The following is a 125,368-nucleotide window of genomic DNA, read 5'->3' on the forward strand; positions in this document are numbered from 1 at the left end:
CCATTGTTCTTGCAGGATAGTGGCCAGGTCACTACGTGATACTGGTGGAGGAAAACGTTTCCTGACTCGCTCCTCCAAAACACCCCAAAGTGGCTCAATAATATTTAGATCTGGTGACTGTGCAGGCCATGGGAGATGTTCAACTTCACTTTCATGTTCATCAAACCAATCTTTCACCAGTCTTGCTGTGTGTATTGGTGCATTGTCATCCTGATACACGGCACCGCCTTCAGGATACAATGTTTGAACCATTGGATGCACATGGTCCTCAAGAATGGTTCGGTAGTCCTTGGCAGTGACGCGCCCATCTAGCACAAGTATTGGGCCAAGGGAATGCCATGATATGGCAGCCCAAACCATCACTGATCCACCCCCATGCTTCACTCTGGACATGCAACAGTCTGGGTGGTACGCTTCTTTGGGACTTCTCCACACCGTAACTCTCCCGGATGTGGGGAAAACAGTAAAGGTGGACTCATCAGAGAACAATACATGTTTCATATTGTCCACAGCCCAAGATTTGTGCTCCTTGCACCATTGAAACCGACGTTTGGCATTGGCATGAGTGACCAAAGGTTTGGCTATAGCAGCCCGGCCGTGTATATTAACCCTGTGGAGCTCCTGACGGACAGTTCTGGTGGAAACAGGAGAGTTGAGGTGCACATTTAATTCTGCCGTGATTTGGGAAGCCGTGGTTTTATGTTTTTTGGATACAATCCGGGTTAGCACCCGAACATCCCTTTCAGACAGCTTCCTCTTGCGTCCACAGTTAATCCTGTTGGATGTGGTTCGTCCTTCTTGGTGGTATGCTGACATTACCCTGGATACCGTGGCTCTGGATACATCACAAAGACTTGCTGTCTTGGTCACAGATGCGCCAGCAAGACGTGCACCAACAATTTGTCCTCTTTTGAACTCTGGTATGTCACCCATAATGTTGTGTGCATTTCAATATTTTGAGCAAAACTGTGCTCTTACCCTGCTAATTGAACCTTCACACTCTGCTCTTACTGGTGCAATGTGCAATCAATGAAGACTGGCTACCAGGCTGGTCCAATTTAGCCATGAAACCTCCCACACTAATATGACAGGTGTTTCAGTTTCATTGTCCAACCCCTGTAGGTATGAGATGGATTATTCACTGGACTACATGGAACAAAATAGCACTGCATGAAGCCAAAGTAGCGAGGGGTGTATTGACCCAGAGCAACTGCATTGTTGAAACCTCAATAGAGGTATCTTTTGGCCTTGGGGGAAAAAAAACAATGAAAATTACATATGATTTTCTCTTGAAAAGCAGCACTCAGGCCAGAGCTTCTCGAGTGGAGGCAGAACAGGGGAAGATGAGCCTGCATGGTGCCAGTGGGGGTTGCGAACGCTCACGTGACCGACGTCGATCCAGCGATCGCTCTAGGGACTCCTCACATGAGAGGGAAGGGCAACTAACCCCCTGCATTCGGAACCTTACCTCACCCACCCGCCAACACAACACTGGTGAGTAGGCATAGAGAGTGAGTAGAGGGTCGTACTGTTGAAACTGCTGACTGAAACGCACAGCTCAGTACTGGTTTATAAAGGTTGCTTTGTGTTCAATCGTAAAACAATTATTTTTTTATAAAAGCCAAATAATATTGCCATTTATTATTATATAATGTGTTTTCACCTAGATGCTTACAGTATAACTTATCATACAAAGGAACATTTAATTATGACACTGTTCTTTTGTGTGTGTAGATCGAGAGCGAGATTGCCCGTCGTCAAGGCCCAGTAGCCCTAGGCCTCAGAGAGTCTCACCCAGTGGTTCCAGCAGCAGCGGAGTTGTGAGCAGTCGCAATAGTAGTTTGTCCAGTTCTGACGGCACCTTCAAATGCTTGGGAATCGGAGAAATGGTTTTCGTCTATGACAATCCTAAGGAGGGCGGGGCAAACGTCCCTGTAGGAAACAGAAGCATGAGAACATCAGAGAGAGTCACTCTGATTGTCGACAACACACGCTTTGTTATAGATCCTTCCATCTTCACAGCACAACCCAACACCATGTTGGGCAGGTACAGCACACTTTATTGCTCATAGTTGTCTTTTACTGAAATACGTTTGCTAATATAAAAATAAGTGGTTATGTTTAGGCTTTTGACTGGCCCTGTGTAGTTTTTTTTTTTTTTTTACTTAAATAAACAATAAAATCTGATGTTTTACCTGCTTGAGTAAGAATGTAAACCTAAGTATCTTTGTTGCAGGATGTTTGGATCTGGAAGGGACCATAACTTTACAAGGCCCAATGAGAAGGGAGAGTTTGAGGTGGCTGAGGGCATCAGCTCAACAGTTTTTCGAGCAATTTTGGTCAGTTGTCATTCAACGTTTTCCCTGTTAATTTTGATCTACAATCTTTTAACTTATATGAGCAGACCAAAATGCAGCTCATGTATGCAAATCCCCTTACAATTAACATACATTTTCATTAGAAAGGGATTAATAAAGGGGCTGTTTGATTATAACAGCATTACAAACAACCAGTAAAATCACTACAATTTATAAGTGACTATAATAATTTTATTTTTCTAAAAGTGAGCAGGTGACAGTTCAAGGGGAAGCAGGATTGTATGTTTAAAATTTTATCAGACCTTACCAACGAGAATGAGACATAAGATAGTATCATTAGAAATGCTGTTAAAGCTAAGCACCCAGTTATTTTCACTCCATCCCACCTTTCTTGTTCCTCATCCTGGGTGGAGAACAGAGGTGATGCAGTTTGTGGAGATAAAGACGAAAAGGCTGGATAATTCTGCTCTGAGCTCCAGCTGTGACATCAAATTGGGTTACATAATTTTGTCGCATATTTCATTACTGATTAACTCTAAGAGTTTTAACTTCTGATGTGTAAAATACACAACCAAATGCAGATACTGTTTCCAAGTTCACTTTTATGTTGCCTTGGTTAAAACTGTTTATTTACATGCATATGTATATTTTATGAGTTAATGGGTCCACAGTGTTTGAAATGACTGCCTTCTTTGTAATTTCTATCTAATTGACAGGATTACTACAAATCTGGGATAATCCGTTGTCCAGATGGAATCTCCATCCCCGAGCTGCGGGAGGCGTGTGACTATCTATGCATCTCCTTTGACTATAGCACCATCAAATGCAGAGACCTTAGTGAGTCCTCCCCATGTTGAGGGTTTTAACAGTTGCGCATTAAGGAATGCAGCTTCAGAATAGCTGTTTCACTTAAAGTCTTTGTCACATCCTGATACAACATAGTAAACAGAAAAGAAATCTCTCATCTGTCAGAGCGTGCTGTCACCTGTTAGTTCAGTTGGTTGGTTTTATTTAGAGCCAGAGAGATTCGGGAAGAAAAATGTTTTCAGAAAATCTATCATGACTTTTGTTTTTGGGGCAATGGCCATAAGAATGGTACCTCAAGCTCTGCTGCCTTCAGTGTGGCTGAAAGCTCCTTTTGTTCAGGACTACTAAACACTGTAGATTAGTGCTTTTGACATCTGCTGCAGAAATGTTACTAACACAGAGGCAAGGCTACTAATCGTGTTGTCATGCTTTGGGTAAGGTTAGGTCTATTATAGTCGGTTTAAACACAATTCATCAGTATTTATTTGGCTCTTATGAAGCCACTGGTGTTGAATCATAGATTCTGTACTTTTCTTTTAATTTTTTGGGTCATTTGTTTAAAAAAACAAAATATGCACATCTGAAAGAAATGATCAAAGAAAATTTAAAGAGTGCATTTACTTCCAGACAGTAGATCACATTGAATTTCAAACTCATCCTTCTTTTCCAGGTGCTCTGATGCATGAGCTGTCCAATGATGGTGCTCGACGTCAGTTTGAGTTTTACCTCGAGGAAATGGTACTGCCTTTAATGGTGGCCAGTGCTCAGAGTGGAGAGAGGGAATGTCACATTGTGGTTCTTACAGATGACGATGTGGTGGACTGGGATGAAGAGTATCCACCGCAAATGGGCGAGGAGTATTCACAGAGTAAGTGCCTGCCTGCTTTTGTGGACAGCTGACACTGATGAGGCTTGGTATTCTGTATGCAAAACAGAAATGTGTAATAAACAGTTTTTCATAACATTGTATTTGTTCTTATTGCAGTCATCTACAGCACAAAACTGTACAGATTTTTCAAGTACATCGAGAACCGAGATGTTGCCAAATCAGTTTTAAAGGAGAGAGGGCTGAAGAAGATAAGGCTGGGTATTGAAGGTACGCTGAGCTTTGCAGTGAAAAATGTTTTAATTATGCAAGTAAAGTGAGGCTTTTGTTAAATGTTATGCAGACTGTTGTAGAAAAAAATGGCAAAGTAAGCTAAATTATTGACTTGCAGGATTTATTTGTTGCACAAGGAAAAAACAGTCAGAATTTGGTTGTTTATTGGTTTTGTTTTGATGATCTGATGTCTGTTACCATGTGTTATATGTGACTCAGTGTGTTTACATTGCTGTCAGGCTAATTCACTTCTTTTCAAGAGCGGTAAAAAGTGATCTCAGGGTGTAAAGAAAATTTTAACCAGTTTTCCTTGGGTTTCTGTCTTTCTTTCCTCCATCCTTGCTTCCTTCTTTGCTTTCCTTACTTTTGTCCTTCCTTCCCCTCTGTCATTTCCTTTCTCCTAATATTCTTGTATCCTTTATTCCTTTCTTTCCTTCCTTGTGTCCTTCCTTTCTTTCTGTGTAGTTCCTTCCAGTTTCTGTTTTTTTTACACCCAATATTTAAAGCCTTCCTACTGTAATAATGTTTTATATTTTACAAAGAAGATAAACACCTGGAAATTTGTGTCTGGAAAAGGAATTTGAAATTTGGATTTTTTACATTAAAATGCACAGGAATTCCTATGAAAATATTACAAGCACAATACAAAAGGACTATTTGAAGAGTTGTAATCAAGATCAGTAAACCTAAAATAACAAATAGATGTCTTCTGTGTCAACAGGTTACCCCACTTATAAAGAGAAAGTGAAGAAACGTCCAGGAGGTCGCCCCGAGGTGATCTACAACTACGTCCAGAGGCCCTTTATCCGCATGTCTTGGGAAAAGGAGGAGGGTAAAAGTCGCCACGTGGACTTCCAGTGTGTTAAGTCTAAATCCATCACCAACCTGGCGGCCGCAGCTGCAGATATCCCCCAAGACCAGCTGGTGGTGATGCACCCTGGCCCGCAGGTGGATGAACTGGACATCCTACCCAATCACCCACCCAGTGGAAATCACTACAGCAACAACTACAGCAACGAGCCTGATCCTGATGCACCTTCACCTGCTGTCTGAGGACTCTGCTCCTCTCTCAAAGCCTCTGCCCCTCTCTTACTCCTCTAGTTCTTTTCCCAGCATGCTGCAGCATGGGGCTCCTGGGGCACCATAACCATATTGCCTTGACACCTCCTTTGCAGCCTTAGAGCCTCAAAGAACCTGGAAGACTGTGGAAAATGAAACACGAGGAAACTATTAATAGTTCACGGAAGAGTTTACTGTTGTTTTCTTTTTTTTTACTTGACCAAAGGAATTTATTTTTGTTTGGAAACAAATCCATAAAAACACTTAGTATTAATATTATTATTTACGTTGTTCTTGTACTTTCATTTGATGGGTTTGGCTGAGCCCTGTTGTGGTGTCATTCTTTCTACCCTGTTTTGTTTCACATAATTTTTGGTTTGCTGCTTTTGAGTGGCCTCTCCAATGTGCTTTGAAGGGAAGTCTTGTGAAAGGAGGAAAATCAATCCAACTCGTCATGGAAAAAAATCAGACATAACCATTTAGTGTCACGATCTCCAGCTGAACTCCTCACAGATGTCTTCAAAAACCTTGCTGTGGGAAATGTAGTCATTGGCTGGATTTGATATGTGATGATACGCTCCTCATTCAGCAGAGCACAGGCTGTTGTGGTCAGAGTTTGTGTATGCTGAGCTTGAATTTGTTGTTTAAAACTGACACATGAAATAAAGGTGAAATATAAACATTCTATATATGTTTGAACCGTTACTACAAAATATCTTACATACTTCTAAAGAATACATATCATCAGGCCTTCAAAATGTGTAGATTGTCAAGAAATGTTGACTTTTTGAAGTTTTTGCATTTTTTTATTTTTTTTATTTCTAAGCTTCCCCTTAGCATAAAACTATACCAAAGATCTTTTCTGCATTTAAAAAGGGGGGTAAATCTCACATTTCTTTTAGTAGCCTTTTTTTCCATCCATGTAAATGCAGTGGACACACAGCTTATTGTATTCTTATGAAACTTGTGATGAACACATTTTTGAGAAGTGCTTCACATTTGTGGTATATGAAGTCAACCAGTTACTGGTGCATGCGAACAGGAACATCAGCCCAGTAGGATTGCACACTTCTGCGTTTCCTAATTTTGCCTCAGAAAAGGCGTGTTTGATGTCACCCCATCCATCCCCTAATTTTAAACTTCCTGGCCTGCAACCCAGATGCAGCTCACTGTGGGGCCACTGTCTTGTTGAAACACCCTTTCCAGGAGCATTTTTTCTTCAGCATAAAGCGACGTGACCTCTAAATATTTTTGATCTGTTCAAACTGGTTCATGACCCCTGGTATGAGACATACAAGCCCAGCACTATAGTATGACAAACATCCATTTAACATTCCACCATTCTTCATATGATATGACCTAAATTCAGTGTTTGCATCTGAGAAACTTTTTAGACCTGAAAGAAAAAACAAGCAAGCTTTCATCATTCCACCAAATGTCATTTTTCTATAGGATAGTTAATGTGTTGTGTGGTTAATTTTAACCTCCTCAGTTTTTGTTTTGTTTTTGTTTTGTTTTTCATAAAATGAAACTTTGCAGGAGGGGCTTCTTGTCGATACCCTGCCCTGATAATTGTCTGCTTTCTCTGTAGAGCATTGTATTTTTTTGTATTTTCCCTTCGTTCTGAACATTCTCTGTAAACCAGAGATGGTGCTTCAAATATCCGAGAGGATCAGCAGTTTCTGAAATACTCACATCAGGCTTTCTGGCAACCGCTTTTTCCCCTATTCTGATGCTTGGTTTGAGCTTCAGCAAGTCAGCTTCATGACATCTAGGCGGTTAATTGCATTTAGTTGCTGCGATCGGACTGGCTGATTTGCTATTTGTGTGGCCTGTGAATGAACATTTGTTTTTGTTGTGACTGGAACATATTGTATTTCTAAAGTTTTATTAAAACAAGTCGATTTGAAAAGAGTTATCAATACAGTCAAAATTATAGTCAGACTTGTTTGACAAGCATAGTTGTTTATTACATTAGTGTCAATAATACCTTCTGGACAATGATTATTTAAAAAAGAAAAAACCATAAAGGCGCTCTTCAAGTAATCCCTCTACTAAAAATCAAGGTTATTTTAAAAATCTTGTCAGCATTTTCACAAGATGATGTTTTTGGTAATGTAAGTTTTGATGACTATGAAAAGAAGGGAAGCTCCCTTCAAAACATAATAAGCATCAAATAAAAAGCAAATGTTGACATAAAAATAAAAGTTCTCACAAAACGTGATCCCTCACGCAGTCATAGCTTCTTCTCACCACATGTCGGCGGTAGAGAACAAGTCCACTTAAAAAATTCATTTTATTATAGGTTTATATGTTTGCCGCTTTAATGATGCTGTGAGTTGTGCTCCAGCTCCTGCTTGTTAAAAAGTGTCTGGAGCTTTTGTCTTTGAGAAAAGATAGCATGTAAACTTTATTAAATACCTTTAATTTCGTTTTTGTTTATTTTTTGGTTTTTTGCCTAGTGGAAAATTAAAGAACCACAATTTTTTCTGTTTTAGGTTTTGAAACTAACAAAAACATGAAAGTCATTCAAAAAGAGAATTCATCCATTTTCCTTAATGTAATATTCTATACTTGTGGAAAATGAGTGAAACTATTTAAATATTTTATAATTTAAAAAAAGTAACATGTCTCTGTTCATTTTTGGCTAAAGTTATTAAGAGCCTCTGTGAGGGGCTTTAAGAGCCAGAGGTTGTATACTTCTGGTTTAACCTCTTGAATTGAAGAGAATCTGTCCAGACTTCATCCCACAAGCAGCTTAGCAGCAATCAGAGCTGGAAATAACAGACCTCTGTGGGAATTTACATCCAACACATTTTTACAAGCTCTGTTTCAGATTCTAAATTTTGTGTTATTTCTTTAAATTACAATAATTTTCACACATTACCATAATATCGTTTTCGATTTTTATGTTATATAGAGTTAATGACGCTGTTACAGATGTAGAGTCAGAAGAACAGTAGCTCACATGGGCCAGCAAGTTCAGACCCATTTCCTCTCTTGGCTGAACTTGTGTTACCAAAGAGAGTTTGTGTGGTCTAAGTAATCAGATGTGATAATCTCACAGTGTTAAACCACACTACATTAAGTTAGTTTTGCAGATACTGTAACCACTTGTTAATTTAGAAGATGGATGTTTAGGTTTCCATCTATTAGTGCTGTGGATGATTTTAGTTAGGAATCACAGCTTAAGCTTTGAAACTGATACAAAGACATTTCCAAACCTCAGATACAACCTCTCACCCTGTTAACAGCTGGCTGAGGCCAGACTCTGGTATCTTCTAATTTAATATAATTCGGCCTAAGAAATGTGAACAAGGAACATTAGACTTTGTTTGGCTCCATCCATCTGCTTCTTTGCAGGATTAAATGTCAGTGCGGCACATCATAACGTGCAGAATTAAATTTTAGACACTGTGGGTGGTTTTAAAGGGGTGTGAAACCAACAGTGAAAGGCTCATCTGTCATTAAATCCATTATGGTGTCCATATTTTTTGCAGTATCTCAATCTATCATTTTCATCTCTGTTCAGAGAATTTGAAAGTTTACGAACTATGAAGGTTCAACATGATCATCTATAATCCCGGAAGGTCCCTATCTCCAGCGGTCATTGGGCCGAACAGAATATGAAGCTATGCAGAAGTTTTTCTTTATCCCAAAACATTGCCATCTGCTATTGTATCCTTTCACACTTTTTAGCTGTAAACCTATTTCCATACAAGGTTTTCCCAGATATTCTAAGGTTTAAATAAATCTTGTGGATGGAAAAGTGTAAGCTCCATTAGGTTATTATTTGGTCTTTAATGATAAGCATTAACAGAAATATTATGTTTCTCATTTACTTCTCCTGACTCTTGCCTTCGTTACACACAATTTGTATTCATGAGAAGAAGCGGAAAGAGCTAAAAACAATGAAGCAGTACAATATGAAACCATAGAGGGAAACAACACAAAGGGTCAAGAGTCACACAAAAGAAACTTAATAAGTTTTGTACTAATAGCAGCTTTGCTAACTGTAACACAGCAGTCATAAAAAATCCAACTCATAAGGCTACAGCTGATGTTAACTCAGGGTTCATGATATAATAAACAAAATGAAGCAGTATTTTATCTGATGGTTTTTGTTTGATTCATGAGGAATTAACAAACAAAATGACTTCTTTAAAATTCTTGCCCATGGTTGAGTTTGGATGTTTTGGTTTTGTAGTTCCTTCCAATGATGACCAAACTCATACACAATGGAAATTGTGAGGCTGCTGAATCAAGGAGAAGAAAATAATATTTATCTGATCAGAAATTAGTCATAACAAACTCGATGACTGAATGTTTTTGTCTACTCGGGCTCATAGCCTTTTTATGTTTTTTTTTCCTATTTGGATTTTAACACATTTTCTTCTTTCTTCCTGCAAAATACGTCCTCTGCTCTGTTGTATTTCTATAAAAAAAGTTGAACATGAAGTTAAATTAACTGCGGTGTTGTGCTATGCTGGTGTTTCAACGCATGATTTCTTCAGAAAGCTTCTCACTGGAAGGAACCTTGGAGAAGACCCTGATTTTTTTTGAGGGAGTAAAACTCCCTTCATTAACTTGCAGCAATGAAAAGTTGTACAACAACAAGCATCTGAGATGGTGGTCATATAGGTATCTCATATAATTAGAATACAATATTTTCACTAATTTCAGAAAGTAAAAGACATTTTTATATACTGGGTGGGCCATTTATATGGATACACCTTAATAAAATGGGAATGGTTGGTCATATTAACTTCTTGTTTGTGGCACATTAGTATATGTGAGGGGGAACACTTTTCAAGATGGGAGGTGGCCATGGTGGCCATTTTGAAGTCGGCCATTTTGAATCCAACTTTTGTTTTTTCAATAGGAAGAGGGTCATGTGACACATCAAACCTATTGGGAATTTCACAAGAAAAACAATGGTGTGCTTGGTTTTAACATAACTTTATTCTTTCATGAGTTATTTACAAGTTTCTGACCACTTATAAAATGTGTTCAATGTGCTGCCCATTGTGTTGGATTGTCAATGCAACCCTCTTCTCCCACTCTTCACACACTGATAGCAACACCGCAGGAGAAATGCTAGCACAGGCTTCCAGTATCTCAGGTGCTGCACATCTCGAATCTTCACAGCATAGACAATTGCCTTCAGATGACCCCAAAGATAAAGGTCTAAGGGGGTCAGATCGGGAGACCTTGGGGGCAATTCAACTGGCCCACAATGACCAATCCACTTTCTTGGAAACTGTTCATCTAGGAATGCTCGGACCTGACACCCATAATGTGATGGTGCACCATCTTGCTGGAAAAACTCAGGGAACGTGCCAGATTCAGTGCATAAAGAGGGAAACACATCATCATGTAGCAATTTCGCATATCCAGTGGCCTTGAGGTTTCCATTGATGAAGAATGGCCCCACTATATTTGTTAACCTCGGCGACATGTCAATGGCTGTAAACAAAGAGAAACTTGTAAATAACCCATGAAAGAATAAAGTTATGTTAAAACCAAGCACACCATTGTTTTTCTTGTGAAATTCCCAATAGATTTGATGTGTCACATGACCCTCTTCCTATTGAAAAAACAATATTTCAAGCCTTTATTTCTTGTAGTTTTGATGATTTTGGCTTACAGATAATGAAAACCATTCATTGTCTTCTGTGAAAATTTGACTATTACAAAACAAAATAAAGAACTTTTGTTTTTTGTATAAATGTTATGTAATGGCCATATTATGGCCAGTCACTGAGAAGACTGCTGACCTGATGGATGTCCAAAAGACAGTGACACCCTCCACAAGAGGGTAAGCCACATAAGGTCATTGCTTAAAAGCTGGGTGTTCACAGAGTGCTGTATCCAAACATATTCATAGAAAGGTAAGTGGAAGGAAAAGGTTTGGTAGGAAAAGGTGCACCAGTGATGTTCTGCTGATTATTGTTGTGTTATTCTTAATGAAGAGGACATCCTTACCAGTACCAGTTTGACTGTGGTAATTTGTACAGCACCTGAGGAGCATTTTGGACTTAACTAAAAACACTAACTAGCACTGCACTTTAAGGAGGTATTTCCACATCAATAACCATTTGCACACAAGAAGTTTAATGTATTTGTTAAATATTTATTGACATATTTTAATAATTAGCATGTGGCCTTTTGTACCGGGCCTTGCACAGCTGCTCCTTATCAAGGAGTGTGGTGGTTGCCAATGAGGAGAAAATATACTGTTACTTGGAACAACAAAGTCTACTTTGGTAAATGTGTATGTGTCAAAAGTAAAAGTGTAAGTAGATGTTGCTTGTTAAAGATCTCCAGGGTGTTCAGACAAATGCTTCCCCAGGGGTCCAGACACCACTTAAAGGTTCCAGGAGAGGCTGTGGAAGAAGTGAATGTGGGGAATTCTTGTGTACACGGGTTTTTGGTGTTTTACAATGGGGCTGTGGTAGGTTTAAAGGACATTATTTGAGTATTTAAATTGGAGTTTGGTAGACCCCCCCCCCCCACCCCCAACACCCCGTGAGCCAATGATGGATCTTTTTTGTAGTCTAAATGATTCTTCCGTCTTTAATTATGCAATTCAATAGTTACTATTTACTTCATTTTTTAATTAGCTACCTAAATTTCACTTAATTCCTCATACCAACACATCTTTGACCAAATTTCTTGATTCCTATCTGCATCTTCTTAACGTTTTGGACATATTTTAATTGGCCCATGTAAAGGTCCCGCTTGTCTTACTCTGTAGTCTGGTTTAGTTGGACCAAAGCTCCTATTCAGAATATGTACATTTCTTTTTTTAAATGGTTCTGCAAAACACTGAAATGCTTTATTTAAATCTTCTTTTGCATTAACAGCTTTTTATATCTCTTTAGATGACCTAAATTAATTTTCTGAAAAAAATAGAACAAAGCACACACTGAAAGAAAATATAAAAAGCGTATAATTCTCTCCTTGTTAAAGTTTAGTCTTTCAAGCACCAGATTCCTTGCAGGGATCCAGTATCCTTGCAGTTTCTGGTTTCCCACACTGCCTTGTCCCAGATGACTGGTTTCCACAACAACACTCCATAACCAGGCCCTTCTATAGGAGAAACTTCCACTTAGGAGTGATGAGTGCCCTCCTGTGCTCCACCATGATTATTTCTTATTTTCTCCTTCTTATAGGGAGCAGTATCTTTAACCTTTCTTTACTCTCTGTTTCTCAAGCACTACACATTAAAAAGCCCAATTCCAAATGCAAACCTGACAAGTTTACTAAATTTCAGATTTTCTCAGTATTTATTTGTTTTTTATGCTTTGCTAGAAATGTCTGTTCAGATAATACCTTTGACATATTACAAGGGAATATTTTATGAAAGGAAAATTTGAAATTCTTGCTTTACTCATGCTTTACCTTTTCAAAATCTAGAAGTAATCTTATCTTAATTAGAGACATGCTTGGACTCTTATCCAATTGATTATTTTAGTGCAGCTCTCTGAAGATCTCTCAGCTTTAAATTATGTCCAGTATTATAAAAAAAAGTCCATTCTTTTTCCCTTCATAGCTACATGAATTTTGAAAAGCTTCTGATGTTTCTTTGTTTTCTTCAAACCTCAATTTGTTACAAAGTAGGATTGTGTGGAGCATATGTAAGCAGCCATTATCTTAATAGCTGTAAATACTACTCTTGATTGATGGACTCAAGCTACCAGCTATTTAAGCACAGCCTATTCAAGACTCAATTTCTGCCAACAAAACAATTTTTTTTTTAAAACAACACACTTTAAAAGTTTGACAAAAAATAATTAAGAACACCCCATGATTTAATAACTTGTAGAACCATCTTTAACTGAAATAACCTGAATTATTTGTTTTCTGTTTAATTTTATCAGTCTGTCACATTGATGGAATTTCTCGCCTACTCTCTTTTACAAAGTTGCTTCAGTTTATTAAGATTTCTGGGGATTTGTTTCTGTGCAGCTTTCCTAACGCCCTGCCACTTGCAGCTTAGCAAACCAAAGTCTTGCCGAGAAGAGGGCTTTTTCTGGCAATCCTTTCAAAGAAGCTAAACTTCTTTGGTTGTTTTCCTACTTGTACTGTGGTGAACATGTGAGTCTGAGATGCAGCTTGTGTTTTTTTCTGCGTCACCCAGTCTGACCTTGGGGTGGATTTGCTGGGAAGTTCAGTACTAGAACGATTGGCAACAATCTTAAAAGTTTTCTACTTTGAAATGTTCTTTTTTAAATTCGTTTTTTAACCCATCCCAGCTTGATGGACAGCAACAATTGTTTTTCTAAGGTCATACTAATGTTTTACGTCTTAAATGCCCTGGAAGTAGCAGGGGTGTATTTTGATTTTCCCTAAGCAGAATTGGCAGACATGGAAACTTTCTTTTTCCCATGACTATAAACAACTCATACTCAAAAATGTCACACCAGTGCAAGTTACTTTCACAATGGCATCTCTAAAACTATGCTTTCGCATGAGATTGTTGTTTGAGTGTGTTGCTATTTCTTTATGTGAACCATGTCCGTGTTAATATGAGGATAAAGTGAGCTGAGACTGTTGGTTTCATCAGCCCATCTGATCAGCTGGTTCAGGCCACTCTGGTGTTAGATGTTTTTTCTTCCTGTTTATCTCTGTGAAATGAAAAACGGTCATTAAACACCAGAATTTAGGTTAAGGAACTCTTCATATTGAGTGATACAGGCCATCTGTGAAGCCCTGGCCACCAATGCCTTGTGTCTAGAAGCAGTTACTGATGTGCTATTTTATCTTTTTGTTTTAGAAAGTAAATGATATATTTTTTTAAAGGAACAAACCCAGGCTTTTAGAGGGTGCACTAATTTGGTGCTAATATTGCCGGCGAATGTCAAGGTTTGCCTTCAACAGCAGGTCACAATTAAAAAAATATCCTCTTTCTTTTCTTTGCGTAGGTAGAAGGGCAACGTAAATCTATCATTTTTACTGTGCTGAATTTGGGATTGAAGGTCTGTTTTTGAACTTTGTTTTCATTGAAACTTTTTGCAATTTAAATAGTGCACCCCAAAAAACAAGCCACTACATACTGGTTCATTGTCCCGCCTTTTACAAAGTGAATCATATTTGTTAGTTTTCACGACCTGTTCAACTTCATGTTCAGGTTCAGATTATGCAGAGTAACTGATGGTAATAAAAAAAATTATAAATGAAGAATGTTACATTATAGTTAGCACAGTAGATCATGCCTGTATTTCCCATGAAGCTGTAAGCTGCTTGGACTTATGCGTTCTCAGCACAAATTAGTCCACAAACACTTTCTGCAGATAGATTCAATTAACGGTAATACTCAGATCTGTGTTTTCCTAATGAACTGCTTGCAGCCATGTGCTTCCTCTCAGTTAGCTGAGCTTGTTTATTATGAGAACAAAATAAGAAGCTGGACCCATGTTAATTAAACCCAGTAGCCAGGGACAAGAGTCCTGCGGCATCCCAGACATCCCTTTAAGGCACAACTCCTTCTACAAATGAAGAGCTTTCAACCCTTCTTTATAAAGATTAAGTGTTTTCAGGATACCAATCTAAGTTTTGGGCCCCAGTCGACTATGTTCAAATGTTAATTAGTATGAATATCCCAGAGCACAACCTATCACACGTAAGATTTTATGGTGTAAGATTTACGTGTCAAGATCTGGATTTCATCTTTGTGTCCAACAAATACACAAAAACAATGAAAATCTACAGTTTCATCTTTTATTCCCAAAAAAACAATATGTAGCTTAGTACATAATAGTACTAAAGTGGGAAAATACTATTTTCCCACTTTAGATTTATTTTATTTTTGCTTTTTTGTTGCACATAAATGTTTCATGTCATCAATCAAATGTTAATAAAAACAACTTGAGTGAATATAAAAAAAGCCATTTCCAAGTCACATTTTAATTTATTAAGGGGAAATAATCTATCTAAACCATGGTGTTATGTGGAGAAAAAGTCCCTCTTGATAAATCATGAATTAACTGTGATTAACCTTTTTCTTTTTTTTTTTCTTTTTTTGGAAAGCTGAGGTCAACTGCCAGATTAGTTTAAATAAACCCAATTTGACAAAATGAAGTTGGCACCAACAGTGACACATCATGCCCTGATCTAAAGAACATAAAATAAATAATTTACATTCTGATATGAGGGTTACAGAGCCCTTTCCTAAGCCTTTAGGCTTAGGACTCCCACAAACCACATTGAAAGTCCTCAACGAATAAAGAATACATGGAACAGAGGTGATCCTACGTAAGACCAAAAATTACTCCAATTGTGCATTGACGTCTCATCGAGAAGGTCATAAAAGAACTAAACACCATGATCTTATGCATTGCAAGCCATCTTTGAACTGACAAAATAAAAGCCAAACTTTTCAGAAAGCGTGAATCCAACTACATCTGTCAATAAACTAAGAAACCATTACAGAAAAAGAAAACCATACCAACAATAAACATGGTGGTAGTATGATGGGCTGGGACTTCTTTGCTGCTTCAGGGCCAGGTCGACTGGTTCTGAATTCTGCTCTCTGCCAGAAAATCCTGAAGGACTCAGAAATCAGTTTGTGATGTGAAGGTCAACTGCAGTTGCGTTATGCAGCAATTCATACATGAAATTGTAATTTGAAAACTTTACTCAGGTCTATATTATCTAAGATTTGTTTAAGCATCTGAAACATTTTAAGGTGCCAAAAATTCAAACCGGGAAGAAACCTGTGATGGGCCACATACTTTGTTACAGCACTGCAGCGCTCTTTTGACAAGCTGCAAGTCTTTTGCTGTGCTTCAGTTTTAATTAAATGTTATATGCTTCCCACAGGTAGCAGGTGTAACATGATTAGAAACTTGACACCTCTTCAGGTTACAGACATTTCAGTCTCCACAGATCAGAGTGTGTATGTTTTCAAACGGTTTGACCCAATAAATAACAAAACCTGTACCTGTTTAAGATGACACCAAATTTTGCCGCTGGATAATAGGAAGGGAGTAGAGGGCCAAGGAGCGTTGCAGTGATTGTTCTGCAGAAGGTATCTGGTGATTTCTGCCTAAAGCAGCCTCCACCGACTTTTATAAAGAGGAAGACGGTCAATGAAATTCAGATACACCCAGACCTCTCCAGGTCTTTTCTACAACTGAGGAAACTGTCATACTCCTGTGCAATGTACAATTGAAGAATGTTGCAACTCTTATGTTTTGGGAAAATGTAAAATAAAAAACTTGTTATTTGCAACTTTACAGATCTTTACAGATCTATGTGACCCCAGTCATGTTTGCAGTTTTATTATGCTGGAAAAGCAGAGAGTAGGAAAATACTTCCTACACTTTTGCCTCTGCACTAGCTGTAAATTCAGAGGTTATTGGAAAGTAACGAGTATGCTGGTGACAGAGTTGCTTCAACAGGAGGTGACAGGCATTGAGTGCCTCTGAAAAAAACTGTACAGTATCCCACAGACGAGGTCACCACCCAGCCTTACAGGATTAACACACCTGCCACCAGCACAATGAGGTCTAATGAGAGCACACTGGTGGCCTCGGTCTGTTAGCAGCAGGCTGACTGGTCTCTGAGTGACTTTCACCTCAGGGCCTGTATTGAAGTCCTGACTCTCAAGTCAAAACCTTCATTAGTGACTTCATGCCGGATCTCTCGTTGAGTTGGAACAAAGGCCAACAGGAACAGAAAGTGACTCATTCCAGGGATTAGGGAACACTGACAACTTGGTGCCATTAAGAGACGGTCATTTAATTTCCTGAATGTTTGGAATGTGCTTTGAAAGCAGAAAAAACAATTTCAGCTTAATCAATTTGACAAGGTGATTTCTTTTTTTGCTTAATATTCTTGAGGAAGTTTGAATTCTTGTTGATGTGTATTTTTACAATAAATGGGTTTTAGCAAATGTGACATTTAAAGCAGATGTAGAAATCCAGTTACTAATATAAAACAGTACAAGAAATGCGTTTGAATTGTATTCTTTGGATGAATTTATTAGTTTTCACTTACTGCTTTGTTTATTCTGTTATAATCTATGTACTCCATATTGGTTCTCTTATTCAGAATAAAATTTCCCTCCTATGGTTTCAGCTAATCAGGTTCAAATTGTACCAGACAGTCCAATTAAATCTGAATAATTCTAATGCATTCCCGTTCAATATAAACCCTGGCATCTGAGTCAGGTTTGAGGGCCAACCTTCTCAGTTCTCACTCACAACTTTTTAGCCCTGCCCAAAAGTTGTCTATGGGACTGAGATAAGGATTTTATATTGATTAGTAGGGGCACAATGATTGCAGTTTTCTGGCCGATTACGATTATTGATCATTGAAAAGCCTGACCTGCCAATTCTGATTTTGTCTGATACCGATTTTTTTTAATAACTGACACTGTCAGGTGTTATAAGATCACAATACACCTTCAAAGTTCCAGTCATATTTAACTGAAAAACATTGAACAATACCTGTGAAATAATACAAACTTGTTTTAACTGAACATGAGGCAGTGCTCTCAAATATAAATAAAAATGTTTAGACATTGCAGGTCATTTAGTCTTTCATTTTTCACATTTAAAAAAGAAACAAAACTTGCACAATAGGTTAGACAAGTAGATAAGATTGATGGACAAGATCGGAGAATAAGATTGGTTTCGCTTGTAAGTATCGGCCGATCATCAATCTCCCAAAGTTAAGGAAATCAGGGCCGATCGATCGGTGCTTCCCTCATGATCACTCTAAAACATTGACTTTGCTAGCCTTAAGCCACATTTACCTACTTTGGTTGTATGCTTAGAGTCATTGTCAATTAGGAAAACCAATTTGGGTCCAAATGTTAACTTCTGGCTGATGTCCTGAGATGTTGCTCCAATATTTACACATAATGTTTTTTCCTTATGATGCCATTTATTTTGTGAAATGCATCAATCCCTCCTGCACAATATGATGCTGCCACCCCTTTACTTTATACTTAAAATTGTGTTTTCAGCCTTGCACACTTCCTCCTTTTCCTACAAATGTAGCAATGGTTAATATGGCCAAATGCTTGCACTTTAGTTTTTATTAAACTACATAACAAAAACTAAGACGTTTGTCTGAATATTATACCCAAGGTTGAACCTGAAGAACCAAAGAGACATTTTACTTTAGTAGCTTTGTAGATGATTGGATAGCAGTTAAAACGTACTAGTTTCATGCTTCTAAAGTATTAAAACAAAACTTTAAAATCGAAATGTGCTCACAATTGTAAGCTCTGACCATTGATAAGTGAAATATTGGACTATATTAAGATAAGGACTTGTTTTCCAGAATATATACCCTTTTTATGTTGTAGTAAAGAATGCATGATCAATTTGGTTGCATGATAATAGAAACAAAGCATTCCTCCCCACTCTACAAATTAAAAGAAAACTAATAAACTAGTGACATCCCCAAAGCCTTTTGTCTATTTTGTCTGGCAAAAGCTTTGACGAAGCATATTTAAGATTCCTGATGTGTTTTGTTTTTTATCTTGGACAACTTCAGATCTTAAGGGAAACTCCACATTATTAAAACTCTCCACATGGATTTGGCCGCTGAAGAAAGGCAAGTGATATGCAATTGTTTTCCCTCTTAGAACACGACATGCACTGTCACATCCCTGCTTGTGAGACAACAGGTTTCGTCTATCAGGTCAGATCAATTTTAGTCCCTCAGTGCAACACAGTATGTCATGAAAACAGTCGTGCACAGAGGAGACGTCTGTTTGTCAATAGACAAGAAAACTGTCCCTCCCATATCATGTAATATGGCACTGGCCCTTTTTTGGCACTGATGTTGCCCTAAATTCGAAGAACAAAGAGACTAAAGATAGCCTGCGTGAATGTCTGTGCAAGTTTGTCTACCCTTATATCTATATTATGAGGGCTCTAACCTGCAAGAGTTCAAGGTTATTTCAGTTCTATTATGTATGTTTGAAGCCAAAGCACTGGTTTCACTCTGGTTTTAAGTTACTTCTATTTAATGTTGGTTAATTATCAGATTTTATACAATTGTAAGGTTGCATACAACTTTGTACAGCTGCAATACTTTACATGGCTGTAAATAAAAATGTTTATCCATTTATCTGAGTCACATTTAACTAAACGTTGCATATTTTACCTTTTTTCTTTAACAGAGGTTCATTTAATTAGTAGAGATAATTTTTCAGTGTTATGGTTTTTAATCACTAAAATAAACAGTTTTTACCAATTTATCCTATTACTTACTACAGATATAATTGTCTAACAAAACAATATCTTCATTTGGTTAAAGCTGCTTGGTTTCTTTGACATGTTGCTGCTTGGGAATAAAACATGGTGTCTGTGTAATTTATTTGGATCATCCATACAAAGAGAAGTTGAAATGGGCTGCAAAGCAAATAACAGAGTAACTTAATTACTTTTGCACTTCTGTTCTTGCATCAATCTCTGACTGCACCAGAGACCTGAAGTAAAAGCAAACACTTTATCTGATTACGTTTTACCTGTTCCTCTTCAAGGCTACACATTTCTTGTTATGGCAAACAACTCCACTGTACTTGCTGCCTTACACAGATCTTGCATTATGTTTGACACAAGCAGCATGTGGTTAGTCCAGTGACACAGATGTTCTCCTTTCATTGCTGAAAGCATAGAATATTTCTGTAACCTTCTGACATTGACGCAACCTATGAGCAAAAAAATAAATAAGTAGTTTATTTAATTTTCTCAGGTCACTGCAAACTCATCCAGAACAATGTGGCCTGATGAATGACCGCAGCTTTTTTAAAGGCAAAATTATTATTAATAATTGCTGTGGCATTAATAAAACATCTTTAGCTATTAGAAACTGGAAGCCAAAATTCCTTACTATAAATAGGTTTAGCTAAAAACATTATTCAAGAATGAAAACTAAAGCTGCACTTAGTTGGGATAGATCTCCAAAATTATCTGGAAGTACTAAACGTCATTGCAGACGTATGTTCATATGATAATTTCATGAGGGTTGATGGGCACAGTGGCGCAGTTGGTAGTGCTGCTGCCTTGCAGTAAGAGGGTCCTGGGTTCGACTCCTGGCCGTAGGTCTTTCTGCATGGAGTTTGCATGTTCTCCTCATGCATGCGTGGGTTCTCACCAGGCACTCTGGCTTCACCCCACAGTCCAAAGACATGCCTGTTAGCTTAATTGGTCTCTCTAAATTGCCCTTAGCTGTGTGAATGAGTGTGTTCATGGTTGTTTGTGTGTTATCGTGTGAAGGACTGGCCAGGGTGTATCCTGCCAATAGCCTGCTGGAGATAGGCACCAGCTTCCCTGCGACCCACAATGGAAGAAGCGGTAAAAAAAATGTCTGCCTGCCATAATGATTTATTTTAAATCAGACAATGAAGAATGAGCTCCTGTCACAAAATCAAAACAAGACAGCATCTGGGAGACCCTGCAAGCCTGTCTGTGTTTATTAATCTTGGTTAAGACTTAAAGATTGCAGTAAACCATCCAAAGCCATCTATCCTGAAGGAGATGTTCGTCTTAAGGAATAAACAGAAATCCCAGTGGCTGGATGTGCCAAGCTTTGAAGAGGTCACCAAAGAAGGTTTCTGTTCCAGATGTTACAAAACATCACTATGCAAGTTCTGATCTTAGGGGGTTGAATACTTATACACAGTTTATCTAACATGACAGATGTTTTATCATTTTACATAATAATTGTTAAACTACGCTGGAGGTCAATAACCTGGTCTGGACTCAGCTTGTCATGGCATGGGGGTTTGGTGTCAGGTTTTAATTCTTCCTGTGTTCTTGTATATTTTTATGGTAAGATGTAACTTTGAAGAGATTTTCATTATTGTATCCAGTAATTACCTCCCATTACATGTCTAAGCTTAGTTTCAGTTTCCACACTCATCCAGCACCCTCCCCAGTATGTCTACTGACTGGGTTTTGTTGCTCAAATCCCCTTGTTAGCTACATGCAGGCTACCTGCCCACATCTTTCAAGTTTTTTTAACCTTGATTTTTGAAGTTTAAGACTTTTTAACTAAGACTGCAACTTTTAACAACTTAATGCTGTCATTAAACATAAAATCAAGAGAGAACACATAATTTCGCACCATATTATATTCCACTAGTTCTAAATTGAATGGTTAAATTTTATTTTTCCCTCTGTGAAAATGTCACTGTATACGCCGAGAAAACATGATTCTCATCTTCCATTCCCCCTGTGGTTTAGTGTGTTTCAATACACCTATTAACTACCATAAGTATACAACTCCAGGGATGGAGGAAGTATTGTATACTGTGGTGCTTTATGTATTATTGTGTATTCAGTCACAAAGAGGCACATGGGTGGGTTCATCAAGGGTGGAAACTTAATGCCGGTCTTTATTCTGTGAGATGAGGACATTTATGTGTTTTATGTTGTCCTGTTGTTAAATTTCTCTTGCAAGAGAGAATTTGATCTTGGTGAAATATCTTCAAACCAATACAGCTCAACATACAGGTCCTTCTCAAAATATTAGCATATTGTGATAAAGTTCATTATTTTCCATAATGTCATGATGAAAATTTAACATTCATATATTTTAGATTCATTGCACACTAACTGAAATATTTCAGGTCTTTTATTGTCTTAATACAGATGATTTTGGCATACAGCTCATGAAAACCCAAAATTCCTATCTCACAAAATTAGCATATTTCATCCGAACAATAAAATAAAAGTGTTTTTAATACAAAAAACGTCAACCTTCAAATAATCACGTACAGTTATGCACTCAATACTTGGTCGGGAATCCTTTTGCAGAAATGACTGCTTCAATGCGGCGTGGCATGGAGGCAATCAGCCTGTGGCACTGCTGAGGTCTTATGGAGGCCCAGGATGCTTCGATAGCGGCCCTTAGCTCATCCAGAGTGTTGGGTCTTGAGTCTCTCAACGTTCTCTTCACAATATCCCACAGATTCTCTATGGGGTTCAGGTCAGGAGAGTTGGCAGGCCAATTGAGCACAGTGATACCATGGTCAGTAAACCATTTACCAGTGGTTTTGGCACTGTGAGCAGGTACCAGGTCGTGCTGAAAAATGAAATCTTCATCTCCATAAAGCTTTTCAGCAGATGGAAGCATGAAGTGCTCCAAAATTTCCTGATAGCTAGCTGCATTGACCCTGCCCTTGATAAAACACAGTGGACCAACACCAGCAGCTGACACGGCACCCCAGACCATCACTGACTGTGGGTACTTGACACTGGACTTCTGGCAATTTGGCATTTCCTTCTCCCCAGTCTTCCTCCAGACTCTGGCATCTTGATTTCCGAATGACATGCAGAATTTGCTTTCATCCGAAAACAGTACTTTGGACCACTGAGCAACAGTCCAGTGCTGCTTCTCTGTAGCCCAGGTCAGGCGCTTCTGCCGCTGTTTCTGGTTCAAAAGTGGCTTGACCTGGGGAATGCGGCACCTGTAGCCCATTTCCTGCACACGCCTGTGCACGGTGGCTCTGGATGTTTCTTCTCCAGACTCAGTCCACTGCTTCCGCAGGTCCCCCAAGGTCTGGAATCGGCCCTTCTCCACAATCTTCCTCAGGGTCCGGTCACCTCTTCTCGTTGAGCAGCGTTTTCTGCCACACTTTTTCCTTCCCACAGACTTCCCACTGAGGTGCCTTGATACAGCACTCTGGGAACAGCCTATTCGTTCAGAAATTTCTTTCTGTGTCTTACCCTCTTGCTTGAGGGTGTCAATAGTGGCCTTCTGGACAGCAGTCAGGTCGGCAGTCTTACCCATGATTGGGGTTTTGAGTGATGAACCAGGCTGGGAGTTTTAAAGGCCCCAGGAATCATTTGCAGGTATTTAGAGTTAACTCGTTGATTCAGATGATTAGGTTCATAGCTCGTTTAGAGACCCTTTTAATGATATGCTAATTTTGTGAGATAGGAATTTTGGGTTTTCATGAGCTGTATGCCAAAATCATCCGTATTAAGACAATAAAAGACCTGAAATATTTCAGTTAGTGTGCAATGAATCTAAAATATATGAATGTTAAATTTTCATCATGACATTATGGAAAATAATGAACTTTATCACAATATTCTAATATTTTGAGAAGGACCTTTAAATCTCATTACCATATATGCTCTGTGTGGCATTGATTTATTGGTATATATATATAACTGAAGTGGACAAGAAATAGAAAAAGTTAAATATTTGCTGACTGAATTCATTGTTTTTACTTTAGACTTAAACAAAGAAAAAGCCTTGGCTTTTTTGGCAGTTAGTGCATAAAATGCAAAGTCTTTTTGGTCCTGTACCAAGATTTTGGTTAGATGTGTTCACCTTTGATAGAGCTTTCAGCTTTCTGGTCAGAAGTCTTAGCATGTCTCAAAGTTAAATGTTTGTGCTGTTCAGTCTTTCCGCCTGGATGTGGGGAAGACCTCCTGTTTAAGTTTTGTGTCTCTGTTTTGGCTTCAGAATGTTTATGACTTTATGATTTACAGCAAAAGAGATCTTAGTGTGAGCAGTGGAGAAAACTGAGATGCTTAGTATCTGCAGACAAATCCTAAACACTCTTTATCTTTGTTTTTTGTCTGTGCCACCATGCTGTCTCTGAACTGTGTATCATAGCAGACCTTACAGAATTATGCTGAACATTCATTGTTATATTTAATGCCATTCTACCACTCAAACTAACTCATGGAAAGGAACTAAACTCCAATATTTTTAAGCTTGATAACCAGTTTTTAATTTTCATATCAAAACAACAGCTTTATTCTTTCAGTTATATCTACAACTAAAACTAAACATTAATAATGGAATTTTGAGCTATGAGGACTGTTGTGATTTCACACATATTTTATCATCATATTCACATATATCTGACTTCTATAAAAAAAATAGCCCTAGTGATATTTTTACCCGGGACTGTGAACACCATGTGTCTTTAAGCCACATTTCTTGTAAAATCTCAAACCAGTGATTCCCACACAGGGAGGCCATCTGAGTCCTGACTGTGCAGAGAACTTAAGCCCGTATCTGAGTCGTCATCGTTCACACTCTCAGTTTTAGACAGCCCTCTGGCTTGCTCCACCCACTCGCTTGCCCCATTCAAAGTTTCAGTCATGGTCTCCTTGTTGTCTGTCCCGTAGCTAGTTTCTTCATCGGCGTCGCCCGCCTCCATGTCTAAACTTTTTACTTTGTCCAGCAAATCCCTCATTTCCTTCTCTCTGGCAGCCCCAATCTGCTGGGACAGCTCTAAATCGCCCCTAATAGCCTCTAAATCCGCGTTGAGTCGCAGACCGATGTACAAACTTGCATCCAGCTGCGTTTTGATCCTCTCTTTCTCTATAAATTGTTCGCTTTGTGATGCAGAGTCTGCCTGGGAGCAGGAGGAGCTGGATGGATAACGTTTGGTGCGCAACTCGTCTTTCCTGCGCTGCATCCAGCGGAGGTTCAACTCCTCTTCAATGTGAGCTGTGGTCATATCTATGAGAGCCTCCTGCCCCCAGAGCTCTTCTTGCAGCTTCAGCACCTGCTCGCACTGACGAACATACTCCTCAAGTTTGGCAAAAGTTTCTTTTGGGTAAAGTTCCGTTGCTTCCTGCGCTGAGACCGAAGCTGCGTCCACCAGATACGTGTTCTGCACGTAATTGACCCCGTGTCGTTTAACTCTGTCAAGATGCACCGTTGCCTCACACCTTTCGATCTCTGCGTCCAGCTCTGTAATCCTCTGAACCTGCTGGCGGATTGTGTGGTCCTGAGACACAACAAGATGAACCAAAGTCTCCATCTTCTCTGCACAGGACGCGTCTCTGTGCGCTGCCCGCGTCTTCTTTCTGTTAATCTTCTCCAACTTTCTGAAAGCTTTCCTAACAATCCGACGCTGTTTATCTGGTGAGATACAGCCCATGTTAGATCTCGGAGACCCTGTGGTGACGCGGGGGCTCTGTTTGCTCGGCACCACACGCGCCTCTGCGCTCCGGGCCCTGCGGTTCTCCAAAGAGGCGTCTGTTTTTACCAGGACAAACTTCACGTTTTTCTGTTCATCTCCCCAGGCGAACCACAGCTTTAAAATCTTTGTTTTGTTTGGCAAAATTCTCTCGAAGCCCCTCCATTTCTCCACGATGCAGTAAGACTGCGCCGTGGAAAGGCCGGGCTGTGCGCACTGCTCATCCAGGAGCACTTTCACAATATCAGCGCAGGTGTTGCGCTTTGACAAGCCGAGAACCAGCTTCTCTTCTCGGCAGACCCACACAGATATCTTTCTCACCTCAGAATCTGAGGCAGACCCCATAGTTGATTACGTCAAGCTGTTTTCTTAAAGAAAAATTAAGAGGGAAAAAAAGCATTCCTGACGTGGATTTAATGGAAAGGACGCATCAGGGTCCGTTGACGCAACGCCTCCAGACGGATCGGAGAAGTCTGAGGGAGCTGGAAGCTGGAAGCTCCACACGTTCTCCTGTGTGTGTTCTCCAGGCCCATTCAGGGAAACGCTTAGTGGGTGTTTAAGCGTGCTGACTGTTTCTGCTGGGATCACATGACCGCATGTCAGCTAAACGGCTCCATATCGACGTTAACGGTGTTATTTTGTGCTGCTGCGAAAAAGGTGGAGCCAAGCAGCTGTATTGTGGATCCTCTTTCTCTCTTTAAAACTTATTTAGAGGGTTCATTGTGCCACTTCAAGCCTGAGCAGTTTTCTTTCACGGAGCTTCAGAAACTCTGTTGTAGAATTACACTTTTATTTTTGCACGATACAACCTTAATACACAATATTGAACAATTTCTTGGTAATATTATTAGTTAATTGTTCGAATCACTGCAAAGTGACCCAAAACATTACGCCCTCTAAAGTTTGGGATATGTTTTGTTTTGTCAGTCCACAGAACACTTCCCCAAAACGGGGCAAAGACTATGGTCTTTAACAATCCTGAGACAATATAACAATGATTAAAAGACATCTCCTTTCTCATTCAGGATTTTATAATACTGTACAGATGTACAAAATTTATTTCTGGGTTTATTATGAATCAATTCAACAGGTCCTTATCCCCCTTTGGTTACAGCTTTCTTAGAAAATGTAACACAGAAACAAACATGGAGCAGACAGTAGCAAGGAGGAACCAGTGGTGAACAATGAAAACTGGAGGGTATAAATACTGAGGCAGGGTGGAGAATGGACCAATGAACAATGGGAGCTAATCAGTGAAATCGGGAACAGCTGGTGAGAGAAAACGCAGGGCAACTTAAGGAGAGAGGGTAATGAACACAAATGAGCAGGGACTCCAGGGAAGTAACAGAAACATCTAAACACAAGAATAAATCATGAATCTAAACTAAATGACAGCAACTGTAAAACAGGGAAGTAAACAAAGTACTCAAACACCCAACACAGGCAGATCCTGACATCTGTGTTCTTAAGTGAGATCTTTAAAAACTCTAAGCTTTCCTCTATTTGTATATTTGTCATTTTGGACTGTAGGACAACCAGCTTTGGGGATTTTTTTATTTATTTCCATGTTCCATGAGTTACAACATGGATCATGACTGTAAATCTGTCTTGAGCAGGGCTGGCCCAATGTTGAACTTGGCCCTAAGTGGAATCTGATTTGGGAGCCCAACCACCACAACAGCAAACATTTTTTATTTGTTTGCCCCATTGCGCAGTAATAACATATACACTTGGGGTATAGTGTTTTGGAAGATGAAAGCAGTAACTATATTGTGAATTTAGAGATATTTTTCTGACCTATTCATTTGGTCTTGCAGCCATGTGTGGTAAATAACTTTTCAATATGGACTAAGTGTATGGACAACTCAGACACAAGCAACATAAATTAATAAACTGTAGATGAATAAAAAAAATATGACAATTAAAATAACTGTGAAACAGGGGACGGCCCAGGACACGCTGGAGGGACTGTCTCTCGGCTGGCCTGGGAACGCCTTGGGCTCCCCCTGGATGAGCTGGAAGAGCTGGAGGAGATGTCTGGGGAGAGGGACGTTCCGGTGTCTCAACTAAGTCTGCTGCCCCCGCGACCCGGTCCCAGATGAAGCGGAAGACAAGTACGAGAATAGCTGTGAAACTATGGAAACTTCATATGTTTACATGTAGCAATTTTGTAAATTATGTTCTAAATGAATTCAAATTTTATATTAATTAATTAAAATTAATCCAAATATATTTGAGCAAATGTTAAAGTTGGTTCATTTTTGACACATTGACACGTTTGCATATGCCTCGGGCCAGCTCTGCACTTAGGACCAGTCACCAGTAACCATAACTATAACCAGTCAGTGTTTGCATGCTGGTATTTATAAAAGCTCTGGTTACTTTAAATGATTTTACATGTTTTGTAATGACCAAGTACTTGTAATCTTGCCTCAGTGGAACAATTAAATTCTGTGCATTTTTATGGAAAATATTTTACTTTATTTTTCTCATTGATTTTATGTATTCTTAATTTTATGCACAAAGCACTTTGAATTGCCTCGTTGACAATTGTGTGCTTTATAAAGTAATTTTTTCTCAATTCTTATCACTTAGTCGCTCATTAAAAACAAAACAGTATCTACACAAATAAAGTACATGTTAGTGTGTGGTTAGTTTAGCCAGATGGTTTTTGTTCATGATTTTAACTTACTGTAGATGAAGACTGAAGGCACATTTTATGAGCAACCATTTGCAACTGGTCCATATCCATACATATTATTTGTTCACTGGCAGACTAGAACAAGCATGTCTGTCTCATGGTTAAAAGGGAAGCAAGAAAGGTTATATTTGAATATTTTCAGTGCTCACACGTGTCACTAATTTAATGAGATGTAATATTTCAGCTCTTTGGGTTGTTATGCTTAATCTGAAATTACAGGGAAAAAATGATAATTATTTATATGAAATAAAAAAAGAATAGCCAACTTGTTAAGGTGAGGTTTTTTCATTTTTGTAGTACCAGCTAAATTCAAAATAACAGCTGTGTCTGATTCTTGTTCCCAAAACAAATAGTAGAATTAAGCTGATAGCAAGTGTGATAAATGTCTGCAGGGTTGTGCTGTATTTAAGAAAACCAGCGTAAACAAATGTTCCTCTTCACCTTTGGCCATCATTTTGATTGAAGCTCTGCTCATTAACTATGTCAGATATTTCACAGAACGATTTGGAGGATTCAGCTAATTTTTCACAGCCGGTGTGTAAAACACCATGTTTGAGTCTGAACGGACTCCTGAGAATACTGTACTCCTTCCAAAATTTTATGTAAGAACCAAAAAACTAAAGCTTAATAGTAATCTTCATTTGTTATCACTGTATCTTCCTTCCACCGTTTATATCAGCAATTATTTGTCTTGGACTAATAACCATCACTGCTTTAACATGAATTATTTTTAATGTTCGCTTTCAAACTCATTGTATCGCCCTCTAGTGGCGATGTCTAGGACTGCGGTGGTACACGTTTCACCCCTGGGGAGCTTTTAGATAAAAGGAGTAATACGGCCCTCTACTGTTGGTCTGAGGTTCATGCAGTTAAAAGGATTTTCCAGTATGTACATTTCCATACTTCTAGAGCGAAGCTTTACATTTTTTTCTTAAGTCAATGTTTATGTATGAATAGAAAACTCCACTATTAATTTCAGATGCTTCCAGTGGTCAGACATTAAATACATAACCAACAAAAGCCACATGATGTAAGAAAGGCTAGATGAAAGGATGATGGTATGCACAGGTGGATTTATAGACAGATTGGATGGACAGATTGACAGAAGGATGAATACAAACCTTGTGTGTCAATCTTTTATTTAAAAAGTAGCATAAAAAGGACACTGGTTGGAACAACGTATTTCAGAAATTTAAATTCAATACACTGACAACAGAAGAGGTAATAAAATAGGGAAATACAAACATGTTCTTTATACACACTTTTCTTTTTTTAAGGGGAAAATACTTAAATATAGATTCCAGACTTTTCAAGACTACATGAATGCTGCAGATGTGACCTTTAAACGTATCTGAAAATAAAACAGTGGTTCATGATTCAACCATGAACTTTAACAGGACCATCTTGATAGATTAGAACACATGAAGTAGTTCATTTATTTCAGTAAATGAATTCAAAAAGTGAAACACATACACACTGATTAGTGATTACACATAGAGTGGTATATTTTAGGCATTTATTTCTGTTCATTTTGATTATGATGGTTTATAGCAAACGAAAACCCATTCTGTTTTTCAAAAAACAATACAATTAAATGAGACCAATAAAAAAGGATTTTTAATAAAAAATTTGATGTCTGCTGATAAATACTGTACTGTGCAGTATATGCACTCAATACGTAGGGCTAATTTTGCATTTACTGCATCAATGCAGCGTATTGTAAGGTATTCAGCCTGTAGCTCTGCTGTGGTGTTAAGGAAGCCCAGGTTCACTTAGTAACAGCTTTCAGCTCATTGACATTGTCAGAGCTCATCTTCATCTTGACGATTCTCCATAGATTCTCTTTCAGGTTTAGGTCGTGCAACTTTGCTGGCTAATCTAGCACAGTGATAATGGTCATTAAACCAGGTATTTCTACTGCTGGCAGTGAGCGCAGGTACAGGAAAATGAAATGAGCATCTCCATAAAGCTTGTCAGAGGGAAGCATAAGGTGCTCTAAAATGTCTTGGTGGACAGTTGTGATGCCTTGGGACCATTTGATATCTCCCCCAAACTGTTGAATGGGCTGTGGTTCATAATCATCTCAAGGCAGCAGTCATCCCTGTTGTTAGGTTACCTTAACCTACCACATTTTTTTCTTCCACTTAGCTTTCCATTAATAGCTCAGATACAGCAATCTGTAAACAGTTACCTTTGGTGTTATGTATTATTTTACAATATTTTGCAAAGAAAGGGTTTGGGGCTTTCACTTGCTGTAAAATAAAATCAGCAAATTTAAAAGTTAAAATACATCAATATATTATGAATCTACATAAGATGGAGATTGACCTTTCACGTAATTTAAGATTTCACTAATGTTAAAATGTATTGAGATGTACCTGTATCCAAGTGAAAAAATCAGGAGTCATTGTTTCTTTTAGATTTATTAAACTTCAATGTTCCATACATAGAAAGTGTCTAGAAAGCTACAAAATATCTAGTGTTGTCAAGAAGGCATCATAATGTCACGGAGCAAAGACAAGACCATGAGCAGAACACGGAAACAGCACAGCTTCTTTTCTCTCCGTTGCTCCGACACTTTACGTTCATGAGTATGAAAAGAAATCACACATCTGTACCATGAAAATGCTAACATATACTTTTATACAAAAGACATTTATACAAAAAAACAACAAAGATCTGCACACAGAACCAAAAGGAAGTGAACATGTGAGCTATTTTAAAAATCACTTTAAAGCCATCATCATCAGAGATGATCATTAAACAGAAAGGTACCAGTACCCAGTCTAAAAATCAAAATTACAAATAACAAGAGCTAAACTGCTGATATGTTTGTAGCATGATTGAAGGTAGCTCTTTGTGTGTGTGTCTGTGTGTCCATTTTCCCTTAAAATGGTTCAGCAGACATTACTGCCATCAGAGGCATCAGTCCTGCGTTGTTAGTGTTTATGTCAGCAGTGCAGCAGTGACAACATTACCATCGGAATGGGATTTAGTATACAGACAATGTCATCACAGAACAAAGTATATAAGTACAGTAAAAAAAACAAAAAACATCTCACTAGAGTGTAATCAATAAATGTGAACAGATACACAGGGTAAACATACAAACAAAGGCAATTACAGCTCCACGCTGTCCACAGGACTGTGGCAAAAATACTAAAAGACTGAACTCTAACTGCATTCTCCAGAGACCTTGTCTGTAATTATTTGATAATTCTTTGACTAAACGTCTTCAAATGACTACAGTCTTTGTAATAAACAGCAAAATGTTTAAGTAATTAAGATCCTTACAGTGAAAGTAATAGCTTTGATGCTCCCAGTTACACTGCTGCAGCAGCTGTAGAAAAGTTTGGATATAAATCCCGTTTCAACTAGAAAACAGTCCTATATGTGATTTTAGATTTAATGCCGTTAAATAAACTTCTATTTTTAAAATTTCAATAGGTGTTAAAAGCTGGAGCCACAAACTTGTGTCTGCATCGCTAAAGAAAATGTAACAGACTCCAGTTTTTCTAAAAATCTGCATGCAAACACTTGAACCTGCAAGTGTGCACAAAACAGACCACTTCAGTGTTTTTGCATCCTGCTTGCAGTCAGCGGGGTGTAAAAATTAAAGTCTAAAGAGAGAAAAACAATTTTCTTTAAACACATATTTTAAATTGATCAATATTTTAATTAAGAATGATTTACTCATTAACCATATTTGTCCTGCTGTCAATTAGTCCTCAGTCCTTTAAAAAAAAAGGCAATGTGGTGATAGGTGTCACTTGTGTTCTGTTTTTGGTTTAGCAACACTGATTTTTTTTTATATCCGTTTAATCTTTTTAAAACTGGAAATTTAAAACCAAAGGCACTTTCTCGCCACCATGCAGAACACTACAAGAGATTCTCCCAATTCTTTTTGGTCTTTTGCAACAGGAAAGGCAGCTGTTCTGTGTTTGTTTTACACTCAAAGAAAATCATTAGAAACTCTTCTCCTAGCTCACAAACCTATCCGAATATAAGTGTACTGCGTCTAAAAAAAATAATGAAATTGGATTTCTAGGAAAGTCCTGATTTGATAAATTGTAATTTAAGACATGAAAGGAGTAGGATATTGTTGTTTTCGCCTGTTTAGCTCACAAAACCAACCTTAGACAAAAACAGAAGGTAATGAGTACATTCTAAGGCACTGTACACTTACACTTTGGCTGATTGTACTAAATACACACTGCAAACAAAACAGGTCTAATGTGGTAAGAGTTCACAGTTTTTATGGCATCTTTTGGAGTTCACAAACAGCTTTATTAGGTTTAAGGCTTAGGATTGAAGCAGGCAACGGAAACGTGAACTCGACAGGAATCAATACAGCCTGGTCCTGAGGCATGCTAGCTCAGGGTGATCTGTAGTGTCATCATAATTTAACCTGTGGTTTTAAAAGCTGTAGCATCACTAAGGCGAGCACTGGGAGGAGAACAAAGTGCTTCTGGACCTGAAGGGTCCAATTCAGAGTCGTGTTAGGTGTAGTTTAACTTGCTTAGAACATTAAGAGCATTAAGAGTTCTCCTATCAGCTGTTGCACAGGAAATACTTGTTTGCAAAGGAATAATTCTTAGCAGGCAAGTTTCTCGTAGATGGGTTATACAGTGTCTGGTAAAGTATTTATTACCCTTAAACTTTGCTATGGATTTCGGTCAGAAAGCACCTAAGTAGTGTGCAGTTTAATTTTAGAGTAAAAGAGCCTGGTGTAACAGCCAACCTGCTGAGACATGGCAGTCTACCTAAACGGACAGGCATGTTAAGGACAGCATCAATCAGTGAAGCAGCCAAGAGGTCCATGGTAACTCTGGAAGAACTTCAGAGATTCACAGCTCAGGTACAATAATCAATTACCAGAAAAGAAAATCTACAAATCTGGCCTTTATAGAAAAATGGCAAGAGAAATGTGTTGCTGAAAGAATCTCATAAGAAGTTCTGTTTAAAGTTTGCCACAAGCTTTTAGGGGACACAGCAAACATGTGGAATAAGGGGTTCTGAAAGAATGAGACCACAAATAAACCTTTTTGGCCTACATGCAAAATAGTTTGGGTGGAAGAAGACTAGCATGGCACATATTGCTGTCTACACACCAGCCCCTTGGTAAAACATGGTGGTGGCAGCATCATAATGCGGACATGATTTTTTTTTTAATAGGAAATGGAAGCTGGTTGAAGTTGATGGGAAGACAGATGGAAATAAATGACAATGCAGGTAGAAAACCTGTTAGAGGCTGCAAAAGACTTGCCACAGGAGTGGAGGTTCACCTTCCAGCAAAATAACAACCCTAAACCTACAGCCAGAGCTCCAATAGAATAAAGCAAATCCAGTAGAAGGGCCCAGTCAAAGTCAAGATGTAAAACCTATTGCAAATTTGTGGCAAGACTTAAAAAATGATGATCTCAGATATTCTCCATCCAATCCCTAAAAGACTTGCAGCTGTAACTGCACTGAACGGCAGTTCACAAAGTATTGACTCAAGAAGGGTGAAATCAAATGCAAGCCACACTTTTCAGATTGTAAACAAGATTCATAACTACTTATCTTTTTCCTTAAACTGTACCGTTATGCACTACTTTATGTTGTTAAGGTTTGTAGTTTTAATGTAACCAAAATGTAAAACAGTTCAAGGGTGATGAACACATTTGCAAGACACTGCATGCACCCTAGATATATTTTATTCACAGTGTATTTTATTGTTGTGTTGTGTTTCTGGAGTGTTTTAACAAGAATATATACACATTTTTACAACCATATGCTTTCAGCCACTGTGTTGTTGTGTTTCTTTGGGAAGCCTATTTTGCTGTGGGAACAAGTTTTTCTACATGACAACGTATGAAACACAGATTTACAAAACATCCTCAACACAAACTGTTCAGACCATCACAGGCTGCAAGTTCTTTTTTCCCCTTAGTCTACATAACAAAGCAGAAAAAGACAACATATATATTTCCATTTAACAAATAAATCTTATCAATTATTTTGAAACAACCGACTAAATATATTGAAAAATGAAATTCCCATAAATTTCCCATTAAAACATAAAACAACTGTACCACATTTCACAGCTGCGGTCAAACAACAAACACATCAAACTTATGACGAACTGTCTTCACCTCATACCTCAACCATAGAGCATTGAAAGGCTGACTTTCATGCAGAGGCACTGCCACTTGTTTTGAGGTCGATGAGTCTATAAGGAAAAAATATAATAAAATGGAGAGAGCTTTCATTCCTTTACCAGTCTGTAGATATGATGCTGGGCGCCATGCTCGCTGTTCGACACTTCAAACACGCACGCCATACAAAGCAACGTCTCCTGGGTGTCCCGATTTGACACCACCTGCAAGAGAAAAAGTACGTTGTTGATTCTGGGGACCGGTCCAGGGTGTACCCTAAATCTTACACATGCTACTGTGACTCTGAACAGCATGGATTACAGAAAATGTGTTTTGTGTGTCCCACAGGCACAAAATGTTGTATTCTTCCAAGGTGTAGGTCTAAAACAATTCCTTATTAAAGATTAAAAGATTTCTGATTATAGCTTTAAGGGCAGTACAGAAACTATGTTTAAATTGTTCCTTAGGAGGCAAAAAAAATAGTTGCAGTATCCATCTCTTTTAAACAGATATTCCTTTGGAAATTAGTTTTTAGTTTTCTAAAACTGTTTTAAAAATGTCCTGATTCTATCCTAACTATCGTATCTAGATGAGGTCATTTTCAAAAAATGGAAGTTAAAGTTCCTTATTAACTCAACTTCCGATACCTTCTTTTGGTGTACTATCTGATCTAACGGTTAAATCCCTAGCAAGCCGTTTGGCCACTACTTCCAGTTTGTGGGGGCAGCACTTGCAAAAACCTGGGCAAATTATGTAGTAAATCTAATAAATATGGGTTTCCCCCATCTATCGAAGTGTTTTTTTGCCTTTACATTGATGTTCACAGTTAAAGAAACACTGTAACCTCTTTTGTGACAGCCCTGTCTGAAGCAGGCCAATGTTTTGTTGTATGTTTGCTCGTAATGCTTTCAGAGTCGACGGTCAAACTACATCCAATCTCTGGACCTCTGTTTGTGCAGCTCAACAATCAACATCTTTTGTCTTTGAATTATGTTCAAACACAAAAAGCCTTTTTGTCAGTTCCTTCAGGAGTTCACGACAGTTGGGATGTCTTGACAGAAAAATTACATAAAAGCCAGATTTATGTGCAAATGTTCCAATTTTTTAAGACAGAATATGTTCTTAAACTTTTTATCAGCTAATGAACATCCTGTTTGAGCTTGAATGCAGTTTCTACTGTCTCCTGCTCACATTTCTTTGCATTTTAAAGCTCTACTTACAACCTGGTTAGGATCCAACACTGACAAATCGAAATTCTAGCAATTTCTTCCCCAGTTGTATGAGTTTGGTCAGGAGTGTATTTGCACATAAAAATGTAATCTCCAACAGGGATGGAACAAATCAGCTTGTTAGGTTCTCAAACTGAGCCATGACTTGACTGATATGGAGCTCCACTTCAAAACCTTTGTAAATCCAAACATTTATCTCGATGTGGCACTGGGAAAAATCCCAAATAAAAAAACAACACATCAACATGCATCAGAGAAATTGTGAACCTCAGTGCAACATTAAATTAATTACTGTACACAACTGAAGAGAGTTGAAGAGAGTACTACTAAATACTAACATGTAAATTAAAGGTCTAAGCATGTGTTCGGCTGTTAAGGGGTCTTACAACAGCAATGTTTTTCTGACATGTAAAAATATAAAATGCTGCCACCATCCTCTAGGTGGCACTCTGCTGTTTAACTAATAGAGATGTGCAGTATCAACCTACAAAAAAAATAATCACATCAATGAGCTGGCATGTGTGGCCAACTCATTGAGCAGAGGTTCAGGAGTGAAAAAAGTAAATTTGTTGAGGCTAGAAACTGTTAAACTGTTAAACAATCTCAGTTTCAGTGATGTTTTTGGACCCTGTGGTAACTTGGCGGAACATATTATCCTCTCCTGCATCTTTCCTGCCTCTCATACCTTCTTAACTTTTACCAGCAGGGTGGGAGGAAGACTAATTATTATTCTACGACTATTTCTAATGCCTCCTTTTTGAAAACTCATAAAATGTTTCTGGAAAAAAGACCCTGGGTATTGTCTTGCATATACACACACGCAAATATCGATCCATCTCTGACTTTTAATAATAGTTTTTTTGCTTTAATTATTCCTTTGTGGTTAATGACACTTAAGACCCCATGAGATGGCTAATAACCACAGTTCCCGCCCTCTCTTATCCTCCCTTTCCCTTTCAGATAATGAGACTCCTGGGACAGCATTTCATCCTCTGTGGAATGAGAGGAATGTCAGAGCAGCAAAAACGACAGCTGGAGCCACCGACAACACATCCTGAGAGAGAAAAGAGGAAGAATGAGAGTCCGGGGGAAGGTCAGGGAGGTGCTTACCAATAAGATGGTGAAGTTCTCCAGTACGCTGTTCATCATGTACTTCTCTGGCAGATGTTTTAGCTTGTGGATGAAGTTGATCATGTATTCACACATGGGAGACCGGCTTATTCGGTAGACAAAGCGTCCATTCTCAAACCGTGCATATTCAGTCTGTGGAAAGGAACAGAGTACTTAGAACTGGAATATATAATAAATAATTCTAATAAAATGAAAAATATGAAAGTTCATTGCAACAACAAAGATTCAAGGCATTGTTTTGATTCAAAGTGACAGAAAAATAAGTTCATACCTCTACTTTCTCAACCACCTGTTTGCCAAAGGAGCAAACCTTCGTTGAACAGGTTATGGTCATGTTCTCTGAACTCTCATACTGGCTGGTCACTCCATAGAATGATCCGGTATCATCTTGAATGTTGCAGTTTAGGTCAGCCTGGGGGGAAATAGCATGAGAAAACTCTTTTTTAGGATTACTGTTTTTAGAAGTCATCTGCAAAAGAAAGAAGGTGAATTAGAATTAGCCTCTGTACTAACTTGTCACTAATTGCAGATTGAGCTATCAGGACAAAATCTATCACTATGATGTGATAGACATCTATTACTGTTTTATTGCAAAGAAGTCAAATGTAATAAAATAACTGGTCCAATACAGGAAAATAATCATTGTTGTATTTTGCATAAAAAACATGAAACAACTTTTTGGACTTTTGTGCAGTTTAAACCCAACTACAAACTGATTGATTATTTATTTATATAGTGTTGACCCGACTTGGGCATTTCAAGAGCCCTGTGCAGCATTTGGCCGTGAACATGTTACACTGGACAGCGGTGGTCAATAAGAAAAAAAAAAAATTATATGTGGATTAAGTGTTAATTCCACATTCAAATCTAAACACTCACTTTTTAAAGGTTTCAGAGGTTCAGCCACTGATCCAGCCCTTAAAAACAACCACAGTCAATCATTGGGCCCTTAGGAAAAATGTACAGCCCGACACTGTTATAGACTTATAATGTCTTAGAAATGCCAGCAGACTTAAAAATTTGGCAAAAAACTAAAGGACCCCATTTAATTTTTAAGTCATTAGTAACTTCCTTCATAGAATAATTGCAATTTTTTAAAGTTGAGTTCTGTGTAGAGGTTTTCTGCAATCATGGCAAGAGTTTATAAAATAGAACTTAGATTCAGAACATGCATGTTTTTGGACTGTGGGAGGAAGCCAGAGTACTTTGAGAAAACCCAAACATGCACGGGGAGAGCATGCAAACTCACTACAGAAGGACCCTAGCTGAGATTCCATGTTGTAAAATGGCAGAAATCTTTACAATTGATCCTACCCTAACTAACTCTCAGATAAGTCTTCAAGAAACAGAATCGCTGTTGTTTATTCAAGCTGAAGTCACTGACGTAGCGAGATATTAAACATTCCTGATAGCTCCACAGAACCACAACATGGGCTGGAGTCCTGAACAAAATAGATATGATGGTCTGGCAAAATTAAATGCATTTAATAAACTCTAAATGGAATATAAATTGTACCATCACCACCTTTAATATTCATAGACAAGCATGCTACCAGCCTTGAAAAACCTTAAAAAACACCATTATAAATAACTCATATTTTCTTCCCTTGTTCAAAGCAAAGTTGATGGTTGGAGCTCCTACCAGTAAGTGAGAAGAATATGACTTATTACCAGAAACATTATCCATTAACTAAATGAGTTTCTAAAATCTCAGATGAACAGAAGCTACAACATCCTCGACATTTATTGGGATGCCGAAAAACGTGTAAAAAGTATTTAACAGCTTAAACTGTCATTTGTTTTGTTTCAGTAGCTCAGATTAAAGGTTTTAGAACCCATGCACTTTAATTTTCATATTATTATTATTGTTCAAACTAAGAGACTATAGTATATCACAGAATCCCCAGTGCATTTACATATATATATATTGTAATGTATATTTTGTGCATATGTATGTTGATTTAAATGCCTAGAAACTAAGTAAGCCATGACTTCCTATTTCCCAGGGGTAAAATGTGACTGGTCACTGAATAACATTTTTCGTCGCCACTCTTCAAAATAGGAATGACAGCAGAATATATCATTCAAATAAGGCGATATGTCTTGATCTTTATAGGTCAGCAAATGACAGAAGAAAATAGCTACATGTCTAAACATGACCATATCTTAATAATTATACAGTGTAAAAGGACTGAAGCTGTGGCAGAATAGTAGGGCAGGTAAAAAGAAATCTCTAAAGCTCATATTACATATATATACATATATTACATATTATATACATATTCTTTTGTTATTATTTAAAACATCTATATTTTAATTTATGGAAAATCAAGTGGCAAAAATGTTTTCTAAAAACATAAGCACATAGCAGATATGATCATAGATCTGCTAGGATTATTTATATACATTGAATTTAAGGTTTTCAAGCCACATTAGCATAAACATGTAAATGCACTCATACTGAGGACAAAATCTCTAACAAGAATTAAATGAAGTTACATTAGGAGACTGATTTTTGAGGATGAACTGGTCGGCTCCTGCAGGGCAGCCTTTCTGTGCCCCAAACATCCTGTTCATTATGGGCACAAAAAGAGGAGACATTCTCCCAACAACATTCTCCTCCTTCATTAAGCAAAGCAGTTACACGTTCATTATTTTGCAGATTCTGTCGTTCATTTGAAATTCAGATTCGCCGGTCACTTCAAAAGGAATTCGAGGGGACTTAGTCCAAGTGCATACGGGGGCTACTTTGTTGGCCACCGCTTGCTAGCATTTTGCATCAGGGAGGAAATACATGCAATGTTTAAACAGCCATTAGGAGTGCAACCAGGTCACTCCATTGTTAGGAGATATTACACTGAATTAGCGAGTGCTTTGATCAAAAGGCTCTCCTGCTATGCAAGTCCAAATATAGCACAGTACATTCTGCAAACATTAAGGGTGCAATCTTTTCTGTGCAGCCTGATTACCACAAATCACCAAATACAAACTTGAACACAGAAATACGGAACAGGATCCTGTTTTTTTGTATGTATGATAATAAATTAAATTGGATAACCTTGAAACTGTGGATCGTTTTTTTCACACTTACCCAGAATTTGATGAGAAAAAAGGAATTCTGAGGACCTTTTCCATACAGCTCCTTCAATCCTCCTTTTTTTTCTGGAAATTTATCATAAATCTGACGAATGTCAACCGACTCCAGCAAGGCGTCGCTGTAGGAATGATTTGTCTGTCCGATGTGTACAAACAGGTGCTTGTTGTACTGAAAGAATAAAGAAATAGTTTTTTGCATGCATTAAAATATTTACTTCAAAATTATGAAGACTTTGTCTCATAAACGTAAATACATAAACCCCCGAAAAGATAACCTAAATGAATACATAATGTAGTTTCCAAAAGGGAAATAGCTTTTCTAAACAAACCTGGCCTTAGGTTGAAACGTAACTGCGGCTTAAATTTAATAATTGGTTGTGCAATACTTGGCTGTAATTATTGCCATCAAGCATTTGCAATAACATGCACCCAGTTTTTATATTCATGTGGAGAAATGTGGGTTCCTGTCCTTTGTCCTTTGTTTTAATTCAGCCACATTGGAGGGTTTTTGAGCATAAACAGTCTTTTTAAGTATTTGCCACAACATCTCAAACGGGTTTTAAAACCAGACTTTCACCAGGCAGCACCTAAACCTTAATTTTGTTCTTTGAACTACTCAGAGTTGGACTTGCGTGTGTGCTTTGGATCAATGTCCTACTACATAATTTAAGTGAGCTTGAGTTTAAAATCATATCTTGATGGCCAGACATTCTCCTTCAAGATTTTCAAGTAAAAAGCAGAACTCATAGTTCCATCAATTATAGCATGTCATCTTGGTCCTTAAGCAGTAAAGCAAACCTAGACAATTACACTACCACCATCATGTTTAGCTGGAGGTATGATGGTGTTTTTTTTTTTTGCAATGCTGTGTTGGTTTTAGGATAGATGCAACAGGACACAGGCCTTCTGACAAGTCCCACTTTCCTCTAGTAAATCCAGATAATACTTTTTTTCAAGTATAAGCAATTATCAAGATTTTATTTTTTGGTGATCCAAACGTTTACATTTCACAAAAAAGTAAAAACTTCATCCTTTAACCACAGTACTGGAAATACCCTGTCAGATGCTCAAAATAACAAGTAAATAATATCCAGGATTAGACAGGTAATAATTCCATGACATAGGAAATATCCCTGTAAAACATGACTTTTTATTTGAGTAATGGGATTTAAACTGATTATATTTATGACTCTCAAATGAGGTAATAAGATCCAGCTCCACTTATGCCAAAAATATGTGGACTCACTCACAGCCAGGAAAACCAAACTGTTTAATGAAAAAAAGTTAAGTATGGTTTCCACACACCATTACAAAAAATGATCTATATCAGGTGTTGATTTAGACAAAACCACAAAGTGAAATTATGTTTATCCCACCCTCTGGTAGTCGTAGATGGATGCTTCTGCTAACTAAAAACACTTCCCTATTTAGGTCAACAAGAATTCTGACTGATAAACAGCACAGAATTAGAGTAGGCCTTTCTCTGACACAGTATTATATTTTTTTAATCCTTCAACTTTCAAATATGAATAAAGCTATGTTAGGGTTAGATTGCACATACCTAAATTCAGATAAGCAGAAAAGCAAACTAAGATTTACATTTTATTTCATGCTTTGCCCCTAAGTTAAAATCAGCTTTTGTGACATGTTGCTTTTGGGACAAGTGAAACATTTTAGATCCCTGAGTATTATGTAAGATCAATGACTTTAAGAAAACAAGATGCATGATCCAGGTAACGATTGGTGAATCCAAATGTTTCACATAATTTTAGGCTGCCTTCAAAGAAGCAGATTGATCTAAAATTCATGTGTGTTGCTGCAGAGCAGACTTCATTCCACTCAGCTTGCTCTGGCCTCCACTCAGCTGAACCTTTGTCTGGGAAAATATTTTCTCTGCATTCACAGAGTGAAGCTAGCTGCAGGCTGATAAGAGGTGGAAAGAAAAACCATGCGCAGAGTGTTTAGGTATATGGCTCTCCCCACCGAGTCAGGGTCTCTCTGCTGCTCTAAGAAAGCGGAGAACTCCACCAGTCGAAGTTTGGATGTACCGATGGAGCGGCCTTGCCATGCTGGAGCTGTGGGAGCTTGAGCGGCGGCAGGTTCATAACCTGCAAATACAGAAGAATTACCAGGGTTTTATCTACTTTCTGGAGAGTTTTACAGTAAATCCTAAACACATCCATTTTTAAAGTGTCACTACACTGAATGAAAAGGCAAATTGATTTATGAATAGCATAAAACTGTTTGGATAAATACCACTCAAAAAATAACTTGCTTTTTAACTGGATGTCATTTATTCACACACAATATCGGTCTGTTTTTACACGTTTGATATAATTACCATACTGTATACAATAACTGCAGTATGCAACATGGAAGCTAGACTAGCTAGGGATAGTCAGTGCATCAGTAGAAGAAAGCTAAGGCTGGAACTGCCATGCTGGAGGCCTAGAGAAAGGGCAATTTTATCAGATCTTTCAGTTTAAACCAAACACAGAAGCTTCAAATGATGTTTTAGCTTAATTACAACAAGATCCAGGGTGACATTGAATTAAATCCTGTAATGGTGCTTTTCTATAAATGGTATGAGATGGCGTGTGCACCTAAAAGATACTGACATTGTTTTATACTACCTTAGTCAAATGATGCATAAACACTGCAAATCTTTAAATGGTCCAATACAATTCACAGATGTATTATATTTCCAGCTTCCTCCAAAACTACTGGCTCAGTAAAGATGCATAGAAGCCTTCAAAATATCTTATTGCAGTAGGATAATCTCAAACTGGCTTTAGAATTTTAAAATATAAACTTCAATTCAAATACATTCATTCAGTGTGGAAAAATTCCCATTTTAAGAAACACATTTTTTTCAAGAAGGCACATATATCACACTTACTCCAGCCGTCAAACGTTTGTACAACACCATTTGCCAATAGGACAGCACTTAAATCTTCTCCTGTTATATTTCACAGGGTTGGAGTATATAAAAAGGGGGATCTTTGACCAACGGCTCTTTGCTAAATCCTTCGAGATCATCCCAAGTTCCACATCCTCTCCCAAGCTCTAATAAATGGATCTATAAATGGATTTTTGTGTTACCTCATATTTATACCAAAGAATAAAGGAAGTCATGGACTAGCATTTAAAAGTTCCCTATACATTCTGGTCAACCTAAAACAGGAAGGAATAAATTCACTGAAGTTAAAATTTGTATTTTTGTATAACCAAAAGGTGAAATTATGCTAATGTGAGAAAATAAGTATTTATTTTATGACTTTTCACACCCCTTTACAAAGGAGTAAAAATAAGTGTTATGAACACTTCACTATTGAAGTCACAAGCATATTTATTAAAAACCAGGGTGAATTTACAGGGGGACCATTTATTCTGTTGAGAAATGCTGAGACCTGTAGTGTATTGTTAGTTTTATTGCTTGCATAAGATATTCAAACCCTTTTTGTATTAAAAACAAATCAGTCCAAAGCAATAACCAGCTTATATTCTTTTTCACTTGCAGTGAAAAACAAATCAGGAAGGAGCTGTGCCTGCCAGAATCAAACAATACTATTGGACTGGAAATGGACAATTGGTGCATTGTTAACACTATGCAATTTACTAAATTTGGTTAGAGTGAAGATAAGTGACCCTTTATTCTATATTTTCACTGCCTGTTTAAATGATGTATGAGCGTTATTTATTAAGGTGATTCTCACTTGAAATGGCTGTTGTGACTGCTGGCTGGATGGGATACGGTTGCTGGGTGAAAGGCTTAATACTGAAACAGAAAAGCACAGTTTTATAGTGCAAAAAATGCTATATGGAGACATAAAATGTATTACCATAGACTGAATGTTTTTTAAAGACTTATTTTTGAGACTTACTCTTGTGAGGATCCCGGCTGCACGGCTGATATCATACCCTGCCATAACTAGAGAATGAAGAAACATAAATCATCAAAGTAAGTCTAACTGTGAGCATCTGTTAAATGCAACATCAAAAAGGCTCCTAATCTTTACTGATTACAGTTATCTTGACCTCAACTCCTTCTGATCATGTGTTTATCAGATTGGAACAGTTGTTGCAAAGCTGTGGTGTGAAATGTGATTTGGCCAGGGTGTTGGTGCGGTTGGCCCGGCTCCTGCCCTGGGTGAAGGTTCTTACCCCTGCTCCTGGGAAGGCAGGCCGAGGGATGCCTGGCAGGCCCAGCTTGTTGTGAATAGCCGTGGCGGAGACAATCTGAGCCGAGGACATGGAGGCCATGCTCTGGAGGGCTTTGTCTTTCACGGCTTGGTCCTTTAACACCAGTTACAAAAGGCTTAGCACTCACACAGAAGAGAGAGGAGGGGATATGGGGGGCATGTTGCTGAGGTAGCAACAACCAGAGTCTAAACTGCATGTTGAAAACACCACTGACCTCTCTCACAGCAGTAAACAGCAAGCACATTAAATGAAGCAGCATCAGCATTGCCATGCTAAGGACAGACTTGTTTTTTGAAAGTATGCCCTAAACAACAGTCTCCGAATTTCAATATACAACAGCAGGCAGTGGTATGTAGCGGAATTAATTACTTTATGACTAATATTCCAAGAAAATATTTTTAAAATGCTCATTCGGAAGCACTTACCTCAAGGTTACATTTGTCTACATGTCAAAACTCACATATAAACACATTTGAAAGAATTTCTGAAGTAAAGCTGAAGGTCCTCAACTCCACTTCACTAAGATTATTTAAGACTAGCGTGTCACGTTTGCTCCTTTTGTTTCATATTTGCTCCATACGTTTGGAAGTAATCAAAGTGCACTAAGTGCTTAATTACTGTGAACATTACACAATACTAACTTTCAAAAGAATTCTGCAGCATTTAGAGAAATAAATACTGCAGCAGCGTGTGCATGTCGGCACCGTGGAAAGCCCATGCAGACCTTCAGGTAGGCATGCTGGCAGTGGATCTCAGTGTAGCAGAGTGATAACACACAGAGGCACCAATAGCAACTGAAAACAGTGCAGAAGCTATGGCTCACTCACTATGGCTGCAGCAAAAATGCAAAATTAGAAGCAGCATACAAAGCATTTAAATAAAGCACAAACTGCAACAAAAAATTGAAAATAAATACTTACCATACTGGTAACCTAAATGCAAAAAAACAAGGTTTTATTGTACGCTTACAATCAAAATAATGTATGTAATTAAAGTTTCAGGTATGCATAACAAATATTCAAACTTTAGTTATAAATCATCTCAGTTTAATGACATTTTAACTACAGATTATCAAGTGTGCTAGCATGTACGTAAGTGTCAGGAACACTTATGAACAAAAGCATAATGAAATTTGTATTTACAAATTAGCCTCAGCCTTTGTGGTTAAAGTCTTCTTCTATAATTCCCTGACTAGCAGTCATCACTCAAGACAAAACAGAGCACTAACATAATGACTGTAATTTTACTGAAATGCAACAGAAAAGAGCAGAGGCAGCAAGTTTTGATGCTGCCTAAATGAAGGGTACACTTGGATTTCTCTTTGCTGCTGAACTCTAATTTGCTTTAAATGAGAAAAGACAGGGATTCATACAAAAGGTGTCTGTTTTTCTTCACACAGCCGCCGGTGCCCCTGAAAGGCCAGGCACTGATGTGGCTAGTGGCTCTCTCAGCGCACACACACCCACACACGATGCACAAATTAATGAGGGATCATTAATTCATGTTGAATACTGGGAGAGGAGCAAAGTGTGAAAGTCAAAATGTATAGTCCAGGGAAAAAAGTGAAAAAGGCACACGGGTAGAGTGGCATTTGATATAAAAAATACCTTAAATACTAGTCGGTATTATTCAAGATTACTTATTTTACAATGCGCCTCTCCCACTTTAATTTGCTTTTCTGAAAAGCCTTCCTTCGTGACTTTAGCAGAATTCACAATTTCTGAAATAACTGATGAGAACGTTTAGAAATGATGACATCTAGACTGAAAGGAAGGAAAGCGGCGGACAGCCATGGCATTGTGAGAACCTGGAGTTATCAACAGATTGGGGACAAAAAGGACAAGAGAAAAATAAAAAGGGCATTTCAGAAAGAAGCAGCTTCACAGCCATTCTTCGCTCTGAATGTGCACCAATGAGACTGACAGGAAAAGTTGGGTTACTCCTTCAAAGAAGGTAGAGGAATAAGGTCTTCTTCGTTTTATTGTTAAAACACATACACGTCCTCTCTTTCTCTGTCCCGGCTTTTATAATGAAGTCCGCTTGGTAAGAAATGTACGCAGGCAGTTTTCCGCACAGAGTCAGCACTCAGCCACTCATCAACAGCCAATGCCAGCATGCTTCGCAACACGTTCACTAAACGCACATAGATTAAAAATACTGTTCCATCATTGTATTAAAACCTAAACCAGAAACTTGAACATACACTGAATTTTTAAGCCATTAGCCATTTCACTAAATAAATTTACAGAAACATTTGGTTAGAATTGTTTTTGCTTAAAGAGAATAGTCATAAACTGAAAACCCAGTCATATGAATTTGTATGATAAAGCGTAAATTAACAAAACACTTTTTGTCTGTTCCACTCAAAGAGATATTCAGCAGGTCAGGTTATGTGTTTTATATGAAATTCAAATTTATCCAGTTTTTTTTTTAATGAAATGTCCATAAAGCCAATGTCATTCTTTAGTGCTTTGTACCAAATTATAATCTTAGCTTTACACTAATATGTGTAACAGTATATTTTTTAACTTTAGTCGGTTATGACTATCTATTAGTCTTAGAAGCAGCTTCTGGCTTTGACTTCAGTAAGCTCATACTTAAATCATCTAAAGAAGATCTTTAAACTAGTCTTTAAAGTAAAATACTTAAAACAATTTTTGTGCATATTCGATAATATGGCATTTTGTCAAGTGTATTAAAATTAGGATTTATAATAAAGTATAACATGCTCTAATTATTTTATAAAAGACAAACAAAAATAAAAATGTTTTCTCCTTCTGCCAAAATAGTTTTAAAACATTGCTAAAAATATTGATGAATATTAGTAAATAATTTTTTTAATAATATTTAGTTATAGTCTTGAATGGTCAGCTATTTCATCTATTTACTTAGGGCTGCACAATATATTGCAAATTTATTATTATATTGTTACAATATCACTATATGTAATATAAGCATTCCTGAGAACTGCTTGTACTGCAGTAAATATCAGCAAATTAAATAGTTATCATGGCAGTTATCATTTGCAGCTGCTTGCATTTTAATACTGCAGAAAATGTGTTAAGAGCAGATTAAGACATTTTGGTAAAGTCGTTAAGAAATTACAACTAAGCAGTTTTATTGCCAAAACAGGAAATGCAGACAGATGCAACTTTTTAATAAGCTATGTCTTTGAGACAGAAATAATGAATTATTTTTTTTTCCAGTTGCTGTACTGTCTATTCATCTTCAATGTTAGCAAAAACCCAAACTATAAAACATGAACAATGTTTAGTTAAATATTTGTTTACTTATCAAATGTCATATTGTTATGGTGACATCCTACTTATCACATTTCGCATTGTTTTCCAATAGTGTGCAGTCCTAACCAGTATTTTGAATTTTGAATGGTAGTCAGTTGAAGTTGATCTAACCTTGTTAATTCCTAGTGTCATTTACTTTGGTAGCTAGCCTCCAACAGGATGTTTATTTTGTTGTTGGGAAGGGTTTGACAGGAAGTTAAAACACTTTTAAAACCAAGCTGTACATTAAACCGTCTAATGCTTTTTGCCTTTACCATATTAGATTTTGTGCACGTTGCCATGCATTTTTGTAATTTCTAACCCTACACAAACTTTAAACATTGTTTACATTTAGGCTTTTAAATAATGATAATAATAATAGTTATGTTAAGTTAATGTAATTATTGTTTGACAAATTTCAGCTGTGTTAAAGCAATGGCTCGTATGAGAAATCAACATCAAAACTCCACAAAGCGGACAGTGAAAGCATAACCAGGTGAGAGGATGAGTAAGAAACTGAAGGGACATTAGAAAAGGCTGAACAGGTAACAGTCAGCAAACAATCAGAGATTAGAGGGAACCAGAGGACCAGGCATTCACTCTGTCACCACAGGAACAGGAAGTTTAGGACGCACAGCAACCAACAAGCCCAAAAGCAGAAAAGCGCATACCTTTAGCTTGGAATGAAACTCACGAGATTTTCTTCTGGCAAGAACCTGAATGTGACTAGACACCTGCGGGGTAGGGGAGGGGAGGAAAACAAAGGAAGAGCCTGTAACCATGGCAATGAAAAGCCCCCTGCAACTGGGCAAAGCCAGACGTACCTTAATGGCAGCTTGGATTTCTCGAACTTTCTTTCTTGCTAAGACCTGTATGTGACTAGACACCTCCATTGGAAAACAAGAGAAAAAGTACAATAAAAAACAAGAAAAACCCAAAAAAGGTTCAGAGTGGATCAAAGATTCTTTCTTTGTTTAAAAACACTTCAAGGAGCATAAATGAAGCATTCTGAGACCACACACCAAGCTAACAACCAATAAAGGCGATGTACAGTGTGTTGTCGTGACTTAAGTGAGCTGATTAGGGAAGATGCAGGCTCCTTTTGCACACATTAAGAGCACACAGATGTGATCCACTGTGTGCTGAATGAAAATTGGCTGGTCTAGTATCTCGCTGGTGCCGAACGAGGCCTTTCTCCAGCCAAGTTTACCTCAGTCGCTCACACAATTCAAAATGATCCTGTACTCATAAATGAGACAGTGTAGAAGCACTTTAATTAAAAAGTAATGTGCATTAATGGGAGCTTTGAGAGGTGGTCTGTGTAGACTCCAATTACACAAATCACACTTAAGTTGAATACTGTAACAGGGGTAAAGGGATTCAATAGAAAAGCATCAGCAGGTGCTGCATATTCAGCTGAATATTTCACAATATGCATACAATTTGTACAAATAACAAGACATACCTACCTTATACTAGCATCTGAACAATGACTGTTACAATTATCTAACTACTAAGCATCAGAAATCATCCACATTTTGGTTTTAGCTTCTATGTAGTTCAATAATCAGATTGTTATTGTAGCTTCAGTTTGTTTTCTCACAAATATTAACTCCAAAGTAATAGGGAAATGAAAACTACTTGTAATTTACCTGTACAAGTCAATTTATTTATTGCATTGTGTTCAGACTTATTTAAAATAAATGAACCAGTATGCATGTAATGGGAGTGTATGAGATATCTATTCAAACAGACAACAGGAAATGATGTATTTCTTAGTATAGGTGTGTGTAAACAACTGCCTCCGAGCCTAATTATGTGTCCCAGAGCAGCAAGCCATGCTGCCTTTCCGGTCCAGACTGATCAATACACATTCAGTGATCAAGTGTCACTGCAGACATCACCTTGTTTATCATTGTCATTCACTGAGGTGGTCATAGAGGGCTTTCCATATACAAACGGACATATCATTGTGCTTCGGTAATTTCCTGAAACATCATTAACGAAATTCCATAATTGGTCATTATATTCCAAAAATCATGTCTCATTTTATGGATTTCTTTTAGCAATGTTCTTGCTAAAAGAAAAAAGACTGCTATCAAATATTACTTATAAACATCTGCTAATTATGTCAGAACTATTGGTAAATTATAACCTGATATTGATCAAAAGTCAATACAAAAACTGATCAAACGTGTCAACGGGTGTCTCTAAGTAAGGAGACACGTCATTGCCTGAGTATACACATTTAAAAAAAACCAATTTTTATTATAATTTCATAATTGTATTTGGTTTTTTTTTGTCTTTTTAACCATCTTTTAATTTAATGTTTTAATATTTATGTCCTCTCATGAAACACTATGTGATCTTTATCTTGAAAGATATCTTGCTATATATAGCTCTAAAAAATAAAACATACTTAGTTACTTGGGAGAGTTATTTTGGAGAACCGCTGTTCAGTTCTACACTCCTGAGTAACTGAGTGGAAAGATCCCCCAGTGGTGTGACTTTTTTAACACACAACACAATGCTTCTCTGTTTGTTAGCTAAACAATAAGAAGCATTATCTGCTGAGTATGTACTGCTGTCACATGTGATAAAATGCATCCCACTTTAGAATAAAAGAGAGAGAGAGAGTAGGGGCTCCAATTTGATTTTGAGTGCAGATGTGTGTGATTTTCTTCAAAAAGATGTGGATCAAATAAATTATAACACTAAACCTTTGAATTAAACTTGTTCCGTACAGTTGTTGGAACAGAGTGAACCATGTACATACTCACATGAATGAGGGACAAACAAATCAGTTAAATAGTTTGGCTCCGCAATAACTAAAGATTTTTTAATATTATACATACATCAGGCTGCACAGTGATCCAGTTAGTATCACTGTTGCCTTTCACCAAAAGGCCCTGTATTTGAATCCTGATCTTAAAATAATGAATAATAATGTGAATAATTCTGGGCTTATATGTAGGTATCAGACTCTCCAAACTCCCAAAGAATAAGCAGGTATAGATGATGGATGGATGGATGGATAACATTCATTAATAAGGAGGGGTTTCAAAAACAGACCTATCCCAACAAATGAAGAATGATGTGTTTTTAGTCAAAGTTGTCCCTCCCCCCTTGGTTCAGGTAAACAAAATTACCAAAAGGGTAAAAATAGTAGCCCCACCAGGAAATCTCTTAATTGTTATTGTCTTTGTGTCAATTACAGCATTTAGCTTTTCTTCAAATTTGTGTATTTTTAATGGTACTTTAAAACTACTTTTAAACTCTAAGCCGTTCCCAGTAAGGAATTACAGAAATGATGGTTAAAGACAGAATTAGGATGAACATGTTGCATCACAACAAATTAACTGGGAAATGTTGCGACTCTATCTCATATCTCAATGTAATATTAACAATGTTAGAATGAAAAACAATCAGCAAATAATCTTTAATCTAAAGGCTTCTGACAGTCCATGTTATTGTTGATTGGTTTTAGTAAATTCTGACTTCAACTGTGATAGGTGGTAAATATCCTGATCAGAGCACCCTGATGAAGGCCTGCCCACCAAACTTTATTTAGATTTCTTGTTTGCTTCAATTAAGGGCCTTTTCAAGAGGAGCATCTTGCCACTTGTCTTACCTGCTTGCGAGTCCTTGTCTTTCCAGTCCTAAGCTTGATGTATCTGGCTATCAGCTCATTTCGACCTGAAAGAACAGGAATATGATAAACAGATTAGAATAACTAAAGGAAAACAATATAAGGATGCACCAATTAATTGGCCAAAATTCGGAATGGGCAAATGTTCCCTCGATCACCTCTGATCAGCAATCCCCAGGTTAGCTGAAAAATTCATTTTTCCTACCATACCACTCCTACCATTTTCATTTCATTCAAATGCATCAACTAAGGGTGTTTAGTCTGATGCACTTTTTAAAATTTAAAAGCAAAAGACAAACGTTAGAGAGATATGGAAATGGGAGAAAATCCAAGTTAGTCACCATAAAAACATAAATTTAGTGGTATATTAAAGGGTGTTAATTCTAATGGGGCTACATTAGAAAAAGATATATCTAGCCGTTTTCTACAGTGTTTAAAACTGTTTGTTTGCTCTAATTTGTTTTCTCATTGATGCCAGAAACAACCTCTGCTATTTTATATTACACTATATTCAGCATATTTCCTGTTTGGATAAAAACAGCACAAATAACGCAATTCTAATAATTTAAGTGAGCAAGCTTTCTTTTCAATTTACCTTAATGGTTTGCATATTGCAGGTCATTGGTCTGAAAACATGCAAAAATAAAGGACAAAACAATTATAGTGGCTATACTTTTGTGTTTAAATCTGTTCCCTGGCACATCCCAGCTGACTAAATGTAGGCGCAATTTTTTTTTTTTTTTTACCTCGGAAGCTGACTACTTACAAACCATAAGGTATGTACATTTCAACAAATAAGATCCAGTTTTGCTGTGACAACACTGAGCTCCATTAGCATGGAAAAAAACTCAATGGCAGCGGAGCCTTTAAAATTAATCTAATTCAACCTCAGGCTCTTCAAAGCCCAACGTTTTGAAAGGAAACAGACCTAGTTTTTCATGCTATTACAGAAAATAATGGCAGCTGAATATATTGGGTTTAAAACACTGCAGCCCTGACTCAATTATAATTAAAGCATAGCTTTGTAGAAATTTCCAATTAACAACAACCCAAAGCATTCTTCTGCCCTCAGCTCCTCTCTAATTGCTGTAGCAATGCATTGACCCTGCTTAGCCCTTTCATATGGTAATAGCACACTCCCAACCAAAACTATTACACAAATTATCGATAGGGAGGCACTCTAATTATGTGTCCAGCTGTAGCCAACCAGTGCCATGGAACTGCCGTACTCCTCCATGAAATTTGATAAACCCTCGTCAGAACGAAATCTTTTTTTTTTTCAACTATACTTCATTGTCAATGAAAAAGCCTTGCTGTTGCTCTCACACAAGTGGATCGTAAAATACCACATGTATTTCTAAGGCATATCTAAGGAAATCAGAGGGAAAAGCATTTTTCATCAAAGGCAACGCATTACAAAAGAAAAGACAACATGAGATAAAGTCTTAGAGGATTAAATGTGGGTGGAAAAGAAGACACATCTGATATACTGTATCTGTTCTGTTGAGAACATCTTTACTCATATACCTCCAATTCCAATGAAGTTGGGATGTTGTGTAAGATGTGAAATAAAAACAGAATACAATGATTTGCAAATCCTGTTACACCTACATGCATTTGAATACACTACAAAGACTAGATATCTAATGTACAAACTGATCAAATTCATATTTTTGCAAATATTCCCTTTTTTTAAAGTAAATGCTTGCAACACATTCCAGAAAAGCTGTGACAGGGGCATGTTTACTATTGTGTTACATCGCCTTTTCTTTTAACAACATTCAGTAAGTTTGGGAACTGAGGACTAATTGTTAAATCTTTGAAGGAGGAATTTTTACCAATTCTTGCTTGATGTACAGCTTCAGCTGCTCAACAGTCCAGGGTCTCTGTTGTGATATTTTGAGTTTCATAATGCTCCACACATTTTCAAGGGGAAACAGGTCTGGACAGCAGACAGGCCAGTCTACTACCCACACTCTGTTACTACGAAGCCACGTAGTAACGTGCATAATGTGGCTTGGCATTGTCTTGCTAAAAATAAGCAGGAACGTCCCTGAAAAAGATGTTGTTTGGATGACAGCATATGTTGCTCCAAAACCCGTTTGCACCTTTCAGCATCAATGGTGCCTTTACAGATGTGCAAGTTACCCAAGCCATGGGCACTAACACCCCCAACCACAGATGCTGGCTTTTGAACTTTGTGCTGATAAAGATCCGAATAGTCCTTTTCCTCTTTGGCCCAGAGGACACGACATCCATGATTTCCAAAAACAATCTGAAATGCGGACTCATCAGACCACACCACACTTTTCAACTTTGCGTGAGGCCATCTCAGATGAGCTCGGGCCCAGAGAAGCCGGCTGTGTTTCTGGGTGTTGTTGATATATGGCTTTCTCTTTGCATGGCAGAGTTTTAACTTGCACTTGTAGATGTAGCGACAAACTGTGTTAACTGACAATGGTTTTCTAAAGTGTTCCTGAGCCCATGTGGTAATATCTGTTACAGAATGATGTTGGTTTTTAATGCAGTGCCTCCTAAGGGATCGAAGGTCATAGGCATTCATTGTTGGTTTTTACCATTGCTGCTTACGTGCAGAGATTTCTCTAGATTCTCTGAGTCTTTTGACGATATTATGGAATGTTGATGATTAAATTCCTAAATTCCTTGCAACTGTATGTTGTAAACATACTTAAAATGTTGGGCTATTTGTTCACGTAGTTGTTCACAAAGTGATGAACCTCGCCCCATCCATGCTTGCTCTTTCAGGGATGCTCATTTTATACCCAATCATGATTCTCACCTGTTTCCCCTGTCACAGCTTTTTTGAACAAGTTCGAAGCTTTAAATTAAAAATAAGTGATTATGCAAAAAAATAATAAAGTTGATCAGTTTGAACATTAAATATCTTTATATATTGTCTTTGTTGTGTATTCAGTTGCACAGAATGAACAGGATTTGCAAATCACTCTATTCTGTTTTTATTTACATTTTAAACAATGTCCCAAATTCATTGGTATTGGGATTGTAAAAGTCTGAGGTTTAAATGGTAAATGTACTCAACATATTTAGTGCTTTTCCAGTCATAATGACCACTCAAAGTCCTTTACACTAGAGACACATTCACCCAGTCGCACTCACAATTGTGAGTGATACACACATTCCTACACAGAACAGTGGGCAACCTGAGATTAAGTGCCTTGCCCAGGGGCACATTGACATGTGGCATAGCAAGACAACTACTCTTCCCACTGAGCCACAGTCACCTCTGTTAAAACAGAGCAATGTTCCTTGAGAATACAGACTGATATTAGGAGTGTCATTTTAGCCATATTAAGTGGACATACAGTACAGACCAAAAGTTTGGACACACCATCTCATTCAAAGAGTTTTCTTTATTTTCATGACTATGAATATTGTAGCTTCACACTGAAGGCATCAAAACTATGAATTAACACATGTGGAATTATATACTGAACAAAAAGTGTGAAACAACTGAAAATATGTCTTATATTCTAGGTTCTTCAAAGTAGCCACCTTTTGCTTTGATTACTGCTCCGCACACTCTTGGCATTCTGTTGAGGAGCTTCAAGAGGTAATCACCTGAAATGGTTTTCCAACAGTCTTGAAGGAGTTCCCAGAGATGCTTAGCACTTGTTGGCCCTTTTGCCTTCACTCTGCGGTCCAGCTCACCCCAAATCATCTCGATTGGGTTCAGGTCCGGTGACTGTGGAGGCCAGGTCGTCTGGCGCAGCACCCCATCACTCTCCTTCTTGGTCAAATAGCCCTTACACAGCCTGGAGGTGTGTTTGGGGTCATTGTCCTGTTGAAAACTAAATGATGGTCCAACTAAACACAAACCGGATGGAATAGCATGCCGCTGCAAGATGCAGTGGTAGCCATGCTGGTTCAGTATGCCTTCAAGTTTGAATAAATCCCCAACAGTGTCACCAGCAAAGCACCCCCACACCATCACACCTCCTCCTCCATGCTTCATGGTGGGAACCAGGCATGTAGAGTCCATCCGTTCACCTCTTTTGCACCGCACAAAGACATGGTGGTTGGAACCAAAGATCTCAAACTTGGACTCATCAGACCAAAGCACAGATTTCCACTGGTCTAATGTCTATTCCTTGTGTTCTTTAGTCCAAACAAGTCTCTTCTGCTTGTTGCCTGTCCTCAGCAGTGGTTTCCTAGCAGCTATTTTACCATGAAGGCCTGATTCACACAGTCTCCTCTTAACAGCCATTCGTTTTTCTTTACTTAGCTGCTTTTTTCTTGTCATAATACAAATTCTAACAGTCTATTCAGTAGGACTATCAGCTGTGTACTGTATCCACCTCCTGCACAACACAACTGATGGTCCCAATCCCATTTATAAAGCTTGAAATCCCACTTATTAATCCCGACAGGGCACACCTGTGAAGTGAAAACCATTTCAGGTGACTACCTCTTGAAGCTCATCAACAGAATGCCAAGAGTGGGCGGAGCAGTAATCAAAGCAGACGGTGGCTACTTTGAAGAACCCAGAATATAAGACATATTCTCAGTTGTTTCACACTTTTTTGTTCAGTATATAATTCCACATGTGTTAATTCATAGTTTTGATGCCTTCAGTGTGAAGCTACAATATTCATAGTCATGAAAATAAAGAAAACTCTTTGAATGAGAAGGTGTGTCCAAACGTTTGGTCTGTACTGTATATTAAAGAGCTGCCTTAAAATCGGCCCTTTTAGGATTGAAAACCACCAGGTCATCAGCATACACAATAAAAAGAAGCCAAGGGTATTTGCGCAAGACTTAAGGTTTGTTCTTCTCTCCTTCAGGTCCAGCGTTTCAGTTCATGCCACCAAGAATGGAACGGGAACTTTGCCAACCGGCGACTACAGGCCTACAGTCATGAAAATAAAGAAAACTCTTTCAATGAGAAGGTTTCTCCAAACTTTTGGTCTGTACTGTAACTGTGGGGGTGTCCTAATTTACTCTTCACCAAATTTAGCATTTTTATTACAGTTTACAATTTAAAAATGTGTTTTTTTTTCCGTTTTTATTTTTTAAACATATATGGTTTGAATTTTTCAGCATTGTTAAAATTGATATTAAATACTTAAATTTCCATAAATTAAGCAACACGAACCGTCACAGGATGTCTTAATTTTTTCACAAAACTTTACATATTATTCAGCTGCTAAACCAGTAAATGCTCAAAATAAATTAGAATTATATTCTTGATAAACAAAATCTTTCCCAGTTTATGATTTTATGTAATACTTTTTTGGTGTTACAGCTACACTACAGGTCCTTCTCAAAATATTAGCATATTGTGATAAAGTTCATTATTTTCCATAATGTCATGATGAAAATTTAACATTCATATATTTTAGATTCATTGCACACTAACTGAAATATTTCAGGTCTTTTATTGTCTTAATACAGATGATTTTGGCATACAGCTCATGAAAACCCAAAATTCCTATCTCACAAAATTAGCATATTTCATCCGACCAAAAAAAGAAAAGTGTTTTTAATACAAAAAACGTCAACCTTCAAATAATCATGTACAGTTATGCACTCAATACTTGGTCGGGAATCCTTTGGCAGAAATGACTGCTTCAATGCGGCGTGGCATGGAGGCAATCAGCCTGTGGCACTGCTGAGGTCTTATGGAGGCCCAGGATGCTTCGATAGCGGCCTTTAGCTCATCCAGAGTGTTGGGTCTTGAGTCTCTCAACGTTCTCTTCACAATATCCCACAGATTCTCTATGGGGTTCAGGTCAGGAGAGTTGGCAGGCCAATTGAGCACAGTGATACCATGGTCAGTAAGCCATTTACCAGTGGTTTTGGCACTGTGAGCAGGTGCCAGGTCGTGCTGAAAAATGAAATCTTCATCTCCATAAAGCTTTTCAGCAGATGGAAGCATGAAGTGCTCCAAAATCTCCTGATAGCTAGCTGCATTGACCCTGCCCTTGATAAAACACAGTGGACCAACACCAGCAGCTGACACGGCACCCCGGACCATCACTGACTGTGGGTACTTGACACTGGACTTCTGGCAATTTGGCATTTCCTTCTCCCCAGTCTTCCTCCAGACTCTGGCACCTTGATTTCCGAATGACATGCAGAATTTGCTTTCATCCGAAAAAAGTACTTTGGACCACTGAGCAACAGTCCAGTGCTGCTTCTCTGTAGCCCAAGTCAGGCGCTTCTGCTGCTGTTTCTGGTTCAAAAGTGGCTTGACCTGGGGAATGCGGCACCTGTAGCCCATTTCCTGCACACGCCTGTGCACGGTGGCTCTGGATGTTTCTACTCCAGACTCAGTCCACTGCTTCCGCAGGTCCCCCAAGGTCTGGAATCGGCCCTTCTCCACAATCTTCCTCAGGGTCCGGTCACCTCTTCTCGTTGGGCAGCGTTTTCTGCCACACATTTTCCTTCCCACAGACTTCACACTGAGGTGCCTTAATACAGCACTCTGGGAACAGCCTATTCATTCAGAAATTTCTTTCTGTGTCTTACCCTCTTGCTTGAGGGTGTCAATAGTGGCCTTCTGGACAGCAGTCAGGTCGGCAGTCTTACCCATGATTGGGGTTTTAAGTGATGAACCAGGCTGGGAGTTTTAAAGGCCTCAGGAATCTTTTGCAGGTGTTTAGAGTTAACTCGTTGATTCAGATGATTAGGTTCATAGCTCGTTTAGAGACCCTTTTAATTATATGCTAATTTTGTGTGATAGGAATTTTGGGTTTTCATGAGCTGTATGCCAAAATCATCCGTATTATGACAATAAAAGACCTGAAATATTTCAGTTAGTGTGCAATGAATCTAAAATATATGAATGTTAAATTTTCATCATGACATTATGGAAAATAATGAACTTTATCACAATATGCTAATATTTTGAGAAGGACCTGTATAATTACGTTTAATAGCAACACAATCGCATAGCTCTCACAATGTTTATTTAGGTTCTACAGTTTTGCATTTACAATTCAATAACCTTAGAATCTTTGGTAACTGAAATAAAAATTCTGTATAACATTACATAGCTGCATAAATAGGTTCTTGTGAACTCTATTTTTTACAATCAAGTTCTGCAAATAAAGAAGGTATGCTTACTCTCAATGGCTTTTCAGTAAATATATTTTATGTTAGAGCAAAAGAGAACTTCAGTTTAAAACTTGTTTTTATTAAGTTTAGTCATTTATATATTTCAAATTATATAACCCAAATACTTAACAACTTTGCATTTGTCATCTTTTAGTGTATTTTCTGTGAACATCAGATGGAAAAAATACATTTATTTAGTTTAATGTGTATTGTTCCATTTTTCCGCCAACTGCTATTGTTTTGCAGTGAAGAGGAGAAAACATTCAGGCTTGCTAGGACCCACTGGGATTTTTTTCTCCAGCCTGGTGAAAAGAATGAATTATTCAACAGTAAGCAAGCTTTCAGCTGCCCATTTGTGTGCTTTGATGTTGCAATCAGGACTTTGCATGAATGCCTGTATTGTCGGTCCACCGTGTGTGAATTACTGAAAATAATGCTGATCTCTGCTTCATCTGGTAAAGTTTGCAGTAAGTGTAAAGTCCCTAGATGCTGTGTTTTAATATGCTAGGTCATGTGGCAAGGTTCAGACTGGCCTTGTGTAAATGTGCAGCATGAAACAAATGTCATTGTTGACCAACCATCTACAGCTTAAAGTTAAATCCCTGGTGCCTATCTTCAGCAGTCTATGGGCGGGAGGAGGGGTATACCGTGTCAGTCCATCGCAGGTCAACACACAAACAACCATGCACACACTCATTCACACACCTAAGGGCAATTTGGAGAGTCAATTAACCTAACAGGCATGTGTTTGGACTGTGGGAGGAAGTCGGAGTACCCAGTGAGAACCCACGCATGCACAGGGAGAACATGCAAACTCCATGTAGAAAGACCTCGGCCGGGAGTCAAACCCAGGACCTTCTTCCTGCAAGGCAACTGCGCCACCATGCAGCCCCTATGGTAATATATACTGTTTGAAGTATTATTGTTATGTTTACTATCTATATTTTTGTTAAGATGAAACCTTCCTTGGCCTTTTTAATTTAATGTTCTAAAGTTCTGCATCAACTTTAGAAAATCACTTTTCAAGAGGTTGATTTTAGTGTTTTTCCTATACTTGATTTAAATGTTCAATAATCAACAGAAAGGTAATCAAATTGACCAAGATAATGAGAAATATTAAATAAATGATTAGTGACATTTATTTCAATTTGCCTTTTGATGTCACACTTGTATATGCTTGAATGCAAATGAAAAGGTGGCTCAGGTCTCACCTACACACGCAAGCTGATTCCGTTGATGCACTACAAAGCTCAAACAAATTCAGTTGTGACAGCTCTGATAACAAAAATAGTTTTATATATGTTTTGGGATTTGAAACCTGATATAAAAAATTGTGATGGACCTTTCTGCTTTGGTTAATGGCACCTCTACTGCTTTGCAGATTCTAATAGGCAGTATTAATCAGGCTGACTGGGAGCACTGGCCCAGTCCCCCTAAGGTCTTTAAAAGACTACTACAGAAAGTCCGCAGGGAGGGTCCATATACATGGTTCCTGTTGGCAGCTTTTTGTTTTTGGCTCTACACTAAACAGAACTCCACTGATACTGTGAAACTGATCCACCTGTTGACATGCTGATCTTATTGACTTGCACATAGAAAGTTATGTGTTTAGTTTTTAATTTACTAAATAAAATATTTAATTTTCCTTTAAGAATCTGTGTTTCTCTGGGTTTTCAATATGGCCAATGAGCCACATGGTTCGTCCGAGATAGGAACTCAGGACCTCTCACACCTGTAGCGAAAGCCATACCTACAGACTATTAGTCTTTAATGAGACAAAGAATTACATTTCAACTTGTTTTCTTTAATCTGGTAAAAAAATGGTTTTGCGTTCCTTTAAAAATTAGTTTCTTTGTGGGTTTTTTCACAGCTTATACGCCAGGTGGTCATAAATTGTGGATTTGTCCTGGATATGAAAACAAGACCTCTTACACCTGAAATAAGAAGAATACTTTTAGACTTCAAATAATACAAAATAAATCTATTTAAACTAATTTTGGTCCTAAAGGTTTGTCTCTGTGTGTTTAGATTTTCTGACATCTTATTCTTCCAGCAACTAAATGACTAACTTAGAGAATAACCATAACATCATAGGATATCTTTGTAATCATAATTCTGCATTTCACACAATGCATGGAACAAATAAGCTTTTAAATTTAGGGCTATAAAGTGACTGCCTCTCAAGATGAGTTCTCAACCTCACTGAGTGAAGAAGATTGTGGCAGCTTATGAGTCTGCTGAGGGATGGTCAAATCCATAATAATTTGAAATCAGCTTTTCCGCAGTCCTGAAAATAGGCTACAAAAGGAGGACATTCAAACAACTGCCAACATGACCAGTTCTGGCAATCCAAGCTTGGTTAGCCTGACAGCAGGCTGCAATATGGTAAAAAAAGTTTCTGAAAATCTTAAAACTACATCACAGGATTTGCAGCAAGCTCTTGATATTGTTGATATGAAACTGCATGCCTGTACAATTAAAAAGAGACTGCACAAGTTTAACCTTTATGGAAGATCCTTTGCTCTGTAAGAAAAATATAAAAGCCAGACTAAAGTTTGCCAGAGAGAATGTAGACCAAGACCAGGAGGTTCTGGAGGCACGTATTTTTGGACAGATGATTTCAATTATGTGGACAGGATATGTTTGACATAAACCAAACAAAGCAACAAAGCTGAAAAGAACCTCCGCTATGAATCATGCAGCTGGAATTCTTGTTAATAAATCCCTTTCTTTTCCTGAATGTGAACTACCATCATAAATATTTCTAAATCAAGAACTGTATATTTAATGGGGTATCCTATATTTCACAAGAGTTCAAAAATTTACTCCTAAATATAAAAACAATATAACAATGTGGCTATTCTCCTATGGCCTTTTAAACAAAATCTCTTCTTCGCTTAAAATGCTTTTTATTCTAAGTTTTGAAAGCCCACAGCAAATGCCAGCAGCCAAAGCCTGTGGAGAACAGAGTAAATTAACTCTTTATAGGATTATCATGTCAGTCAACACAGCAGAAAAAAATGATTAAATATTTATAGTGGTACTCCTGAAAAGACCTGTTCTGTTGAGCTGAACCTCCAACCTGGTCTGAGTGAACTTTCTCTATGAATCTTGATGTCTCTGGAGGATCCATCATATATGAATGGCACTCCTGTAGCAAACCCACAAAGGAATAGTAGCTCAACTTGCTCGAAACAGTCCCTTAGAATTAACATTTCTTTCACCCAGGAATACAGTAATTCCTCAAAATGAAACTGAAGCTGAATAATCATCAATCTATGAGAATACCATAACCCTGTGTCTTGATCTCTGCCTCTTTGACCTGGGGGCTGCTGCTCCTGTGCCTTGCTGGCGACTTACTTCTGTGCTGGGCATTTGGCTGACCTGGGGGGATGCTTCATGTCTGGTTTCCTGGGACTGGTACTACCTTCCAGAGCCGGGTCTACCTGCCCTTTGTTGCTCTACCGTTCTCGGCACACTTACAAATGTACACTTCCAGATGACATACTCGCACACACCCACTCAATAGAAACACACATACTTCTACACATATGCTCACCCACCCACACACACACATACACACACCGGCACACAACTACTCAAATGGTTGAATGTCATACAAACACAGGTTACTATAACATCAAAGTGGCCTGCCTACTTTAATGGATTGAAACTGAAATGAATAAAGTTAATCATACAAATCGGATACTATGTTGAGATATCCTTTTTGTACAGCAAAACTGCCCTGGCATATGTAGGCAGCCATCTGCTCAATATGGTTGGCCTGAAACGCTGCAAATGGACACAATAAAAAGGAACAAAACCAACCACATAACTTACAATGACTGCGTAACAACTATAACAACAACAATCACTCCGCCATTACGCCTGCATACTTACTCTTACATGGCCAATAAAATTGGATGACATTTGATATTGTTTGCTATGTGTAAGATCTGATACAAACCATTATAGGAAACGGACCCCTGAAAACAAAGATTTTTAATTTGGATGTTACAAAATTCCTCACACTTAAAAAAAGTTAACACACTTAAAGAAGTATTGACTTTATAGAACATCAAAATTAGACAACGTAAAAAATTTTGTTTTACGTAGTTTTTACATATTTGAAAAAACTACATTAAAAATACTATCTGCCAGGCTATCTATTACCCTTTATACGGTTTATATCACACAAATCTTCATTAAAGTAAGTCAGGATCTAATAATGAGCTCTGTGTTGGTAATGATACCAACTTATAAATGGCCCAAAATAAACATAGCCAATCAAACCTTAGAGTATGAACTGTTTGCCATTGAACTCTCTCCAGTTTAGTTGCCAACTATTATCAAAAATGTGACGGAAAAAGTATTACAATTATATTTTCTCTGTAAAGGTGTGTTGTTGCGCTGGTACACACAAAATGCATTTGTAGCCATAAATGCTAGAGTGTTTTCAAGCAATAGTTACTTCAAATGTTAAGAGCCATTACTGTCACTACAGAACTTCTTGTTAGTTTATTATATCTTTTATTTTTTACAATAATTATCTCCATTAGCTTGCTGAGGTTAGGAGCTCTCCATACAACAGAGCCATTCAAGAAATTGAACAGAAACAGTTACAAGGTTTTAGGCTGAAAATGCATTTTGGCTTTCTGAGCTTCCCACAGAGTCAAAGCTCTTATATACCCTATCAGCCTTTTATTCCACCAGTGTACATAATTCAACATGGGCAAACATTTTTCAGATTAATGGCCCCTTTTGGTCTCATGTTCCTTATTTAATCACTGGTTTAAGTGTCACATGCCAAAAAACAACAAATTCCTGTTAAAACTAACAAAATATTTGTCCATTGTTCTAGGTTTATATATTTAAACAAGTGATTATTGTTTGAATTTATGCCGGTTATTTTCTATTATAGTACACTTTTCTTTTTATTGATTATAAGAATAATTGTTTCACACCTAAAAAAATTGTTTGGTTTGCCACTTTATTACTTTTTTAAATTTTTTTAAATCATCTTTAGTTAATTTGGGAGGATGGTGGATAAAACTTTTGAAATTTTATCAAACGAACATTTTTACCCATCTTGTTGCTTTTAGAAATTGGTCTAAATGACTTGTTAGATACAAAATAAGACTTGGCAGTTCATTCTTATGTATAAAAAATAGTCTGTGTATTAATCTAAAGAGGATGAAACCAACCCCAAATAAGGCATATGCTGTTATAGTCTATGATTTTTTATTTAAATTAATACTTGTGTCCTTTCTGAATTTTCCATTGAAACTTACTGAACTGAATGATCATGTGCTAAATCTCCATCGTTATTTTAAACATATTAGTAAATTTAAGAAAAAGTATATTAAGCCAAAAAAACTGACTTTATGTTGTCTTTTGAACAGGTAACTGCTCTGGCTCCCTTTCCCCCCCTTTCCTCCTTGAAAAAGCATCCATTTCCTGAAACAGCCTTTTATTTCCATCTAATGCAGGCACAACCACAATCACATCTGGCCCAGCTCTCTGCCATGAGCCAGAGCCGAGCCTGGCCCAGAATCAGCCGGCAAATCGCCTGAATATATGTGGCTTCAAATTGACTTGCCGTGTTTGGAGTCTGTTTGAGTCACGCTAAAGAACAGAGAGGGCCAGTGTAAGCACATGTTAAGGTATTATTAAACTGTAATCCACCTGGAAAAGCATTCCTAAACCCGGCATACGCATAATATTACTGACAGCTCATATCAGCAGCATCTGTCACCGCTCTACAACAAATGTACTATTTACATTTAATCTTTTATAGATTTTAGTCTAAATGTGTCAAGCCAATTAAGTGATCTGTTTTAAAATTGTCTTAAAAATGTAAAACTGTATTAATTATCATTCTTTATTAGGACAACATATTGTGGTAAAATATGTTTCTCACACTGTTAATGATCTAAGCTTTTAAAAGTAAAAATTAACAGCTTTTTCATATCTGTTGGTGGCTGAGTGTTCTGGTAGTTTTTAGCAGTTCTATGTTTAAATTATCCGTTGCTGGATATAACCACATTTCCTTTTTTAGTTAATTACCCGATTAAATAATTTTTAGAAATGTTGGAAACAATCATCAAGTCAAAAGCATTTTTTATTTATGAGCTTATTTATGCTTTGCAAACTTAAGCACCTAAACATTAATGAACAAACATTAAAGGGTTCAAAACAAAAGTTAAAACAATTGATCGCTCTGCCACAATTCTGAAACCTATTTCTTTTAAAATGTGCTGTACATACAGGAGTCTATCTGCATTTGTAAAACAACTTTGCCTAAGTCACTAGTGCAAAAGACAGTGTTGTGGATTTTGGTGAGGAGTCCAAGTTTGGACGTCAGATACAGCAAGCATTTATTTTAGGAATGGGAAAGAGTGCGAATATCCTTTACTTTCCCCCCAAAAGGAAACTGAAGAAAATGTAGATGATGAACTTTTAAAAAAAAGTTATAAATCAATAGTCTCTTGTGAATCCTATTTATGACTAGGCTGGTTAAAAACCTTTTAATTGGAGGCATTCACTGGCTGTATGAAGCATAGGATAACACAGCATTGCACCTTCCCCATCTGTTGCTGTGCACTGCCAGTCAGCTGCCTGAAAGAAGGCTGTAACACCTTTTCCGCCTTCACAAGAAAGACAAATCCACCTTTTGAAAATAGTTTTGGTTGTAAAAATCACAGAAATAACTAAATGTTGTCAATATATGAACATCATAATTGTAATAATATTATTTTAGCAGCAATTAGAAAAGCATTCTTTTCTGTTTTAAATAAAAGCAATTAAATCATGCCATTTCTGTTGTAATATGTGTGCTTATAGCATGATACTGAGATATCTTTATGTAAGATTGTCATTTCATGAGAATCTGATAGCAGCCCATACCCTGTTATGAGTTCTTTTAATTTTCTTTTTGACACATAATTTTTTTTTTTTGTTAAAGATAAAAAATAAATTGTGTGTGATGTTGATTTAGGTGTCTTTTGACATAACATCGGTAACTCTATTCTAAACAAATTGAGTGCACTGAGAAGTAGATCAGAGTGATTTCAAATTAATCAGCTATAACTACGACATACAGCAGTTTCCTATGAGTAATGAAGAAAACATTACAACGGAGTGGATGTGTAGTTTGAGTTCAGAGTTTACAGAGTGAGTAAAGCTCCATTGTCTTTTTCTTTTCAATAGGCTCTTGATTAAGGTTTAATGCCAGCCTTTCCAATGCAACTTGCAATGGGAAGGGTTTTTATGTCTTGGGAAACAAATACAGTGGCATACTGATTTCAATGTAAAATATGTATCTGGTTGAGGATTTTTTACGTCTGTGTCTATATTTGTATGTGTTTAAACAGTTGATTTTCTCAATGCCCCCAGCTTTCCTGTCATCCATGATAGATGACTCAATGGTCTCAGACAGACATTAGCATCACAAAAGACCAAGCTAACAATATGAAGGCATTCGCTCCAGGTTTTGGGAATAGGAAAAGGGGGAAGCAAGCCATTTACTTAATATATCACAGGGAAACCAATGCTTGCCAGGCAAAGAAGAGCCGCTCACTTCAATCCTCAAAAGAAAAGGAAAGGAAAAGGGAAAATCCACATGCTATCAATTCACAGCATTATGTTAACCATGTCTTGAAGGTCAAAAACAAAATTGTGAGCCTATTGATAACTGTTCCTACAAAAATAAATCACGTGCATCTCACAAGATGAGAGCACCGTGTCACTTATACAAGCAAAAGTGACCACCCGTACTAACTTCATAATGGTTGCAAATAGGAAAAACCATGCAGATGTCTTCAGAGGAAGATATAACATTGACACTTATTGCCTGTCCATGTCTGTGTATCCAAGCCTCTCAAGTCAGAAAATATAAGATCCCTGCTCATCATAACATCCACCAGCTGCTTGTTATGAGTGCTTTAACATCCTGCTTTGTTAAGCTCTCATTCTCACAAGTGTCAGCACATAAGAAAGATTTCAAGGTCGAACAGTGCATGTGTGACATGCACCATGATGACAACAAAGATCAGTGCTATTCTGTTCAACACAACAGAAATCCCCCATCTGTAAAACACTCTCAAACTAGTGAAAACCATCCCAATGGGTGTGGGTGAAGCACAAAACTATAAGCTTCATCATCTCCTAATGTGGCATGCAGTCTTTACTTATACACACATAATAGCTGTGTGTTTTTGGCTTTTAGGTCATAATTTTACACTGGGAGATAATTATTATAAATAGTCCCATAGCATGCTGTAATTTATAAGTAGCAGTTTTCTAACGTCCCAGAGACTCTCGTTTTCTGGTTTGGCACAGATGTGGGGGCTCCTTCTTTTTGCTGAAAATGGATCCATTCAGAGCACATCAGGTAAGCAGAAACAGGAAACCACAGACTTGTGTCCATTTCACTTAATTCAGAGCACAATTATTTCTGAAAACAGACTGAGGCAAAACATTTTTCCCTTTCAGTATAAATTTAATCTGTATCCTTCATAATAATATCTCTCATACACATACAAGTCGATACTGATAATCCCTGTTATTTTAATTACGATATCAGCTTATAACGTTTGGTTTAATAATTACACTGCTTAAGAAATATAAAGCAAAGTAAGTTTTCCATTGTGCTAACACTTAAAGCATTTCAACAGAGTATGGTCAGCTATAATGGATTCAAAATTTTAATTCCAAGAAAGATATCAAAGTAAAGAAATACAATTTTCACATAATTCAAACTAAACCACAAAAACTTGCTTTTTGGATTAAGTGCATCAATAAGTCTCTGTACTCCTTGTAAAACTTAAACATAAAAAAACTGAAACCTGATGTATCAAGAGTGTTGCTCAATAAATAAAAGCAAATCTTACTGAGATAAGTCTATATAAATCTAAATAAATATGAGCAAACCTAATGTTGATACATTCAAAAACTAATGAAAATTAATCAAGCCAGCCATGTTAAATAGGTTGTCAGTCTTGGTAAATAGGTTAGATTCTCCTCAAATAGATTATTTTGACCCAACCCAGATCGTTCGTTCGTTCGTCGTCTTCCGCTTATCCAGGACCGGGTCGCGGGGGCAGCAGACTCAGCAGAGACGCCCAGACGTCCCTCTCTCCAGACACCTCCTCTAGTTCCTCCAGGGGGAGCCCAAGACGTTCCCAGGCCAGCCGAGAGACACAGTCCCTCCAGCGTGTCCTGGGCCGTCCCCTGGGCCTCCTCCCGGTGGGACGTGCCTGGAACACCTCCCGAGGAAGGCGTCCAGGAGGCATCCGGTATAGATGCCCGAGCCACCTCAACTGGCTCCTCTCGATGTGGAGGAGCAGCGGCTCTACTCCGAGCCCCTCCCGGATGGCCGAGCTCCTCACCCTATCTCTAAGGGAGTGCCCGGCCACCCTACGGAGGAAGCTCATTTCAGCCGCTTGTATCCGTGATCTCGTTCTTTCGGTCATGACCCAAAGTTCATGGCCATAGGTGAGGGTAGGAACGTAGACCGACCAGTAAATTGAGAGCTTTGCTTTTCGGCTCAGCTCTCTCTTCACCACAATGGACCGGCACAGCGCCCCCATTACTGTGGCAGCTGCACCGATCCGTCTGTCGATCTCCCGCTCCATTCTTCCCTCACTCGTGAACAAGACCCCGAGATACTTAAACTCCTCCACTTGAGGCAGGAACTCCCCTCCAACCTGAAGAGGACAAGCCACCCTTTTCCGGTCGAGTACCATGGCCTCGGACTTGGAGGAGCTGATCCTCATCCCAGCCGCTTCACACTCGGCTGCGAACCGCCACAGCGCATGCTGTAGGTCTTGGCTAGAGGGGGCCAGCAGGACCACGTCATCCGCAAAAAGAAGAGACGAAATCCACTGGTCCCCAAACCAGACCCCCTCCGGCCCTTGGCTGCGTCTAGAAATCCTGTCCATAAAAGTTATGAACAGGACCGGCGACAAAGGGCAGCCCTGCCGGAGTCCAACATGCACTGGGAACAGGTCCGACTTAGTGCCGGCAATGCGGACCAAACTCCTGCTCCGCTCGTACAGGGACCGGATGGCCCCTAATAAAGGGCCCCCGATTCCATACTCCTGGAGCACCCCCCACAGGGCATCACGAGGGACACAGTCGAATGCCTTCTCCAGGTCCACAAAACACATGTGAACCGGTTGGGCAAACTCCCATGAACCCTCGAGCACCCTGTAGAGGGTATAGAGCTGGTCCAGTGTTCCACGGCTGGGACGAAAACCACACTGTTCCTCCTGAAGCCGAGGTTCGACTATCGGTCGGACTCTCCTCTCCAATACCCTGGTGTAGGCCTTACCAGAGAGGCTGAGGAGTGTGATCCCCCTGTAGTTGGAACACACCCTCCGGTCCCCCTTCTTATAAAGGGGGACCACCACCCCAGTCTGCCAGTCCAGAGGCACTGTCCCCGACCGCCACGCAATGTTGAAGAGGCGTGTCAACCATGACAGCCCTACAACATCCAGAGACTTGAGGTACTCAGGGCGGATCTCATCCACCCCCGAAGCCTTGCCACCGCGGAGCTTTTTAACCACCTCGGTGACTTCAGCCTGGGTGATGAAAGAGTCCAACCCCGAGTCCCCAGCCTCTGTTTCCACCACGGAATGCGTGATGGCAGGATTGAGGAGATCCTCGAAGTACTCCTTCCACCGCCCGATAATGTCCTCAGTCGAGGTCAGCAGTCTCCCGCCCCCACTATAAACAGTGTTGGCAGAGCACTGCTTCCCCCTCCTGAGGCGTCGGACGGTTTGCCAGAATCGCTTCGAGACCAACCGGTAGTCCTTCTCCATGGCCTCACCGAACTCTTCCCAGGCCCGAGTTTTTGCCTCTGCCACAGCCCGGGCCGCAGCACGCTTGGCCTCACGGTACCCGTCAGCCGCCTCAGGAGTCCCACAAGCCAACCACAGCCGATAGGACTCCTTCTTCAGCTTAACAGCATCCCTTACTGCCGGTGTCCACCACCGGGTTCTGGGATTGCCGCCACGACAGGCACCGCAGACCTTACGGCCGCAGCTATGGGCAGCAGCATCGACAATAGATGCAGAGAACATGGTCCACTCTGACTCTATGTCTCCAACATCCCCCGGGATCTGGTCGAAGCTCTCCCGGAGGTGGGAGTTGAATACATCCCTGGCCGAGGGCTCCGCCAGGCGTTCCCAGCAGACCCTCACTATGCGCTTGGGCCTGCCGAGTCTGTCCGGCTTTCTCCTCCTCCAGCGGATCCAACTCACCACCAGGTGATGATCAGTGGACAGCTCAGCCCCTCTCTTCACCCGAGTGTCCAAAACATGCGGCCGAAGGTCTGATGATACGACAACAAAGTCGATCATCGACCTCCTGCCTAGGGTGTCCTGGTGCCAAGTGCACTGATGGACACCCTTATGTTTGAACATGGTGTTCGTTATGGACAATCCGTGACTAGCACAGAAGTCCAATAACAAAACACCACTCGGATTCAGATCGGGGAGGCCATTCCTCCCGATCACGCCTCTCCAGGTGTCACTGTCAACCCAGATCGACCGAACAGAATCTATTGATACAACAGGATTGCTTATTGCTGAACGAAGGACAAACTATGGAGCTAAATGGGGCCATAAAGTTTGTTCAAAAGAAAAAAATTTGAACCTGAAAAATTATTTTGAACCTCCCACAAAAAAATTTGAAAACTGTAAAAAAAAGTTTTGCCACTGAAAAAAAACTGCTGTGAAACTGGAAAAATAAAAGTTCAAAACTACTTTTCAGATTCAAGTTTTTTTTTCGAACTTGCAGATTTTTTTTTCAGCTTCAAACTTTTGGCCCTGTTTTGGCGTGGGGGGCGGGGCCTCAGATCATGGGGGGGGCGGAATCATGACTGACAGCTCAACACAGCGGCTGAACAACATATTCCCAGCTGTTGCATTCAGGGACTGTCGGAACTGGAATTATCTGTAATACATCATCGATATTCTATATATTTGTGATTGGTTTTGAAAGATAACATGCTTCACCGATAGAAGCAGCTTACGTGAATACACGACGCGCATCTCAGAGGAGAAAATATGATCTTGACAGATTTGCACAGCATTTTAAGTCCTTGTTGGAGATTTCCCATGCTCTCAACATAAAGCAAAAGAACCGCCAGACTAAGCGACGGTATGAAACCAGATGCAAAACGAGCCGGTATTTTCCAAATATCCTTGCATAATTAAGCCTGGACTTGTTTTCACATGGACTGGACTCTGGTTTCGGTTTCTGGTGCATTTTTGATTAAAACGTGTTTGGTCTTCATTTAGTGAAGTGACTCAGCCAGGGGCAAACTGGCATACGGGGCAACCGAGGAAATCCCCGGTGGACCGCTGGCTTAGGCATTTCTTATTTTGTGAATGTTTAGTTTTTAATAAACACCTTTCACCTATGTATATGTGTATATATACATATATATATATATATATATATATATATATATATATACACATATACATATATATATATATATATACATATACATATATATATATATATATACATAAACATATATATATATATATATATATATATATATATATATATATACACTTTTATTTTTCCAGTTTCACATCTGTTTTTTTTTTCAGTTGCAAAACCTTTTTTCCAGTTTTCACATTTTTTTGGGGGAGGTTCAAAATAATTTTTCAAGTTTAAATTTTTTTCGTTTGAACAAACTTTATGGCCCCATTTAGCTCCATAGTTTGTCCTTCGTTCAGCAATAAGCAATCCTGTTGTATCAATAGATTCTGTTCAATCGAACTTTATGGCCCCAATTTAGCTCCATACAATCATTATGTGGAAATTTGTTTCATATCCCCTTTTCCAATATTTATTTTTCCTTATGAACCAATTATTTAACAAACCTAAACTGTATACTTTTAAGTTATGCGAGCAAATCCCATTTTGGTCAACTAAACATGTGCTCATGTTTTTGTTTGTTAAACAATTGTTTTAACGCCACAACAAACATGACAGGATCCAGGCAGATTACATGACTTTAGCTGAATTCAGCTACAAAGGTCCTAACACAGAATGGGGGGTCAAAATGGAGTAGGGATGGGTGGCGAATTCGGTACTTTTAGAGGTACCGACCGAATTCCTTCGGTACTATCGAGTACCGACTCACGTGTCATCAAACGGTACCATGTTTCGGTACCAAAGCGCATCATAGTGACACTGAGGAAGTGAAAGAGTGGGTGATTTTCCATGCCGGACATGAACACAGGATTCCATACACAAGAGCTTAATGACGTCACCAGCTGCTGGTACGTTCAAAAAGCAAGTATGGCTGAGAGAAAGCACTCGAACGTTTGGCTCCATTTTTCAAAGTGTGATGCAAATGACGCTTGATGCAATATTTGCGACATGAAGTACAAGGCCAGCACAGGGAATACTTCTAACCTGAGGAGAACCTGGTTAAACACAAGATTTTTATCAAAGCTGCAGAATGCACAATTTTCAAGAGCATCAGATCGACAGGCTGCAGCTCCTGCATTCAGCACTGTTAGTGCACCTGCATCCACGAGCGACTCGTCTGCAGGCAACAGCAACGATGCAAGCAAGGCAGCCGCATCAGCATCTTTGTCTGCTCCTGGTGAGTAATCCTAGTGACATGACGACTGTGGCTCAGCAGGAAGAGTAATTGTCTTGCAATCAGAAGGTTGTGGGTTCAATTCCAGCTTCCTCCTGCCATATGTTAATGTGCCCCTGGGCAAGGCTTTTAACCTCAAGTTGCCTACCGATCTGCGTGTCGGTGTATGAGTGTTAGTGAGTCCAATTGGGTGAATGTATCTAGTGTAGACCGCTTTGAGCGGTCTGTATGACTGGAAAAACGCTATACAAGTTCAGGACATTTTAATTTGCATTAGTTATTATCAGCTCGGTTCCTTGTATTTTGTAACATTAGTTTTATTTGACATTTATTACCACAAAAACACACACAAAAATACAGACAAATGGTACTGTTCAGTACCGGTATCGATTCCCAGGTACAGAGTATCTGTAAAGTATTGGTTCAACGGTGAAAGGTACCCATCCCTAATTGGACCCATCAATATTATGACTCTGATCACAATCCCATTAAGACTATGGGATGTAAGGGGAAGACAGGACTGCAGAACAACACAGTTTACAAATGAACGATAGCAGGCACTGCAGTAGCACAGTCAAGCAGAGCAGAGGCACCAGATGATCCTCCAGTCTAATGAGAGAAATATGTTAATTGACAGAATCTGATGCACATAACATGCTGCAGATAGTGAACAATAGATTACTTGTATTTGAAGCACTGAATGCAGTTGGACCGCCAGCATGAGTATAGCAACACAGAGCTCAGCCAAATACAGGAGAAATGCCTGACACATATCTTACGCATACTGCTTAGGCGAAAGCCACAGAGTTGCAGGACGCACCCATTCTATTCTGCACCCTGCTTGTGATCTCAGAGGATCATGTTGCATAAGTTGAATTACAGAAGTGATCCGTAGAGGGCTTGTGCCTGCATGTTTATTGTGAAACTATGATCTGAAAGAGGCTTATGTTTTAAAACTTGCAGCCATCATTTTGGAACCGTACAGTATACCTCAGCATCATCTATGTCCTGCTTATCCTGCAACTCCGTTTTACCCTTTCATCTCATGGCCCTTATGGCTTTGTGATTACCTCCTTGGGTGGATCAGGGCCATAATAGCAAAGGGTTAACTGACCTCCCATTCCAGTTGAACGGTTACAGGTGATCCCAGAGGCGTGCAGAACAAATGTAGATCATGAGCTGAAAGTATGATCTGAATGTGGCAAGAGTTGCTGCAGATAAAATGGAAATCACTGGCTAAGTTTATTTCCAAACAGACTAAAAGAATATAAAACTAGGGCTCTACAATAATAGGAAAACATTTCATTTAAATATTCTTGCACAATATTGCGGTGATGCTCTCGGTTGGGATTTTTTCCAAAATCTTCAGTTTTATTTTGTAACAAACATGATGATCTCACCCTTTTCATGGAACTTTAGCATCAAAGTAACTATAAATTATATACCAAGTGTAGACATCAAGGACAGTGAAACTTCATCCACATGAACAAATATATTACTGGCATGATGCTTAAAAATAATACCTTACCAAATACGGCATCAATGCATCCTTCTGTGATGGCAATATTGCACCCATTTTTTTACTGCAGTGATAATGTTGATTGATCTATTGTTCAGTGCAATATAAAATCATAACGTAGGAGAACATGTTTCTTCTTCGGCTGTTTATACAAGGTTAAATTCTCATCATTCAATGCTTTTCTGCTATTTCTGATCCCTCTAGGAAGGATTTAGTTCAGACCATTTATGTGAATTCTCATAAATTCACAGTCATTTTTGTCACATTTTGCTAACATTAATACTTGTTCTTCACTTCAGCTAGATAGAAAACATTTTTTGTTAAATTTGCCAAATTTATGCTCTACATTCATAAGTCTGGTGCATCATTCTAACAGTTTGAACATTTAGTCTCTGCACACATTTAACTTATGTTTCTAAGGATCAGCAATGATTAGAAAATTCAGTCACCGAAATTAAGTTCTCAATATAACGCTGGTGAGCAAGTGTAATTAACAGCTCTTTAAAAATCCATTTTTCTCTGAAGAGCAAAAAAAAAAAAATCAATACTTAACTTCAAATGACCTTATTGAGTTAGATAAAAGGCTTTATTGCAGAGGCTGGGTCAGGAGCGGTTGAGCTAATGTATTAGCTGCGCAGTGGGGGATTAAAGGTGAGGACTTGTCTCAAAATCTTACAAGACATCACAAAGCAGCAGGTCACTAACCTGAGCCTTCCTGGAGACACAGAGGGGATTACAGCAGCCAACCTCTGCTGAACTGTGCCTGTACCCAGACGTAAAGACAGGCTCTTTATCACTCAGCGGGTCTGAGCCCATTCTATTTCCTCTTTCCTGGCTCTGTGACTCTCAAACAAGGCTGGAGCTGAAACCTGCAATGGTCCCAACTCTATGCATTGTATTCACAGGGGACCAATTTGCACAGCTAGGCCTTGTCTGAAACACTATCAATTAGGAGCTGCTGCGTTTATCATCACATACATTACTGTAGAAGCTGCCATGGTCACTGGGTTGAGGTCTGTCCCTCAGGAGAGGCAAAGAGGATGAAATATATGGCCACAGTTGGGCTGACCACTAGACTAATCTGAAAGGACTGCTGTAATTATGAGTCTCCTGAGAAACTGGCAGTGTGGCAGTTCCAATGTGTGAACACGGTGCTAACAGTCAGGAAGGTGCCCTGCCCTCCTTCTCCACAACAAAGTAAGACACTGAGTCCAATCAATATTTTCAATCTCTCAGGATCAATTCAGCATCTGAGAACAAAGAAAGACATGCTGGCTGTGACCAATATGTATAAATGAAAAGTCAAACTTTGTGGTCATGATGGGTTCTTATGTACGTTGTTTTGTAATTATGAACAGAAATCAAGGCTTGCCTTTAAGGTATAATTTGATTAAAGTCTATTTACAAATTGGCCTCTTGATACACACTGAAGCAACCTATAAAACCACATCAAATGAAACAAGCTTGCTGATTTTATTATTTTAAAATTTACAGCAGGGTGCACTGTGAAACATGAAAGCTCTGCAGAACCTACTACTCTCTTTTTAAAAAGTTCACAGTTTTTATGTGAAATAATTATCTTTATTTGGGTTGCCTAAATTTGTTTGAACATTCTATTCAGTATTTTATATATATTTTTGTGTTATTTACAGTCTTTTGATTTAGTTTTTGTGTGGTGTACTCTTGCTATATGATCTGAAAGACAATAAGTCTCATTTGACTTTGACTTGATTTAGAAAAGGATATGGTTTCAGCATTAGATCATAAAACAGCACTATTATGATCATCTTACAGTGACTGCTACAGGCCTTCTTTGTTTCCAGGGGTGCAGTTCAGCGCTAAAAGACCTTTCTCCACACCAGCACAGAAAGAGATGACAGACTGTGTTGGCACTAGAGTGTAGTGACTGTGTTCATGTGAGAGCACAACAGCGGCATTAAAATTCCATTCATATTTTGATTATACAAAACTGTACCATCCAGTTTAGGCTGTCTCATCAGAATATAAGTATTTTATCAGTCGGATATTGTGTAATTAGTAAAAAAAATAACTGCAAAGTTTCTGTAAATAGAGCATCAAAATTGACACTGCATCTTTAAGAAACTGGAGTCTGACTGTGTTTTTGTCAAACAAAAGCAGCCAATTGGGAACATGCAATCTGAAACCAGAAGCCTGGCTCTGAGGGCCTCACACAGACCTCAGAGAGCAGGGACACACCCCGAGTACTCCTGATTCATACAGGCATGGAGCCACAGCCTGCTATCTAACCATTCACTGCACACACATCTACAGAGAGAGGAAGACAATCTTCAATGCAGTCAAAGGGATCCGTTTGTTCAGAAACTTCTCAATACATACTTTAAAAATACATTAAAACAAAAGGGTTGCTAAGAAAAACCTGCAAGATGAAATAAAAATAGAAATCGCACCCATAAAGATTTGTATGGAGACACAGTCCTATAGATGGAAGGTACTATGTCGTCTCTTTGTATGAACATTTGCAAGGAGTAGATCCACCCCTAACTCTAACCCTGATCCAACAGATTACACAGAGACCATGTGCTATTGTTCTGCATCATCTAAACCCAAACCAGAGACTTCTTTGAGATTCAAATAGATGGTAAGCTAAAACTTCAGTAATAAATACAGTGAAACTGACTTGAGCTCAAATAGCTTACATTCACTCTGCAAAATAATAATTTGTTAAAAAGTGGGATGAGTAGTGAGTGCTGGAAACAGTCTATCTATGTATGTCTCTCGTACTGCAAACCCACAATTGCAGAACATCAAAACCAAAGGTTTGTTGAAATAAGCATGAAAAGAAAAAGCATGCTTGAACAGGTGATAACTGTTTTGCATTGCATTCGGACAATGAATAATGCATGACTGTTTTTTAAGTTTTTCTAACTCTTGAGATCAAGAGGAACACAAGCTGGGGTGATACTTTAAAATTTTCTACAGCCTGAAACTATGGTTTAATTTAACAAAAACCAAAATGTAAAATTTGTCGCGTTCTGAGGTTTAGAGTGACCAAAGCACAGACGAGCTCGGCAGCTGCATGTTTAAAGGAGTCTTCTTCTTTTATTCAAAGATAAGTTCAAAAGGTTTTCGAAACGTAGTAAGAATGTAGCAAAAATCACTGCAGGTACAAAAACACAAGTCAAAACTCCAAAAACTTACAGAGCTGACTCTGCAGGAACATAGTAGTCAAAGCTTTAGGCGAGGATAGGTGAACAAACCAAACAAAAACAGAGAGCTTATGAACAGAGGGAAGTGGAGTATAGACCAATGAGATACTGAGGCAGGTAATCAGATGAGAATGGAAATCAGGTGTGGACCAGGCTATAGAGAACTGAGGGAATCTGGATGGTGTCTAAGGTGACCGGACTAGAATACAAAGGGAACATGAGAGAAGCTAGGCAATAACATAACCCAAGGAACCTGACTCAAAAACAAAACTATAAATAACAAAACTCAGGGAAACAGAACTAAGCAAAACTATAGACAAAGATAATAAACCAAAAGAGACATAAGAACCTAGAATAATCATTAACTAAAGTAAACTGAGAAACTAGAGGGAATAGAAGAAACACCAAAACCTAATAATTGACAAAGAAGCTATAAAGAAACCCTGACCCTAAATAAACAAAACCTAAACCACAGAAAGGGAACCAGGATGACGAGAAACAGAGAAAATAAACTAGTAAACAAAGAGCGCAAGTGAACAAATACCAAAACATAAATAAACACAGATATCCTAAATGGGAAACTAAACTAGAAACTACAAGGAAGAGAAAGGAGCTAGAACAACAACGAATATAATAATAGTCATAAGAAAACCATAACAAGTAATAGAAAAGAAACCACTAAAGGAACTTAGACAAAACCCAAACTAAATGAAAGGTCGAAAACACAAAACCACAACAAAGACCAAAGATGTCACTTCACGACAAAGTTCTGTTAAAACAATGTAATATCGTTTATGTTCTTTGGATTTTGGTTTTAGACAGCTGACATATATATCGTTACCAATTTCAGCTGTTCTTCTTTGTTCTGTAGGAGTGGTTAGTACTGCTGCCTTACAGTAAGAAGCTCCCAGGTTCTAATGCCAGTTTGCATGTTCTCCTCATGCATGCATGGTTTCCCTCTGGGTACTCCAGCTTCCTCCCACAGTCCAAAACCATGACTAGTAGGGTAATTATTTACTCCAAAATTGCCCTTCAGTATGAGTGTACATGGTTGTTTGTACCGTGTGTCTCTGTGTTGTCCTGTGATGAACTGGTACCTGTCCAATGTTAACCCCACCTCTTGCCCAATTACTGCTTGAGATAGACACCAGCTCCCCGTGACCATGCACAGATAAGCTGGTCTGGATAAGGGATGGATTGATGCATGTGTGTTAAGCGAGGATTTAATTATGGTCAACATCACAATCACCTTTCAGAAGTTACTGCAATTCATGGTTCGGTAGAAACAACTAAAAGCCAAATTCTAGACAGTTTAGAGTCTTCATCTGGAAAGTTTGCAGCCTGCTGCATGATTTACTCAGACTTGATTAGCCCAATATACTAGTAAGCTGAAAACAAGCCCTGGGGGGAGGGGGGGGCTGGGGGGGGTTGCCAATTCTTCAGTCTTACAGTATGTTAATAGCATTTAGATTGAATGCTTATCAATTTATCAATTGCTCAGATAACTTGGTTCCACATAGCAATTGTTTGCGGTTTGTTGCACCTTTAATTCAAAAATGTGAAAAAACTCACCCAAAAATGCATAAAAATGCCCTAAATGGTTTCACAAGCCTGTCTAAGTAGACGGTACAGCCATTAACCACAGTATATTTTAGGAATGCTTGTAGAAACAGTATTGAAAAACAAATATGGCCCAGCACTACCTTGTGTGATATATGTGTTATATTTTACCAAGCATGAACTGTGACCATTGTGGGATTTCATGCATCCCCCACTCACTCTCTACTAACCACCTAAACGTTTCTACACCGCTGATCAAAAACAAGCAAAGAAGTTTTCAAACTTCTGCATTTTGTCATTATAAGCCATTCTTCCATGGCTTTGGTGTAGATAGCTTTACATGGTATCTTTGCTGTATTTATTTTTTGCCATGCCTACAAGAAAAATATTTTTTTGTATGTATTTTTTTGTGAGACTAGTAAGGAGTGGTAAACAACATATTTTACATCTGACTGCATGCACCAGGTTCTGACCAGTGTACCATTATTTTCTAAGGAAATACATGTACTGCTACTTTTAAGTGACAGGGGGAGGGGCCATAAATGTGAAAATGTTTTTTTAATACAATAATAATTTCATTTAATTTAAGCTTTTGAACAATAGCTCATAGATTTTGTCTCTAATGTTGCTTCATAAAACCTTGCATGAAAACAGGGGAATTTTGAAGTTTATAGTGATTACTAGAATATAGATGTTTGCCCTATATTTTATTTGTGGTAGTTTTACCACAATGTTAATTCCTAAAATACAGCAAAAAAAAAAAAAAGTACATTTCTGTTATCACATGAATATTCACGACCAAGAAGTGAGAGGTTGAGGTGACATCATGCTATACTGACACAAGACGGCTGAATAAGTAGCTTACGGTGTGGTCTTAAAATAAAAATGGATTCTTCATTTTCTTCTCATAGCTGTATTAATACCATTTACACTTTCAAAAATGACATCTTTTAAGAAATGCATAAAATAATTTGACTTTTTTCACCACCATGGTGTGTGAAAACACTGTAGTCCTTTATTGACAATAGCAGGTGAGAAAATTAGGGATAATACAAGAAGTGTGTGATGCCTTTCCTGCAATGAAGTTCCTCACACTCGATTCCGAGTGAATGCAGGTGACTCAGCGAGCCTGAGATGATCCCAGAATTCCTCATTATCTGCCCAGCAGGGGGGATCAGGTCCGCTCGCTCCGTCTCAGAGCATGCTTGGCCCGATGAGACGAGCCCCAGAGGAGCACAGCACTGGGCCATCAGGGGCAAGCCAGGTCTGCTCATTATATCTAACTCATCCTTGGCATCTCTGCAAACCAAGTGCCACTTAGTTCCCACAGGAGGGGTCTGAGCTGGACCTCTGATGAGATGGCAGAGCAAACAGCAGAATGATGATAAGAAATGCATTACATCAAAAGACGTGTGGATGGAGGCATAACATCCAAACGTCAAACGATATAACATGTGGTTTTGGTCTTTTTGTAGTAAGTCTGTTGTAAAACTAAGACATAAAATTAATGATTTGATCACTGTCCTGCACCCTTTTATTAAAAAATTTTAATAGGGACTGTTAACAACAATTGATCTTATCTAATGTATAGAAGAAAACTATCATCTTATAATTAAAGCACTAATAAATGGTACTAATACTAATAAATAAATAATAAATCTGCATTAGTATATTTATTTGTCCATAGATGGAATAAAATCCAGTTTGTTTCTGCCGAGAGAAATTTGACAATGGTGTTTAGTGCCTGGGTAAAGCAAATACATAACCCAATGAATAAACATACAATTTGAGTGAAGCGTGTTGTGTCACTTATCAACTCTATTTCTAGGATAAATGAATGCAGCCGCGCACAGCAGGTAAATTATGCAACTGCAGCATCTTGGGCCTTTGGCTAGGCGGTAGTGGCCTCCATTTTGCATTACTTTTTTCTTAAACATATTCTCCTAAGTAAACTGTGGGGCTAGTGTAGTAGTCTATGCAGATGTAGAGTCTTCCAGTGCTGCCACAATTTGCCCTAGACAAAGCACACAGTGCCAGCTAACACTGGTCTCGGCACATTCGAAGCCCTTTAGGCAACCACCACAATAGGCTAAGAAGCAGAAATTAGAAATTGTTTTGTACTGCAACACAGTTGCTATAGAGACTGTTGCTAATTAACTGCACTCTACCCCAGGATAACAAAGGGCTTAAGGGCACTCAGGGCAGCTCTTGTGATGAGCTCTGTGCATGGAACACTATGCCATCCCCAGAATCTCTAAAATACAAAATACCTGTCTTCTTGATGCCACCATTTACTTCAGATGCCATGAGAGTTTTTCTTTGGTACTTTGTGTGTTCTTTAAGGGCTACAGCCATAGCCTGCACCATGATTAGAAGAATCCTTCAGCAGCAATGGGACAACTTGTCAATTTATGTTTAAGACATAGAAACGTACCAAAATGAAAGGCAAATTTACTGGTGCATTTGATGGCATCCAAATCAAATCAATCAAAATATTTCCACCCATTAGTTTGGGTTTTTTGGCAAATACACATATTTCCAAACTCATGAATTTATCTTTTCTGAAACACTGGAAAAGTATGATAGCTTTATTTCAGTCAGGTAACCAATGGTATGCAGCAACAAGTGGTGAAAGATTACTTACTTTAAACCAAAACCTGTAAATGGGTATGAATAATTTGGGGCTTAACTGCAAATTTACATGTTGGAAGATATACATTTTGTCCAGAATAATTAGCAAAATGCATTTGACCTAAAATACTACTGAAACCCCTGACTGGTCATATAAATTTTTATCCATCACACAAAACACACAAAAAGAAGTACACAGTACTAATGTAAATTAAATTAAATACTTCTGGAGTTCTTTCTCAATCTACTTTTTTTTAATCCAGACTTATGATTTATTTCTGTATGAAATAATTAATGCAGCACACTGTTCAACTTCATCTCAGCTGGCACAACTTGAATACAGGGCTCCTTTCAGAAAGTGTTACCAAAGTACTCGCTGTCATCCAAGTCAGACTTGAAAAAACACTCAAGTTAAAAACAGTCACTCACAGTTATTTTAGAGGAGAACAAGAAAATGGAACAAAATGTCCAAACTCATAACAACTCTAATTTCACTGTCATTTTTAAAAAGGTAATTTAACTGAGCACTCTGATTCAGAGTGATCAGCTGCAACACTGTCCCTATCTGAAGGGCTAAATGGCAAATTGTCTACAATTTTGAGAACATATTGTATTCTTTAACAACGTTCCTCATACAAAGTATAATAGACAAATGGTGACTTGATGAATGTTGGGAATTGGTAATGTTTCCTGTTACAAGACTGCTGCTAAAACACAATAACAGTTACAAAGCCCACTGGAAGAGCACCCAGTACTTAGCAACACTTTACCTCCAAATTTTGATTTACCGTGACAGTACAAAAGCATTATCAATAACAAAATAAACGTTAAAAACATCCCAGTTTTTTTTATTTAGGAGTTATTTTTGCCATTTTTATTTTGTGATTCTCTGTCTCCTCACACATCAATTTTTGAAGAACATTTTACTGGTGTCTGTTATATTTCTCATGTTGTAAGAAAGGGACACAGCCTGAGGTGGCAGCTACTGGTGGGACATCTGTTATTATTAAACTTTTCCTTATACAGGTAGTCTCATTGAGACACGAGTTCTCATTTACAAGAGAGACCTGCTAGAGCCACAGCACATCTTGGAGGACAAACCTCTGAACAACGATGCAGATGTTTTCTCAGCACGCACCACAAATAAAGAAAATGCCTTTCAGTTTGCTCACCAGGATTTGAAAACACAAATGTTTTCTGAAACAAAAACGAGATACATCTGGCGAGGTCAAATGATGAATGCTATTTAAGTTGGTTTAAGTCGATGAGTCACAATTATGTCAGAAAGAGCATCATTTTATATGATTTTTTTAGAACAAATCAGGGAGCTGCACTTGTATTGAGCAGAAAAGAGCCCTCCTTTTAGCATTGTTTATATGTAACTCTAGAATAACATTAACCTGCTTTAATCCACAGCAAACAGCCGGCTTTTTAGGCAGCCCTGCTCTGTTTGGGTTGGAGAAACTGGAGGAAAAGACCGTGGGGGGGAGGTGTTGTCTGAGCTTACATCTTTGTAGTGGCCACTGAGAGGTCTCAATGGAACTCGTGAAATTTACATTTTGTTTGGCCAGAGGGGTCGCATGACAGCTGCAAGCTAATGCTCAGCGGGATTTTCTGCTTTCACTTCACACTGACAGGCTAAGAGATAGTCCAACACCACAGAAAGAAAATATTCACTCTTTCCATGACATCAACCAGCCAGGAATGGGGTGGGGGGAGTGAGAGGGTGAAGCAAAGAGAGGGGGTACAGCTGGTGGCAGCCATGGTACCATCTGCTTCTGGCTAATAGTTCATGTTGCTTTACTCGTAAACTTGCACTCGAGTAAACCACGGATGGTGGCTGAATGGTCACCATTGCAGTCTTATCATACTTCACTGAAAAGCACAGCTAAGGATGTAAGAACAGTCCAATATCTGGAAAATATCCATGCTCACCTTTTGGACATGCAAATAGGTACTTACATGTTTTGGTCTTAAGAACAAATACATCTGTGGTCTAATTTTACTGCAAGTACACAAACCTCCCCAATACCAAGAAACAGCCCTAAACTGCCTGAAATTATATTACTTGAAAAATGAGACAAAACCCTTCACTGTGGTAACCACCAGATTTTGTTTCCGTCTGATGGAGCCATTGCAAGTTCACTCTGAATGCTAAACTTATCATGTTTTTGCCCCTAGCTTCTGATGAAGAGAAGATTGTCATGTTGATATTCTCAACCAGATTCCCAAAAGGGAAAGAAGACAGTCCAATAACACAAAGCCCATTTTTCTTAGATTAGCGAAAAACAGATAGACTGAAGCTTAGTCTTAAACTCACACACATTACACACTTACCATACATCTTTCCCTCATCTGACAGGATGATCTTCCTGCGCCCACATGGAGGATAGATGGCCAGGGCCTCCTGGAAGCTCTGCTCTATGTCAGGACTCCAGACCCCTTCTGCATCATTGTCTACAGGCTTGTCTGCCGAGTCGCTCATCCGTTCCATGTCCTCGGCAGGGCTCTCGCTGCCGCTCCAGCTGCTGGGATCAATCTTGGCGGTTGGGATCTCCAAGCAGAAGCCTGGAGCAGACTAGGGAGAGACCTGGAATTCCCAAATGAGCACACAAAAACCCAGTTGTCATTAAACAAAATACAGCACAAGAGACCCATTTGCAACAATGTACAGTACTTAGTGTTGGCTTTTGAGAAAGGAACAGAAAATCAAGCATGGACAAAGAATCACACGGATTTGATTCAGAGTGGATACTGGCGTCTATGGATTTAAACATGTATTTGCAATAACTATACAGTAAATCAAAGAAGAACAATGTGATGGTGGGCAGAAATCATTTATTGAAGAATTCAGCTTTCATTGTACAACAAATAATTATTGAGAACAGCAAAATATAAGATGTTAAGCTACTAGTAATTTTATAATCTGCCAGACTCACACAGTAATCACATCTTATGAAACATTTGATTTTTCAATTAATATAACTAACACAAACCTATATTTGGTACATTTGTGGACTTTCTTTGCACTTTGGCAAAAAGGCTTAAAGTCCAACTCTAAGTACGAGACAGGACTTGTATGAATATTAGAAAGATGTAAATCACACATTTTGCATTTTAAATAATTTACAAAATACATATTGCAAATGTATGATTGATTTTTTTTATGGTTTTACTCATTCTACTTTTATGAGACACTAAACTAACTTGTTTAGGAACAGTATAATGCTTTACAAAAAACCTTAAGCATTGGCAGAGACTATCATTGGCTAAAGTGTATAAATACAAAGCTATTAAACTGATTAAATATGGGAAAAGTGACCACACAAAGATCTCCAACAACCATTACACCCACTCATGTTTCATCTTTTTTTCTCCTATTACAAAAAATACAGGAAGAAGCTGGAGATGAAGCACCTCACCAGGAAAGTTTAAATAAAACAATAACTGCTTTATTTATAATTGCCATTGTTACTTATTGATAGTTATTCATAGCCAAACTAACTTTTTGTTGCACAAAAATAGGAATCATGCTACTATGTGTGTTATGAACAAGATCGGGGTCCAGACCTCCACTTCAGGAACCATTGCTTTAGGCCAGACTGGATTATTTATGAATAAATAATTGGTACTGAATACATAAAAATACAAGAATTGGGTCTAAAGGAAGAGGAACATCATTTTCTGGAAGGCAAGATCTTTAACCCATTTCTACACCTACTTCAGGTAACAAGTGTTCAATGAATTAGTTTAGTTTTAATTGAACAACCAATCTTTAGGGACTAATGGTTGCATTATCCACACTTGCTGCAATTTCCAGATCAATGTAGCACTATATTTGTTTCCACTTCATACAGACTGTGCAAACTAAAATGTTATTTAGCCTTCTTATACATTTTTTTTTAACCTAAACATGCAACACTGATTGCATATTGGGCCATGAGCTCAGTCAAACATTTAAATGTGCAGTAAGAGGACTGACTTAATCATGTATTTACATTTAGGGAAAGCATACAATGCAAATATAATGAGATCTGATTTTAGAAATTATACAGTGTATTAGAAAGACATTTCATTAAAAAAAATATTAATGTTCCAGATGTCAAACTGTTACTGCTCTTATGCTTAAGCCCAATTAACAACACTTTAATTTATTCAATTTATTATCAATCCACTGATATCAGTTTCTGTTTTTAATCTCTCCTGTTTTCCCAGACAACTGCTTCCACTGTGAGAAAGATCCCATTAAAGCAGCACATGCTGTCAGGAAGCAGGAATAGTAGCATATGTTTCTTCCAACATGTCAGTTGATGAGGGGGAAGGGGGGAATGGGAGCAAGCTGTTGGGGGAAAAAAAACCTCCCAGAGAGCAGAGGGAACTTTTCCTGAATTTCGTTTTTGTGTGCTGTCTGCTGACGCTGCAGAACTAACAAACTGATGAGGGAGGGGAAACATTCCCATTTCAACCACTAAAAACCTGGGATTTTTTTCTAGATCTGTGCCTTTCATCCCAGAAAAAAAATCATGAACTGAGCTCCTAATCACATCCAGCTTCCATTTTAGAGCAAGGTCTGAATCCAAAGAGGGTATTTGAATGTACACTATACAAGCCAATATAAAATATGACAAAACGTCTTGAAAAAAATATTTTCCACCTTAACTAAAATTCATATACTATGTCATCAGTAAGAAAACTATGTTGTCCTTTTATGCTCATATGAAATATCTTTGCTTTCTGTTAATAAAAAGCTGAGAGAGAGGGTGAACTTCAGACAGACTGTCAGTTTATTGTAGAGATGCAAGAGACATACAACTTGAATGGGTGAATTCTCATGCTTACTCCCGATTTGTTGAAAAGTGAGTACATTTTTATGGTTCTCACTTGCTATTTTGCTAGGGGTTTGGTTTAGGACTAAGGTGTGAATTGATTTAAGGTTAGGCTTAGGGTTAAGTATGTACTGGTAATGGTTAGGTCTAGGGGTAGGGTCAGTGTTAGGCCATAGAAAGGGTTGAAAATGAATGGAAATCAATCAAAGTCAATGAGTCATTGCAATGTCCTCACAACATATAGTAAGATGAGAGAGAGAGAGAGAGAGAGAGAGAGAGAGAGTGAGAGAGAGAGAGTGTGTGTGTGTGTAAAACAAAAGGTTTTAACAAAATATGCATTTTTTGGGCTGCTGAGGAAGCCAGAATCTTTGCAAAAATGTCATGCATGCACATGAAAAAGCTCCACACAGAAACCTTGCATGTCTGCAAGATGAAAGTGGCAATCGTCAAACCACCGAGGAGCAATCAACTATAAGTTACAGGATAGAACTTGCAGGTTGTTTATAGTGGGTTGACAGCGCTTTGCATCTCTTATTTTTCTCTGTTCATTTATAGGTCGGTAGTCTGATTTTACATAGGCTGAACACTAAAGGTTGCTTTCAACAATTCAATGTACTGACAATAGCTATCCACAATCACTTGACTTACAACATGATCATCGGCTGAGTCTTAAAGGTTTCTCAAACCAAGATTTCAAATTATTTTCAAATATTCATCAACTTAAGCTCTTTATTATTGTCATGGCAATGTGTAATATATATATTTTTTGCAATAAACTGAAGACTCAAAAAAGCCTGTGTGAAGGTGATCAACAAAATGTTACACAGCTGTCTTACATGTTATGGCTGTTGTTTACCTGTACAAAAATGTTTGTTGATTCGTGGGCAAAAGTTGTCACCAATAGTTTTATTTTTATTTTTCATCAACTGAATTTGAAGAATAAACATCAACAAGATGCTTCTGCTGTGTTAAACATGTGAATAACCTAGCAATTTGCAATACAAGCTGTTTCTTAGTGCTGCAGAATCTGCAGGCTAATTACGTCTGTCAAAGGAAGGTATGAATGTCATCCATAGAAACACTTGTGGCTTAAAAAATAATTGCATACTTCTGTCTTTGCAGGCTGCACACCATAGAAATGGCCTTATTTGTAAGACGCAGTGGTAAGAGACAGCACACAATGTGAGAACTGAATGCGGTAGCTAAGCAGAGTAGTAGGTGTGACATGGAATTATAGGAAATTACACTTACCGTGAGATTACATAAACCACTCACAAACGTGGAATCCAGCTCCTTAAATTAAGAGAACCCATTTCACCCATCAGACGGCGCAGGGTGATGAAATAGCAGATGAGAGGTCTCAAATGTAATTTTCCATGTGGAGTTCTTTTGTGCTGTTATTTCAGAGGATGCAATAATGATTCTGTGAATGACTTTTGTGCACCTCATAATGGCCCACACAAGCTAAGGCCACAATGTGCAAAACTGTAATTACAGTGTGATTTCAAAACACGACATTTTTAAAATGTTATAAAGACATATCCTGGCCTCTGCATAAGTATGACAGCAATGTCAGAATTATTCCAATTTTATGCAAGTAACTAACTACGAATATCAACAGTGACAAAGTGTCACAATTTTATTTTTTACCACTGAAAAAAACCAAATAAATTACCTTGAAAATTGCATGTTTATGGAATGCAACCTTTTACCGAAAAACATTGTGAACCTTTGAGGACCTTCAAATGCAGTTCATCAGACAAAAAGCAAAAACCTCTGAATTCATGCAAAATAAAAGTAAAGTTGAGACGTGTCACAACTGTTGAATACATATTAAAATCATGCACAGAAGTTATAATGCAAATACATTTTTCAAAGATGTTTTTGAAAAAAATTGCTTGTATAATCATAGACAATCCTATTATAAACTATGCAAACATTTCAAAACTAACGCCTTTCTCTGTATTAGTTTTTCCCTAATGTTTCCGAGAACAAAATAGTTTTGCCACTAATGTCCAAGAGTCCAGTAGACCCTAGAAAGCTGACTTGTGCTGCCTTTGTTATTGACAATGGCCTTGTGCTTATTTCATGCCTCTTTGAACTGACAGGCGTAAGTGCCATGAGTCTGTCTGATATTATCTCTGTCAAACATGAGGCCTGTATCCAACTACCCAGCAACCATCGGGCCACTACAAGATCAATCTTTGTTTTAGATTGATTTACAGGTTCTGTCAAAGCACCCCTCTCTACCTGTGTCAGCCTGAGAAACGGTAATAGCAGCAATAAGATGTAAACAACAGAGACACCGGCAGTCCAGCAAACAAGCATAGCTAAAGGTCTTCAACTCTGAACAACAGAGCTGACTATAAATCTGAATGGCAAAATCTTCCCTTTTTAAGACACATCCCTCCTCTGCCTGTAATATTAGACTATATAAAAAAGACAATTTACCATTCAAAGATGAAATGCAATGACAGCTCAGGGAGCATCTGCCTATCAAAAATTTGCAGTGCATTCCAGGCGGCGTGAGTCCATGTCATGGCGGCGTGGAGTGTGAGAGGAACACATAAAGCTCAGGAAATTAAAGCTGTAAATAAAGGTCTGTCAGATAAAGGATCTCCTGACAGTTATGAGAGCAGAGCAGGCCGGGGGCTGGCTGCTGGCTCGTTCAGGACGCGTGCGGATGGGCACGACAAAAACAAATCATAGTGATGAGCGTGAAGGCCACCATTTGCATTTGCTGCAGCCAATTCCCAATGACTTTCTTCTCTTTCCTTCTCCTTCTCTAGCCATCATTTATCCCCTTGTATCTCTCTTTGGTAAAATGTTTTCTGTAAGCCATGTTATTTTTGTTTCCAGGAAGATCCTCCACACTATAAACTCTTTTGCTGAAAGTAGTGTCAATAAGATCTTAATTGGCATTGTCAATTTTACAAGATCCATTTTACGTACAAACCAATTATTTATTCTGTGACAATCAGACTTCAAGTATTTTACAAAGATTGGTTAAAAATCTAAATAAGCACATCAGCCCAGAAAACCGAAAATTAGTTTTGACCAGGAAAAATTCTTATCAGTGCTATTATACTTACAATAAACACCATGTATCTCACATTTTTCCTAAAGACACAGTAAATAATGCAACTTTACAGATTATTTATGTGTTTTGATTTTTTGTTTAACTGAAATGTTAAAGATTATCAAATTTTTAGTATCAGAAAAAGTCTGGGTAAATAGAAAATACAGGTTTTAAATGTTGAGTTCATTTATAAAAGGGAAAAAGTTAGTTGTTAGTTGTGTTGCACAACGCTCTCACTTCGCTTATGATAGCCTGATACATGGACGCCAAGTGCAGTTATCAGGTATTAAAGACGGCGAGGGGCAAAAAGAAGCTCAAACAAAATGACAGAAAGTGTCAAAAGTGTCAGATCACTTCAAACTTAACAGAAAAGAAAGCGCAGTGCAGTCTGTAAACTGCAAAACTAGCATTCCATATTAGCACATCCTCCATGCAGCAACACCTGAACAGAAAACATCTGCTGCAGAATCAGACCCACCCCACCCCCATGACAATTAGTCAACTTATGCTTTGAAAGCACACCAGAAAGAGTAGTGTCTATTATAATTATGGAGTACCAAAGCCTTAGAAATGGCTTTATAACTCGTTACCAACTAATAGATGTCAAAGACATTCTTTCCCATCTATTGCTGAATTTCTTTAGACCAGGGAATGAAGCATTGCTTATTGAGATCGTTTAACCTACTTCAAGTTGGCAGAGAGGTTCTATTTCTAGAATTGCACCGCTCAAGGTGGCAGCAGGTTGGAGTAGCTCTGTTACTTTTATTCTGATTAATTCTTTTTAAAAACTCAAATTCGGGCGGCGCTGGTGGTGTAGGGGCGAAAGCGCGCAACCATATACAGAGGCTACAGTCCTCGAATGGTGGCTGTCCCGGGTTCGAGTCCCGGACCTGGCGACATTTACCATTTGTCTCCCCCTCTCTCTTTCCTGTCTACCTACTGTTGAAAAATGGAAAAATAAAGGCCACTAGTGCTGAAAAAATATCTTAAAAAAAAAAAAAAAACTCAAATTCCTCTTTTGGTGGATAAAATTCTTTTTTTGGACGATTATCCTCTCCAGTATTGGATGCAGTGCAGTTGCAAGGATTTCTGCTGACACTTTTTAACTTTTTAACATTTGTTCTGATGCGTCACCATGGCAACAGAGTTGTTTTTTTACAACCGGGAGCAGCTGATTAATATCTTAAAAGCTCAAATAATACTTCAACTACAACCCCAAATCCATGATTAGTTGAAAAGGAGGCGGAAGTTCAAGCCATCAATTATGAAGGGCAATGTGAAATCATTGGGAAACAAGTTGGATGACCTCCAAGCCCTACAAAGGACCCATCCAGAGTATCTGGAATGCAGTATTATGTGTTTCACTGAGACATGGCTGCAGGATCATATCCCTGACTCCAGCATCTCCCTGCCAGGCTTTCTGACCATAGGAGCAGACAGAGATTTAAAGAGGAGCAGCTAACGCAAAGGAGGTGGACTGGCAGTACTTGTGAACAACAGATGGTGTAATCCAGGACATGTTACTGTGAAGATTCATCTCTGCAGTCCATATATTGAACTGTTAGCAGTAAATTTTCATCCATGTTACTTACCCAGAGAGTTCACCGGTGTTATTTTGGCAACAGTTTATATTCCACCTTTAGCTGTTGCTGACACTGCATGTGATGCCATCAGCTCTGTTGTTGCTAAGCTACAGACAAAACCCCAATGTGTTTGTTGCAATATCTGGTGATTTTAACCATGCTTCACTCTCTGCTTCACTTCCAACGTTTTAACAGTTTGTCAACAGTTTCCTGCTCTACCAGAGAACAAAATGTTGGATTTGTTTTTTGCCATTGTCAGGGACTCATACATCTCTGCCCTTTGCTTCCCCCTTCCACCTGTGGGTCTCAAGAAGTCATGTGAAAACAACTGGAAAGACAGAACCGGAATAAGGGTGCAGGTCCAGATCGTGGTCCAAGTCCTGAAGGCCTATGCAGAGCAGCTCTGTGGTATTCTGTAGCACCTCTTCAGCCTTAGCCTGACCCAGAAGGTTCCAGTGTTGTGGAAGACCTCCTGTCTTGTTCCGGTACCAAAGAAAACTCACCCATCAGTCCTCAATGACTATAGACCTGTTGCCCTGACATCTCACATCATGAAGGTCCTAGAGAGACTCCTGTTGGCCCACCTGAGTAAGCAAAAAATAAACTATCAGGACACCCATCAGTTTGCTTATCGCTTTGGAGATGGAGTTGGACATGCCATCATCCACCTGCTTCAACAAACCCACTGTCATCTGCCAGCAGCATAGTGAGGATCATGTTATTTGATTTCTCCAGTGCATTTAACACAATTCAACCTGATTTGCTTTGTCAGAAACTCCAGAAGACTCAAGTGGAGGCCACAGCAGTTGCCTGGATCACAGACTACCTGACAGACCACAGTTCGTGAGACTGAAGACTAACCAGGTAATTAGCACGGGAGCACCACAGGGGACTGTACTCTCACCATTCCTTTTCACTCTGTACACCTCAGACTTCCAGTAAAAGACAGACTTCTGTCATCTGCAGAAATACTCGGATGATTCTGCAGTCATGGGGTGGATCAGAGACGGAAAAGAAGCCGAGTACAGGGAGCTGGTGGACTGCTTTGAGCTATGGTGTGGAAAGAATCATCTCATCTTGAACATGAATGAAAGAAAGGAGATGATTGTAGATTGAGCAGAGCAGACTGTTGGGGAAGCCTAGGACCTTCGGTGTTTGCAACAAGATGCTAAATATCTTCTATAAGTCTGTTGTGGAGAGTGTGATTTCTTCTGCTATCATCTGTTGGGGAAGCAGATTTAGAGTCAGGGACTTGAAAAAGCTCAACAAGCTAATAAAGAAAGCAGGCTATGTTCTGGCGACTCCTCTAAAATCCCTGGATATCATTGTGCAAAGAACGATTCTTCAAAAAATGAAGAACATATGGAGATCCCTGAGCATCCTTTTCATGAGACTGTCATAGAACAACAGTGTCTTCAGTCAGAGTCCAAAGTCCAAAGACATGTCTGTTAGGTTAATTGGTAACTCTAAATTGCCCTTAGGTGTATGAATGAGTGTGTGCATGGTTGTTTGAGTGTTGCCCTGCGATGGACTGGCAACCTGTCCAGGGTGTACCCCGCCTCTCGCCCATAGACTGCTGGAGATAGGCACCAGCTCCCCTGTGACCCACTATGGAATAAGCGGTAGAAAATGACTGACTGACTGACTGAATTTAAGCAGTTCTGGAAGGCATCAGGTCCACGTGTTTCTCTTGAAACTGAACCAAAAAAGGTGTTAATCACAGTTAATTCACGCCTTAACAGATAAGATAGTTTTTTTCCCCTTAATAAATAAAAATTTCATTTAAAAACTGTGTTTAGTATTTACTCAGTTTCTTTCTTTGACACGTGACAAAAAGAAAAACAAAATAAATCTATAAGGGGAAAAGTACTTTTTTACACCACTATATGCTAAATTTTTATTTCTTTATTATTTGTCACTGTTTTCCTCTCTTAGTATGAGTTGATTCTGCAACGTCACATGATCAAAAGTGCAGGAATACCTAAGGTCATGTTTATGTATATCCCTGTTTTGCAAGGTTAAACAGTATGACTAAACCCAAAAGATCAGGAAAGAAAGTTCCTGAAAGTTAATAACCTAAAAAATCCGGTTTTGATATAACAATATGCCTGATAATGTATAAACCAGTGACTGGTTTAGAAAAATGGTAACGTCAGATTATTTGGAAATGTTCTTTAATTTAATTTTTATGTCTGTGACAGGTCAGTAGTTTAGTAGTAGTAGTAGCTAAATATGTCGCTAATTAGTACTTTTAAGACTACATATTTACCCTACATGCTCTAGAAGAATTAAGTCTGTTAAAGTATGACGGTGACAATATCAATCTAAGATCCTTGTTGAATTGTTTCAAATTCGCCAGATCAAACAGAAAAAAAGAAGGTATGGATGGCACAGCTCCCAGCTGCAGAGTGCTGGAACAGATCACAAACTAATACACCTGACGTCATCATACTCTTATTAGAAGCATTCAGCTCCATCCGTGCCTTTCACTCGACCTAGAACACCTTCGAAGCAAAAATCTTGATCTGAACAGCAGCCATTAATAAAAGACGTTATGTGTGGGGAGTATAGCAGTTGTAAGACAAAGAGTATTCACAAAATATACAGTTTTCATAAATGAAGCAATTCTGCTTTAGTTGCTTGCATTTTATTTCACTATGAAGAAGCTGAGCACCGCTGATGCCTCTATGGTCAGCACTTAGAAAGGAAGTTGTTGAAGCCCAGATTTCCTGCTTTCATTGTGGCTAAAAGATGGAAATGTTTGTAGTGGTTTCAGAAACTGACTCATAAAATGATTCACAGAGTACATATTCTTTTTGTGCGTGGGTGATGAGGAGGAAGCTCATGATTTGTCTTCTTTAAAAAAAACGGTGTAATAACAGGAGAGAGAACATATCTTTCATTCATAACGTTTTGAAGGATTACACAGCCCTAATGAGTTATGAAGCTGAAATTCTTTTGTACACAACAAATGATTAAGGCTGCCACATTGTAAACAATGTAAGGCTTTAATATTACAGTGGGATGAGTTCACACAATTACAATTCGCTAGTTTTGGCAGCTGTCATTGTCCAATTTTAAATCATGGTTGGACATCAAATAGAAAAAAATTTAAATGCAAAAATATATCCCATAGAAACAGCAAAATAGACTATGCCTTTGCATAGAAAAGCACACAATATAGGGCTTACATGAGAGTTTAGTGCATTTACTTCAGTGGTTTATTCTCACATTTGCCTGCCACTATTCACAATCGTTTGCATCTAAATCTATAAGCTGTAGACTTCTCAAAAGTCTTTTTGTGATTATTATGCATGTCAAAAAAGAACAAACACAAACGGGATGCCAAACAAAACCACATAACTCATCGAACACTACTTACCAGGTCAAAAGCTACGAGTTCAGCTACTATTTAGAATACCTTTTGTTTCTTTTAGCTGGAACCCAATCAACAGGTTTTTTTCAAGGTTTGTGCTTCGACTTTCTTTTTCTTTTCCTATGGTTGTCTTATGTTGCTTCCCTACATCTGTTAGGGTGTGGGTTAAAAAGGCCCTTTTTTTCATTAGATGGCATAAGCTTTTCAGACATTTTATGTTTTAAGTTGTTTTTTAAAATTTCTTTAAAGTTTGTCAAGATCAACAGTAGTATCTAGTTGTTGGCTTCAGCTCAGAAGCAAATCAGCTGGAAAGCCCTAGCTGGCACATGCACACATCTGTGTGTATCAGTTCACTAAACCAGTCAGAATCCAATAGATTTTCCAGTGCTCCTTTTACCACTAGAAAGACTTAACCTGCTTGTTTTAAACAACTATTTAATGTCTGATTACACCTAAACAGGGCGTTCGGCAAAGTAAGCACAAAGAACAAAAAAGGTGAGTGGTACTCTGACTGAGGTGGCTGACAGGGTCAAAGTGCATATGGTAGCTGGCATTTATTTTATGGCAGCGTTGCTGGAACAGATTTACTTAGATGACGTCAGTGGTTCTGAGCCAGTTTTTCCTTTTTCGAGGCACTCTCCACTGGCCTTGGTGGTCCCTGCTGAAACTGTTGAGCAGAAACGCGCACTCTATAATTCCCTTTCTAGACCACGTTTGCCTCAGGCACACACATCCTGGAGGCCTGCAGGAAAGCCGTTTTTCTGCTCTGACTAGGGAAAACTGGTGTTTTGATGTGATTCAGCCACTGACACCACATCCGATCACACAGATAATAACTCTATCATAGCACAAATAAACTCAAACCAGATTTTTCATTACAAAAAAGAGCATTTCAATTTTGTGATATAGAAATTTTAAATAATGAATTTAACACCTAATTTGCAGATGCATGTCCTGTTTAAACATGTTTTTGAATGACAATCAACATACAACACAAAACTGAACAACTGATAAAGCTTTTAACGTATTAATACCTCTTTTATTACTGTATGAAGATACATAAGTAAATAATGCTTCATCACGGCTTTTCTACATTCCTGATACAATATGTGGTGTCCAGCTAAGTGTGAATGTTCGGATAATTAGATTTTCTTACCACAAAAAAGTAATTATTTTCTTTTTACATCTAAAATAATAAAACATAACAGCACTGCGGAAGACAAAACAAAAATTGTTTTTTTTAATCATATTCTGACACCCTTCCCATCTCACCTAGCGCTAGCTAAGTATGCTTCACCCTATGATGTCACTGCTCATGTATGGTAGAGGTGATTGTTTCTGACATTGGGACCTTAAATCAGAATATGTCCAACCTATGCAAGGTTGGACATTTCCTGGTCCAATCTTCTTGTTCATTTCTTTCTTGTTTCATGAAGAAAATATATGGGACATCTTTGTGATTTACAGAAGAAACAACCCCTCCTACCTTCACAGTATATGCCAGTTGCACAATTAGGTACCTGTTTGGAAACATGAAAGAAACTGGCCAATTTTTTTTATTCTGTCAGTGATTTGCATAACATTACATAATTTACATACATAGCAATGACAGGATAATAACATTACCTAAACTCATATTACAATAAGCGGGTGGTCTGTCTACACTGCTGAAGATACACTCGACTCAACCTGCCAAATGCTTAGTGGCTGACACTGCAAGGAAATTGGACCTATTTTCTAAATTATTCAGCTAATAATTATCAGACAACTTAGGAGACCTAATGGACACATATAGCATTGAATTTCATCCCAAGATGGTCAGGCAATCATTTAGTATTGAAAAACAAAGGACAAAAAAGAGATGGTCATGTCACAGCAAATCGTGAATTAGTCTGTTCTTATGCAATAGGCCACTGTCAATTTTACACAGTGCATTTTAATATACACACAATATTTGGCATATCATAAACGATGCACATACTTTATATACGTGACAGGACAAAATGCACTTTATTTCTTCATATTCAGACACACGTTATAAGTATTTGATACACCATAATATGTGTGATAAGAGAAACTGTGACAACAGCTTTACAACATGAGCTATAAAAGTATGAAAACAAGAACTAAGTCTAATGTTACAAACAACCAAGACAAATTCATAATAGGCAGTGATTCTAAAATACTCCAAAAATAAGACAATTCTAAAGTTACCACAAGGTAGTGGTAATGTACCAGGTTATTTACTAATACCATGATGCTGTTCAAGACAGGGATGCTTTTTTTCAGCACATCACCTGCAAAACATAAAAAATAAAAACTTGAAGTGATCCTGCTCCTACCTCTTCCACTGTAGTTTTATTTGGAAAGGACAACATAGCAGTGACTATGCTCACCGATAAGTAACATCCTCACTGCCAGACCACAACACTATCCATTCACATTGATCTATCAGGCTGGTAAAAAGTGAAGAAATTAGCGAAGCAACATGGGCACATAGCTGCAGCCTCTATTCCATCAGAGAAGGGCTTTTAAAGGCCGGACTTCTATTCACAATGAAGCTTCATGCTAACCGTACGGACACGGATTTTTAAAAGATAGATATTAAATAATCTTTAGCTTTGTGAGTATTGTAAGCTGTAACATATGTTTAGACATTTAAGTAGTGTGTCATTTTTAAATAATGAAAGTAAAATTGTTGAAATATTTATCTATAGCTCTATATATATATTTCTTGCTTTGCCTTTCATTTGTAAACAACTAAAGAAACTATGAAATGTTATATGCATTGTAGAACCAAAAAAGGATGTTACTGTCACTGTAGTTTCCAAATCATTCAAAGTTCATGCCACTGTCTCACTAGTACAGCTAGCTGCAGTTGTATATACAGTTTATTACTACTAGTTACAATTAATCATTGTCTTCAGTCATAATTGTGTGGCTAGAGTTTATCGAATGAGATATGCAGCTTGTGTATGATTTATAATACCTAGCAAAAAAACAGCATTACCAGAAATTACATCTTTAAAACATGTGTTACAAAATTGATATTTGATATAACTTCAGACCAAAATACTGTTCTTAGCAAGAGAAAAAAAAAGAGATCTCACTTGGCTCCAAGAAATAACAGTCCACTCAGTGCTTCACAAAAGCACATAATTCTGTCCACACTTCAACACAGATAGACCACATTCTCTGCAGCTTTAACCTCTGACCTGGACAAGGTATTATAAGGAGAGACAACCTGAACAATGAGGCAATAATCCATGAGCTCGAACCCTTCTCATTCAGAAATTTATTTGAATCTGCTTCTGTACATTTTAAGTACACATTTATTCGTGCATATTTACCTAATACTGTAGAGTTATTTTAATGTACTAAAGAAATGCTGGCTAATTCTAGTCATAACGGTGAGTGTAGGTGTTGCAAGTTCCCCAACACTCTGCTGGTCACGCTTTAAGCACACTAAATGCAAACTAAAGAACAAGTTTCAGAGTTAAAGTCCAAAGCAGGCACAACAAGCTATTCTTGTACCAATTATTCAGGCTTCTGTCCAACAGGTCCATTGGTTATATAATATAAAAAGCAGAGCATTGTTTTCTTCTTAATAAGCTGATTTAATGTGACATGTCTAGGATTACACCTGACAGCAGTCAAACTGAATACCAAGAACTGATGGCAAGCAATTAGTGTCACTTTGATAAAAATCTGTATGTGTTTTGCATATATGTTCTGCAAAGCTACATTCAATGTAGTTTATTACAAGAGAAAGTATATTAACTATGTTGAGAGCATGAATTATTTTAGTAAATGAGCAGCTTCCGCATTAGATTAAAAAAAATAAAAAGGTACAAAGATCTGACAGCTACAGTGAAACACTTGCACTGAGAGTGTATTATTTATTCTTTTGCAACTGTTCTTATTTTCATGTAAATAACATGTCTGTAACCTTAATGAGGTATTAAAAAACACAGCTGGAGAGCTGACAAGAGATCAAATAGAATTACGTGATTTGTTGAATCGTTCTCAGCTAAACTGATAATCTATAAAAACAACTTGATTAAATCACATCAGGTTATCAGAGCTGTGTCAGCTGCGGTCTGATGACCTGTTTGTTAAAGCAAACCAGATTTGAACATTTAAAAACAGAAAACATAGGCACCGACCTTGCCTATGCAATATATTCAGTGTGATTTATGTATTTGTGAAAAAATATAACATTTAAAGATCCATCTGATGCAGCAGGCATTGTACTTCTTTTTTATTTTCTATTCCAAATAGTGACAATGAAATTCTTGCCTTTATATAAGTCAATAGATACTGTATAATACACACAATGTACAACAGTGTCTGTAGATTTATAGTATGTAAATTCATCATCCTCTAGGATCATACAAAGGAAATTAATAAATAAGCTAGAACAAATAAAGTGTGAAATCCAAAATATTTAGAAATATAAAATCTGCATGCTTATGTCCTAAATCTTATCTTGTTTTGTATATTGCAACATGTTTTTATACCTCTGCATGATTTGTCAACCAACGTGCTACTGCTAAACTGCTGCAAAAAATGCAATGAGTCTTTTTTGAAGAATTTTGTATTTCCTCTGGTTTGCTTAGAATTAGTGTCATTACAATACAGTTTTGGGATATGCTAAAGCTATATATACAGGCTTGCAAAAGTATTCTCAACCACTGAAATCTTCTATGTCTGTGCAACAGACTAACATGAGGTAGCACATAACTGTTTCCCTTCCAGTAGGACAGCCACCCTAAATATATAACCAGATTTACAAAGGATCAGTTTAGATCAAAGCATATTCACGTGTAAGATTGTCCCAGTTAAAGTCCGGACCTAAATACAATTGATAATCTGTGGCAGGATTTGAAAACCGATGTTCTTGGATGCTCTCCATCCAATCTGACCAACGCTGAGCTAAGGTAAGGAAGGATTCAGGAGGGCTCTTTAGTTGTAAAAATTTTGTAAAACATGTACCTTTTTTGCTCTACTTCACAATTCTGCACTACTATGTGTTGGTCTATCGCATAAAATACATTCAAGTGTCTGGTTGTGACCGGATAGAATTTGAAAAAGTTCAAGGAGTATGAAGAGGTTCACAAAACACTGTATGCATGTATTTGTGTTATAAATTGTTAATAGGTTTATTTTACTTGTCCATAAAGGTTTTTTTAAATACTGTGCATTAAAGCAAAGTCAGAAAAACAATGAACAACAAAACAAAAAAAAAACAATAATTGCAGCATTGTTAAAATACAAAGAAAGTTGCTAATAAAAGCTGAGCCCCTTAATGGTCTTTAGTTTTAAAGTAGAAAAGTTTTGGTCACAGAGTCCTGCTAAATGTGTGTGTGGATGAAATCAGTGTACAGAGTTGGTCTGCATCTGGACTTGGAGGGGGGGGGGGGGGGGGGGGGGGCACTCCAGTTTTAGCTGAGCATGCATTTCCCAAAGCAGAGAAAGGAAAAGGACAAGAATGAAGGAAACCCCACATTAAAGCGCCATAAACTCCATATAGGCAGCTCTCAGTTCAAATAAGTCCGCACATAGCTTTTCATAGCTTCAATAAAAGGAATGGTCGGTAGTATAAAGTCGGGAGTTGCTTACAAATGTATTGACATTTTCTCTCATTAACAATAAACACACAGAATCCCCGAGAGATCCCATTTAATACTGTTCCAGAGTATTGAAAGGGGGTCAAAGAATGTGCAAAAGTGTTAAACTCAATTATCTTGATCAAACAAACAGGGCAGCTATGATATGAGACAATAAAAAGAGTTTTCCCTACTGTTCAGTCGGTTTCGTTACAGTAACAACATGGAGAACACACCGGCGGCCGAGAGAGAAATCACAAGCAAGCATTCAGGAAAAAAACAAACAAAACAAAAACAATACTTACACAGGCTAAACTTCGACGGCGATTTTCAAACAGCGCCGTCAGCCGAGCCGAAGCAACAAGTCTCCCCGCCGTGTTTCTTTCTTTCTCCGAAGTGGTCCGTAAATGCTCCAACAACTCCCGGCCGAGCCAACTATGGAGAGGAAAACAGCAACGTTTTCAACCGTCATCTTGTCCCAAAAAAATTGCAAATCGTCTTGTGTATTTATTTGTATTCGCCCTCAAAACCAAAAGCGAGTTTTCCGCGCTGCCTGACACGGGTCAAACGCCACCTGAGGCTTTTATAAGGGGCGTAGGATCAGGGCTTCTTTTCAAAAAATGTGAAAAATGTCAAAGATTTTCGCAGCCGTGTCAAATCCGTGGGCTACAGCAGTGTTTAAAGTGAGCACGCTGTTGCAACAGAGGCCATCTATCCCCACCGAGGAAACAAACGACCAAACCTCACTTCAACACATGGGATATTTAGTAAATACCTGCATAACATAACATTTTAATACACTGTGCAGTCATTCTAAGACATCTAAACTAACCCTCAGGAGCATAAGTCTACAACCAGTTTGCATACCTGCAACTACAAATGAAACTTACCTCGTTATTGATATCTCATATACAAATGTCCCTTTCTTTTGCTAATGTGATGTTAGTGGGTATTTTGAATACTATGTCAAGTTATTCTGGTGTTTCTGGGCCAGCCAGGAAAGGTGTAGGTGAATCGCTTCGCGCACTGACAGAGATGCGAAGAATGCTCGGAATGAGAGCAGGAATGAAATGAACGCAGGGAGCGAGTTTGCGCCGGGGCGGAGCGAGACGTGGCGTCATCCCGGGCCCAGCGGCCAGCAGCGAGCCCGGGCAGCAGGCAGCAGCAGCGGCGGAGCGGCAGCAGCGCAGCGGGGACTGGGAGGAGGAGGGCACTAAACATCCCAGAAGCCGACGCCTTCAGGGAACAACAAGAAACTCCGAATTTGTAGCTTCACGGAATTAAGACAGCTACACGTAACAGAGGTGAAGCGGAAAAAACAAACTAAGGAAAACAATGTAAACACTGCCATCCCCCCTCCTTCCCCAATTTACAGAGTTACTCATGCCCTACACTAATTGGACAATTTGATGCTGCCCACCGATTTTTGGATATAGACCTACTTTAATTTGGCCATCACATTAAGTGATACCCGGGACTACATTTCCAGTCTAAACCGCTGGGTTGAAATTTAAATGTTTAACATTTTTATGAGAGTAAATATTTAACCACTGTAGAGACAGGTGTATTTATTCGACCCCTCTGTCCAACTTTGTTGCAGTATTCCATTGAAATAAAATATGTTATTGCAACGCAAAATAGTAAGCACAAACACCGCAGACACACACACCAAATATTCCACCCTACTTTTCATAAATTAGATTTTTCCAAATAAAAATGAGCAAACACTATAGTTCTGATTAGGCCTGAACCTGAATAAAAAACGTAAACTTTGAAAGTAAAAAAAAAATAATTATAAACTATTAATAATTAACGTGATTTTTGCTTTTTCTGAAAAATAAGAAAAATTATCCAAATCTGCCTCAGCCTATGTGAAAATATAAGAGTCTCCTTGTTAAAATATGAATGAACTGTAACTGAATCAAATATTTTTGGTTCAACTTCACTAGTATTATCCAGCATGATTAATGCCCAACCAGCAGAATAAATAAATAAACCAGTTAGAACTTGTCTGACAACTTGAAGTAGGCTTAGCAATTTCAAAATGCAACATATCATGCACTGATTTAAAGGAATTCAAAAAGAAATGAGAATCAATGTCACTGATATCTATCAATCTGGAATGTGTTGCAAAGCTATTTCCAAGGTTTCAGGACACCAGCATACCTTAAAGCAAACAGAAGGAAGGTTTTTGAGTGACTTAGTCAATGTCTGGACTAATGTTTGATTGACATGCTGTGGCATGACCTTAAACAGGCCATTCAGAGTGGAACATCCCCCATTGTGGCTGAATTAAAAACAGTCTGCAAAGACGGTGGGCCAATATTCTTCCACAGTGTGGTAAAAGACCCACCAGATATTGCAAAAGCTTAACTTGGATGGGACAACAAGTTATTAGGTACAAGGGGCAATGACTTTTGTACAAAGGGCCAGATTGGTTTGGTCAACATTTTTCCTTTAATAAATGAAACCACCATCTAAACCTTTTTTTTAATAATAAAATGGATTATCTTTGATATTAAAAATGGGATGATCTGTAACATTTGAGTGTCACAAAAAAGCAAAAAGAGAAACAATCCATATTACTGCTTTAAAACAATGAATTATTTACAAGGATAAGCTCTAGGTACTTCCTTTTTACAAAAACCTGATAACTTCGGCCTGGAGAAATTGTTTTTAAAGTTAAATACATTGAATGAACTACAGCTGACTCCAGAAAAAAAAACACAAAAACATTTTATTTTCTTCTAATAAGCCATACAAAGTTTGGAAATAATATTTTTAAAGTATTTTATATGACTTTATCTCAGTTTAGCTCACAAAGGTTAGTGAGGTTACAATAAAATGTGCAGTCTTAAACTCCCTTTTATAAACAATTAGTATGATGATCTATGTTTTGCATTATTTTCCTTTATAGATCAGCCATCTGGCATAAAATGTGCAGTCGTGAAGAAGAAAACGCAAATAGGATGATTGATTACTAATTTTATTTATGGGTCAAATAACGCAGCCACATTCTTAAAATGAAAAAGCATTTCTGGAAATACTTTTTCATTTTCAAATTTTACATTTCAAATTGAATTTTGGTATCTATTTGCTGGGGTACATTTTGAAAAATAAATCTCAAATGTCTTTTTCATTTTCATTTTAATTAAGTGAAAGAATGAGCAGTCTTGAAGAAGAAAATGCAAATGTAAATAGGATGATTGATAACTAATTTCATTTATGAGTCAAACAATGCAGCCACATTCTTAAAATGAAAAAGCATTTCTGAAAATGCTTTTTCATTTGAAATATGGTAACGATTTGCTTCCATATCTGAGGGCATCCATCAACACCTTTTCATCTGTCTCTGCACGTTCAACTTAGACTGGGAGAGATACAGGAAGGAGTAAAGTTAAAAAAACAGTCCTTTTCCATACAGCCTGAAATATGTTTTTGTTTGTTTAATTTCATCACATAGCAAAGCAGTTTCAACTTCTGAAGCAGCTCTTATCATGTCACCCAAAGCAGCTATGCAGAAAAATATTGAACACTATATTTGGTGAGATGCTGAAGATAAATGCAACAATAAAACTAACATTGGTAATCCATGAACTACTGGTGTTTAGAAGCAGTGCTGTATTCTTTGACCTCAGCATTCTTGGGTTGTTGTATTGGTTTATTCTGAAGCACTTTGTAATTTTATACCTTGAAATTAGTTTTTGTTTTTTTTACTTACTATATTCACATATGTCTGGTGTCAGAAAAGGAGACAAATGAGATGACATACGTTTCAGTGTCATCACACCCTGCAGGGCCAGAATTCACTTGGTTGCTTTACCAAATGACATCAGCTAAACCGTGGAAAGAGGTCAAATCTCCCTGTTCATAGTGAAGGTACTACATCTTATCATTTCTGCAAGTACTAAAGTAGCATAGTAACTTTTTGTTTAATCAAAAACAGGTGGCAAGCTGTGCACCGATATGCCCATGTTGTGTAAGTCCCATGTTGGATTGGTAACAAATGATATAAGAGACTGATGCGCAAAAGTGGTTGAGAAGTGAAAGATAAAGACACTTCATTTAGGATGTCTGCTGATGTCCAAATGTGTTTGGAAAGTTGTTAGGGCTGATAAAATGGGGTAACCTAGGCTTGTCTTCGTTGTTAAGACTAATTCTGGACAAGAAATTTGGGCTAAAAATGTAAAACGTCTTATGTTCTTTTCTGGGCTAAATATGTGTGATGACTGGCTGACCTTAAATTGCCTTAAAAAAGATGCCCATACTGACATATGGTGTTTGGAGGGACTCACACTATAGAGACCTCAGTAATCATTTTACATGTTACAAAAACCCCAAACAAGTGAAGTTTGTTTGGAGCAGGTGTCATGAGAAATCTTTTCGTCTCTCTCAAAGGGAAAATGAGAGCCCCACTTATGTTTGCAAAGTATCACCTGAATGGATAGCAAGACTTGTAGGAGCATGTCATTTTGACAGTTAAAAACCACAGCAGAGATGATTAGTCATAAAGTACAATTTTAAATGTTGGAATTGTAAACAAATTCCCTGCGATTTTTCAGCTGGTGTCCCACAGGGCTCTATACTAGGTCCAGTTCTAGTCAATATGAATATCAATCACTTCCTTTGTATATGTGGTCAATGTGATATTTTAATGTCTGCTATTTCTACTGACTTTAAAACCAGAGAAAAATTTAAAGGCATGCTAACATTGTCAGGATCTGGGTTGTGTTTGTGTTTGTGCTTGCCACATGTGTTTTGTTTCAGACTGTGCTGGAGCTCTCAGGTGTGCTGGGTGACAGGTGCGACTTGTTCCACTGATTACTAGGAGTACTCAACCAGGAAGCTGCCAGCACTTCAGTGCGAGAGTGTTTTGCCACCAGTGGTACAAACTTGAGCCACACTCTAAGTCTATGCTTCGTTCTTCGACCTTCGATTAACTTTGTTTTTGCTCTTCTGCAGATTTTGAAAGCCTATGTTTTGGATCTATGTCACTGAGTTTCTGACTTTGTTTCTGGAAGTTATTCTGGATGATCAAGCCTATCTTTGTTCTGAAGATTCCTATCCTGTCATCTGCCTTTGTTTTGGATTCATATCAAGCTGGCAGCTTCCTGTCCTCTCCATCTCCTGAGCCAAGCCACAAGCGTACCCTGTCCACCCTCCAACGTAAACCACCACACATCGAACTTGTTTCTTTGTTCCGAGCTCACACAGAACAGCACCAAGTGAACTCTCTACGGATATCCCTGCTTAAGACCTGGATCCTGAGTCTTATTCCCACTGGCAACCTGACCACCATAACCGAGTAAGCCGATCTCAGATTCATGATAATTATTTGTTCTTAGTTTCTTCTTACCTTCCGTTACCCGTACTCCTCCATTCTCTTCACTTCTCTCCCTACAGTGAGATTTTTGTCCGTTTCGTTCCTGATTACATCACCAATAAGACCAATAAGTCTTTATTTTACTTCCTACTTCTGAGTGTTCTCAGTATGTGGGTCAGAGCTAGTTCGAACATAATGACAGAACACTCTCGCCAACAAGACCCAGCAGAGGCACTCAGGAGGACTCTCTCTGAACATGCTAACCAGATTCAAGTCCATGATTCTTCTCTCCGTTCTCTTACAGAACAGCAACATCTAACCAATCAACAGCTAGAACAGATCACCACCATGTTACAACAAACGCTAGGTACTTCATCCACCACTCCATCAGATGGCGCAACCGCATTTCCAGAATCCTTACCGTCACCCCATTTTCTTGACATCACATCCCCTAACCTGGAAAAGTTCTCTGGTGAGGTAGGGAATTGCAGGGGGTTTTTGCTTCAGTGTTCTTTAGTGCTTAATCGCTCGCCCCACTCTTTCCCCCATGATATTGTAAAGATTTCATATATTATTGGATTACTGACCGGCAAAGCTTTGCAGTGGGCTGAAGCCCAGTTCCCTGATTGCAGAGAGTTTGGTTGTACTTTTGATGACTTTGTTAAGAAATTAGAAAAACTTTTTCGTCTGTACTAGACAAATCCAGTGCTGGCAGACAGTTGAGGGCCTTAAAGCAACGTCACAGACCCATTACAGAGTTTTCAATTGAATTCCGTACATTGGCAGCTACATCTGGCTGGAATAATGAAGCTCTAAAAACTACCTTTTTGCATGCCTTAGACGATCCACTGAAGGATGAATTAACTATGGTCGAGGAGCCTCCTACCTTAGATGAGGTTATTTCATTAGCAACCAGGATAGACAACAGAATAAGAGAAAGAAGGAGAGCCCGAGCAGAAAGGACCTATTACCATCCCCAGTTAAGGAGTAATCCTCCACCCGTTGTAAAGGCCTCACCCCAGCAATCAGTTACAGAACCCGAGCCCATGCTGTTTGGCGGTATTCGTTTATCTTTTGAGGAGAGACAGAAGCGCAGAGTATCAAAGCAGTGTTTTTACTGTGGGTCCGCAGATCATTTCATAGCAACCTGTCCTGCCTGTCCCGGGCCGTTAAAAGACAGGGTCCACCGGCTTTGAAGGGGGGGTTGGTGGACAAAGCCCAAAATTGTAAAGCCCCCAGATTCAGCTTGCCTCTTTTAGTTGTTCAGCATACATTGACAGTTTCTGCATTCATAGACTCCAGCTGCAAACAGAATCTTATAGATTTAGATTTGGTAAACCAGGCAGGTATATAAGTGGAAAGTCTTGAATCACCACGTTCAGTTCTAGCTCTAGACGGAAAGAGACTACAACAGATAACTCAACGAACTAAACCAGTGGAACTATTGTTATCCGGCAATCATAGAGAAAAGACATCCTTTTTTGTATTTCAAGGTTCTCTAGTTTTAGGTTTTCCCTGGTTGCAGCAACATAACCCACATTTGGACTGGTCTAAGTGTCACATAGTCTTGGTCTGCTGATTGTCATTCATCCTGTCTTAGATCAGCCTTTTCCCCTAATCCGCCTCCACAAGCTGGCAGTGAGAACGAGAGGATCGACATAACTCGGGTACCACTAGAATACCATGATCTTAGCAAGAATAAGGCTCTATCTTTACCTCCTCACAGGTCCTCTGATTGCGCAATCAATCTTCTTCCCGGTGCACCTCTGCCCTCTAGCAGGCTCTACAACATTTCACGTCCTGAGCAGCAGTCAATGGAGGACTATATAAATGATTCCTTATCAGCAGGTATTATTCGGCCTTCCTCATCACTACTAGGGGCGGGTTTCTTTTTTGTAGGGAAGAAGGATGGTTCTTTGCGTCCCTGTGATAGACTATAGGGGCCTAAACCAGATCACTATTAAGAATAAGTACCCACTTCCCCTCATCACCTCTGCCTTAGAACCCGTTTATGGGGCCACAGTCTTTTCTAAGTTAGATCTTCGTAACGCTTACCAATTGGTCAGGATCCGCCAGGGGGATGAGTGAAAGACTGCATTTAAGATGCCATTGGGTCACTTCGAGTATTTAGTCATGCCTTTTGGACTATGTAATGCTACTGCGGTTTTTAAAGCCTTGGTCAACGACGTTCTCGAGGATTTTTTTAACATTTTTGTTTTCGTATACTTAGATGACATTCTGATTTACTCTAAGAATATGCAGGAGCATCACAAACACGTTTGCCAAGTTCTTCAACGCCGTCTGGAGAACCGCCTGTTCGTAAAAGCTGAGAAGTGTGAGTTTCACCAGTTGTCAGTCACCTTCCTGGGCTACATCCTTGAGGGTGGCAGGTACGTTCCAATCCAGAAAAAATAAGAGCTGTACAAGAAGGGCCTGTGCCAGACTCATGCAAGTCTTTGCAGCGTTTTTTTGGGATTTGCCAATTTTTACAGACGTTTCATCAAGGACTATAGCCTCATTGCTGCACCTCTAACTGCTCTGACTTCTTCTAAGATCTCTTTTTCCTGGACATCCAAAGCCAAAGCAGCTTTTTGTACTCTCAAGGAGAAGTTCTCACGTGCCCCCATCTTGGTCCATCTGGACTCCTCAAGACAGTTTATCCTGGAAGTCGACGCCTCAGATATCGGGGTCGGAGCGGTGCTGTCACAAAACTCTGAAGATGGGAGACTTCATCCTTGTGCTTTCTTTTCTCGCAGGTTCAGCAGTACTGAAAGAAATTATGACGTGGGTGACAGAGAACTGCTGGGAATAAAATTGGCCCTTGAAGAATGGCGCCACTGGCTTGAGGGGGCCAAACATCCCATCCAAGTCTAGACTGATCGCAAGAACTTGGCTTACCTACAGTCGGTCAAAAGGCTAAACCCACGTCAATCTCGTTGGTCCATATTTTTCTCTCGTTTCGACTTGTGCATTTCTTTCAGGCCCAGACCAAAGAATATTAAGCCTGATGCCCCCTCCAGACAAATTGGCACACACGATTCAATGAGAGAACCCGCAACCATCATACCGCCCAGTTGGACGGTCGGGACACTCAGATGGGAGATTGAGAACACGGTGTTAAGGGCTCAACAACAGGAACCTGATCCTAGCAATGGGCCACCTAACCGTGTTTATGTCCCATCAACAGTACGAGCTCGATTAATTAATTGGCTACACACAGCTAGATTTTTGGCTCATCCAGGTGTTAGTAGAACCATTGCATTGATCCAAAGGAGGTTTTGGTGGCCTACATTACATAAAGATGTGAAGGAATTTGTTCAGTCTTGTGCTACTTGTGCTAGGAATAAGTCTTGCAACCAGCCTCCTGCGGGTCTTCAACCTCTGAGCATCCCAAGTCGTCCCTGGTCTCACATATAGTACAGACCAAAAGTTTGGACACACCTTCTCATTCAAAGAGTTTTCTTTATTTTCATGACTATGAATATTGTAGCTTCACACTGAAGGCATCAAAACTATGAGTTAACACATGTGGAATTATATACTGAACAAAAAGGTGTGAAACAACTGAGAATATTCTTATATTCTAGGTTCTTCAAAGTAGCCACCTCTTGATTTGATTACTGCTCCTCACACTCTTGGCATTCTGTTGATGAGCTTCAAGAGGTAGTCACCTGAAATGGTTTTCACTTCACGGATGTGCCCTGTCAGGTTTAATAAGTGGGATTTCAAGCCTTATAAATGGGGTTGGGACCATCAGTTGTGTTGTGCAGGAGATGGATACAGTACACAGCTGATAGTCCTACTGAATATGGTGCTGATGTGGTGACATCATACATCAGTTTCTGTGAGGACACATGTGTGCAGACCAAGACCTTCTGCACCTTTGGGAATAACAAGCCATGGTTTACTCCACACCTCAGGAATCTGCGCAGGGAAAAGGAAGAAGCTCACAGCAGTGGAGATTGGAAGCAGTACAGGCAGGCCAGGAACAGACTAACAAAGGAGATCAAAGCAGCCAGGAGAAGCTAAAGAACAGCCTTTCTACTGGTGACACTTCAGCTGTATGGACCGGTCTGAGAAAGCTGACTGCCTATAGGAGCCCCCCCACCCATCCTGAACAGAGTCGTCTCCTGGCCAACCGTCTGAATGGCTTCTACTGCAGACATGACATAAGCCATTCACACCTCAAATCATCCCCTCCACATCCCATTCAGGAACAAATTTGACCCGTAAAACAACCAACCCCCTACCTTCAGATCCTCTGACTGCACTAAAGATATCCGAGGAAGATGTAAACAGGCTCTTTCAGCGCATGAAAACAAAGAAAGCTGGAGGACCTGATAACGTCTCCCCATCATGCCTGAAAGCCTGTGCAAATCAACTCGCTCCGATCTTCACAAGGATCTTCAACAAATCACTGGAGAAATGTGAGGTCCCCTCCTGCCTCAAACGATCCACCATCATCCCGGTTCCCAAGAAACCCACCATCGTAGGATTAAATGACTACAGGCCTGTAGCCCTGACGTCTGTGGTCATGAAATCCTTTGAGCGGCTGGTGTTGAACCACCTGAAAGACATCACAGGCCCCCTGCTGGACACCCTGCAATTTGCTTACCGAGCAAACAGGTCGGCAGATGATGCTGTTAACTTAGGTCTACACTTCATCCTGCAACACCTCGACCACCCAGGGACGTACGCCAGGATCCTGTTTGTAGACTTCAGCTCGGCCTTCAACACCATCATACCAGACATCCTCCACCAGAAACTCACCCAGCTCAACGTCCCAGCCTCCACCTGTCAGTGGATCAACAGCTTCCTGACGGACCGACAGCAGCAGGTGAGACTGGGGAGCATCTTCTCCCGATCCAGATCAATAAGTACTGGTGCCCCCCAGGGGTATGTTCTATGCCCACTCCTCTTCTCTCTGTACACAAATGACTGCACCTCAGCGGACTCGTCCGTGAAACTCCTTAAGTTTGCAGATGACACCACTGTCATTGGACTGATCCAGGACGGTGATGAGTCTGCATACAGACAGCAGGTGGATCGGCTGGTACACTGGTGCGGTCAGAACTACCTTGGACTGAACCCACTCAAGACTGTGGAAATGGTGGTGGACTTTCGGAGAACACCACCCCCATACACCCCCCTCACCATCCTCAACAACACTATTGGCCGTGGACCACTTCAGGTTCTTAGGAACCCCCATCTCTGAGGAACTGAGATGGTCTTCACACATAGACACTGTTCGAAAGAAGGCCCAGCAGAGACTGTACTTCCTGAGGCAACTCAAGAAGTTCAACCTTCCACGGGAGCTGCTGGTCATCTTCTACACTGCCATCATTCAATCTGTCCTGTCTTCATCCATCTCAGTGTGGTTTGGCTCATCCACAAAACAGGACAGGTGCAGACTGCAACAAATAATCAGGATTGCAGAGAGAATAATCAGAGCTGAACTTCCCTCCATCCAGGACTTATACAGGTCTAGGGTCAGGACAAGAGCTGCTAAAATCTCTGCAGACCCCACACACCCTGCACATAAACTGTTCAGAGCTTTACCTTCAGGCCGCCAATACAGAGCACTGTTCACTAAATCCAGCCACCACAGAGACAGTTTCTTCCCCCAGGCTGTTTCTCTGTTGAACATTCAATAGAGTACAAAACAACAGCATACAGATGTTGCAAATGCACCTTTTTATTATATATGTGTATATTGTACATTGTAAATATGTATATTCTGTAATGCAAAAACAAAACAAAAGAGCAAAGTGTACCGGAGTCAAATTCCTTGTTTGTATGTATGAACTTGGCAATAAAGCTGATTCTGATTCTGAATAGACTGTTAGAATTTGTATTATGGCAAGAAAAAAGCAGTTAAGTAAAGAAAAACGAGTGGCCATCATTACTTTAAGAAATGAAGGTCAGTCCGTCCAAACAATTGGGAGACTTTGAAAGTGTCCCCAAGTGCAGTCGCAAAAACTATCAAGCGTTACAAAGAAACTGGCTTACATGAGGACCGCCCCAGGAAAGGAAGACCAAGAGTCACCTCTGCTGCAGACGATAAGTTCATCCGATTCACCAGCTTCAGAAATCGCAGGTTAACAGCAGCTCAGATTAGAGAACAGATCAATGCCACACAGAGTTCTAGCATCAGACACATCTCTAGAAAAACTGTTAAGAGAAGACTGTGTGAATTAGGCCTTCATGGTAAAATAGCTGCTAGGAAACCACACAAGGATTGGACATTGGACATTGGACCAGTGGAAATCTGTGCTTTGGTCTGATGAGTCCAAGTTTGAGATCTTTGGTTCCAACCACCGTGTCTTTGTGCGGCGCAGAAGAGGTGAACGGATGGACTCTACATCCCTGGTTCCCACCGTGAAGCATGGAGGAGGAGGTGTGATGGTGTGGGGGTGCTTTGCTGGTGACACTGTTGGGGATTTATTCAAAATTGAAGACATACTGAAGCAGCATGGCTACCACAGCATCTTGCAGCGGCATGCTATTCCATCCGGTTTGCGTTTAGTTGGACCATCATTTATTTTTCAACAGGATAATTACCCCAAACACACCTCCAGGCTGTGTAAGGGCTATTTGACCAAGGAGAGTGATGGGGTGCTGTGCCAGATGTCCTGGCTTCCACAGTCACCGGACCTGAACCCAATCGAGATGGTTTGGGGTGAGCTGGACCGCAGAGTGAAGGCAAAAGGGCCAACAAGGGCTAAGCATCTCTGGGAACTCCTTCAAGACTGTTGGAAAACCATTTCAGGTGACTACCTCTTGAAGCTCATCAACAGAATGCCAAAAGTGTGAGGAGCAGTAATCAAAGCAAGAGGTGGCTACTTTGAAGAACCTAGAATATAAGACATTTTCAGTTGTTTCACACTTTTTTGGTCAGTATATAATTCCACGTGTTAATTCATAGTTTTGATGCCTTCAATGTGAAGCTACAATATTCATAATCATGAAAATAAAGAAAACTCTTTGAATGAGAAGGTCTGTCCAAACTTTTGGTCTGTACTGTAGCTTTGGATTTTGTCACAGGTCCTCCCCTCTCCTCAGGTATGACAACTATCCTCACTATTGTGGACCATTTTTCTAAAGCTTGCCATCTCATCCCTCTCAGAAAACTTCCTTCAGCCCTTCAAACTGCCAAACACCTCACTAAACACGTTTTTCGTCTCCATGGAATCCCAGAGGATATCTTGTCTGACCGAGGGCCACAGTTTATTTCGCAGGTTTGGAAACAGTTTTGTTTAGCTCTCGGGGCCAGAGTTTCTTTGACTTCAGGTTACCACCCACAGTCTAATGGTCAGACCGAAAGGCTAAATCAGCAGCTAGAATCAACCCTACGTTGTCTCACGTCCACTAACCCTTCTGACTGGTGTGCATATCTACCCTGGGTGGAATATACTTAAAATTCACACATCTCCTCTGCCACTGGACGTTCACCTTTTGAGGCCTCACTGGGCTATCTGCCACCCCTGTTTGCTGCTGATGAGAAAGAAATCACTTTGTCTTCTATCCACCAACATGTCGACCGTCCAGAGCCTCAATCGAACTGCAGATTAAAACAAGCGTTTTGCTGATCGCAAACGCAGACCTGCACCGGAGTATCAGCCTGGACAAAAGGTTTGGATGTCGGCACGTGATGTGCCCTTTAAGTCTATGTCTAAGAAGCTTTCACCTTGTTTCAATGGTCCCTATGAGATAGAGACGGTAATCAATCAGTCTGCTGTTTGTCTTCGCCTACCTGCAAATCTTCGTATCCATCCTACCTTCCATGTCTCCCAGATCAAACCAGTAGTCTCCAGTGATTTGTGGCGCAACAAATACAACCTTTTCCTAATGATTTTCTCTCACACTGGTTACTCTTGAAAAGTTGTTCTAACACAAATCCTGCAATGTTAAACACTTTGTAATGATTATGCAAACATACACTCAAAATGCTGGATAAGAAAAAAATATATTGTCTATCATTGTCATATTTTAAATAAATTGACTGAACTTATCATATAATGTATAGGAATGTTTTCCAAATCTATAGGATTCTACAATGAGTATTTTATTTCATCTGTACAAGAGCTATCTTTTAAATTTACAGTTCCTCAATTGCTCCCAGTACCACCAAAATGCATCTCAGCAGTTCTCCTTCTTTAAGATCTCACCGAGACGGTTTATCTAACATATTAAAATCTTTAAATATCTCACATGTCTGTGACTTCGTACTCGTACTCGTACTTGTCGTCTTCCACTTTATCCGGGACCGGGTCGCGGGGGCAGCAGACTCAGCAGAGACGCCCAGATGTCCCTCTCCCCAGACACCTCCTCCAGCTCCTCCGGGGGGAGCCCAAGGCGTTCCAGGGTCAGCCGAGAGACATAGTCCCTCCAGCGTGTCCTGGGCCATCCCCTGGGCCTCCCCCCGGTGGGACGTGCCAGGAACACCTCCCGAGTAAGGCGTCCAGGAGGCATCCGGTATAGATGCCCGAGCCACCTCAACTGGCTACTCTCGATGTGGAGGAATAGCGGCTCTACTCTGAGTCCCTCCCGGATGGACGAGCTCCTCGCCCTATCTCTAAGGGAGTGCCCAGCCACCCTACGGAGGAAGCTCATTTCCGCCGCTTGTATCTGGGATCTCGTTCTTTCGGTCATGACCCAAAGTTTATGGCCATAGGTGAGGGTAGGAACGTAGATCGACCGGTAAATCGAGAGCTTCGCTTTTCGGCTCAGCTCTCTCTTAACCACAACGGACCGGCACAGCGTCCCCATTGCTGTGGCAGCCGCACCGATCCATCTGTCGATGTCCCGCTCCATTCTTCCCCCACTCGTGAACAAGATCCCGGGATACTTAAACTCCTCCACTTGAGGCAGGAACTCCCATCCAACCTGAAGAGGACAAGCCACCTTTTTCTGGTCGAGAACCATGGCCTCGGACTTGGAGGAGCTGATCTTCATCCCAGCCGCTTCACACTCGGCTGCGAACCGCCCCAGTGCATGCTGTAGGTCTTGGCTAGAGGGGGCCAGCAGGACCACGTCATCTGCAAAAAGAAGAGACTAAATCCTCTGGTCCCCAAACCAGACCCCCTCTGGCCCTTGGCTGCGCCTAGAAATCCTGTCCATAAAAGTTATGAACAGGACCGGTGACAACGGGCAGCCCTGCCGGAGTCCAACATGCACCGGGAACAGGTCCGACTTAGTGCCGGCAATGCGAACCAAACTCCTGCTCCGCTTGTACAGAGATCGGATGGCCCCTAGTAAAGGGCCCCCGATTTCATACTCCTGGAGCACCCCCCACAGGGCATCATGAGGGACACAGTCGAATGCTTTCTCCAGGTCCACAAAACACAGTCACAGACAGTACCCTGTCTGTGACTTAAACAATCTAAACATGCACTTTATAAAAATCCATGCTAGCACTCTCATACCCTTATTCCATCATTTTGTTAACATGTGCATAAGGCAGCCTAAGTTTTCTGTCATTTAGAAAACTGCTTAGGTCATCCCAATTATTAAGTCTGACGATCCCAATAATTATTGACTGATTTCAATGCCTAAAACATTATATAATGAACTAATTCAGTATGAAAACAATAATCTGCTAAGTGACTGCCAGGACATTTGGCATAATACAAACACTGTTACTGAGTAAGCCACGAATGCCTGTGCATAAGCAAAGTATACTACAGTAAAATGTTAGGCCAAAAACCAAAGCTTGCAGTAAAAAAGAGTGGGTGAAAATTTATCCATACTAAAGTGAAAGAAATTGATAAACTCAGACAGAAATCAACCACTGAGAGTCATTGCTATCAAAGGTACATACTGTTGAATTATTGGGTACACCTATTGTTTTACACGTCTTTTAAATCTGATTTTATTTTTGTTTAATAAACAATTTCTGAATCTTTTTTTGAATGTGTGCACTTAGGTTTAGATTTAAATCATTTAGAATCCAGGAAAATACTTTCTATTATGTTCTTTTACATCAAATGAAAGAGGATGAAGCTACATTTTTGTTATTGTTTCTAGGAGTAAAACACTGCAAGGCAAAAGGTAACTGGATATGTAAAGGTTGACATATGCTGAATTCTCAACCCAAGTTCTCAAACAATCACTTCCTCAGTCAAGACATCATGTTTCCTGAATTTTATAAACCTTTAGCTGGAGCCATTAGATAACTGGAGCAATTAAAAAAATGACAAAGAATGAGTTAGCTGGTCAAAATTAATCAGGAAACAGGCCCAGGTACATTTTAAACAAACCATAATGTGTGTAATACAGCTTTGATATAATGATCTTTTTTTTAATCCTGTGCCATTTTCAAACCATGGTTTATTATATTGACAAAAAAGATTACACTTCAGTGCATTTTATAACTGTGTGTAGACACCACCAAAATGCCAAACTTTTCACTATGTTACGTTCAACATTTAGTCAATTTTAAACAGAAAATATGTCAGAAAAGTCTAATTTCAATGCCGATTTGGGACATCATAGTTAATTACACCTTAATTAACAAATACATGCTTGGAGAGCTCTACTAATCTGTTCTGAACCAGCAAAGCTATAGTGTGCCTACTGTGTGTCCCATTCCTGTTACTGGGCCTGATAAGGCTGATCTGTGCTTTGGCATTGCTTTGATTTGACCCTTCTTCCTCAAAGAGGGGAAGGGAATGGTGCAATAGAATTAGTCTGATCTTATTCACTTCACTCACATATGCCCTGCTGCTGCCACATTTTGGCCTGGTCTGGTTCAGCCTGGCCTGCAATCTCCACTAATCAGATCGCCGTGTAAGGCCAGGTGCTCTCCTGGCTCTCCACTTAGACTGCTCAGCCAGCCACACTGATTCACTTTACTCAGAGATAAGAGAGAGTCTAGTGAGGGCCTCTTACTGGTTAAACGAAACGGAGTGGGGCAAACACTGCTCAGCTAACGCAGTTTCTGAGCCGTCTATACATTTATGTCGCACTCGTTTTTTGTGATTGTTACGTAAATCTGTCTTTTAAAGCGTTACACCTGTGCAACATCATAAAGAAAATGTGCTTTGACAAGACTATGTTTACTGTTTTTATCCTGCTCAAGATCTCGTCTGGTTAATAGAGTTTCAGATTCTGAAGTGCAAATGGCTCAAATGTAATTTTATGTAAGTTTAAATAGAAATCAAAAACTGTCCTAATCTTTATTTTTACCCCAGTAACTACTTTTTTAATTAAATCATGTACAAGAGAAAGATTCCAATCTGGGGTGGGAGAGTGAATTGTAACTGATCTGTGTTTTCAGACATAAGCCAACTTATGGAGAAGGTTTGCACGGTTTTCTTGTGGACCTGCATGATTTTGAAATGAAACTGAAAGCAGTCAAAGGCAGTAAACATGATTGGGCATATGCAGTAAAATACAGTGGGGATAAGAGTTTCCATGGTGACACAATAACCCAGTTTTTGTATCTACTTTTTTCATATCAGGGTCTCTTTCATCACCCCTTAAAGTGGCAGAATGATCTTAAAGCACTGGTTATGTACTAAAGGTGTGCTGTAAGCAATCATTATTTGCCTATAAGCAATTATAGGCAAATAATGATGAACCCATCATCTAAACATGCTTGTGGATGTGTAAGAAAAAAGTAAATAAAGTTGAAAGCCAAAACAAGACGAGCTGTCAGAAATGCTTGATCCTCTCTCAGGATGATTTTGGCAACATTGAAAACAACAGTCTGAAGACTATTACAGCTAAAAGTCTGTGAACTGCTGCACAGAGAATTACTGGGTCAGAATCCAAAAGCATCACTTTTAAAACATCTTCACTTATGGACCTGTAGTTACACAGAACCCAGCTGAATTTAATTATCTTCCTTTTTGGATCAAAAGACCTCAGCTGCTGAATCATTCCCTAGTTTGATGGCCACAGTGCTCTGGTTTCCATGGTTATCCACAGTGGTCAAAGGGAACACAGCCTCTAAAAGTTAAAACACTGCTATATCACTAATTGAGCTCTCTTTTAAAAGCATAGCTATACCTAGTCTATTGATGCTTTTTGGCTTTGTTCGGTTTAATTGAATTCATTTTGATCTATATCGCTTTTTATCAAATCAAACATTTACATACATACAACATTACATACATTTCTGAACATACAACATAAATACATAATTTTAAAGCCATAAAGCTTTAAATAATAAAATTTGAATCATGAAATAAATCATGAAATACATCATAACCAGCATTTACATTTGTTTAAGAGCAGATAAGTCTTTTTAGAAGCACATTTTGACAGCATTTGTTACCAAAGTGAATACACTACCATATGAACAGAGGAATGAGGGCACAATACTAATGTGCCAGGGCTAAGGCAGATATCTGGAACAAGAGGTCAACAGCTTGACCACAGAGGGGAACACGTTTTTTTGGGAACAAACTTTATCAGGTGAGGAAATTATTTTGTTTACAGTGGGTTTTACTGTTTCACTGTCAGTGCAGAATGTCTGTCGATGTCTGGACTGATGGTGGGGAGACCACCATAATAAACTTCAGCTACAATTCATATTTTCCAGGTTCTGAGCCAAAAAAGGAGTGCGTGTTTGACGGCAGCAGCAGTCTGATTATATCAGTATTTTAATTTCCCTTCTGGTTACTACATGTGTTGCCTGAGTTTGAATTGACAGTTTTGTATGAAACAACGAGGTGTGGCAAACCTAACTGCCAGTGAGCTTACTGAGTCTGAGGGGAATGACAGACGGTGTCCTTGTAACAACTTCAATACTAGAGTGCAGTTACAGACAAAACACGGTCTGATTATGTGGAGAAAAGTTAGACTTGCACCACCACTGCATGGCTCGATGACATAAAATGAGCATTGGTGATAGAGTTGGAAGTAATGTGCTGACACATGCCTGTGCACATCAGTCTAACAATGCTGCTCTGAAACCAGAACAGAAATTACAACACCTATCTGAATGCTGCCACAGGTGTCATTTGCCTCTGTGGTGAAGTGATCAGACTTAGCTCTGGGCAGACATCTATTTTATCACTCCACAGGGTGCTGGTTTGTTAGGTCTCCAGGCTATTGCTGTCAAACAGTATTTCTCCTGACTTCCTCCTCCTCACCGGAGTGGGTAATATAAATATTGATCACGCATTTTTCTCAGTAAATGTACTTCTAATATTTCTATTGTCATGAAATTCTGACCAGATGTTGGAAACAACCCATGTAATCCCCACATAAAAGGAAATTAAAACAAAATATTCCATAAATTAAGTTATTTGTTATTAGGTGGAATGGTACAGAGAGTAAGTATTGAGTGCATTGAGAAAAGAATGTGTAAAAAGGCATAGAAAGACAAGAAACCAGCTGAAATCTGTCAGTATTTACAAAGCATTCCTGCTGCTATGTGCAAATCAATGTCAGCTAGTCTAATGTTACCTGATGGCCTATGAAAAGGTTTCTGACTAACAAAGTGTTGCAGAGAGTGGTACGATTGAAAAAAAGAAACCTTTGCAAAAAAATCTTACTGTTGCAAACCATGATAATGGCAGTGGTTACACCTGCCCTTTTAAACTCATGGATGTTCTTGTAAGCACCATTAGGGCCATAATCCAGAAAGGATCCAGAAAGGAATGATTAAAAGAGTTATCCAAGAGCCAAAGCGCCTTGTCAGTGAGCCAGAAAGGCCTGGAATAAGCAGGTACAGCTTTTTTCATTAAAGCAATAATACACTCAACTGCAATAGCCTCAATGTACACTCTCTGGGCATAACTCCAGTGTTGAAGAAAAAGTAAACTGAAGCTTGCTTAAAGTTTTCTGCAGAGGAATTGGGCAGCCAGTGAAACACTTGGAGAATAGTTTGGTCTGATGAGACCATAGCTGACTTCTTTGGATGTCATTGCACATGTGATATTTGGAGGAGAGTGGTTCTGCACATCACATGAAAACACAATGCCAAAGGTGAAGTTTGCAGGGGGGAACCTCATGGTTTGGGCTCTCTTACAACATTTGCTACAAGCAGACTTCATATAGTTAAAGGAAGAATGATTGGAGAAAATCTACTGGGACATTCTCAAAAAGAATCTGAAGATGAACAAGTGTGGATTTCCAAGCACAACAGTCCCAAACAAGCAGTCATGGAAACTCTTAATTGTTTCATAGAAAGAAACGTCTAGAATGACCCAGTCAATCACCTGACTTGCAACAAAATGGTTTAATTCTTATTCCAAATACCATTCAAATTTGAACCGATAACTTCATCGTGCTTTTCTTGTATGTGGGGATTACTTTGGTTGTTGTCAACATTTGGTTGTCATTATTATGTCAATAAGCCCGTTACAAATATTAAAACTGAGAAAATCATTGGCCATTTTACCCACTGTGTATCACCAAAGAAATCTTTACAAACTCAAACACAGGCAAACTTTTATCTTGGGCAGTCATTTTTTATGCATTAATGCTTGACAGAATCACTTTTGGCAACTTTTGGGTCAGTTAAATATACCATTTAAATAATATTAAAGTTTGTTGAACGTAATTCAAAGCCGTTCAAATCCAGTTCCACCAAGTCAATTTGAATTTAGTTCCATACAATTTGAAACATTTGTTGCAATATGAATGAATTTCTCCAATGCCAAATTGTAACTAAAGAAACCAACAGACCTGAGCAATTTGTCTTGATGGCGAGCCCAGAAGGAACCTCCAGGGGAACCAGAATTTGGGTAAGAGTACAATACACGATCATACATTTGCAGCTTGCCACATTTAAATCCATTCTTACTTTTTTTATCTACAAAAAATAGAAAAGATAAGCATTTTATGCATTTGACAGGCATAAAATGGTATTTATGCACCAGCAAAGTGATCCCACAAATAGCTATTTTTCATAAAATTGATATGTTTGAGTACAATGTGGGAAAACTGCAAAACTGGCTCACACAATAAGCAACAAAACTAAGGGAAATAAAACTATTTCTGAAATTAATTTTCTTGTAAAATAGAAAACAAATGCAGCAAAGACCTGACACAACCTAAGAGATACATCATCCTTCAGCTAATGGGTCTTTTGATGGTATTTTTTCTTGGTCTGGTAAATTGTTTTCTTGTTTTCTGAATTCAACTAAAGAAATGGAAACAAATTATGTCTTTGCAACACACTGCTATGGAAAAGTGCCTAAAAATATAACTTACAACTGGTTCTTTGGTGAGATGTTATTTCAATATGAAAAGACTCACAAAGAGAGGGATGGCAATTAGAAAAGTTTTAATGATGAGAAATTACATGGTTATTTTTTTGGCTCTCGGACCTGGGAGGAAGACATGATTGCTGAGAATGACATGAGCTAAGATGATAATAGATAAGATGAAAATAGAGTACTAGAGGGGCATCTATCAAGAAAGTGGAATGAAATAAGAACGAAAAAGAGAAGCGAAAGCTGCAGGGAAGATTAAAAGCAGAGAAAAGAAGTTTGTAAATAGGCTATGAAGCAAGGAAAATAATAAAGAAGCAAAGTAGATGAAAGATATGCCGTGAGGGGCAATGCAAGGTGATAAATATGCCAAGAGGGGCAATGCGAGGTGATAGATATGCCGTTTTGGCAATGCAAGTGATGCAACGCTTGATGAAAGCATAGAGAGCAGAGTAAGATGATAGATATGCCAATGTAGGCAATGCGTGATTAGAGGTATATCCGCTAGGAATTTGAATAAAGATATGAAGTTATGAACGGATCAGCTAGTAAAGAACAGATAGAACGGGTATTGAAGGAATAGAAAGATGAAGGATGAAGAAAAATGAGATGAATTATGGAAACTATGAAGTGCTGAAAATGCCATTAAAGAAATGCAGATGAAGATAAGAAATAAGGTTAAAATAAAGATCTATGAGTTGGGTTGAGTAATTAGAGAACGACAAAGTAAATGCAGGAAGATGAGTAAAGTAATGCACAAAGCATAAGACAAGGAATTATCAGCCTCCAATTAAGGAAGGGCGAAACAAATAGAAGTACTTTTCGAAGAACATAGGTGAGCTAGAGTGAAGGAGAAAATTAGAAAAGACTGGCAGGTGAGGGGAAGAGACTTGTAAAACAGTAACGTGACGATTGAACAAAGCCAATGATGGATAAAGGCCAACCACCACCTGGAATTGTTGGGAGCTCTTACCTGAGAGCTGATAAAACATTGAGCAGATAGAACGGAGTGGAAATCCGGGCGAACATAGGAAGAGAAGGATGAAGAAGACCAACGACCCAATTGCTGAAGAGCGGCTGAGGGAGAGACATTGGGTCGCTGCAGTAGTGGCTGCTCCTATTCTGAAGGAATGGCGTGAAAACTGGATGGGGCGTAATGCATTGAACTGGGACATGCCTATAATATTGGGGAACAGGATGCGGACATGGGGCTCCTTCTAGCATGAGAAATGGGGCATGTGAAGGAAAAGGATTTGACAGTAGAAAAAGGCTAAACCTGATAAATAATAGAATGCGGGTTGATATTAGCAAGGATGAAGAGATGGATTCAATCAACCTTAGGACTTTAAAAGGAGAAATTGAAGTAGACTGATTGGGAGAAACAACAGAAGACCTAGGAACTAAATAGAATAACCTGGAACATAATGGGCAGGAAGATGAAGTTATGAGTTAAGACTTGCCAGGATGCACTGGAGGTAAGGCATAAAGTCTTAGAGGACGAGCGGCTTTGACTAACGGGATTGACTGTTGCATTATCAGAAAAGCAGCGGTGCGCTTCTTCCAGAAATGCCCCAAATGCAGCAGGCTATAGTGATGGGATGATCTCATAGAAAGCTGGGGATTCAGATTGGGGAAGAAAGGAGGCCTTACAGCGGAAACGAATTGCCCTGAGAAACCCCCCAAAGCTATGGACGGAGCTATATAAATAACCTTACTAAAAATTGACTGTTCATAAATTGTTTCATAAGAGTTTGTTAATCTGCTGCGGCAGCAGCACAATTAGTGCTTATGTTGAAACCCATAGTCCGGGGAGATGCTGTAAACCACTGAACAGAGCAGCGCCAACACAATGTGCAGAGAGAAAGTGTGCTTCACAGTCATCACGGGAAAAGATAGTTATGATGAATATCGTAACAGGAAATAGTTTTAGCACCTGGTTGTTAAGGGAACAAGGTTGAAATATTATAATAATAATCCCTGACTGGCTGCTTGGGGTTCCACCATCAGGAGATAAGGGTCGGTAGCCAATGAGAGGCACATTGCTCAACTCCACCCCTGGTATAACCACCTGTTCGCAGGTTACAGTGGAGCATGATGCTAGTTGCCACAGACAGGAAGAAAGAAGAAATGTTCAATGATCTCTTAGCCATGCACTAAGGAAACATCTCAATGTGTTACTCAGATGATAAACACCTAAATGAATTTATAGCTGAACTCTGCTATTAAAAATTACTTTCTCAAAGCCTTTTGGGAATAAGACCATTAAGACAAGCCTTTCTCGTCAACTAAAAATCTGTCTGCTTCCGCCAAAAATAAGTGCTTACATATTAAAAGCTGCGTCGAGGACAAAGATTTGTCGCTCAAGTACAATTTCCTTTGTTGAGAGTCACAGAGAAGCACACACAGGCTCTTCTTTTACAACTCTGTGTTTAAATAGAAGACAAACAGAAGAGAAAGAGTGCAGCAAGTTCATGTGCTGAGCTTATTTGACATGCGAATACCAAGTTACATTATTTATTTATTTATTTATTTTTTATTTAGTAGAGGGTGCCAATATTCTTAGTACGTTATGCACGCTTAATGGCAATACGAAAGTTTATTGGGTTCGATATCATAAACTAAGTAAAGTCACAGACAGTTGAAATATATATTTTATATCATTTCATGGCACTGGCAAATATAGGGAGGTGAGATGTTTAATAAATATATGGCGAAACGGGGTAAAAGCACTCAAGGGAAAGATTGTCAAGAACAAAATGTTTGTAATAATTTAAGATAAGTCTTTTATGGTAAGGTAATGAGGCAAAGAGGTTAAAAACAGCATATACAGGTCCTTCTCAAAATATTAGCATATTGTAATAATGTTCATTATTTTCCATAATGTCATGATGAAAATTTAACATTCATATATTTTAGATTCATTGCACACCAACTGAAATATTTCAGGTCTTTTATTGTCTTAATACGGATGATTTTGGCATACAGCTCATGAAAACCCAAAATTCCTATCTCACAAAATTAGCATATCATTAAAAGGGTCTCTAAACGAGCTATGAACCTAATCATCTGAATCAACGAGTTAACTCTAAACACCTGCAAAAGATTCCTGAAGCATTTAAAACTCCCAGCCTGGTTCATCACTCAAAACCCCAATCATGGGTAAGACTGCCGACCTGACTGCTGTCCAGAAGGCCACTATTGACACCCTCAAGCAAGAGGGTAAGACACAGAAAGAAATTTCTGAACGAATAGGCTGTTCCCAGAGTGCTGTATCAAGGCACCTCAGTGGGAAGTCTGTGGGAAGGCAAAAGTGTGGCAGAAAACGCTGCACAACGAGAAGAGGTGACCGGACCCTGAGGAAGATTGTGGAGAAGGGCCGATTCCAGACCTTGGGGGACCGGCGGAAGCAGTGGACTGAGTCTGGAGTAGAAACATCCAGAGCCACCGTGCACAGGCGTGTGCAGGAAATGGGCTACAGGTGCCGCATTCCCCAGGTCAAGCCACTTTTGAACCAGAAACAGCAGCAGAAGCGCCTGACCTGGGCTACAGAGAAGCAGCACTGGACTGTTGCTCAGTGGTCCAAAGCACTTTTTTCGGATGAAAGCAAATTCTGCATGTCATTCGGAAATCAAGGTGCCAGAGTCTGGAGGAAGACTGCGGAGAAGGAAATGCCAAAATGCCAGAAGTCCAGTGTCAAGTACCCACAGTCAGTGATGGTCTGGGGTGCCGTGTCAGCTGCTGGTGTTGGTCCACTGTGTTTTATCAAGGGCAGGGTCAATGCAGCTAGCTATCAGGTGATTTTGGAGCACTTCATGCTTCCATCTGCTGAAAAGCTTTATGGAGATGAAGATTTCATTTTTCAGCATGACCTGGCACCTGTTCACAGTGCCAAAACCACTGGTAAATGGTTTACTGACCATGGTATCACTGTGCTCAATTGGCCTGCCAACTCTCCTGACCTGAACCCCATAGAGAATCTGTGGGATATTGTGAAGAGAACGTTGAGAGACTCAAGACCCAACACTCTGGATGAGCTAAAGGCCGCTATCGAAGCATCCTGGGCCTCCATAAGACCTCAGCAGTGCCACAGGCTGATTGCCTCCATGCCACGCCGCATTGAAGCAGTCATTTCTGCCAAAGGATTCCCGACCAAGTATTGAGTGCATAACTGTACATGATTATTTGAAGGTTGACGTTTTTTGTATTAAAAACACTTTTCTTTTATTGGTCGGATTAAATATGCTAATTTTGTGAGATAGGAATTTTGGGTTTTCATGAGCTGTATGCCAAAATCATCCGTATTAAGACAATAAAAGACCTGAAATATTTCAGTTAGTGTGCAATGAATCTAAAATATATGAATGTTAAATTTGCATCATTACATTATGGAAAATAATAAACTTTATCACAATATGCTAATATTTTGAGAAGGATTGAGTTAAAGGTATTACATTCTGCATATCCTTAGATCTTACAATGTGATCACATGCAAGGCTCTTTCAACCAAAGATTGTGAACATCCGCTGACAGACCTTTTAAACCGGGACGCTACAGACTGTAAAACTTAAAACGAGTCAGCCGAGTGAACGACGACGCTGGAAGAGAAGGAGAAACCGTTCCAGTTAGAAAGGAGACTGGAGCGGAAAGCCCGGCAATTTGTGACCGTGCAGAAGTTCTGGGAAAAGGAAGAGAAGAGCAAAGCTCTCTGATGGCCGACCAAGCTGCTGGAATCAGAAGGTGGCTTGCAATATAAATGTCAACAGCGAACAGCGCAGTCTAAGCGGGCTCTTGATTGAGCGAGGGTGGATGCAGCTAAGGCTGAGAAGGACTAGAGATACTGATGAAAAACGAGCAGCCATATAAGAAATGGGACAACGGTGAGGGACGGAAAGTATTGAATTATCTATGCTCGGGTGAAACTAGCTGGCGACTCTGAAGACGGCTGAGCGCCAAAAGAGGATCCTAAGAAATGTTAGGGAGAATCTTAATATTAAGCCTAGCTGATTTCTTCCATACATCCCATACAGATAAGAACACACATCGACATACATATAGGGATAAATGGCCTACGGTTTTGACATGAATGACCTAAGGATGGGGCATTGTTTTTTTTTTAAAGGGAGTAGCCAATAACTGATTAGAATGCCACAGCATTGTCATGATGTAGGGTTGTTTGGTTTTTGGTTTCGGGTTTCTTCTTATGTTTTTCACAGTTACGGTTTTGACTCGTTCTTTTGTTATTATTATTCTTCTTAGATTTTTAATCATGCTTCTGTTATTTTCCTGGTCATGCTTTTGTTTTGTCGTCTTGTTCATGTTTTGTCAAGTTTGGTTTTCGGATCTGGTTATGCTTTTGTTTCATGTTTTTCTAGTTATATTTCTGTTAGTTTGTTTCCTTGGATTTGCGTTCTGTTCAAGCCATGTTTTGCTCCTGTCACATTGTGTTCTCTGTCAATTAAGTTTATTCGGTTCACCTGTCCAAGTTAATCTGTCTCCTTGCTCCACCTGTACCATGCTCCATTTATACACACCTGTTCAGTTAGTCATCACAGAAACATCTTTCACCCTCATGCTCATGTCTAGCTCTCATGCTCAAGTCTTATGTTTTGATTATGCCATGCCTGTTTTGCCTGCCCGTTTGTTTTGTTCCTGCCTCCTGTAGTGAGTGAGTTTTCGTTATTAAATCTTCTACATTGTGGGGTCCAATTCCAAATAAACCGTGACAAGCATACTTAGATTAAAAATGTACACCAGCTACTACACAACCTATCAGACAGACACCGTAATGGTGACACGTAATCTACTGATTAACACTAGGGAAGTGCACATCTATTGCTTTGGAGTGCCAGATAAAAAAACACGTGACCTTCTCGGGGCTCTTAGTCAACATTTCACATACGGCGATGATCCGAAATAGGAGCCTCAGCGCTGATCTCTGTAATCATTGCTCTGCTTAATTTAGAATAAAAGAGCAGAAAGTTAGAAATTGTCCTTTAAGAGCCAGTGTTAGAGAGTGTGATCGCTTCTGGGGACCAAGGACCGGAAAAACTCAGAGGTCTGACCGGCAGCAGGGTGCGGTAGTTCGGACAGAAAGCTGGGGACAAGATGATTTAAACGAAGCAGAAAGTTATCAGAGGAAGCGATACATTTA

General features: G+C 39.0%; 3 protein-coding genes across 8 annotated transcripts in view; 1 reads left to right on the forward strand and 2 right to left on the reverse strand.

The window, feature by feature from the left end:
* Nucleotides 1–5,970, forward strand: part of btbd10b (BTB (POZ) domain containing 10b) — an 8,184-nt gene extending 2,214 nt beyond the window's left edge. The window contains exons 2-8 of one of the 2 annotated variants that reach the window (XM_047364099.1): nt 1,298–1,494; nt 1,735–2,047; nt 2,237–2,339; nt 3,035–3,155; nt 3,796–3,993; nt 4,111–4,221; nt 4,946–5,970. In XM_047364099.1, the coding sequence (XP_047220055.1) occupies nt 1,344–1,494; nt 1,735–2,047; nt 2,237–2,339; nt 3,035–3,155; nt 3,796–3,993; nt 4,111–4,221; nt 4,946–5,277 (1,329 nt within the window). In that variant the 5' untranslated portion in view covers nt 1,298–1,343 and the 3' untranslated portion in view covers nt 5,278–5,970. The remainder of the gene's footprint in view (nt 1–1,297; nt 1,495–1,734; nt 2,048–2,236; nt 2,340–3,034; nt 3,156–3,795; nt 3,994–4,110; nt 4,222–4,945) is intronic. The other variant, XM_047364098.1, reaches the window with a different exon arrangement.
* An 18,003-nt stretch (nt 5,971–23,973) lies between these two features.
* rassf10b (Ras association domain family member 10b) lies at nt 23,974–25,786 on the reverse strand. Its single transcript, XM_047363812.1, has one exon. The coding sequence runs from the start codon at nt 25,544–25,546 to the stop codon at nt 24,221–24,223; it is 1,326 nt and encodes a 441-aa protein (XP_047219768.1). The 5' UTR covers nt 25,547–25,786; the 3' UTR covers nt 23,974–24,220.
* A 7,964-nt stretch (nt 25,787–33,750) lies between these two features.
* On the reverse strand, nt 33,751–99,911 carry tead1b (TEA domain family member 1b). 5 transcript variants are annotated; one of them, XM_047363080.1, is made up of 15 exons: nt 99,618–99,910; nt 99,033–99,162; nt 82,592–82,844; nt 50,611–50,675; nt 47,804–47,866; nt 47,651–47,713; nt 44,619–44,630; nt 43,660–43,791; nt 43,380–43,426; nt 43,212–43,273; nt 41,479–41,603; nt 39,491–39,664; nt 36,671–36,811; nt 36,379–36,531; nt 33,751–34,263 (listed from the first exon to the last, which is right to left on the reverse strand). In XM_047363080.1, the coding sequence occupies exons 3-15, from the start codon at nt 82,746–82,748 to the stop codon at nt 34,150–34,152; spliced, it is 1,308 nt and encodes a 435-aa protein (XP_047219036.1). In that variant the 5' UTR covers nt 82,749–82,844; nt 99,033–99,162; nt 99,618–99,910; the 3' UTR covers nt 33,751–34,149. The 5 variants fall into 5 exon arrangements, with proteins under 5 accessions (XP_047219036.1, XP_047219034.1, XP_047219037.1 ...); XM_047363078.1 differs by having other exon boundaries at nt 47,651–47,866; nt 99,618–99,911; XM_047363081.1 differs by lacking the exon at nt 47,804–47,866 and having other exon boundaries at nt 99,618–99,909.
* Nucleotides 99,912–125,368: the final 25,457 nt, after the last annotated feature.

This window comes from Girardinichthys multiradiatus, chromosome 4 (assembly GCF_021462225.1).
Source record: "Girardinichthys multiradiatus isolate DD_20200921_A chromosome 4, DD_fGirMul_XY1, whole genome shotgun sequence".
NCBI classification, from domain to species: domain Eukaryota; kingdom Metazoa; phylum Chordata; class Actinopteri; order Cyprinodontiformes; family Goodeidae; genus Girardinichthys; species Girardinichthys multiradiatus.

Excerpts from the sequence above, each read along its gene's own strand:
- rassf10b (XM_047363812.1), bottom strand. The coding sequence starts at position 25,546 with ATGGGGTCTGCCTCAGATTCTGAGGTGAGAAAGATATCTGTGTGGGTC.
- tead1b (XM_047363078.1), bottom strand. The coding sequence starts at position 82,748 with ATGGAACGGATGAGCGACTCGGCAGACAAGCCTGTAGACAATGATGCA. Across the intron at positions 41,604-43,211 it reads AGTCACAACAGCCATTTCAA|GTTATGAACCTGCCGCCGCT; the intron begins GTGAGAATCACC and ends CTGTATTTGCAG. Across the intron at positions 39,665-41,478 it reads AGCAGAGAGACCCTGACTCG|TACAACAAGCACCTGTTTGT; the intron begins GTGGGGAGAGCC and ends TTATTCTTTCAG.